At 37.9% G+C, this 122300-nt stretch overlaps 1 protein-coding gene and 1 non-coding gene across 8 annotated transcripts; one reads left to right on the forward strand and one right to left on the reverse strand.

Moving 5' to 3' along the window:
* Positions 1-20272: 20272 nt before the first annotated feature.
* Positions 20273-117413, forward strand: ARHGAP29 (Rho GTPase activating protein 29). 7 transcript variants are annotated; one of them, XM_054668034.2, is made up of 24 exons: positions 20273-20462; positions 36763-36999; positions 48009-48143; positions 59073-59169; positions 59519-59591; positions 62738-62786; positions 63223-63360; positions 64424-64488; positions 65208-65318; positions 65420-65500; positions 65686-65874; positions 66562-66699; positions 78025-78182; positions 78755-78891; positions 79166-79270; positions 81511-81609; positions 82627-82766; positions 83048-83236; positions 83819-83956; positions 88132-88364; positions 89914-90229; positions 90361-90469; positions 93334-93479; positions 117246-117413. In XM_054668034.2, exons 2-24 carry the CDS (start codon positions 36795-36797, stop codon positions 117303-117305), a joined length of 3111 nt encoding a protein of 1036 aa, XP_054524009.1. In that variant the 5' UTR covers positions 20273-20462; positions 36763-36794; the 3' UTR covers positions 117306-117413. The 7 variants fall into 7 exon arrangements, with proteins under 7 accessions (XP_054524009.1, XP_009423965.2, XP_063655547.1 ...); XM_063799477.1 differs by lacking the exon at positions 117246-117413 and adding an exon at positions 49001-49108 and having other exon boundaries at positions 20275-20462; positions 93334-95481; XM_054668031.2 differs by lacking the exon at positions 20273-20462 and adding an exon at positions 30757-30990.
* On the reverse strand, positions 116542-116645 carry LOC112207435 (small nucleolar RNA U13). Its single transcript, XR_002941877.1, has one exon. It is a non-coding gene; the product is annotated as a small nucleolar RNA U13 (small nucleolar RNA).
* Positions 117414-122300: the final 4887 nt, after the last annotated feature.

The raw sequence follows: 122300 nt of genomic DNA on the forward strand, positions 1-122300 counted from the left end.
ATGTTTGCCATGTGAAAATAATGAAGAGAGCTACAGAAAGGGGAAAAAAGTAACAGAACAAATATTAGCACCACCAATATGCCAAAAAAATGTAGTTATTTCATCTAGCAGCTTGAGCATCCAAGGTCTCTTATTATATAGTGAAGACTGGGATAGTTCAAAGGAATGCAATAATACAACTATTATTTGGGAGGCACTGGCTATTAGATATGCTCAGTGTTAAGCCTTTTTCCTGGATTATTTCATATAGTGATCTCAAGTAATGCTCATTTGATGAATGAGAAAACTGAGTGTTGGAAAATTTATGTAATTTACCCATGATCACACAGTTAGCAAGTGGCCAGGTCAGGATATGATTCCAGATTTGTTTGGCACTGGAGCCCACTATTTCATTATTTATGTTATGCTACCTTTCCACAATGTTTTATTATATTCGTGTATAAAATGGAAGATTAAACATAGGTGAATTAAATTTTCACTCACAACTATTATTTGGGAGGCACTGACTATTAGATATGCTCAGTGTTAAGCCTTTTTCCTGGATTATTTCATACAGTGACCTCAAAGAATACTCATTTTATGAATGAGAAAACTGAGTGAGAGAAAGAAAAATGAAAATAGGATTTGACAGTCACATTACACTTTTACCTGATCCCAGTACTTAACATAGGTCACTCAAGGATATTCATGGCCACAATCCATATGCAAGACTTGTGACACTGTAGCCTTTGGAAACCAAAACTATAGACCACATCCTAATTGAGAACACACCAGCAATGACTTTCCAGAATTTGGGGTTACTAACACACCTGTTGAGGAGCTAAGATGGCCCCATAAAGTCCCAGTTTTCTACTTTAACAGCCCATAGTATTTTGAGACTCCTTTGTAGAAAGGCAGAAAGAAAATGCTAATGAGGCAACTGTCCTATTTCTAAGCTATGGGAGTAATTTCAACTTGAGATACAGTGTTGCATAAGCCAAAGATGAGCAAAATCCTGAGGAAGGCATGATAGCATAATAGAAAGATCCCTGGATTGAGAGCAGATCTGACTTCTTGTCCTGGCTCTACCATTAACTCATGTGACCTTGGGCAAGTAAGTCACTTCACCTCATTGAGCCTTGGTTTCCTCACATGTAAGATGTCCAAAGTTGTAAAGCTTTAAGAATGTCAATAGGTGTGCCTCCTTTAGGAGATAATGATTGGTTTTCGCAAATAGTTGATTTGTGTATGTGTCTCTGGAATGTGAAGGCAATCAGAAAGTTTGATTCAAGTCACTTAGGATGGAAAACTTCAGTGCTAGAGAGGCTATGAATACTAAGAGATAAGTTACCATGAATTTAATAAGGATGGATTAACAGGTACTCCACCTGAATGGTTTTCTTTAGAACCAGAGTTATGGGAATGAGTTGGTTCTCCCAGCCTCTCCCTGTGTTCTACACCCTGAGCCCCACCATAATGCAGGTGAAAAGAAGCAAAGGCCATAGTATGAAGGGGCTCAGTTCATGAAGGGGGAAGGAAAGAAGAGATGAAAGAGGTAAGGAGTTAGCTCTTCAGTTAGCACAGTGAGCACACTATTCAGAAAAAATTAGTCCCTATCAGGAAGAGAGACTCAGAACTCCATTCAAAGCTCCGATAACTCCCCAACATAATTTGGAGGTGAGAGAATATTGATTTGTTGAGAGGAGTTTCTGGACTAGCACGGGCCCCAGGAGTTTCTAGTCTTTTTGTAATCAGGAGGAAACCAAGGAATAAGCATGCCATAGAAGGAGCAGAATGACAGTGACCAGTGTTCATTCAATGCCTGGCTTTTGAGCCTGGCTGACTCACTGCTCTGGACATGCCAGTCCATTTGCCTGTCATTTTCTATTTCCCTGCTAGCATTGCTGTAGAAAGGCCAGCTCTTCCTCTTATTCTAATCGCCTGAACCCTAAGTAGATTTCGGTTTCCTTTAATCAAATGCAGCTTGACCAGAAAGAACACCACCATGTGCCTTGCCCTGCTGGCTCATAAAATAGCCCAGAAACAAAAGCAATGTTTCTTCCCAGTCTCCCTGCATCACATGCTTGTTCTATGCCAAGTCTATAGCAGCTGCTAGAGTGGAGGGGCACCAGACGCTCATGGATTTTTGGACTTTGGCTCCCATGAACCAAGAAACATATCCTCACTCTTTTGATTTTGGTGCTCCCCCATTCCCTCTGGTGAAATAGCCCCCACAGCCTCTCACCTTGTAGAACCTACTAAGGTGACCAGTCACCCCCACCCTTGAAGCAGGGTGATTCAGACATTCAGCAATAGGTCTAAGGAAAAAGTCACTGGAGTCTGGGGAGCAGAAGCAGTAGCAAGGTGGGAGACCCCCGCAACTGTTAGATAAAAGCACCTTGGTAGCTTTTCAAAATTGGTAACATAGAACTGGGTAAGAACACGCTATAGAGGGATGATCAGGGCATTCCAGGCAATAATTGCTGGTTTATTTCTTAGAGTTTCTTCAGTTCTGAGTGGCTGCCCCTATTATCCACTTTCCTTCCCAAGGTATGTCCCTGGAAAGGATTTGCTGGAAAAAGGATGGTCTGAGACTGGACTGCCCATACTCACATATTAGGCCCCACATTCTCAGTAGAAAACTGAAATTGGAGGGGTTAAAATATCCTATCCACATAGCTTCTGGAGCAGGGCCAGAGCCAAGGAGGAAGCAGGCCCATCAGGAATGCGAGGTCATGCCTGCCAGGGCAGCTTATAGATTCAGCTCACAGGGAAGCCAGATCCGGTCAGCAATGCCAAGGCAGAAGGGGAGCCAAACTGGGCACTGAGATATCATATGGTGGGCCAGAGGTCAGAAGCAAGTCAGGATGCTGAAGCCAGAGATGGAGCTTCAACAAAATGAGTCAGGAAGGACCTAACAGAAGTAGGGAAGGGCTGGGATGTCTGGGGAGTGGAATAGAGTTCGTTAAGATGCAGCTGGCAAACTGCCATGGCCCTTCTATGCATAATTAATACACTCCTTTCATATTCTGAAGCAAAGTCTTGAAGTATCAGTTTCTCACTGGGCTTGTAACATACGGGCCAGGGCATGCTGGGAATAGTAAAGCCTTGAGCCAAAGTGAAAGGGAGTCACCAGAGTCAGGGGCAAAGCTAGGGCAGAAGTGGCAACCCAAAGGAGGAGGTGGCAATAAGAGACCAAGATTAAACAAATGCATAGAAAATATAGCCCCATTTCACAAGTGTCAAAGTCAAAGCAACAACTAATACAGGAGATCAGCATAAGGGATCAGTGGCCTTGGCAAAGACCGGGGATAGGGTGAGATGGAGGATTGTGACATGCAAAGCTAAATCATCTGGGGAAGTCTATCTAGTAGAAGGTGAAGAAGAGCAAGAGATGACCAGGTGACTGAGCCCCAGGTAATAAGGCAGGCCGAGATGATGCAGAGAAAGCAAATATCAGCTTGATGGCAGAACATAGGATAGGACTCCCCTGAGTGAACTCAAGAGCCCAAAAGAAGCAAGTGGAAGGCAGCCACAGATGGGCATCCAGGGGCATTAGGGGGAACCACTGCCCAAACACACCAAAGCATCTGTGTCTTAGGTTTCAGCCTGTGAGCCAAAGACCATTTCCAGACCCCTACTGATTAGTAGGGGAGGGCTGTTGATGTTCTTCCCAAATGGAGTCTTCTCAGTCTTGGGACAGAAGGTGCAGGATTTCGATGGTTGAGCACCAACCATGAACAATGGAGATGAGATGAGAATTAACACAGAATCTAATGCAGAAAGACTCAGAGAGGAACCAAAGAACTCCTGAGGCTCAGTGAGAATTGTGCTAAATCATGGAAGAAAGAAATCAAGGGTTGCCATAGTCAGATGGCCATTCTACCGCCATCTCACTACAGCTACTGCCAATATGCTACTGCCAAGATTGTGAATAAGTTTGTTCTTTCTGGAGATCAATTTGGCATTAGGTACGAAGAGTTATAAAAATATACCCAGCCTTTGACCCAAAATTTACACTTCTAGGGATCTCAACTAGGGAAATAGGATTGATGCAAGCTCGGTTTTAACAAGGATGCTCACCACTGTGTTACTTATACCCAAAGAACATTGGGAACAATACAAGCACTCAATAGCAGAGAACTTTTAACTGGCTAAAGTAAGGAACTTCTAGAAAATGAACTATTATGTGGCCCCGTTAAATCATGCTCTTGAATGGCATGGGAAAATGTTTATATTATAAAAAGCTAAGTGAAAAATGACAGAACAAACCAAAGTACATAGTGGTATACATGGAATAATTTCAATTTTGTGAAAAATTTACATATATCCACACAGGAGAAAACATTGACTGAAAGGAAAAATGCTGAGGTATTAATAGTCACTATCACGGATAGTGATATTATATATTATTTTAGAATTCTAACCAATTTTCTAAAATGAATCTTGTATTATTATAAGCAGAAAACATAAACATATTATGTAAAACCCAAGGGGAAATAGGGGAGGGAATGGAATTCATTACACTGAAGGGCTCTGCCTCCTCATGTGATATTTCATAATTATGCATGAGTACATGGTCTGCATGATGTCTAACATTGTTAGAGCACTGCATTTTCTGATTGCAGATGAAAACCAGATGCACAAGACCCCAAACCCTTTTTTTTTTAACTTTTAAGTTCAGGAGTACATGTGCAGGTTTGTTATATAGGTAAATTTGTGTCACAGGGGTTTGTTTTACAGATTATTTCGTCACCCAGGTATTACGTCTACTACCTATTTATTTTTCCTGATCTTCTCCCTCCTCTCAACCTCCACCCTCCAATAGGCTCCTGTGTCTGTTGTTTTCCTCTATGTGTCCATGTGTTCTCATCATTTAGCTCCCACTTATAAGTGAGAACATGCAGGATTTGATTTTCTGTTCCTATGTTACTTTGCTAAGGATAATGGCCTTCAGCTCCATCCATGTTCCTGCAAAGGACATGATCTTGTTCTTTTTTATGGCTGCATAGTATTCTTGGTATATATGTACCACATTTTCTTTATCCAGATTACCGTTGATGGGCATTTAGGTTGATTCCATGTCTTTGCTATTGTGACTAGTGCTGCACATGAACATATGTGTGCATGTGTCTTTATGGTAGAATGATTTATATTCCTTTGGGTGTATACCCAGTAATGGAATTGCTGGGTTGAATGGTAGTTCTGTTTTTAGATCTTACAGAAATTGTCTTCCACAATGGCTGAACTAATTTACACTCCCACCAACAATGTACAAGTGTTTCTTTTTCTCCGCAACCTTGCCAGCATCTGTCATTTTTTTGACTTTTTAGTAATAGCCATTCTGACTGGTGTGAGATGGTATCTCATTGTGGTTTTGATTTGCATTTCTCTAGTGATCAGTGATGTTAAGCTTTTTTTCATATACTTATCGGCTGCATGTATATCTTTTTCTGAAATGTCTGCTCATGTTCTTTGCCCACTTTTTAAGTGGGTTGTTGGTTTTTTTGCTGTAAATTTTCTTAAGTTCCTTATAGATGCTGGATATCAGACCTTTGTCAGATGCATAGTTTGCAAACATTTTCTTCCATTCTGTAGGTTCTGTTTACTCTATTGATAGTTTATTTTGCTGTATAGAAGCTCTTTAGTTTAATTTCCATTTGTCAAGTTTTGCTTTTGTTGCAATAGCTTTTGTCATCTTCGTCATGAAATCTTTTCCCTCTCCTATATCTAGAATGGTATTGCCTACGTTGTCTTCCAGGGTTTTCATAGTTTTGAGTTTTACATTTAAGTCTTTAATCCATCCTTAGTTGATTTTTGTATATGGTATAAGGAAGGGGTCCAGTTTCAATCTTCTGCATATGGCTAGCCAGTTATCCCAGAACCATTTATTTACTAGGGAGTCCTTTCCTCATTGCTTGTTTTTGTCAGCTTGCTTTGTCAAAGATCAGATGGTTGTAGGTGTGTGGCCTTTTTTCTCAGCAATCTGTTTGTTCCATTGGTCTATGTGTCTGTTTTTCCATGCTGTTTTGGTTTCTGCAGCCCTGTAGTATAGTTTGAAGTTGGCTAGTGTGATGCCTCCAGCATTCTTCTTTTTGCTTAGGATTGCCTTGCTTATTCAGGCTCTTTTTATGGTTCCATACGAAGTTTAAAATAGTTTTTTCTAGTTGTGAAGAACATTATCAGTAGTTTGATAAGAATAGCATTGAATCTATAAATCACTTTAGGCAATATGGCCTTTTTAATGATTTTGATTCTTCTTATCCATGAGCATGAGATGTTTTTCCATTTGTCTGTGTCATCTCTGATTTCTTTGAGCAGTGTTTTGTAGTTCTCCTTGTAGAGACCTTTCACCTCCCTTGTTAGCTGTATTCTTAGGTATTTTATTATTTTTGTGGCAATTGTGAATGGAATTGCGTTCCTGATTTGGTTCTCAGCTTGACTGTTGTTGGCGAATAGAAATGCTAGTAATTTTTGTATGTTGATTTTGTATCCTGAGACTGCTGAAATTATTTATCAGCTTAAGGAGCGTTCAGGTCAAGACTATGGAGTTTTCTAGGCATAGGATCATTTCAAGACTCCAAATCTTAACCTTACTTCTAAACTACAAAATCGTCTTAATTTTGTTGAGACGTAGCTACACTTGACCTGCACGCATAACACACTAAAGCCAAATGAGACCCAAACTTGTGATAGTAAACACAAATAAGTGTTTATTACTTCATTATGTTCAATTATGGAGATGAAATTACATTAAATGAGATCAGTGTTATAATAACCTATGTGCCTTGATTTATAAAGCATGTCTGAGCTTCTGCAGCAGGTGAACTGGAAAAGGGGAAGCTACAGAGCTGAGGTAAGAAGGTCTGGCCAAGCAATAGTAAGGGACTTTCCAAGTGTTGATGTCTAAGAGGAGAGTGTACATTCAGAATCTCTGGATAGTTTCCAAGAAGTCCAATCTGATGGAATTCGGTAGTGGAGATGGTGGTTTCATGGCCTGGTTTTTTAATGTTTCAAGAACAGAGACACATTTACCTTAGTTAATGGGGGTGCAGAATTAGGAAGGTGGCATTGCAGGGATACACAGGAGGTTGTAAGGAAGTCAGGAAACACTCAACAGCTGCACGGCTATGCCTCACAGAGACCAGAATATAATTTATAAGATAGAAGCTGCTTTAGAACACAATGCAGTTTGAGTTATCCTGTGGGCCCTCAGACACCAGCATCAGCTGCCTTAATGCTCTGCCACTTTTATGATGATGCAGCTGTTCTTGTCTCTGTTTGACTATTCCTGCCACTACCAGCCAACTTCCTTCATTTTTCTTTGTCTCATGGCCTCAGCTCACTAATGGCGCCTGCTATCACATGGTTTCTTTTTCTGTGTGTCTTTCCAATCTCTCTACCTACTACCAACAGCAAGTCCCCCATACCCCTACAAAACATTCTATTTAAACTCTCCAAGACAGAAGGTCCTATTAGTGCTATTGATTATTCTTTCCTTCATTAAGTAAAGCTTCCTTGCCAGATTACTCCATAGAACACTGACAGGCCTACAGACGAGCTGCTCTTGGACCAGATACCCAAATTTGATTGAATCAGCTGAGGATGAGATATAGGAGCTTGTGACCAGCTTTCTTCAGAGTTGCTATAGGCATTCCAAAATTGAAAGTGTAAGAAATCCCTCTGCAATGCAGAGAGTCCATCAGATTTGAGGCAGGGCCCCTCCGGGGGTAAGAGAAAGGAAGGGATCTGTCTTTAGAGAAACGAAAGCTGGTTTGGTTGTCAGAATCATAGTCTCAAAAGGGAAACTGAGCCAGAAGCCCCTCAGATAGACAGGGCAAACATGGCAGAAAATGGGAAAAGGCTACCATATAATGCACACTCGAATGTCCATGGCTCATCCCAGGCATAACAGATTTTAGGCTTGTGATGACGTGGCAAATGGTGGTAGACATTGGTAGATGGACTTCCTAAACACAAGCAAGTCTTGCTCAAGATTAGATCAGAACTAAGCCATTTTGAATCAACACATGGAATGCCTCTGGTCCTCTACAGAAACTCCGTAGAGACTTTTGCATTATGCAGGGAGGACACTTTTCCTCTCTGAAAAGTTCATTCTTCGGCCAACAGTGAGTCGGAAAATGCTTTCTGAACTTTTGACTTGGGAGCTTTGAAATTTAAACTTCCAACACAGATTCCTGTTCCATCTTGAAAGGGCATTTTAGTATTTAAATTTTTTTCTTTATCATGTGTATTAGTTTCCTGTGGCTGCTTTAACAAACTACCACAAACTTGCATCACTTAAAACAACAGAAATGGATTCTCTCACAGTTCTGGAGGCAAGGCAGGCCCATGCTGCCTCTGTAGTCCCTAGAGACGAATCCCTCGTTGCTTCTCCCTAGCTTCTGATGGTTGCCGGCAATCCTTGGTGTTTCTCGGCTTACAGGTACATTGCTCCAATTTCTACCTCTTCCTTTATACAGCTATCTTCCCCTTGTGTCTCTGTTTTCTCTTCTTGTACGGACAACAGTCACTGGATTAAGTCCCACCCTAATCCACTATGACCTCATTAGAACTAATTATATCTGCAAAGACCTATTTCCAAACAAGCTCACATCCTAAAGTTCTGGGAAGACATGCATTTTATGGGGACATTATTTGATCCACTACAACATGTCCAATCTTTGGTCAAATTAATACTAGAACAAAAATTCTATGCTTTTCCTAGTCTCTGTTGGATGAGGTATATTCATTACTTGTATTTCTAAAATGGATACAGGTCACAGAGATGACTGGAATTGTGAAATCTCAAATCTTTGACCAGCTGCCCATCACTGGCAGAGTTCCAAGGAATCTAGGCAAAAGGGACAGACACCTAGTAAAAGAACACTGCTTATGATTACTTGGGAATTTGGCCCTAAACCCCACTGCCTGTCCCCACCCACCCTTGTTCTAGAGATTTGGGCTGAACCACTTGGCCTGTGTTCTACATACCTGAATGAAAGCAAGAAAATATCTTCTTGCAGACTCAGAGTCAAGACTTTATGATTTTCCATGGTGACAAGAGCTCAAAAATGACTCACCCAAATGAAAAACACCACAAGGGAAAGAAAAACTTGATCTCTCTACAGTGGGAAGCAGCAGACACAGAGGATAAAGATGTGGGTTTTTTGAGTCAAGTCTGACATGAGTTCAGATCCCTGGTTTTGCCACTTACTAGCTGGGTGAACTTGTTCAAACTAATTAGTCTCTTTAAGTCTCAATTTCCTCATTAGAGCAATGGAGATCATAATATCTTCCTTATAGGTGATTGTGAAGAGTAAATAAGATAATCTATGTAAGACCTTACTACATAGGAAGCGCTAGTTACAATCATTACTAAGGCCTTGAACAACTGGCCTAAACTGCCCCTATCAGGCCTGTTGTCTCCTGGACCCTTCCCTGATTACCACTGGAACTGCCTAAAGCAGAAGGCTTTCCCCTGTGGGAGCCCCCTAAGACCCTCTCTCAACAGCCCATGAGAGCTAAGGTCTCCAAAGAGGGAAGGCAAAGAACACTGTGGTATCAGCTAGAGTTTCTAACTTACAGATGACAGACTGGCAGCTCTCAGGCCAGATTCCACCTCTCATGATTTTTATTTGGCCTGGACAATTTTAAAAATTTGGAATTTATTGTCCACATTAAAAAATTCAGAAATGTTCTATAAAAATCCAAATTTCTGGCTTAAAAAATTGAGAGACCAGGTAATACTGATTATAAGTTCTCCTATGACTAGAGGGCACATTTACTGTAATGTACAAATTGGCACACTTCTGAGAGTGAGAGAAGGGTCTATCAATAATTTTACCTGAACAATTAGTGTTAACTGAAACTGTCCAGGGCAAATTAGGAATGGTCATGTTACCCATGACTCCAGTGGTCTGGAGGTAAGTAGGAATGGATACTTCCTGCAGGAGGTCTTGTCTCTCTGTTTGTCTAGGGTTTTGAATTTTGAGCTTCTATTTTAATACTTTGTCATATCATACCTAATACTTGGTCCTCCAACACCAGAATCCAACATCCCTGATCGGGGCTTCTATCATCATCTTCCTTCTCTAAGAAGGAAAAGGTATGGAGTGAGTTATCAAATCAGTAGTGCATATGCTGGACTTCATTCAGGTGCTCTCAGGGGTTCTGATAAGATTTCCAATAGGGCACAGACTACCTATACAATGTTGGCAACACTCTGTCATCATCCAGTGCCTATTAACTAGTCCTTGCTGCTCTTATAGAGCATATATCATTAGGATAATGTCACATGTGTCATAGATACATTGCAAGCTTTTCTTCTCCTTCTCCTTCTTCTTCTTGAGACAGGATCTCCCTCTGTCACCCAGGTTAGAGTGCAGTGGAACAATCACAGCTCACTGCAAGCTTGACCTCCCAAGCCAAACAATCCTCCTACTTCAGCTTCCCAAGTAGCTGGGACCACAGGCATGTGCCACTATGCTCAGCTAATTTTTTTTTTACTTTTGTAGAGACAGGGTCTCCCTATGTTGCCCAGGCTGGTCTCAAAATCCTGGGTTCAAGCAGTCCTCCCATTTTAGCCTCCCAAAGTACTGAGATTACAGGCATGAGCTACTGTGCCCAGCCAAGATTCTTTTTTTTTTGTTTTTTGAGACAAAGTCTCACCCTGTTGCCAGGCTGGAGTGTAGTGGCCTGATCTCGGCTCACTGCAACCTCTGCCTCCAGGGTTCAAGTGATTCTCCTGCCTCAGCCTCCCGGGTAGCTGAGACTACAGGCATGCACCACCACACCCAGCTAATTTTTGCATTTTTAGTAGAGACAGGGTTTCACAATGTTGGCCAGGATAATCTCCATCTCCTGACCTCGTGATTTGCCTGCCTCAGCCTCCCAAAGTGCTGGGATTACAGGTGTGAGCCACCATGCCCGGCCCAGCCAAGATTCTTGAAGTGTCTTCTGAATCATAAAAGGATTGGTTTGAGAGGATCATAAATCAATTCTTTGAAAATTCTTAATTTTCAAACAGCCTCCATCCAATGAATGAATTATGTTTTAAAAAGTTTGCTTCTAAGTCTAGCATAAAAAACCTGAAAAGCATATTCCTATAGGAGCAATGTTACTTCCCTATCCCACACACAAACATACACGAAGTAAAATAAAAAGTAAACCATAGAATATATAAAGATTAGTACTGTTGGGCAGGCGCGGTGGCTCACGCCTGTAATCCCAGCACTTTGAGAGGCCGAGGCGGGCGGATCACGAGGTCAGGAGATCGAGACCATCCTGGCTAACACGGTGAAACCCCGTCGCTACTAAAAATACAATAAATTAGCCGGGCGTGGTAGTGGGCGCCGTAGTCCCAGCTACTCGGGAGGCTGAGGCAGGAGAATGGTGTGAACCTGGGAGGCGGAGCTTGCAGTGAGCCGAGAATCGCGCCACTGCACTCCAGCCTGGGAGACAGAGCGAGACTCTGTCTCAAAAAAAAAAAAAAAAAGATTAGTATTGTTAAATCTATTTCTGGTTTTGGTTAAATTGGAACTCTGTATTTATGTAAGAGAAAGTATCTTCTAAACAATTATTCTTAAGAAATTCTGACCCAAGTTCAGTAGAAGGGAGGTAACTTATGAAGGGGTTCTGGGGGCATTTTCTTTCTCTGCCCATTTGTATGTGCGAAGTGTTTATTCATGTAATATTTGTAGGGTAGATACAATCTGTGTAATAAATATCAAAGCTCTTCATTATCAAGAATATTTGATGAATACAGAAAATGTCATTCCTTGATTAAAATGGATTATTTAAAACATACAGAGAGGAATAGAACTAACTACCTAGAGCTGGTGGGTATGTCGGAGAGAGTCCTGCTTGAGGAGACAGGTGACCTTGCTTTGAGTTCAATCTCTTCTATTAACTTGTAGTGTAATTTTGAGTAAATAGTTCACCTTCCTTGAGATACAGGTTTCTTAGTAGCTGAATAAGGATGATAACAATAATTCATATTTCACAGACTTGTTTTGAAGACTGAGTTAATGTGTGTAGCAGAGCTTTGTGTACTGTGAAATGTTATAGAACCAAAAAAGAATAGAAAAGTAAGCTAATGCTTATTGAGCTCATATTATAAACCAAGCACAGTGATGGAATTAGTATTATTAACTAACCACCAATACCAATTGCAATGGCAGCAACAGTATCCCTAAAACTGCCACACTAACTCTTCCTCTCTTAGATACAAATGAAGAGACCAGGGCATCCCTTCAACTCTGAGCAGAAACGAATCAATCTCCTCCCACTGAAAATTCTTTACTTACAGAACACCAGGCTTGTAAACATCCTGCCTTCTCATTTTAATGACAGTATTACAATGGATGTGATGCCTTATCCTGGGCCACACCCCAGAGTAGGAGTGATATTGACTCATTGTGTGACTTGTGAATATTAGGAAGAAATGCCGCACTTAACAAGTTGGATAATGGCAATTTGCAGCCACAGGTGGACTAACATTTCTACAGGGAAGGGAAGAGGATGGTCTTGGATCCAACTAGAACCCATCAGTGCTGTTATTATTTAAGTCCTGTCATTTAAATAGTGTTGCCTTATGTGTTACTCTGCTAGGACTGCCATAACACAGTACTGCAGACTGGGAGGCTTAAACAACAGAAATTCATTTTCTTACAGTTCCGGAGGCTAGAAGTTTGACATCAAGGTGTCAGCATGGTTGGTTTCTTTTGAGGACTCTCTCAACTTGTAGATAGATGGCCATCTCTTCCTGTCTTCACATGGTCTTCCCTCTGTGTGTGTTGGCGTCCTAATCACCTCTTCTTGTAAAGACACTTGTCATTGGCTAGGGGCTGCATACACTAATGACCTAATTTTAATTGAAGTACCCCATTTGAAGCCCCTATGTCCAATATAGTCACATTCTGAGGTACTGGGTGTTAGGACTTTAACATATGAATTTGGTGGCGTGGGGGTGGCAAACACAGTTCAACCTATAACACATTGTTAGATAAATCAGTAGTCTACTTTGTTCTCAAGAAATTTTCCCTAAGCTGTGATCTTTATGTCCTTTGTCTTTTCCTCTTCCCCAAAGTCCTGTCCCCACTACCAAAAACCACCTTCAGTTTTTATAGCACTTCAAATACTGATTCATGAATACAACATTGTTATTGGCATCTGGCAGCTCCATTTCACTGACTTGGTGTTCAAGAAAAGCTGTGTAAATTAAAATGCCAGCTCTCTGTGAAACATCTTCACAGGGTCCTTCTGGAATCCACTGTCCCTTGACCCACATCCTATGCTTCTATTTTCTGACTCACAAAGCAACTCCAAGGTCTGGATAAGACCACTTGCCTACCGGTCTACTCATTTCCTTAGATTCTGGTTTTTTAGTAGGCTTGTTTTACCTTTTAGTCATTTTTCCCGAATGGAGCTCTTTTTCACCTCCTCTTGGTTCTTAGTCATTACCCAGAAGGAAGTTACTAGAAGTCAGATTGCCAAGCAGTATTGCCTTCATGGACTCATAGAAGAGATCTAAAGCATTTCTCACCTTGCAGCCAATTCAGGCTAACTCCTAAGCAAGGCAACTTACTGTCTTCAAGCCTTGTTTGCCATTCCATCTATTCTCCACCCTGAATCTACTAAGCTGATGGTTTCAGTGATGTTATGTAACAGGTATTTCATCAGTTTTTTGGCTAGTAGGATAGATGGTTATGTCTGTGACCTCATATATTCTAGTACCATGTAGCTCCCAGACAAAATTTAATTGCATTCATGAGTATCTTAACTAAATATGTCATCAAGAAGAATAAGGTAAAGGGTGTCAATCCATCAGTGACAATCAATATTTTTGAAGGTCTTTGAAGTGAAAGCATCTATAGACATTTCTAGATACCAATATTATAGAATTATTAACTCATAATACTACTTTAACTTGTATTTGCCTTCTTCTAATTTAAGCCACACATTGTCAGCTATTGAGATAATTTCAGAATAAAATCATTTACATCCGGGTATCTAAATGGTTGGATGATAATAGTTCTTCTAATACTATAAAATGTAATCTTATCTTGAGTGAATTTAAAAACAGGTTTCTAAACCAAATATTTTCCAACTTTTACAAGCAGTCACTTCTCAATTCTCTGGCAAGCATGGCACAGGCAGCCACCCCTATATAAATATGTAGTTAGAAAGATAAACACTCACTGAAGTCACTAAGTCACTAGTGGTAGCATTGTTTCTCAGAGAGTTCAGCAGTACTTGCTCAGTGGGTAGATAAAGAAATATTAGTAATGTTTCCACTGGGCTCTACTCCTTCCTAAAGCCAGCCAGCCTTCTCCCTTAGAGAAAAGCCTTAATGTGTGCATGTGCGTGCGTGTGTGTGTGTGTGTGTGTGTGTGTGTGTTCCAGATGCCTGCGGACAACTTCCTACTTCAAGAGCAACCCAAGCTCCTCACTGGTTGTATGTTAAGCCATCCATTGTTTAGGGCCATAATTTTTAGTACAAAAAGTCAGACCTCCAAAATAATAAGAGTAAATTTGTAGAACAAATTTCATATTTAAACATGTTAGTATAGCTCAAATATTTACTCATTAAACTAAGAATGATCAAGGCAAGTGCTTTCATTTAATTTCATAGATTTACAGAGATTTTAAAACATTAGTGTAGAAAGGGCCCTGGTCTTGGTTCCAGTCTAGTCAGGCCAATGACTAACTGTAAGCCCTGGGAAAGCTGGGCTGGGATTTCCTTACAAAATAAAAGAGAATGGATCGGGCGCAGTGGCTCACACCTGTAATTCCAGCACTTAGGGGGACCGAGATGGGCGGATCACAAGCTCAGGAGATCAAGACCATCCTGGCTAACACAGTGAAACCTGTCTCTACTAAACATACAAAAAATTAGCCGGCTGTGGTGGCATGCACCTGTAGTCCCAGCTACTCAGGAGGCTGAGGCAGGAGAATTGTTTGAACCCAGGAGGCAGAGATTGCAGTGAGCCGAGATCACGCCACTGCACTCCAGCCTGGGCAACAGACTGAGACTCTGTCTCAAAAAAAAAAATAAAGGAGAATGAAGTGAATAAGCTCTAAGATCCCTTTGATTCTGAAACTTATGAAATTTTATCAGAAAAACAGATCTCATTTTGTTATCTAACAGGTATTTTGTGAGGATCATAGAATACACAGGTTAAGGGGAGCAGTATTTGCTTTCTTATCTAGTCACCATTTGGTGAATCGATGAAAGAAAAAAACAATCGTGGAAAATGTTTACCCCTCTACTTTAAAGAAGGAAGGAAATAATTTAAGATTCTTTTTTTTTTTTTTTCATTAGAGAACTTCTATTAGAATACTTACGAGGCCATGGGGATTTGTTCCCTTTCCCTTACTCTAAAACTTTGGCTGATTGGGTTGTTTAGGTTGTTTGGCATGATCCGAACTTTTATTACTGATGTAAGTATACCCTTGGTAGCATGGGCAGGGTCAGGCTGCTGTTATCTACTAACCTGCCCCTGAATGTCAGCAGGTTTGCCTGAGGACTCCCTGGACTGCTTCTCCTGCCTCTACGGCACAGGGTGATCTTGGACAAACACCCCAGCCAACACTGTAACTATCCTTTATTTGCCTGTTGAAAGCAGCAGAGGCAAATGACCAGAGGCTTCACTTTTACTTCTATGAAAAAATTGTGTTCCTTGGAAGAAGCGTTCTTCCTTAAGTTACTAAGGCCTCTAAACTAGCAGAGCCCAGAAACCCAAGAAAGGGAACCAAGCTATAAGTAGAACTTTATAATGTAAGATTCTTGAGTTACTCATGGCTCTTTCAGATAAAGATTTGGTGAAGTCATGAAACTTGTCATATGTTAGTATATTGGTTACAAGCAGCTAAAGTAAAATCTTTCTCAAACAATGTAATATAGTTCTCTTATCTGATTAAAACTCTCAAAATGTTAACAAATTAATCTTTTCAAAAGATAACTCTAATGTTTGGATATATTGTATTGTTATTTTCTTTAAATCTTTCATTTGTTGATGAATTCCAAGTACTTTTCCAGGGGCTGGAAACACAGTGGTGAACAAAGCAGGCAGAGTCCCTTCTTTCATAGAACTTAACATACCCATACTAGTAAGGGGACATTTAAAAAAATCTGTAAATAAACCAATAAATCTATATCAAATCAGTAGAGGGATAAGTGCAAAAATTAAAGCAGAGTAAGGAAGAAAGGGAGTATCAAAAAGGGGGATGCTGTTTTTATGGAGGAGTCAAGGAACATGTCAATAATCTGGACCATTTGAGGAGAGACCAGAAGGCAGCAAGGAAAAGGGAGCAAGGAACAAGTCACGTAGATGTATGGGAAAAGCCAATTCCAGGCAGAGGAAACAGCAAAGGCAAAAGTCCTGAGGCAAAAGGGACTTTGGGGTACCTGGGGAAGAGCAAGAAGGACAGAGACGCAGAGGTAGAATAAGAGGATACATTTCCTAATATCTTTTTCTAAGAGAAGTATGGTCAAACTTAACTTCATGTTAATGTCAATTTCCATGAAGTCCAGCAGAAATTCTTCATTGAACTTCTTCTGTGTCTCAGCTTTTCATTTATAAAATGGGTATGATAGGCCAGGCACGGTGGCTCACGCCTGTAGTCCCAGCACTTTGGGGGGCCGAGACCATCCTAGCTAACACGGTGAAACCCCGCCTCTATTAAAAATACAATAAATTAGCCGGGCGTGGTGGTGGGCACCTATAGTCCCAGCTACTGGGAGGCTGAGGCAGGAGAATGGCGTGAACCCGGGAGGCGGAGCTTGCAGTAAGCCAAGATTGCGCCACTGCACTCCAGCCTGGGTGACAGAGCAAGACTCCCTCTCAAAAAAAAAAAAAAAAATGGGTATGATAATAGCACTTCATAGGTTATTGTGAGGACTGAATAATTTATGAAATGTAAAGTATAATTAAAAGTGTATCACTAGCACAATAACTAGACATTTATAGTTTACTAGCACGGAGTAAAGTATAAATGGCTAGTTATTATTACTACCACCATAATCTTTTTATTCACAGTAGTATCAATAATTGCATTTTTAAGGCTAATATTATTTTTGGCACTGACCATTAATTATTAGGGGAGTTACCTTATACATATTACTAAGACATCAGGTAGGGTTATGGTATGTGATGGCTCAAGCACAGAGGTTTATATCATCAAAATCTTATAAGAAAGTTTAAAACACATTAAAAATTGGAGTTCGAAATGTAGTAACTTAATTTGGACGTAACATGAGTATGATATCTTCATCTATATACTCAAATATTTCTTTATTTTTGTCAATCTTAGTTTCCTGTCCTTATGACAGCACAGAATTCTTGGATGTTGGTAATGTCTTTCACATTCATTTCCAGCATGAGGTCTGAATTGATTCCTTGTTTCTCAATTACACCCATCATGGAATCAAGATTAATAACCTGCTTGGTGAGTTTTGTCCACCTTGGAATCTGGAGGCTTTGTACTCACTGTGGCCTGTTAGACTCTGAGTCGTTCCTTTTACATGCCCCAGCAGTGAGGTCAAGGACAGCCGCAGTCCAGGGAGTCCAAGGACTGCCTGCCTTGGGGCCACCCGTGCAGGCTTCCATTACTTCTTCCCCTCTCCCAGGCATTATTCATCATGGTTGAGGAGAATCTAAGGGTGGATTTAAAATTCCCTGATATATCCCCTGTGCTCAGAACAATGCCTGGCACATTAGAGGTATTCAGTGAATATTTGTGGAATCAATAAAAATACAACAGACATGATGGACAATGTGGGTCCCTCCTAAACAGACTGCTGTTGAAGTGTGGCAGAGGGGAAGAGCACCTGTCCACTCTGCTCCCCTGTGGGGCTGGGCTCCCACCTCCACCACCCACATGGAACATGCACACTTGTGATCAGTCCCTTCACCTCAGGGAACAGGATATCTGGGATAGGCTTTGCTTTAGACATGAGGTTTTTGTGACCATCATATTTGGTTCTACTAGATACAACCAAGTTGAGTGCAGTTTGTGATTTAAAAAAAAAATCACACTGGAAGAATTTTTACTTCTGGGCCTACCATTCATGCCCTCAACATCCCTCCAGAAAATTCTTAGTGGGGGCCCATTCTGTATTAGATACAGACCTAACTAATGTAGTACTGTGGAACTTTCAATCTAATTAGCATAAACACTGCCAAAAACCATGGCACCAAAACCATAAGTGCCACAAGAATAGTATCCTATGTACAATATGATGTCAAATAGGATGACTAATTTTCTTTCTTTTTTTTTTTTTTGAGATGGAGTTTCACTCTTGTTGCCCAGGCTAGAGTGCAATGGCACAATCTCAGCTCGCCACAACCTCTGCCTCCTGGGTTCAAGCGATTCTCTTGCCTCCGCCTCCCAAGAGCTGGGACTACAGGCATGCGCCACCACACCTGGCTAATTTTTTGTATTTTTACTAGAGATGGGGTTTCTCCATGCTGGTTAGGCTGGTCTTGAACTCCCGACCTCAAGTGATCCACCCACCTCGGCCTCCCAAAGTGCTGGGATTGCAGGCGTGAGCCACCGCGCCCGGTGGATGACTAATTTTCACTGGAGCGAACAGAAAGGCTTCAGAGCAGAGGCAGGATTCTCTATCATGGAAGGAATGAAAAATATTTCAATAAGCAGAGTGGATATGTGTTAATATATACTGTAATTATAAAATAACAATACCACATCATCTGTCATACATGCTTCATTATTAATGCACTATCCAGTTATGCCTTTGATTTCTTGTTTGTGTGTCTGTTAGTCCTCGTCCTCCAAAACCATGATCATGAGCCACTTTAGTGAAGAAATATTTATAGGTAAAAAACCTAGTTGGCTTATAAGATGATTCAGGGCACATGCTGAGTCAGTGTCAGAGGATTTGGTGGAGATATTGCCCCTTATTTTTTAGTTTCTTTGCCAAACACAGCCATTTATCCCACTTAGCAGATGTTTGACATTCACCCTTTCTCAGTTAATAATCATATTTACTTATAAAAATGACCCAGGTGTGGTAGCTCATGCCTCTAATCCCAGCACTTTGGGAGGATGAGGCAGGAGGATCCCTTGAGGCCAGGAGTTTGAGACCAGCCTGGGCAACATGGCGAAGACTCCATCTCTACAAAACATAAAAATAAACAACAGAGCTGGATGTGGTGACACGAGCCTGTAGTCCCAGCTACTCAGGAGGCTGAGATGAGAGTATTCCTTCAGTCCAGGAGTTCAAGGCTTCAGTGAGCTATGACTGTGCCACTGCACTCCAGCCTGAGCACAGAGCAAGGCCCTCTCTCTAAAACAAAACAAAACAAAACAAAAACATCTTCCTTTGACAATGTTTTCAAATATATTTCTCCTAACGAAGAAGGGTGAAGAATATGACAGATATTTAATCTTTTTGAAAAATATTTAAAGGGAAGATGCCATTAAGTGATTTTTCCAAATTCCCTTTCCATAATTTTACCCATTAATCAGCTAATATTCATGGAGTGCTTATGTGTCAGCACAGGTGACAGGAAAGGTATTCTTAGTAGAGTTGGTAAGTGTTACTAATATATATTATATATAAATGCAGTGTTTTGTTTTCCTCCAAACATGATATGATGTGTGATCCAACATCTAGATAAATGTTTTATTTTGGTTGCGGCTTCCTCCACCGTGTTGATCAGTCCCATGACTCAAGGAGCACTTAATGGTAAGAAGCAGGTAGCGTGGTTAGGGGACATGCAATCAACTAGCATCTACTGAGCACCTGCCATGTGTCGGGGACTGTATAATAGCTGATGTTTTGAGTAATTTATTTGGTTTGCTGAAAGTGACAATCAGTTGAAGACAGAAAAGAGTGGGGGGAGTTTTAAAGTTAAGCACAAAACGTACTTTTGTTTTGAATGGAAGAAGAAGGGTGGAGGAAGACGGCCGACAAAACAAGTTGAACACCTGAGTCTTGACTGGAAGGAATTCAAAGTGCCCACCTGAGAAATGTCTAATTAAACAAGGACAGAGAACCTGCTCCCTGCAGGAGGGTACAAAAAGTCACTTTTCCTCTAAGTCGCTCTGCCCGCCCTGCTGCAAGTCAAAAGGGCGACCGACGCGGCCGCGGTTGGGACAACTTCAGGCCGGGCGCAGCTGACCGCCGCGTTCTGCGCGCGAGCGAGCAGCCGCCCCAACCTGCCGCGGTCGCCGGCCCCAACCTGCCGCGGTCGCCGACCCCGCCCCCCGGGAGCGCGGGCCAGGCCAATGGGCTGGGCTCCAAGGGGCGGGGCAGGCGGCCGGCGCAGCCGTGGCGGTAGCTGCAAAGGCGGCGGCCGCTGTGGTGGTGGTGGTGTCTGTGGCTGCGGCTGCCACTTGGCCGGGCGTCTGCGGGCCGTGGGGGATGGGGGCGGCGAGCTCCAGCCCTCGGCGGTGGCGGCGGCCGTAGGTGTGGGGCGGCCGTCCGCGTCCGGGACGCGGGATGGAGCGCCGTGGTGAGTGTGAGGAGGTGGCGCTCGCTTCGGCCGCGGCGGTGGTGGCTCCGGGCTGGGGTCGCCCGCGCGGGCGCCGGCTAGTTGCCGTCCAGGGTCCGGCAGGGGCTAGGGGCGCGCCCGGCGAGGCAGGCGCGGACGAGCGAGAGGACGCGGGCGGGCGCTGCGGGTACGCCGCGGACCCCGGGTGCGCGCTCTGAGTTGTGTGACGCAGGCGGGCAGCAGGGGAGAAGCTGGCCGGGTGGACTTTCCTCCCCTTACAGGACTCCCCGAGCGTGTCTCAGCCCCGCTCCCTTTGCTAGCCACCAGCACTCATCGCCTCACTGCGGAATTCAGGGGCTCCTTTACCCTTACCCCCTTGGTTTTCTTCACCGGGTCTCAAGTCCGTCTTTCTTACTGGGGATGCTTTTTGGAAGTTTGGTGACGTTTTCTGAAATTTCAGTCTGACACATGCAAAGGCTGAGTAAAACAGACATCTCATGTTCCATATTTACTTTTTCTTATTGCACTTCACCTCACCTAGACCCTGGCTATTTATTACTTTGGGGGAGGGAGATCTAAGGTTGTAAAACACCGTCTTGCGCATTCTCACCGTGTGCCCCTTCTGGAGCGTCTCTGTCGTTCCCTCCCACCCTACTCCTCCCCTTCTCTCTCCCCACTCATTACTGCCTGGTCTCGCCCTTCCACCTTTTCCCAGCCATGGCTCTAGGGCAAGTCGTGTGCTCTGCAAAATAGGAAGGGACAAGCTGGGAGATTGCACCTACCACCTGGAGAGCGGACCCCTGTGCGTTTGTTTCACTAGGTGTCCCAGGACCCGGTCTGTGATAGAAACCTGGTGTTCCCAGGGAGGATCTTGCCTTGGTTTAAACAGAGCAGCCAAGGACGTTCCTCCCTTGTCTTTCAGCCCCTCTGATTTGTCCGAGTTTATCTCACCTTTTCACCACCACCACCCCTCTTTAAAAACCAAGGGTGGCGTTCCACATTGTTTTTTTTGGATCTTTGACATCCTCTGTTTTCTAAAGATGGATCTTTTTTGGGCGGGGGATGGAGGGGTTGGCGGGGGGAAGGGGAATGTTAGGAGATGTTTTATGAAAGTTCTAAGTACCTTTTTGCTCTACATTTACCTTTTTCTTTATTAATCTTTGGGAATTAGCTTCGCTTCCTCCTCATTCAGTTTGGGAGAGGAGATTCCCCTTTCAAGAAAAATACTTCAAAATTAGATATGAAAGTGAATATTCAGAATGAGTGAATCACAACAAAACTATGGGAGTCTTGGAGATTAGGTCCCTTTCTGTAGTGATTTCTTTACGCAGTTTGCCAGAAATGCTTATTTCAAAATGCCTCCTTGTTACAGGAACTGTGTAAGTAAGCAACCCTGATGCTTAAGCTTCATGAGCTTTACAGTATGTATACAGTTCTTGTCTGATGATTCTGAGAAGAGTTTAAGAGTGAACTTGAAGAAAATAGAATAGGCCTGAGTAGAAAATGTTTTAGTCCCCAATTTGGCAGGAAATAGAACTTTGGCTGAGATGTAGAAAAGCGCTGCCCAAGAATGTATAGTGGTTGGTCATTACTGCTCCCCTTACCTCCTTAAAATAGAATATCTACCTCAGTTGTAAGCACCTTCACTTCCTCACATGTAAAGGCTCTTGACCTAGGAACATGGGCTTTTATAGCCACTGCTCTTGGTCCCGGGGGTTAGTATAACCACATTGAACAAAGTTCATGCCCAGAAGTCACCCTAAAGAATTTTCATTCTCGTATCACTTATTCATTCAGCATTCACTAAGAAAATTTAGTCTGATCCCATTTTGTGGTAGACAGTCCTGTAGAACCTTTGCATCTTCGGTAGCAATAGACAATATTGATGGGGCCCAAGGTATAATATCGTGAGTTTCCCAAGTATGTTGAATATCCTATGGGAAAGTAAAGGGATGCTTTATTTTTAGTGGAGGAAATGAAAGGCTTCTCGCAATTTCCCCCACACCTACACCGCCACTGCATTCCTAGGCAACGAAATTCTTTTGTCATTTAAGATTAGGTTCATATTCTCTAGAATTTTATGTAAATGGAATCATACCAAAGATATACAGTGTGTATGTGCCTGGCTTCTTTCATTTAGCTTAATGCTTTTGAGATTCATCTATGATTTTTTCCGATGTCATGGATATGTAATGTTAAATAGTATTCCATCGTAAGGCTGTACCACAGTTTGTTTATCTGTTGATGGAGTTTGGGTTGTTTTGTTTTTGACTATCATGAAAAAAATTGCTATGCATTTGTATACAAGTTTAGGGGTGAATATATGTTTTCATTTCTTTTGGATGCATACAAAAGGAGAATTACTGGGTTGTATGTTAAATGTACATTTCCTGTGTAAGAAACTGCCAGGCTGTTTCACAAAGTGATTGTATACCTTGTATATAGAAGCATGTATTACAGTTACAGTTGCCCTACATCCTCACCAACACTTAGTAGTTCAGTCTAGCTGAAATTAAAATTTCTTCTGACTATTCAGTGGTATCTCATAGAAGTTGAAATTTGCATTTCCCTGATACTAATGGTATTGAGCAATATTTCATGTGCTTATTGCCCAGTTGTGTATCTTCTTTTGTGCAGCATATGTTCACTTCATTACTCATTATTTTATTGGATTGTTGTTTTATTTTTATTGAATTGTAAGAGTTCCTGATATATTTGGTTACAAATCCTTTGTCAGATATTTTCTCCCAATTTGTGGCTTGCATTTTATTTCAACACTGTCTCTCAAAGAGCAGAAGTTTTAAATTTTTTTGTTCAATTGTTTGTTGTTAGTGTATAGAAAGAAAATTGATTATAGTGTATTAACTTTGTATTCTGTGACCTTGCTATATTCATTTATTAGATGTAGTAGCTTATAGGCTTCTTAAGATTTTTTTTTTAAGTCCCCAACCCACCATCTCTGAGTATTTTACTTCTTTCTTTTTAAATGTGAATGCATTTTATTTCTTTCTCTTGTCTTACTGTACTGGCTAAGACCCTCAGTAACAATATTAATCCTGATCTTAAGGAGAAAACCTGTCGGTTTTTTTGTAGATGCCTTTTATCAGATAGAAGAAATTATCTTCTATTCCTACGTTGTTGACTGTTTTAATCATGAATGGCCATGGAATTTAGTCAGATGCTTTTTCTGCATCTTTTGAGATGATCACATGGTTTTTCTCTAGTGAATGTTAAACTAAGCTTGCATTCCTTGGACAGACCCTTCTTGGGCATTATGTATTATCCTTTTTATATATTGTTGGATTTGACTTGCTAATACTGTGTTAAGAAATTTGTTTTTTGTGTGTGTTTTTGGGTTTTTTTTTTTTTTTTTTTTTTTTTTTTTTTTTTGGTAATGTCTTTGTCTGGTTTTGGTATCAGGGTAATGCTGGCCTCATAGAATGAGTTGGGAAGTGTTCTTGTCTCCTGTATTTTCCAAGAGTTTGTATAGGATTATTTTATCTGGTTCAGTGAATTTTATCAGTGAAGCTCATGTAGATGTAGTTTTCTTTGTGGGAAATTTTAAATAATGAATTCAGTTATTTAATACATGTAGTGCTATTAACATTTTCTGTTTCTTGTGTCAGGGTTAGTAATCTGTGTCTTTCAAAGAATTTTTCCATTTCATCTGAGTTGTTAAGTTTATTGGCAAAGTTTTTTGTAACATTCCCTTGTATCCTTTTATCCTTGTGTCTGTAAGGTCTGTACTGATGTCGTTTCTTCCATTCATATTAGTGATTTGTGTTTTCTCTATTTCTTGATCAGCCTAGCTAGATATTTATCAATTTAATCTTTTCAAAGAACCAGCTTTTGGTTATATTGATTTTTTTCTGTTTTCTGTTTTCTAAATCATTGATTTCTGTTCTTATCATTATTTACTTCCTTTTGCTTACTTTGGGTATAATTTGCTCTTTGTTTTCTAGCTTCTTAAAGTGGAAGCTTAGATATTGACTTTAGACCCTTCTCTTTTACAATAAAGCATCTAAAACTGTGTATTTTATCTAACCATGACTTTACTTTGTAATCTCCACATTTTGAAATGGGTTTTCATTTTCATTCAGTTCAAAATATATTAAAATTTCCCTTGTGGAAATTTGACCCATTGGTTATTTTAAAGTTTTATATATATATATATATATATATATTTTTTTTTTTTTTTTTTTTTTTTTTGAGACGGAGTCTCGCTCTGTCGCCCAGGCTGGAGTGCAGTGGCGCGATCTCGGCTCACTGCAAGCTCCGCCTCCCGGGTTCACGCCATTCTCCTGCCTCAGCCTCCCGAGTAGCTGGGACTACAGGCGCCTGCTACCACGCCCGGCTAATTTTTTGTATTTTTAGTAGAGACGGGGTTTCACCGTGTTAGCCAGGATGGTCTCGATCTCCTGACCTCGTGATCCGCCCGCCTCGGCCTCCCAAAGTGCTGGGATTACAGGCGTGAGCCACCGCGCCCGGCTAAAGTTATATTTTATAATTTACAAATATTTGGGGATTTCCTGGCTATCTTTCTGTTACTAGTTTCAAATTTAATTTTGTTTTGATCAGAGGACATACACTGTGTGATTTCAGTCCTCTTAAGTTCATTGGGACTTCTTTTTATCCCATATATGGCCTATCTTATGAATATTCCATATACATTTGAAATGAATGCATATTCTGCTGTTTTTTGGTGGAATTTTCTGTAAATGTCTATCAGGTCAAGTTGATTGATAGTGCTATTCAAGTATTCTATGTCCTTAATGATCCTTAATGATTTTCTGTTATTCTATCAATTACTGAGAGAAGAGTGCTGAAATCTTAACTGTCATTGGGGATTTGTCTATTTTTTCCATACATTTCTCTCAGTTTTTTTCTCATACTCTGGACCTCTATTTTTGGTACAGATACCTTCAGGATTGTTGTCATTATGATCAAATGACTCTCTTATCATTATGAAATGTTGCTTTTTATCCTTGGTAAAATTCTTTGATACCTATATTATAGAGCTACTTTGGCTTTCTTATGATTAATATTTGCATGGTGTGTCTTTTTCTGTTGTTTTACTTTCCATATATCTGTGTCATTATATTTCAAGTCTGTGTTTTAATAGGAAAAATATAGTTGGGTCTTACTTTTTTACTCACTCTGAGAATCTCTGCCTTTTTATTGGGCTGTTTAGATTATTTATATTTAATGTAATTATTGGTATGATTGGGTTTAAGTCTGTTACTTTGCTGTTTGTTTTTCTATTTGTTCCATTTGTTGTTTCCTTTTTCTTCTTGTCCTGCCTTTTTTTTTTTCTTTTTTTTGATTTTTTGAAATTCTATTTATGCCCACTATTGGCTTAATTAACTTTATCTCTGGAGATTTTAGTATATATTTTTAACTTACAGTATACCTTCAAATAGTATTACACTACTTTACCTATAATGTAAGAACCTTACTGTATACTTTCATTTCCTCCTCCTTTACGCTATTGTCACAGATTTTGCTTCTGTATATGTTATAAATGCCACAACATATTGTTACTACTTTGTTTTAAACATCAGCTTTTAAAAAATTATAAAATGTGCCTGTTTTGAAGCTTTGTTGGGGTGTGGCTAGAGTATAGTTTTCACTAAAGCTAGGTTAGATGTACTATGAGGCATGCCCTGGGGTCTCCCTGGGGTGTTCAGTAGGTCTCTCTACTCTGGCTGATGAAAATGTGGAGTTCTTCCAGCCCTGTGGGAAACCTGGGAATTGTCCATCTATAGCTTTCTGGAAATTATTTGCCAATCCTTGTTGTGTTTTGCTGTATACATGTGCATCTTGGTGTTCAGCAAGATAATTAAGAAATTCCCTATGCAAATTTCTGGAGCTCTTTCTTTTTCTACATCCTTAGTCTCTGGTACTCTGTCCTACAGATTCTGGCAACTCCAATCTCCTGGAACCATGATCTCTGTCTCTTCAAGTTGTCAAGGGTGCTATGGTCAAGAATGTGACTTTAGGCAGAAAGTTGGGGTAATTGTGGGGCTTACCTTATTTGTTTATGATCCCATCTCTCAGAGATGACAGCCCTGAGCCCAGTGCTGTGTGTAGTTCAGTGTCTGAAAACAATATATATTTTGTCCATTTTTCTAGTTGTTTACTACAGTGGAAGAGTATGTCTGTTTTTATTTATTCCTCCATTTGATTTTTTATATATATAAATATATAATATATATAAATTATATATATCATATATAATTACATATATAATTATATATCATATATAATTATATATATAACATATATATATATAATATTATATATATAACATATATATATATAATTATATATAAAATTACTATTTTTTGAGACGGAGTTTTGCTCTTGTTGCCCAAGCTGGAGTGCAGTGGTGTGATCTTGGCTCACTGCAACCTCTACCTCCCAGGTTCAAGCGATTCTACTGCCTTAGCCTCCCGAGTAGCTGGGATTACATGTGCACGCCACCACGCCCGGCTAATTTTTTGTATTTTTAGTAGAAATGGGGTTTCACCATATTAGCCAAGCTGGTCTCAAACTCCTGACCTCAGGTGATCCGCCCGCCTCGGCCTCCCAAAGTGCTGGGATTACAGGCGTGAGCCACCGCGCCTGGCTGCATTTGATATATCTTTTAAGGATAATCTAGAGAATTTTCTTTCCATCTTTTTTCCTGCAGTTTATTTGTTGAAGAAATCATGTTTATGCTATAAAATGGCCCACAGTCCAGATTTTTCTGGGTAGATACTGTGGCATAATTTAACAAGTTCTTAGGTCTTATAGTTTTTTATAAAGTGGTAATTGGATATAGAACAGGGTGTTTCACCTCGGCACTATTGACCTTTTGGGCAGGATAATTCTTTCTTGGGGATGAGGGTAGTCCTATGCATGTAGGAAGTTTAGCAGTATCCCTGTCCTCTGCCCACTAGATGTCAGTAGAATCCCCCTCCCCAGTTATGACAACAAAAAATGTCTCCAGATATTGTCAAATGTTTTTAGACCCATGTTCTGCTATGAAAAGTAGGCTACCTAAACTACAGAATTGTCTTCAGGAAGATGAAGTAAAATTAACAGTACTGGTAATGTCACCACTGCAGATAGAAAGAATACTAATCTGTGCAGTCTGGTACCACAAACATTTTGAAGAGAACACATGAGGAAGATTTGGGGAATATAAAAGTTAAGGCTGCACCGAATGGCTGACTTGAACAGTGTCATAGAGGATGTGAATTTCTGTTTGAGAAGGAAAAAATACTAGAGGCAATAGTAATATAAATGGTAAAAACACAAGTATTTAAAAAAAATTATATGTTGCTTCCAGAAATGTTTTTCTGCAACTTGTTGAAAAACTTAAGCTATTGGACTGCTATGGTAGATATACTGATGGTTTTACTCTTTTTTTCTGAACACTACAATTTTATTATAGACCAAGAATTTCGGACTTGCAGAAAGGTATTATTGCATCTATTAATGTGCTTTTCATATTTAAAGTGTATTTGTGTGATAAATTACTTCAAACAAAATCAAGTCAGGGGAGATTAATAAAATAACCCTTTTAAATTAAAAGTAAACTACCATTTTTGCAAATATTTCCAAATGTCATCATCCTCTGGATGAAGGATGGCAGATAATGTATTTTTTTAAAGGTTTAAGAGGAGGATTGAGATTGAGAGACTTCTCAAAATTTCCCTTAGACAACCTTACTTATAGTTTATTTAACCTTCTAAGTAACATTCCTCGATTCCCAAATAGCCAACTATTGTGACTCTGTGTCAGATCCTATGCACAGTAGTTGGCTGTTTTGGGATGGCTTAGGGGTAGTTCTGGTTTAGGGGGTGTTGAGAATAACCCAGAGCAGCTATGAGGGACAGACTTTGCTTCCTTGAGCTCCCTGAGAGTTGTCCAACCCCACTCTCCTTGGCCTTCAGAATTCTTTCTTCATCCCCCACTGATGTCCTTCAGTTTTGAGTCATCACTGGGTGAGTGTCCATGGTGCATCATTCTCCAGTGGGGTTTGAAGGAGTCTTTGTTTTTTAGATGTCTTCAGTACTGCTTGTCATATTAGTACTGTTAGGTTTGAGGTGTAATGGAAAAAATTTTAAAAATGAAGTCTGAAAAATAATTGTGGAAGCAGGTAATCAAGGAGCCTTGGATTCTTATGTTTATATTTTTAAGGTAACAACCTCAGAGCCTAATTGGCTTCATTTCCCCCAGAACTGTTTGCATGTGAGAAATGACCCTCTTTCCTTTCTCTATCGGTGGGTAGTCTCTATCACCTCTGTTTGTCTCTTTTATCTTCCTTATCTCTCTCCATCTCATTTTCTTTCTCTGCTTCCCCTTATCTCTGCATATTTCTTTCTTCTTTCCCTCTTGTCTTTCTTTCTCCTTTATTGTTGTCTCTCTTTCCTTCTCACATATTTGTCTCTCCCTTTGTCTCTCTTTCCCTGCTTTTCTCTCCTCCTTGTGAGCTCCTTTCTCTTTGTCATACCCCCACCTCCATCCATACACCCTCTCTCTCCATCAGGAACTTGTTCATGATTTTGTCAGTGATGCTTCCAGTTCCATTTTAGTCAGCAACACAGTCCTCTTTATTAAGGGAAATGGTGTATAAGTGCAAAATAATATATTTTAAAATAGACTTAAGAGGGTGTTTGAGGTTGAGGGACTTCCTCAAAAATTTCCTTCCAAAAACCTTACTTATGATTGAATCGTAGTTGCACTGTTCAGCCTCCCCTTGGCCTGGGGACTCCTTTGTCTCCTCTTATTAGTTTGCTTCAGTTCAGGCATCATTGGCTTCCATGGTGAGAGTCCTTGGCGCATTTTTCTTTTTCAGCACGATTAGAAGGAATTTTGGTTTTTGAGGTTTCCTATTTGTGGCAGGACCTTGTTACTATTATTTTGGGGGTTTGAGGGGAAAATCTGTGTAAGTTGAGTCCAAAAAATCCAGTATGGTGCCAAAGTAACCAAGGAGCTGAGTTTTCTTATTTATCTTTTCTAAGTAGCACCTGAGGAGCCAAATTTGTTGTATTTTCTTAGCATTGTTTTTCCTGTAAGGGTTCAAATATATGTCTATGTAAGATGTCCCTCTTCTTTCTTTGTCAATGAGTTTTTCTCTTGCCCCGCTACCCTACTTTTGGTTCTGTCATGCTCACTTACTTTTCTGTTTGTTAAGTGGGTAGTCTCTCCTTTTATTTTTCTTCCTTATTTTCTCTTTTTGCCTTCACTTATTTCTGCCTTCCTTGGTTTTCCTCCCTTTTCTTGTGTCTGCACCTCATTTTCTTTCCAGTTTTCCTCAGCACATTCTCCTGTGTCTTTTTCTGTTTCTCCCGTGTGTGGTCATTTTTCTCGCAGACCCCAGCACTACCCACAGTCTCCCTCCCTGTGTTTTTTCCTCTGTTTCTCTATGAGTTCTTTCTGAATGTTCCAGCACTGAGGTAAGTGCCATCGCTTGTTCCAGCGAGTGGTGTGATATAGGGACTATGTGCTTTCTAGCCCTGCTTGCTATAATTATTCCATCTTTCTCAGACTTTTTTTTTCTTCTCATTATGAAGTGAGTTTGAAAGTGTAGCTAAGAAAGAAAGGACCGGGCACAGTGGCTCATGCTTGTAATCCCAGTACTTTGGGAGGCTGAGGCGGGTGGATCACCTGAGGTTGGGAGGTCGGGAATTCGAGACCAGCTTGGCCAACATAGCGAAACCCTGCCTCTACTAAAAATACTAAAATTAGCTGGGCGTGGTAGTGGGTGCCTATAATCGCAGCTACTCAGGTGGCTGAGGTGGGAGAATCAATTGAGCCCGGGAGGCGGAGGTTGCAGTGAGCCGAGATCACGCCATTAGACTCGTCTGGGCGACAGAGCGAGACTCCGTCTCCAAAAAAAAAAAAAAAAAAAAAATACAGATAGGCCTAAGTGGAAACTATTACCCTCCATAGAGGGCAGAGGGGCAGAGTAGATGGCTGGTTTTGAGGTAGTTCATTCTTCATTCAGACGTGTGGCGCCCTTCCCCAGGCCCTAACCCCTGGAAGAGGGAGGAAAACGGCGATCCACCGAAGTGTCTCATAAGAAATGTAGCTGCTCATCTGGCCATTAGCCGCATCTAGTCCTCAGGTGACTTTTCTCTGAGTCGCTCTGCCTGTCCCCTGCAAGCCAAAAGGGCAGCCGACGCAGCCTGTGATGCTGGGACAGCGTCCGGCCGCGCGCAACTGACGGTCGCGTTCTGCGCGCGAGCTAGTTGCCTCCCGGACCTGCCGCGGTCGCCGGCCCCGCCCCCGGGAGCGCGGGCCAATGGGCTGGGCTCCAGGGGGCGGGGCTGGCGGGCGGGCGGTGCGGCCGTGGCGGTAGCTGCAGGGGCGGTGGCGGCTGCAGTGGTGGTGGTGTCTGTGGCTGTGGCTGTGGCTGCGGCTGCGGCTGCGGCTGAGATTTGGCCGGGCGTCCGCAGGCCGTGGGGGATGGGGGCAGCGAGCTCCAGCCCTCGGCGGTGGCGGCGGCCGTAGGTGTGGGGCGGGCGTCCGCGTCCGGGACGCGAGATGGAGCGCCGTGGTGAGTGTGAGGAGGTGGCGCTTGCTCCGGCCGCGGCGGTCGTGGCTCCGGGCTGGGGTTGCCCGCGCGAGCGCCCGCGAATTGCCGTCCAGGGTCCGGGAGGCCCGCGGGGCGGCCCCGAGTGGAAGCGGTGGCAGGCTGCGCTAGGGACGGGTGTCCTCGAGCCAGGACTGGAGTCCTCGGGAAGGGTCCGGCCGGGGCTAGGGGCGCGCCCGGCGAGGGAGGCGCGGACGAGCTGGGGAGGACGCCAGCGGTGGCCGGGAGGAGACGGTGACGATCGTAATTAAAGTTAGCACACAGCGCGTACAACGGGTCCGCCTGCCGTTCTGAAGGTTTTGCACATTTTAACTCTTTTAATGTTCAGAACACTCCATGATTGTTCGACTCGGTTCACACGGGGAAACCGAGGTTAAAAACCTGCCCAAGCACACAGACTAGTGGTTGGCAGCGTCAGGACCTAAACCCAGGCGCTTTTGCTCCGGAATCCATGCTCCTGATCACTATGGGTCTGTGTTCTTGCCTGGATTCTATTCCCGCTCCCACCTGCCCTGACTGCAGCCCTCACTCCAGTTGGGCTCTCATTCCTGAGATATTTTAGGATTTCCGTGGTGCATTTTCTCCTGGTCTGTGTTTTTTGGGTTTCGTTGAGAGTTTTCCTCAGTCTCAGAGGTTTGTCCCAGTTCAATTGTGGACGTGTTTTGGGGTTTGACAGTTTTAATTTAAAAAAAATTTTTTTTTGGGCGGGTGAGCTGGAGTTGGACGTTTCAAGGTGGAACCCTCGTGACTGACGAGCCTCTTGTCTCTATGTTTATCTTTTTAAAACTTTCTCAGAGGGTATTGGCCCCAAATGTTTTCGGAGGGCAGGATATTACCTGCTAATGGCAGGAGCTGAGCTCTCCTTCCCTTCTCTCCATCTGTCTCTGTGACTGTATCTCTTGTCTATAGTTTATCTTTTGTCCGTCGTTACCACCGTCGGCTGTCCATTTTGGTTGCTCCATTCTTCCCTCTTTATTTAAATTCTTGGATGAGGAACTTACTCTTTGGCAAAGAGTAGTTTTGGCTGGTCAAAGGAGAGTACTGCCTGCCAGGAATGCTAGACATTCTGGAGGCGTGGGATGCTGGGCAGCTTCCTCTTTTTAAAGCGTGCTAGGTTCAAACTGTACAGAAATGAAGTGCATGTGTATTGCATGCCTTCCTTTAAAAATTGTTTGCATAGTATTGATAAAACTCTTTCTCACATGTCCCTATTCTGTTTTTGTGGAGAGTGCTTTTTAAAACCATAAAGATTTAATCATCGTTTTAGGATGAGCTCATCTAATCTTTTTAGCATCTCAAAGTAGATTCTTGCCAAATCTGAAATTGTGCTGAAATAGCAGATTTCTGAAATATCTGGCAATTTTTCCTCAAGAAGAAATGGTAAAATGGGAAATAGTAAGTATAGATGTTTGGGGGCCGTTTTACACTTCAATTAGAGAGCCTAAAATGAAACTACTGCCGTAATGTGCATTTGGCAGGGGGCATGCGTGGGGCAGCGGACATTTGATTGACACAGGCTCCTGCAGTCGTGGGGGATAGGAAGTTTGTGTCTACATTTCTAATGCACACAACACTTAGATTTACAACATACAATGGAAGTGGTTTTGCACGGTAATTTTCCACTTGCTAGAGAATTCTTTGAGAAGTGGATAATACATGTTTTTAATATTGTTGGTTTGAAGTTGAAAGAGATGCACCAGAATTAGTGTGTCAAAAATATTTTGCACAAGTCTATTTGCACAGTTCAAATTTCACTTGGAAGCTTTTTAGTAGGTTTCCACAGAGTCAGTTAAGTTTCTACAATTGTTTCCAGTCCTGTATTTCTTGCTCACCATCCACTTATGTATTGTAGTGAAGCCACATCTTGTTCAAAAACAATTTCCCACAATAAAGCACTGCTAGTAATAATGACTTTTCTTTATGGTTCATCTTTATGATGAACCAGGCACTCTGCTAAGTACTTTGCATGCGTCATTACCTAATTAAGTTGCCAGTTGCAGTCTGTTAGTAACTACGTTTTATGTTACTTCCAACAAGAGAATATTCATTTTCGCACATGAGAAAGTAGTGTATATGATCTTGGAAAGTGTGTGTTGTTCCAGCTTCTCATTATCATAGTCCATTTATGAAAGCTTGGGTTAAGTTTGTTATTTTAAACGTTTTTTCAATTGTAATGTTTCCTTTTTTTACTCTGGAATATGAAAAGTAGTAATATATAACAAAATCAGCACATTAATCATTATAATGCTGGCTAGAGGTAGGGTATAATCCTTTTTTATAAGAGGAGAAGAGTTCCTCTTCTCCTTGCCATGTGTTTGATGTTGTTGTTGCTGTGTTTGTTTTTTGCAGATTTTTAAAGTCTTGTCTAAAAATGTTCCAGCAGTTTTGAAACACTTTGAAAGTTTGGGTTACTATTTTACATGTAGTTACTTAAAGTAAATTATTTCTGCTAAAATAGGTAAATTGTTTTAATGTCTTTAATTTTTGTAACCATCTTTACCAGTGACAGTGACCAATTCTCTAATTTACCAAGTTTAAAAGCTGTCATAACTAAACAGAATGACGTTATTAAGTAAACTGCAAGAGTGATGTTTTGTTAGGCTAATAGGCATTTTGGTTAGTAATTTGTAAAAGAGCTGCCCAAAAAAGACACTTTGAATTTTTGTTTTGTTTTTGTTGATGGGAAGGAAGACTTAGATATAATAATAATGCTCAAAAATTGCCCTAGATTCATTTTAGAAATGATGTACGCATATAAGGATTAATGTTAGATAGGTTTGAAACTAGTTTAAATGTAGAAGTTAGATTCTCAGAAATAATTTGAGATTGACAAAAGGACAGTGAATAAACAAACTTTAAAAATTATAAAGTGTGGTCCCCAGTTTAATAATCAGGAGGAGCAATAATAGAAATCCAACTTTGATTTCAGTTTTATGTAATCTTCCCTCAGCTTCATATACTTTTCTTTTTGAAACATACCATTTTAGAGAGTTTTTTAAAAATTTATATTTTCACTTCAAAACATTGCAACAACCCAGAGTTATTTTTGTTTCTGTAAAAATTAATTGAAACTTTATAAGTTTATAAGCCTATCTGCAGATAGTTCTAAGTAGTTCATTCCTCATACGCCAAGCATTGTGCTATGATCAGAGAACACATGGTTAGCAAATAGACATACATGGTCTTGATTTCCATGAGATTATACTCTAGCTAGGAAGACATGATCTATTTGAACTGTGGTATGAGCAACGATGAAAAGTAGAGGATACTATAGAACATCTCACAGGAGATTCTACTCTGGTTTGATGGTAGTGGTTTTGCTGGGGGATGGGGATGGTCCAGGAACGTTTCTTTGAGGAGGTAAGCTTTGAGCTGAGATCAGAGTGAGTAAACAAAGGAGAAGGAATATTCCAGGCAAATAGAATTACATATAGACAGGACCCTGAGCTGAACAGTTGGTGTTTTTCAAACTGTAGGGTCATGACCTATTATGTGTAGGAAACCAAGTTGGTGAGTTGCACCCAGCATTTTAAAAAATGAAATGGGATGGAATTTTTAAAAACTCACATACATCCCATGGAGCCTTACCCAGAAGCATGCCACACACAAACATAATACACTTAACATGTATTATTATGTAAAATTATTTCCTGGTGAGAGTCATCGTAAACAAATACTGTTGGAAGAATGAGAAGGAGGTGTGTGTGGCAGGAGTGTTGAGAGCCAGCAGGTGTGTCTCCATATGACATTGCACAGGTAGGTAGGAGCCAGATCTCATGTTGAGCCTTGTAGAGCATGATAGCTTCTCACTTATCCTTTGGAAGGGTTTTCAGTAGAGAAATGACATTATGAGATTTATGTTTGAAATGTTCACTCACTACATTTGTGATGAGACAAGAATGGATGCAGATAGATCATTAGGAAAGTAGTATAGTAGCTCAGAAAAGAAATGATGGTAATTCACTAGTGTGGTAGCAGTAGAGAGAAGTGGGTTGATTAGAGAACCCTGTAGATCAGAAAGAAAAATGAACTATGGAGTTGGGTGAGATATAGGAAGGAGTAAATGATACAATAATATATCTTACATATGACTAGAAACGGATATTACATAAAACTTTCTAGTGGGCCAGGCATGGTGGCTCATGCTTGTAATCCCAGCATTTAGCTAGGCTGAGGTAGGAGGATCACTTGAGCCCAGGAGTTTGAGACCAACCTGGGCAACATAGTGAAACTGTATCTCTACAAAAAAAAAATTCTTTTTTTTAGCTAGCTAGGTGTGGTGTTGTGCCCCTGGAGTCCCAGCTACATGGGTGGCTTCGGCGGGCAGATGGCCCGAGCCCAGGAGTTTGAGGCTGCAGTGAGCTATAATCACACCACTGCACTCCAACCTGGGTGACAGAGTGAGACCCAGACTCAACCCCTCCCCCCTCCAAAAAAAAAAAAACCAAAAAACTTTCTACTGTAAATTTTATAGAAGTCCTTAGTCATCTACCATTTTTAAAGTAGCCAAATATTCAAGACAAAATACTTGAAAAAACGTGTTAATAATAAAGTGTGAGTTAATTTAATTCCTCCAGTTATTTCCTTTTTGATTTCCAGAGATACAAACAAGATTAGAACTTTTAACTCTGGAAAGGTAAAATGAGGGTGAAGAAGAAAATAACTATGATTTTCTTGAGTTCCAGCTATGTGCCAGTATTAGGTGTTTTAACATATGAAGTCTTCTAATTTTGTGATCCCTTTTCATCCTCACACAAGCCTGTAAATAAATTGTACTGGTCACATATCTAGAAAATACTAGAGCCAGGATTCAAATCTAAATTCTTCTCATACCAAAAGATTACCTTTTTACTACCATCCTGAGATTATCAAAAATATTGCTCTGATGATCACACGTGTTTATTTAACCAGTCAGAGTATGTCAGATTAGTGGGCACCCTTGTAACTTATTTTCAACAAAGAAATATCCTTGATGAGACTTGGTAATCCAGGATGTGTTGTGTGTGTATGTCTGTGTATATGTATGTATATGCATTATTAGGAAAAACTAACTGTAATTGAACTTTTATGTTCTCGACACTTCTGTATCATCGCGTCATGTAATCCCTACAATAATCTCATGAGATAGGTGTTGTCAGGATGTTACTCCCATTTTATAAATGAGCATACTGAAGTAAAGAGATGAATAGATCATACAATAAGTGACAGAGGAGGATTTTAAGAACAGGTATTTCTTTTTTCAAAGCCCATATCTCATCTTTATTTTTGAAGGTGATGTCATGGAAGGAGAATATGACCTTCTACTAAGTGATGTTTCAGAACAACTTTTACAATTAAATAAAATTCTATACCCTAGGAATCAAGAGGAAGTTATTAAGAGCATGGATTTTGGCATCAAGGCAGATACAGGTTTAAGTCCTAGTTCATTATCAGTTGAGAGCTTAAGACAAATTTTTAACCTCTAAACCTCAGGTTCCTCATTTGTGAAATGTAAAGAACAATAGTTTGCATGTCAGACTTGTCAGAATTACTGGTATTTAATAAATGGAAACTGCTATTATCAATAATACAGTGATTGATTATTGATTTTTGATTTTTAAAAATTTAAAAATAGGATACCAAGGTGGGCTGTGGGCTGTTTGTGAAAATCTAGTGTAATATTTCCCTGGCTGATTTAGTTTTTGTGTTTCTTTCTCTCTCCTCGCTTGTTTTTGTTTTGTTTCTTGCCCCCTTAAGGGTTTCAGTTTTTCTGACTGTTACATGAAAGGATGATTGCTCACAAACAGAAAAAGACAAAGAAAAAACGTGCTTGGGCATCAGGTCAACTCTCTACTGATGTTACAACTTCTGAAATGGGGCTCAAGTCCTTAAGTTCCAACTCTATTTTTGATCCGGATTACATCAAGGAGTTGGTGAATGATATCAGGAAGTTCTCCCACATGTTACTATATTTGAAAGAAGCCATATTTTCAGGTTTGTCACTTTTCTATTAGCATTCTTGCTGGATAGTTTGTAAAATTTTAAATGCTGGCCTAGCAGATAAGTTTGTACACAGTGGTAGGAACAGGGTATTCTGCTTTAGTTATTTTAGTGCTTTTTTCGCCAAATCTTTGATGGTTACAGTGTAAACTATTTTATAATCAGATAATAGTGTAATACCTAATAGAAACTTCAGTGTGAGGGAATAAGAATACAAAAAAGAAAAATATCTTTGATTCCTGTGGTTGGGTCCATTTGACGTAGGAAAATTTGACATCATTGGAATTTTAACCTTTTTGTTAATGGTAACACAGTGCATTGATTGGTCTTAAATAAGCTGACTAATGTTTATAATTTACATTGTTGACACTGTTACCTAAATTCACCTTTCCACATTTTAGATGAAGTTTTGGTATCTAAAATGACTGCATTTTTTTTTTTTTTAACAAAAATCAGACTTAATTCTGTTTTGCCGATCTGTAACATCTTGAATTAAGGGCTAATCACAGAATTCTGTCTAGTTAGAAATGAATAATGGAGCATGAGACTCTGTTCCTCTAAAGTAAAAGATTGTATATCTCTGACTTGTTCTTAGTACCTGTCTTTCAATGTTTAGTGCCTCTTAGGTCTAAATTTGATGGCAAGGATAATAAATAGTTACAAAAACAGCTCCTATTCTTCTATGATAAATGGCAGTTTCATTTCCATATTCATAATGGTATGTCTAGATATAAAAATGAAGATTCTCAGTGTTATTTATATGAGACCTCTTGGGGCTTTATAGAAATTTGTAAGATTTCAATAAATATTTCTATGTATATATATAAGTTAAATAGTTATTTTCTGATGGACATTTTGAAAAACTAAAATTGTATCTTGTGCTTGTACTAAATTTAAGAGTTTATTTCTAATCTGTTATTTTCAGGTTGAAATGCCCAAAATGACTGGAATTGAAGCCTCAAAGTTTTAGTATTTGAGTTTTCCTTAAAACAACAATCACATAAGTGATTCTTTTGAGAACGTATACATATTAGAAAAGTTGTTCATATTCCCATTCATTTTAATAGCTTGATTTTGAAGTCTGATTGTGGATGATTAAATGGCAGTAAAGTTACCTAAAGTTATTGTGGAAAGATATCCTAACTACATTAAGTATTATAATGGTAGTAAATTTACCAAAATGATAAATTTGCCATTTATTTAAAGAAACATAGCTTTGTAATAACAATTTGTTCTTAACTAGGTTAATTTTTTAAATTTATAAACAATAAAATGTATACTTCTTGATATGCAGTTCATTAACTGGATTGATTTTTAAGGTGAAATTTAAAGTGATGTATTAGTTGACAAGTCATTTACCTTGATTTAAGGTGTAAAACCTGATTTTATTTAATGCCTCAATTTAAAAGCATTTTTATTAGTATAGATAAGATTTCTAGTTAAGATTTCTATTTGTTTTTAGTTATTTTCCTTAAAAGATTTATATCTCTTAAAAATCTTCATTTTACATAATTATCCTTGTGTCACAGATTTAAAATGATAGTAATTTAAAACAAGCTGGACTACTTATCTCCAAAAAAAATTTTTATAAGAGTTTTAAATTGTGAGCAGACACTTCAGAGAATACTGAAGGTCAACTGAAAGTTGACCCTAAGTGAGAAAAGAAAAAAATAAGATACAGAAAGAGACTCCCTCCTGAGGTAAAGGGATATGTATGGAAATACATACGCTGAAATTTAATTTTAAAAATTCATAAGGACATTATCAAAAAGTTTGCAATTTATGGCCAGCAAATTAATTACAAAATAGATAAACTGTTTTTTTGATAACCAACTCAGTACTATGCAGTGGCCAGAGGATGTTCATTATTTACCTTTGGGTTGATTTTTTGTCTTTGAAATATCGTTATCAAAATCTAGAAATAAACTAGTTAATTTGAGTTGATGGAACCTTTTTGTTTTATAAACATAAATGGACCTCATTATAAAAGATAAGGAAAATGCTACATAATATTGTGCTTGTTTTTAATTTTGATGATTTTCAGCTTAGAGTATCAGACTATTCCTTATTTACTTAATAAAAGTATTACAAAGATCTCATGAGATGTAATCTTTAGGAAAGGTAAAATGTTTAAAATGCTCTAACTATTTAAGATGGTATTATTACATGTATCCCTATAGTCATGAGCCCTGCTTTTTGTCTCTGGGTATTGAGAAATATCCCTGGACTTCTTTTCTGAGTTATCACCACAACGTTAAAGTGTGGCCAGACAGCAAAGAGCCATTTCATTCACTGTTTTTCTTTTAGAGTGGAAGAGCCTTGTCAGTAATTTCTCAGTAGCCCTCCCAATATTTTGTGTATTGTCTCCTTAAGAGGAAGATGCCATATTTTTGGCATTGTTTATTACCTTTTAATTCACGTTTGTTAAGCTAAAAAGGCAGCTCTTAAGAATAAAGAATGTAGATATACAATTAAATCATCTTTTGGTTTAGTCAGAATACATTTTTTCTGTAATAACTTTTATCTGTTAATACCTTTATTACTAACTGAAGCACTAATGTGAAGTCACTTGACTTTTGCCGCAGTTGTTTAATCATAGGTTGAGGCTAGTCTTAGATAAACAGCTTTGTGATTGGTTTATGGCCACATTTTACTTTCCCCAAGTAGTTAGAAATGATGTATAATTGTATATGGCGCTTTTCATTTTACAGAGTACTTTGTCATACAAACAAGTTTAATCACCCAGGCCCCTCAAAGGCAGGTACCTTTAGCTCCGTTTCACAGATGAGATGTATGTATAACTTGTGATTTCATCAACATCTTATTGCTGATAAATAATGGCCAGGTTATACGGTTTGGTTAAATTGGTAGTAAAGGATGGCAGCAAAAGCTCTGAAAAGAGAATCAGAATCTAGGTTCTAGGCCTAGTTCTACTGACTAGCTTTGGAATATGGCTTAATTCATTTAATTTTTTGTTAAGAATGAGGCACTTGTGCCAGATGCTATCAGTTTTACGAATCTGCGATTCAAAATTTGATTAGAGTTGGAGATTATACATTGTTCTGAATGTTGGTGGTTTATTCCTAAGAAGACAGCTAAGTATTTGTTTTCAAATTATATGAAAACAAATTAATGAAAATTTCCCAAGTGAGAATATGAAGCTCATATTGTAATCGTCATTGAGGAACTGATTAGAAAAAATATAAATGTCTGCCAAAGAGCTCTGTACTCCCAACAGGTTTAAGATACATATACGGTTTATCTCCAATTTTCAGATTTACAAATTAAAATAGAGAGCTTAATGTGGAAGATTAGAGGGCTGAAAATATTCTATTCTTGCTGGGGTAAGTTAAGTGACAGAGTTTGGTAATTCTCTTTCCACTACTTAACCTCCAGGAGGAGGTTACCTTGTAGTCTTATACAAGTAGCAGACGTGGAATTTGAAGTTTTAGTTTTTTTATCCAGTGTCATTAAGGTACATTAGGAGTAATTACAAGGTAAATGTTCTATCTTATATGAAAATGCTGAAGGCACTCAGTTATGCATATGCATGTTGTGTTTAATTATAACACTGTAGATTAATATATGTGCAGTGTAAGTACCAATTCAGGTATATGGTTTCCTCCCCGTGGAATAATGTGTTCTAAGTTCTAAATAACAGATTCATAAGTGCTTTTCAAGTTTATATAATAATTTTTAAAGTCTGCCATTGTGACATACCTCCCCATTTTCATGTGGAATATCACTCAAGGAAGCTAAAATCTGGGAATGTGGAAAATGTAAAGGCCTTTTAATTGGGCTAGAAAGAATAGTATAAAATATCTAATTGTTCTGCTACTCAGTGCTTGGAAATATTAACTGCCATTTTAAAATATATTTGAGGGAAAATCAATAGTCTAATAATTTCTTATAGCTTTTTTATTATATAGTACTACTTTAAATGGATTTTTTGGTTTGTGACTATGGTGCCTTCTTTTTCTTTTTCTTTTCTTTTTTTGGTTGGGTTTTTAAATAGGCTGGAAAGGAAGATAAAAATGTATGGCCAATTTCAGATGAACTAGTCAAGTTCTCTTATTTTTAAAAGATGCTTTCTAATTTAAGAGTGTATCACTTTTATACTATTTATAAAGAAAATAATGCTGACCTCATAAGTGATAGCTTCTGATGAATTGTTTTTACAGGACTATAGTTGGAAGTAGTATGTTAACTTTCTAAAACAAATTTTATTGAACACTTAGGTTGAATAAAAAGTTTTTATTGAACTTTTCATTAAATGAAAAGTTTAATACCATTAAATAATATATTCTGTTATGAGAGGTTCTGCATAAATTTGCAAAGTCTTCATTGAAATCCTGTCTTGTGGATTAACTCAGTTCTTTTCCCAGGGAGAATGTACAGGAGGATGTGTAAATTCCTTTTTCAGACAAATTGCATTGTTACTTTTACCATTGATGCCTCCTACTTAACTTTACAGTGTGCCAGAAATTTTGTGAAATATTAGAAACATTAAGCTGCTAGCCTCAGATGTGTACTGCTCTGTCTTATCCTAGAAATAAATCTTTTTAGAAGTTATTCCTAATGAATATCACTTAGAAGTTAATGTGAATGTTAATAGATTATTGTTTAGTGACTAGAAGGTATGAAATGAATCTTTGAGAAACGAAGTATGAAATACAAGTAGCTCATTTATTACACCTGTACCAGTTCTCGGTGTATTAGATTCCTCTTCTGCGTTTGCCTAGAATGGTTTATATCATTTAACAATGTTTATAGTAGTAACTAGCATATTCATTGGAAGTTAAAGCCTGTTAAATTGCAGATCGCAGAGTACTTGTCATTAGGCTTAATTTCTTCAACCATGTGGCAATATATCATAGTGATTAGGAGCACAAATTCTAGACCCAGGATACCTGAGGTGGAATCCTCATTCTGCCACTTGCTAGTTGTTTGTAGCCCTGGGCAAGTTATTTATCTTCTTCCTTTATACTTGTTTCTGTGTCTATTAAAAGGAGATAATGGGGTTTTTGTGATGATTAAATGAGTTTATATATGTAAAGCTCTTAGAATAAGCATTTTCAAATGTCAGTTGTTATTATTTTCATAATCCCTGGTAGCTGAATAAAGTAAGTTGCTGTTTCTCAGGCTTCACTTTTATCCTGTAACTTCAAAAGCCATTACAACAAAAATTGGGAGTTTCCTAGTGATAAGTTCTGAAACATTTTTTCTCCTTATTTTCATTGCTTTCCCTAAAGAGGTTAAGCTGAGTTAACAAGATTGATTTTCAAATTATTGTCAGTTTTTTTTTTAATGAAAGAAAACATCATGGTTTTTTCATTTATTTACTTAGACATTTCCATGAAGTGTTGGCAATATAAACACTGTGGTATTTTGTTAATGCATGAGAACAAAAAGTGGAGCTGGCTAATCTGTCTTCACTTGATAAGTGGAATGAAGCAGAAAATAAATGGCTCAGATGGGTGAAACAATAAATTAAAATTCAGATTACTGTATTACAGAGTGAGTAGAGAAACAAGCAAACATTGGGATACAGGAGTTTTACTATTCTAGGTGACTAGTATTAAGACTTTGGTTGAATTTTATTATATTCACATCTGTAATAACTTTGTAGTATAAATTAAATTTCATTACATTTACGATATGGCCACTATGGTATTTAAAAATTATCTTGTATTTAGTTATATGACTAAATTAAGTACTATAACTTGAGAGATATAGAAATTTTTAATAAAACATATCCTGAATGACTGCTTCATTTTCAGATAATTCACCAATTTAGATTCTACACAGCAAATGAAATTGAAACTTAAATGTAATGTCTTTTCTTCCTTAGTCAAAATATTGTGGGATCTAGCTATAAATGTATTTGTTATTGAACATGATTGTGAGGCAAATCTGTTTTCAAAGGTAGTTTGAATGGCTTACAGAATTACTAGTAATAATTGCCATTTATGTATATTAAGACTATAAAGTAGCTTTATTTCTACTTATTTGATATTCACAACAACCTTAAAAGGTAGGTAAAACAGGTATTATCAATTGTGTTTTTACTGAGGATGAATCTGAGATCAGAGAAACTAAGAGTTTTGTATGTGTTCATTTCAAGGAAGTAGTTGATCAAGGGTTGGAACCCAGGTTTCTCTATCTAAATCTATTGTTTTTTACTGCATCAAGCAGCCACTTAACTTTCTTCAGTTTTGGTAAAAATGGAATTTTCTTTAAACCATTTATGACGCAGCTAGTTGAGGGCTTGCTAATTTATGAAGTTCCAACTGAAATATTATTAGGACATGCTCATGACCTAGTAGTTTACCCTTCTGCCCAAATATATAGGAAAGTTTATGAACCTTTGTGATTACCTTTTTCTTTATTTAGTCATCATGTTCATTTCTATTGATTTGTGGGCTTCAGCAGTGTATTTAATTTCAGGAATTGGAATTCTTCATAGTGTAACTTAAGGAGCTTCTGAAACTTCTTACGAAAATAATTCTGATGCTATTTTTTCAGTATGTTAGTTGGGGACAACTTCAAGATCTGTTTATTAGGGCTACCTTGTAGGAAAAAAAGGAATTGCAAGTTCGTAGACCGTTTGTGCTGCCACCAGTTATTGGAGTGTTTTGCAGTTGCAGTGATTTTTTTTTCTTTTATTTTTCTTGAAATCCAGGGACAGATTGGATATAGTGATTCTTAAGAAAAACTATAGCAGGGACTCCCAGGACCTTTTTACACTGTTAAAAAAATTACTGAGGACCCCAAAGAGTTTTTTATGTGAGTTCTATCTATTAGAAATTAAAACTGAGAAAATTGAAAAGCATTTAATAATTTTAGAAATATATGGATTTCTGCATGTTTAATTTCCTTGACTCTGAGAAGACCACAGTATTACTTTGGTTTGTGTAGGCATTTAGGCCATTAGTATTTTGTAGTTTTTGCCCAACACTAATTTTGAATATTGATGGTTGTCGTTGGCATTCTGAAAATCAAGCTCTTTTGGCCTGAGATTTAATGTTTCCTAAGTATATTAATACCTGAAGATTTTATTGTAAAACATTAGAATAGGGAATAGAAATAACTTTCTTTTCTAAGACTAACATTTATTAGGTTTCAAAAAGAGGGCAGTGTAACTCTCTGTGATGATAATCACTCCACCTTGGTTTTGGTTAAGTCAGCAGAAGTACTAGCATATACCAACTTTATTTAGTTATGTATGTGCCAAATAAGAGATCTGGCTGTACAAAACTGGGGAAAAAATAGCACGTCAGGAAGGTTTTATAAGCCAGGCATGGTGGCTCACACCTGTAATCCCAGCACTTTGGGAGGCCAAGGCCGGTGGATCACCTGAGGTCAGGAGTTTGAGACCAGCCTGACCAACATAGTGAAACCTCGTCTCTACTAAATACAAAAAAAATCAGCCGGGTGTGGTGGCGAGCACCTGTAATCCTAGCTACTTGGGAGGCTGAGGCAGAAGAATTGCTTGAACCCGGGAGGCAGAGGTTGCACTGAGCTGAGATTGCACCGTGGCATTCTAGCCCAGGCGACAGAGCAAGACTCCAACTCAAAAAGAAAAAAAAAAAGGAAGGTTTTATAATTTTTTTACACCTATTCAAATTATATTATTTTCCCAGAAGTTTCCTTTATTTCATATCTACTAGATTTAATTTCAGAGCTAACCTATATCATTAACCTATTCTACTAGTGCATAAAGTATTATGTTGGTGCAAAAGTAATTGAGGTTTTGGCTATATACATACATATATATGTAAATATGTGTATGTGTATATATATAGTTTTTTTTAGTGGCCAAATCCGCAATTAATTACTTTTGCACCAACTAAAAATAGCTGCAAACATTTATGAAGTCCTACTGTGTTCCAGCCACTGTTCTAAGTGCGTTATGTGTTTTAATTCATTTAACCGAACAACCCTGTGAACTAGCTACCTTATCTTTTTTTTTTATAGGTGAGGAAACTGAGGCACAGAGGGGCTAAGTAACTCACCCAAGGTTTCTCAGCCATGGAGTTAGAATTCAAAGTCAGGTAGTCTGGTTTCAGAGACTATGCTTTTCAACACTATACTGTATTGCCTCAACTAAGTAAACCTACCAAACTAACATTACCAGTTATAAAAAAGATAAAATAGGCCAGGGGCAGTGGCTCACGCCTGTAATCCCAGCACTTTGGGAGGCCGAGGCGGATGGATCACGAGGTCAGGAGATCAAGACCATCCTGGCTAACACAGTGAAACCCCGTCTCTACTAAAAATACAAAAAAATTAGCTGGGTGTGGTGGCGGGCGCCTGTAGTCCCAGCTACTCGGGAGGCTGAGGCAGGAGAATGGCATGAACCCAGGAGGCGGAGCTTGCAGTGAGGGGAGATCGCGCCACTGCACTCCAGCCTGGGCGACAGAGCAAGACTGTGTCTCAAAAAAAAAAAAAAAAAAATATGTTTATGGGGAAAATTTCAACAGCACATAAAATTCCTAAAATCTTTTACCTACTTGTATTTCATTTTAAAAATAGACTTTTATTTTTTAGAACAGTTTTAGATTTACAGAAAAATTGAGATAATAATACAAAGTTCCCATATAGTCCTATACACTGTATTAACATCTTATATCTCTTAGAGTTAGTGAGCCAGTGTTTGATAACCAGTAATAAAATGATGCATTATTATTAACTAGTGTCTATATTCAGATTTCCATAGATTTCCTCTAATATTCTTTATTATTTTCCAGGATCCTATCGTATTACATTTAGTTTTTTCTCCTTAGGTCTTCCTTGGCTGTAAGCTTCTCAAACTTTCCTCATTTTTATTTTAAGGAATACTGATTAGGTATTCTGCAGGATGGCGCTTGATTAGAATTTGCCTGATGTTTTTCTCCTCATTAGACCGGGGTTATGGGATATTGGGAGGAAGATTACAGATGTAAAGTGTTGTTTTCATCACTTTATAGCAAGGATATTTACCTTGAATGTGATTTGTCAATGTTGATGTTGACCTTGGTCACCTGTCTTCAGTAGTGTTTGTCAAGTTTCTCCACTGTCAAGTTATTCTTTTTGTCCTCCTTTCCATACTACACTCTTTGGAAGAAGTTAGCCTGCATAGGTCATATGTAAGAGAGTTATGTTTCACCTTCTTGAGAGCAAAGTATTTGCACACATTTTTTACAGTTCTTTTATACAAGAGATTTGTTTCTTTTCCCCTGTTTACTAATGTATTCAATCATTTATGTCAGTATGGACTCATGGACATTTGTTATATACTTTAGGTTATAATCCAATACTACTTTATTTTTTGCTCACATCGTTCCAGCTTTGGCCATTGGAAACTTTCAGTTGGTTCCTGTGCACCTTTGACATGCCCTCCTCACTGTGGGGTGTTTTTTGTTGTTTGTTTTAGTTTTTTTTTTTTTTAAAGTTCTTCCTTCCTTTCTGGCATTACAAGATGCTTGTTACTTATCTTGAAGATTTCTGCCCCAGTCCTAGAGTCAACTATTTCTCTAAGGAGACCTGATTACTTTCATTGGAGAATAGTATTAGAAACCAAGATCTAGATACTAGGTGTGCTTGTTGCTGCTGAGTGTCATTTCTTTTAGGCCCTCTCAGCTAACAAAGCAAAGAAATATATATATATGTATGTATATTTTTACATATGGATATTTATATAGACATGCATATGTGTACATTTTCATGAATATATATACATATATACATATGTGCACATACATTTTTATGTATATATGTACATATGTATGTATATATATTTAAGTATATACACAAATATTTCTATATGTAGTCATACAGAAATGTGTATAAAATATATACATATGTATAAAAATATATACTTATATAAATAATATAGATGACTGCATACAGAAATATGTGTATATACATACATGGGTCATACTAAATGAGTATGACCCATCACAGTATTCAGTATCACATTGAATGAAATAATATCCTTTTGTTTTTAATAGTGCCTAGCACATAGTAAGTGCTTAATAGATATTAACTCTTATTAAACACCAATGCTGTGTAAGTTTACAGAAAGGAAGATTATATAAGAGTACTGTACTTAAAATGGTTGTCTTGTCAGACTTTTGAGGATTACTTCAGGGGTTTTAAAGGTAGGGTGATTATACTTTCTGATTTACTTGGGATGAAGATCCTAGAATGTGATTGTTGTGCTAGCATGACTGTGAGTAGCATCCCGCTTTCCACTAGCAAAAGTATTTTGGTTTGAATGATAAATTGTATAGTCATCTTATTTAAGGTGTAATAAAACTGCATCGCTCTGACCTAGGATGATGTAAATGAGTGGAGTAGGCTGGGAGAAAATGAATGAGCACTGAGAAGAAACTCATCTATCTAAGAGAGCAGCACTGCTCTGTTCTAGCTACTGTGGCCAAGGAGGAATGTGGCCCTGAGTGTAAAAGATTTTGATTTTTCAGGAGTAGGCAAAATCTAGAATATGTGTAATGATCCTTCAATTTTTCATCATTGACAACTAATTCAGTTTTTCTAAAAAGCACAAAAACTCATTAAAGGTCTGTACATTTTATCATAGGTAAATTATATCATAATTTTAAAAATGTATAGGTTAAATGATGATCTTTATATGCCTAAGAGTTACTGGATATGTTAAAAAATATATGATAGTAAAACTATAAGGCAAGAAAAACTTACCTTGTAAAGTTGGCTCAAGGGAAGTCTGGAGCACATATTAAGACTGAGAAAACTGAAAAATGAAGTACTTAAATTGACCATAACTGTGAGAGCCTTTGAAATCCTTAATGAATTAAAATGACTAAGGATTTTCTGAAGGCTTTTTAAATTGTATATAATTGCAGCAGTGAAGATAGAAATGAATGTATAGTAGGCAAAAATTGTGTAACCAATGCTTCTACTTGAAATGTGCTTCAGATGACGTTTTGTAGTTTAGATTTGTGGAACTTTGCTCTGGAAATAATTTTTTTTTCTTTTTAAAGACTGTTTTAAAGAAGTTATTCATATACGTCTAGAGGAACTGCTCCGTGTTTTAAAGTCTATAATGAATAAACATCAGAACCTCAATTCTGTTGATCTTCAAAATGCTGCAGAAATGCTCACTGCAAAAGTGAAAGGTAAGGAAGATATAGTAAAAGTGGGTTGCTGTGGGCAAAAGGGAGCCAAGTGATATATTTTGGTCTATAGTGAATATATAGCCAATTCCTCTCATTGCATTTGTGTGATATATGTTAATAAGGAGTTATATATACTTTGATATTGAAATATTCCAAGTCACACCTAAAGCTTTCTTCCTTTTAAAAACTAACTTTATTTGGCAGTGAATACTTCAAAAAGACTTAACTTTAACCAAACAACCGATGTTTAAAATTTGAGTTTTTTATGAATGAGTGCATGCTCTTTCGAGGTGATTGGTGTACAAGAAGTCTTTGTTAGGTGAGGACAAATTGATGTTGGAGAGTGGTAATATGCAGTGACTACTTAAAAGAGGGAATCAAATGGAGAAAAAGAAGGCTTAATTGGGACCTTATCTAAAATGTGAAAATGAAATTAAAATTGTAAAATAAGTTTATCATATATGTATGGGTGTGTGTGTATCTATAGCATATATGTGCTAAAACTTAGCATGAAGAATTGGACCATTATCCTCTGATGAAATGACTTGCCACTCAAAGTTGTGAATTATTCTGGGTTGCAGTATATAAAAGAAGGATTGAGAGCGAAGTGAGTATTTGAGAAGAAATGAGACAGGAGGCAGGGAAATTAATTAGGAGATTGTTAGGAATAATGGGCTAGATGAGGGTTGAAGCTGAGGGCTTAAATGAGCAGAAGCTGGGGTGTGGTAGTGGTAGAATGCGATTTGTTATATAAGAAGGAATGGATGTCAGTTTGACAGAACGACACAGGTTGAATGTTAGTGGTTATGGAGAAGTTCGGTGTTGAAGATGTGGACTTGGGAATTGTTGATGTATAGGTAATGGAAAAGGATGACATCAGCTGAGTCTGCAGAGTAAGTAGAGGACTGATGTGAGAACCATGGGACAGAGAGAAGATACAGAGGAATTGGAGAAACACCTAACAGGTAGGGAGATGGACCTGCAAGGAGGTGACATGGAATTTTAAAAGTGCAGGGTTTTAAGAAGTGATAATCAGTGTTAAATGCTACCGATAAGGTAAATGGATTCAAAGTAATAAAACTACAGAAAGTGACCTTTAGGGAGCAGTGATGTAGCAATCAGAGACAGACAAGGTAACAGCAATCCTGTGATCAATTCTGTGATAGAAGTACGCCTAGGCACCATGGGAGCACAGAGTGAGGAACTCACTCTAGGCTGAATGAGGAAAGGAAACTCTTCTTTGGGGAAAGGGATTGCCGGTCCTGAGTCGCAAAGGTCAAGTAGGCATTAACTGGGCTCGGCTTGGTGGGGATGGGGCTGTGATACAAGAACTCTGGGTGAGAAGAACATGATGAGATTGGTGAACAGGATCATACTTGGAGAGGCTAAAGGGCATGTGTTAAGGGATGAAGCAGGAAAAGAAAATAAAAACCTTGTCTACAAAATATAGTTCATATACTTAAGGAAACCACCCCTACCAGCACTTTTTGACATAGATTTATCATGTTTGTGTGGTTTCCTTTTTTCTGTATTTCAAACACTGAAAAAAATGTAGATGATTTTTAAATGGGAAACATGGATAGCTTCTTCTGTCCTGACTTTTAAAAATGTGCTTAGTAACCAAATTTGTTTCTAAATAGATTGTTTACAAGTACCATTTAACTTTACTTAGATAGGGAAATTTGTGTCTATAGATAGTAAAATTTCCATGCTTGGAAATAGCGACCTAGTTCAATTGTTGTCAGTAGCTATTGTGTGCAGTCAGGATGTCCTGGGGAAGGAGTGCGCCTGTGTATAGTTGGTGTCCACATTCCAGAAACAAACTTGAAGAGAGTGCTCTCTCAGATACCTTGAAGATCTTTTTGTCTTTGAGGAAAAGCAATCTTCTGAATATTATTTTCCACTATTACTATCTTTATACTTGGGATTATTGTTACCGTTTTACTTTTGTGCTGGATGACATTTAAAAGGGGAAGATTATTTTGTTGTTGGGAAACTTCCTCTGTTTCGGTAGAACTCTATGAGACTAGAACACTTTAAATATTGTGTTTTCTTTGTGTTAAGTTTATATGGTTTATAATAAAACCTCTTTCCCTGCCCCAACTCTCACTTCTGAGGCCATTTAAAAATATAATTGATACCCCAATTGAAAAATATTCAGCAACTTGAAAAATTGAGGTCAAATCAACTTAATTAATGGTTTCATTTAATGGTAATTTAGTTTTCAAAACCTGGAAAGGCAGAGGGTAAGTAGAAACCATTTTGAGTATCTGTTCAGTGCCAGCCAGTCTAAGTGCTTTAAAACCTATAAATGTACAGTAGTAGCTATTTCAGAAAGGAAAAGTTTCTGGGACAGAAAGCTGTCTGGAGTATGGAGATCCTTTATATTATTTGAGGTTTCAGTTTTTTTGTTTTTTGTTTTTTTTTTAAGAGATAGGGTCTCACTCTGTTGCCCAGGCTGCAGTGCAGTAGCATGTTCATAGCTCACTGTAATCTTAAACTCCTGAACGCAAGCAATCCTCCCACCTCAGTGTCTCAAGTAGCTGGGGCTACAGATGTGAGCTGTCACTCTCCCAGCTGATTTTTAAATTTCTAAAATTTTTCATAGGGACAGGGTCTTGCTTTGTTGCCTAGGCTGATCCTGAACTCCTGGCCTCAAGCAATCCTCCCACCTTGGCCTCTAAAATGCTGGGATTACAGGCATGAGCCACCACACCTAGTCCATCATCGAGTGTTTTTTTTTTTTTTTTGAGACGGTGTCTCTGTCACACAGGCTGGAGTGCAGTGGCATGATCTCGGCTCACTGCAGCCTCAGCCTCCTGGGTTCAAGCAATTCTCCTGCCTCTGCCTCCCAAGTAGCTAGGATTACAGGTATGTGCCACCACACCCACCTAATTTTTGTATTTTTAGTAGAGATGAGATTTTACCATTTTGGCCAGACAAGTCTCAAACTCATGACCTCAAGTGATCTGCCTGCCTCAGCCTTCCAAAGTGCTGGGATTACAGGCATGAGCCACCGCTCCCGGCCCCATCATTTAATTTTAACTCTGACTATGTTTAAAATACAGCAGTGACCTAGGTATATGACTTACTTTGGAGACCTTAAGTATGAAATGCATTTTGTCAAATCTACCAAACAATAGAAAAAAAATACAGAATAACTTTAGAATCAGGGATGTGTAATCTTACTTGTATTACCACAGGTTTGAATGCATGAAGGGTGCCTGCTTCCTCTGTATAAGAAGTGAGAAATTGGAATCTTTACCCATATTTTTTATTTTAAATGTGGAGTTTACCTTTTAATAACTTTAAAAGGAAAATCTTTAGTTTTTTTCCCATTCATTCTAATAGTGATTTGTATTTCCTGTGTGTTCTCATGTTTCCAAGCAGGAAATTCAGTCTGACAAAATATTTGCAATATGGTAAGAGAGATATAGCCTATTTTTAAAGGAGATAAAGGTATCTTCAGAACTCAGTAATTTATTATGTACTATTTGTTTTCATTATTTTCAGTTATTTTGGTCAATCTTATTTCTAATATAAATGAAAATAACCCTTAATTTAGGTTTTTTATGTTCTGCATTTTACCCTATATTTAAAAATTGGTAAACAAAAAAGAAAAATAAGTCTTAATTATGCCTCCAAGATTGTAGAAGCCTTGTATTTGTTTTGAAAACTTAATTTTATTAATAGGCAGTTCACACAGAATCCAAATGGTATAAAAGGGTATTGAACGATGATGAAGTTTCTTTGTTGCTTTTGACTATTAGTCACTCATTCCTTTACCTAGATAAGTAACAACCTTTATTGGTCTCTTGTGTGTTTTTTCAGAGATACACATATACAAGCAAATACACGGATGTGTTCTCTTTTTTAACCTCCTTTTTGCACAGATGGTAGCGTTCTGCTCCTTGCTCATTGTCGTGAGTTACCTGCACATAAAGGGTTTCCTCATTCTTTTGTTATTGTTTCTTCAAAGCTGTATGGTAATCCCTTATATTGATGTACTATAATTTATTTAATCAGTTAACTACTAATAGATGTTTGGATCATTTCCAGTTTTTTTCCTATTACAAACAGTGCTTCAATAAATAGTCATGCAAATTCCTAGATGAATAATTGCTGAATCAGCAAGCATGTGTGTTTATATTTTTTGGTATTACCAGATGCCTTCAGTATAGGTTCTGCCCTTCTGATAGCAGTGCTGAAGAGGCTGATTTCCTGCACCTTTGCCAACAGAACTGGTTACAAAGCTCTGTTATCCAGTATGATAGTGAAAAGTGGTATCAGTCTAGGTTTGATTTGCATTTCCCTCATTTTGAGTACAGTTGAATATCTTTTCATTTGTTTCAATACCGTTTTTACATCCTTTTATGTTAATTGACCTTTTATCTGCTTTTCTTTTGCTGGTAGGTCTCCTTTTAGTATTGATTTGCAGAAACTCTGTATAAGTAAAATTAGCCTTTAGTCTTTGATTAATGTTGAAAAAATTTTTTTACTTGATTTTTTGTCGTTTATTTTTGCATTAACATTTTTCAGTCTTTTTTATGGTTTCTGGGTTTTGAGTATTAGGAAAGGCTTCTCTGCTCTGAGATTATAATAGAATTCTTGAATGTTTTTTCTTCTGATGTTTCATGGTTTCATTTGTTGAATTTAAGTCTTCAGAAACATTGTAAAGTATCTAAGTGTCTAGTAAATTTATCAGGTAATTTATCTTTTCGCCACTAATTTGAGATGTCACCTTTATCATAAATACACTACATTCTCACATATATCTATTTATGGACCTTAATTCTGTTCCACTGATTTGTTTAGTTGTATGCCCAGGCCACACTGTTTTTATTATAGTTTTTATGGCATTTTAGTATCTGGTAGGGATAGCTTGTTCAGAATTTTATTTTTTCCATGAAGATTTTTGAATTGGCTGTTTGGTTCTAAAAAATATCTACTGGTTTTTTGTGTGTTTTTTTTTTTTGGTTTTTTTTTTTTTTTGATGATTTGAGTTAAATTTATAGATTAAATTAAGGAAAATATACATATTTAGTATTTCTATCCAAGAATATAATATGTACTTTGTTTCTTGAAGTTGTCTTTTACGTTCCTCAGAAGCAACTGAAAGTTTTCATTAGGTAGGTCTTGTAGCTTTTTTGGTTTTTTTCCCTATGTATTTTATTATTTTCTTTTTTCTTTTTTTTTCCTTTTCATGCTTTTCTTCCATTGCATCTTTTAATTGAATGGTTTTTGAACTATGGGCTCTGACTCATGACATCAAGTTAGTGGATTGTGACCAGCATTTTTAAAAAATGAAAGAGAATAGAAAAGAAAAATCAGAAGCAACACTCATTATATAAAACCTAAGAATGTGTCAGAAATTTTATAGGTGTTATATAGCTGATTATGTGTGTATAGAATACTCAGTCATGATGCAATATGTATTTTTTCCCAAGGTTGTGGTCAAAAACATTTGAAAGTTGCTGCTCTAATAGGTTGTATGAATGAAAGCTATTCAGGTGATTTCTTGAAGGGATACTAAACGTGTCTTAGGACTTGGTATTGGGATTTAATAGGGAACCCAAGGGAGGCAATTATTTAAACCTTAAGCAACATTTTAATGAGCTTTTGAAGGACTATTAATAGAGGGGATGGAGTGGAGACAGAGACACCAGTTAGGTTGTTAAATAGTTCAGACTAGAGGTAAAACGTGGGCTTTTGAATTAAATCAATGGCAATGGGGATGGAAAGGAAGAAAAAATATTTTAGAGGCATTTTTGAAAGTGAAGCTAATGAGCTAAGGATTGTATGGAAAATAGCAGGTGGAAAGTAGAAGAAATATATCAGCCTATTAGAAATGCGAATCTGGAGCTCGGAGGTTAAAACTAGACAGGTAGTTTAGGAATTTGTTCCCTCAAAGGTATGGAAGTGGATGAGATTCTGTAGGGATAGTGTATATAAAGAAAGCCAAGATGAGAGCTATAGAGGCTAAGTGGAGAAAGCTCTATGAACTACAGATTGTGTACAGATAGATATTGAACAGAGGAACAGAGCTTGTGTTTACTGAATTCAAGCACTGTACTCTGGGTGCTTCACATTTGTTTTCTCAGTCATTCCTCTCAATAATATGCTGTTTTGCTTATGAGGAAATTGAAGTTAGGTAATGTGTCCAGACTAACACACCAAGTAGTAGAGACCAGATTTGAACTCAGGGCTGAAACTCCAAAGCCTTTTATCAGTATATATTACTGTTATATCACCTCTCATTTTGCAGATATGGAAACTGAGGCATAGAGAGAAGCTTGTCCAACATACATATTAAGTGGTAGTGTTGTTGAAACTTGCAAAAAGGTTTAGTAGCTTGAAGACTTAGAAGAAAAAAGACATCTAATTTTGACTGATAGGTTATTGTTGACAGTGTTTTGTGTTATATGATAATAATAGCTAACATTTTTGAACATCTTCTATGTAACAGGCTCTGTTCTAAGTTCATTTAATCTTCACAACAGTTCTCGAAGTACGTAATTATCCCCAGTTTATAAATGAGGAAACTGAGTTACAGAGGGGTGAAGTTATGTAACATTGTAAGAGAGACAGTTAGGATTTAACTTAGGCAGACTGACTTCGGAACCCATCCACTTTACCAGGCGTTGGCACACAGGCTGGTGGGCCAAATCTGGCCAGCTGCCTGTTTTTGTAAATAAAGGTTTATTGGAACACAGTCTTATTCATTTATGTATCATCTATGGCCCCTTTCAACAGAATTGACTGGCCTGAAAAGTGTAAAATATTTACTACCTGGTCCTTTATAGAAAAAGTTTTCCAGGCCGGGCGCGGTGGCTCACGCCTGTAATCCCAGCACTTTGGCAGGCCGAGGCGGGCAGATCACGAGGTCAGGAGATCAAGACCATCCTTGCTAACACGGTGAAACCCCGTCTCTACTAAAAAATGCAAAAAAAATTGGCCGGGCCTGGTGGCGGGCGCCAGTAGTCCCAGCTACTCGGGTGGCTGAGGCAGTAGAATGGCGGGAACCCGGGAGGCGGAGCTTGCAGTGAGCCGAGATCGCGCCACTGTACTCCAGCCTGGGCGACAGAGCGAGACTCTGTCTCAGAAAACAAGAAAAGAAAAAGTTTTCCAGCCTCTGATAACCGTTAAAGTGGGTGAAAAGCCAAATCTTGAATTTAAGGTTAACTTGGGAAGGAAGGCAATATAGGCCATGGCATGACCTATTTGTAGAATTCTGTTCAGTATGTAAATGGTTTGAATGGTAGCTTTAAGGAGAAATATGGCAAAATGAACATTTTTTTCACATAGGAAAGATTTGAGTGTGTTAGTAACATAAGAAAAATGTCAATTGAATAGGAGATAATGAAGCTGTGAAGGAGGAGTAAAGTTGGTATAAGGTTTTGGAGAATGTAGGAAAGAGTAGGTATATTTATTAGTGGAAAGGAGCCAAAGACTTTTCTTTGAAACACTGAGCAGGAGCAAAAAAGAGAATTATATTAGATATTAGAAATATAGGGCTGTTTTGAAGTCAGGCCAAGGCATTAGGAATAGGAATTTTCATTAGATGGCTATAACTTCGCTCAGGTAGGGATGAAGATAAGATGGTTCAAATGTTGAATTGATTCAATAATTGTTCTTTTCACTACTCAACAGTTGTTACAATTATTATTTTTTAATCTCCCAGTCATGTTTAGTTTGATTAAAAAAATACAAGAAAGTAAGAATAATTATACAATTTTGGATAGGGTTATAAACTTTTTTAACAGCTTAAAGTTAGGAAATACAAATAGGATTTACATTTTTGATGGTATTATATTATAAATTACTATTTAAAGTCTACAATGTATTTTTATAAACAGCTTTATTGAGGTACGATTGTATAATAAACAATGGTGCAATTTGAAAATTCTGACATGCATCATACTCCTGTGAAATTGTCATCATTCTACCTGTATCTCTTGGTCCCCCCTTTCACAAATCTTGATATGTTGTTTTTTCATTTTTATTCTGCAAAATCCCTTTTTTAAATTTTTTGAGATGGAGTCTCGCTCTGTCACCCAGGCTAGTGTGCAGTGGTGAGATCTCAGCCCACTGCAGTCTCCTGCCTCAGCCTCCTGAGTAGGTGGGATTGATTACAGGAGTGCGTCACTAAACCCCAGCTAATTTTTGTACTTTTAGTAGAGACGGGGTTTTGCCATGTTGACCAGGCTGGTCTCAAACTCCTGACCTCAGGTGATCCTCCCGCCTCGGTCTCCCAAAGTGCTGGGTCAGAATACTTTTTAGATTCCTTTTTTCTTCTTTGACACCTGGGTTATTTAAAAGTGTGTTATTCACATGGACACAGGAAGGGGAACATCACACACTGGGGACTGTTGTGGGGTGGGGGGAGGAGGGAGGGATAGCATTAGGAGATATACCTAATGCTAAATGACAGTTAATGGGTGCAGCACACCAACTTGTCACATGTATATGTATGTGACAAACATGCACGTTGTGCATATGCACCCTAAAACTTAAAGTATAATAATAATAAAATTTAAAAATAAAAAAATAAAAGTGTGTTATTTAGTTTCTAAATATTTGGAGATTTTCCAGAGCTCCTTCTGTTGTTTCTGATTTAATTTCATGTTGTCACAAAAATATTTTGCCTCATTTGAATCCTTTTAAACTCATCAAGACTTGTTTTATGGCCCATAATATAGTCTATCTTGGTAACGATATTCAGTGTGCATTTGAAAAGAACATGTGTTTTGCTTTGTCAGGTAGGGTGTCATATAAATGTCTTGTCAAGGTGGTAGATAGTGTTGTTCTCATCTTCCCTATGCTTACTTATTTTCCATCTACACGTTCTGTCAGTTATTGCGAAGGGTTATTGAAATCACCAGTTACAACTGTGAATTTATGTGTTTTTGTTGCAGTTTTTCAGTATTTTAAAGCTCTGTTTATTACGTACATAAATATATGGAATTGTTATGTCCTTTTTTTTTTTTTTTGGAGCCAGAGCCTTGCTCTGTCGCCCAGGCTGGAGTGCAGTGGTATGATTTCAGCTTACTGCAACCTCTGCCTCCTGGGTTCAAGTGATTCTCATGCCTCAACCTTCCCAGTAGCTGGGATTACAGGCACGCGTCACCATTGCCTGGCTAATTTTTTGTATTTTTAGTAGAGATGGGGTTTCGCCATGTTGCCCAGGCTGCTCTTGAACTTCTGAGCTCAGACAATCTGCCCACCTCGGCCTCCCAAAGTGCTGGGATTACAGGCATGAGCCACTGCACCTGGCTGTTATGTCCTTTTGATGAATCGACTCTTTCATAATTATAAATGACTCTTTTTATCCCTGGTAATGTCCTTTGTATAGAAATCTTTTTTTTTTTTTTTAAATAAGAAACAGAGTTTTGCTCTGTCAGGCTGGAGTGCAGTGGTGCAGTTATAACTAACTGCAGTCTTGAACTGTTGGCCACAAGTGATCCTCCTGCCTTGGCCTCCCAAAGCCCCGGGATTACAGGCATGAGCCACCACACCCAGCCTATTTCTTATATTTTATTTGAGTGTCTTTTAGTTGTTTCAGGTAGAAGTATAATCTGTTTCTCCGTCTTGGTCAGAGCAGAAGTCTGAGAATATTTTTTAAATGCCCATTATTTAAGAACCATATTCGCAATGGTAACTTTTTCTTTTTGTTTGTATCAGTGATATTTAGAAGAATCTGATGAAGGTTATGGATCTTAGCCTCCCACCTGCCAATCTACAGAGGCTTATGCATATAAAATTTTGGTTGCAATTTCATGGGATTTATAGGCTTGAAGTTTAATTCACTCCTGCCTAGGAATTCTTGCTTTCCAACTCTCATTGTGTATTAGAATCACATGAGAGAGCTTGCAACAAAAGATATTCTTCACCACATACCTATGAAATCTGAATCTTTGATTAGTGGGACCCAGACTTTGTTTTTATTAATAAAACTCCCCAGGTAATTCTAATGTGCAGCCAAGATTAAAGACAACTCTGTTTTAAAATAGAGTGACTTCTTCAAAAGATTTCTCTTCCTTCCCTTTATTGGTGAGAATATTAGGGAGGGGTCATATAGGGAACCAGTTACTCTTTATACCCAGCCCAAGTAGCAACAGTTACTTTAAAAAAATTACCAATTCCACTTTCAGACTTTGTCTTGGTAAACCGTGTTTGGGCTTTTAACAAGAGTGTATACAGAAGTTAAAATAAGAAATCTTTTTCAGTTTGTTTCATAATTTGCTTTAACAAAATGCAAAATATTAGAATATCTCTATTGTAAACAAAATGCAGCTAGCTGTATGTCAATTAACATGGACCTGAGAGCCCAAGAGCCTGTTATAAGAAATAAGGCTATAAGTAAATAGGAATTTTAATTTTCCAAATCACTGGGTGTTTTTTTTTAATGTGATGTGCTTTGTTACAGGTTTTATGCTGTGTCAAATATATGTATATGTATATGTATATATATATGACTTTAGTTATTGGTAATTCATACTAAAAAATGTACCTCATATTGCCTTCAGTGAGCTACAGTGTGTTTAGCTGTTTTTTAAAATGCCAGAAAGCAGTAAGGAAGAGAAAATAGCACAGAACAGTGTTAATAATTGAGAGGTGTGGTGTAACATGGACTCTGTGACTCCAGCACTGATGGATTTCACATTGAGTCAGTTTTTAGATGTGTCAAATTATGTAATCCATGGAGTAGTCAGTTTGGAATGCTAACTGCTTTTATGCAAGCTGATTCTTTTATATGAATTTCATAATGAAGAATTTGAACATCATGTCAATTTTGTATGTTAGGCTTTTCAATTTCTGAATCTTCTAATGCTTCTTGAACTAATGATGAAGTTTTAAAGGATTAAATGATTCTGTATAAATCTAGTTTAAAGTATGTTTTTCCTTATTGTAACCAACTTTTCCTTACAGCTGTGAACTTCACAGAAGTTAATGAAGAAAACAAAAACGATCTCTTCCAGGAAGTGTTTTCTTCTATTGAAACTTTGGCATTTACCTTTGGAAATATGTAAGTAGAGAACTGTCATTTAAAGCAACTAGTCCTAGGTGTCTTAGTGAGAGTATGTTGCATTATCCAGTAACATACATGGGAAATGAAGTATTAAATGGTATTAAATATCACAACTTTGGAAAAACTACCTTCTGTATGGCCTTATTACTATATTCGAAGATATTTTTATAGCTATTTAGAAGCAGCATCCATTTGCAAGTGACTGTGGTTTATGTGAACAGATTCCTAGGGGTTTATTTCTAAGGTTCTTATTTTTAAAAAATTATTTTAGATAACATGTTGAATGTAAACCCTGTCACAAAGAAGTATAATGACTTGTCTTTCTTTTTTTAACCTCCCTGGATAGCCTTACAAACTTCCTTATGGGAGATGTAGGCAATGATTCATTATTGCGACTTCCTGTTTCTCGAGAAACTAAGGTAAGCTAAGTTTGTGTGAAAGCAAAGTCTTTAATGTTTTTAACTTCATGTTTCAACTATTGCCTAATCTTAGGCCGGGGGTGGTGGCTCATACCTGTAATCCCAGCACTTTGGGAGGCCGAGGTGGGCGGATTGTCTGAAGTCAGGAGTTTGAGACCAGCCTGGCCAACATGGTGAAACCCCGTCTCTACTAATAATACAAAAATTAGCTGGGCATGGTGGTGGGCACCTGTAATCCCAGCTACTCAGGAGGCTGAGGCAGGAGAATTGCTTGAACCTGGGAGGCGGAGGTTGCAGTGAGCCGAGATCACACCACTGCACTCCAGCCTAGGTGACAGAGTGAGACTCTGTCTCCAAAAAAAAAAAAAGAAAAATTGCTATGAAATAACAGAATATAAGGAATGTATGGATAATATTTCTTTAAAGTTTATGGTAGTAATGTTTTTAATTGACTAAACTTTTTTGCTGAATGCAAACAAAATACATTAAAAAACTGCATCAGGGACCTATGTTGATCATTTTCTGTTAAGGATGATCAAATCCAAAAAGGATTTCAACAGATATTTGGGACCAGGTATAGTGACTCATGCCTATAGTCCCAGCACATTAAGAGGCCAAGATGGGAGGATCACTTGAAGCTAGGAGTTCAAGACCATCCTGGTTAACATGATTGAGACCCTGTTCCTACAAAAAATTAGCCAGGTGTGGTGGCACACACCTATAGTCCCAGCACTTTAAGAGGTCATGGTGGGAGGATCACTTGAGGACAGGAGTTCAGGACCAGCCTGGTTAACATGATTGAGGCCCTGTCCCTACAAAAAATTAGCCAGATGTGGTGGCACAAGTCTGTGTAGTCCCAGCTACTTGAAAGGGAAGCTGAGAGGGGGGATTCACTTGAGCCCAGGAGTTCAAGGCTGCAGTGAGCTGTGATTGTGTCATTCCTCTCTAGCCAGTGCGACTCTGTCTCTAAAAAAACACAAAGAAACAAAAACAAAAACAAAAATCAAATATTTGGAAACGTGCCAGGGACTTATATTATTATAAAAACTTCAGGTCCTTCTTAAAATTATATAAAATAAAAATGACTATTTAAGGCATTTGTTATATGTATTACAATATTACCAAAAATTATGACTGTTACTGAAGCCATCTATTGACAAATGGAGGAGAATGATGAAAAGTTGTAAGATGTTTAAATATTTTGCTATTATTCATGATTATTCCTAAATTTTATCTTTTCAAACTGTTGCTACTACTTCAGAAGATTACACATTTTATCTGTGTGGCAAGACACTGAACAATTTAAATTTTAGGTGTGAATCATATTTCCTGTTTCTGTACCTCTATTGTGCATACATATTATACTAATTCTTAACAGGAAAAAATACTTTTTTCTTTTTTTTCTTTTGTACTTTTTTTTGAAGGTTTTAATTTGTTTTAGAGATTGGAATAAAAAAGCTGTGATGATATATAATCCTAATAATAAAATTACTTTGATCAACGGTTTTGAAAAATACCCTTTAAAAATAATAGGGCATAGTGGCTCATACCTGTAATCTCGTACTTTGGGAGGGCGAAGTGGGCGGATCACCTGAGGCCAGGAGTTCGAGACCAGCCTGGCCAACGTGGCGAAACCCAGTCTCTACTAAAAATACAAATATTAGCCAGGAAGGGTGATGTGCATCTGTAGTCCCAGCTATTTGGGAGGCTGAGGCACGAGAATCACTTGAACCCAGAAGGCGGAGGTTGCAGTGAGCCAAGATCGTGGCGCTGCACTCCAGCCTGGGTGACAGAGTGAGACTCTGTCTCAAAAATAAATAAATAAATAAATAAAAGTTGCTCCTTCTCTCTATATATATATATATTTGCCTCATTTGAATATATATATTGCAACTATATATTATACATATATAATATTAAATATATATATATTTTTTGAGACAGAGTGAGAACTCCTTCACCTGGGCTGGAGTGCAGTGGTGTGATCTCGGCTCACTGCAACCTCCATCTTCTAATTTCAAACACTTCTTATGCCGCAGCCTCCCAAGTAGCTGGGACCACAGACATGTGCTACCACACCTGGCTAATTTTTGTATTTTAGTAGAGATGGGGTTTCTCCATGTTGGCCAGGCTGGCCTCAAGCTCCTGACCTCAGGTGATCCGTCCGCCTCAGCCTCCCAAAGTTCTGGGATTACAGGTATGAGCCACCACACCTGGCCTGTTGCAATATGTTTAATAGTGGTTACTGTGTACCATGCCTTGCGCTAGGCCTACATCATCTTAATTCTTAAAACAGTCTTTTGAAAGTAGTGTTCTTATCCCTCTTTTACAGAAGGACTTACAAAGTTAGTGAACTTAAAATATGTAGCCCAGTGTCATACAGGTAATAATGGAGCTGGACTTCAGACCCAGGTCTCCTCGATCAGTTTTGCATTGAATCCCTGTATACCCTGTATTGCCCAATTTAAATCGATTAAATTTAAGATCTCAAAATTTTGGTAAATGATGTTTTCCAGCACAATGCAATAAAGTAGCACGAGTCACATGTAGTTCTTTAAATTTAATTATAATAGTTAAATAAAATTAAAAATTCACTTCCACCTCCTAGTCACACTAGCCACTTATTAAATGTTCAAATAGCTACATGGAGCTATTAGCTACTTTATTGGACAGTACAGATATAAAACACTTCCATCATCATAGAAAGTTTTGTGCTAAGCTATGTAATAGGCTTTCAGAGACATGCTTATCATATAGTAAAATGATAAAAGATGACTGGAAGAGGCAGATCTGTGTCTTTTGTTTAGATAGCAATATGTTTGCATTGCTTCTCTAACTTCTTGACTAATATTTTTGTTATCTGCAAAATTTAAAGTTTTGAATGGATTCATTAATGTTAACTAATGCTGTTAGTAACAACAGTGAGGTTGTTCATTCTTGGATCTTGGGAACTCCTGTTGTAAAAAGCTATGAAATTCTTATGAAGTGTTCTGGCACTTAAACAGACTTCTAAGGCCTTTAAGTTTTAAATACTTGAAATTCTTTAGCAGGAATTATGTCAGAGTAACAAATTGGGGCAAAAAAATTCTGAAGCAAAAATTTGTGTTCTTCTCTAATTTTAAATTTATCTTTTTCCATGTTGTAAGTCGTTTGAAAATGTTTCTGTGGAATCAGTGGACTCATCCAGTGAAAAAGGTAATGCTCAAGGTGTTTATAACTTTTCACAAACTTCTTGTAGTTACTTTCTATGAATGTCCTGGATTAATCTCTTCTTGCTTAGTAACCTAGTGTATTCATTTTTAATGCAAAATGATATACAAAGTTTTACATATAAAGCTTAAGGGAAATAACCTGCTAGAGTAGATAGATAATATGAGATATAGACTGATCAAGAATTGTGTAAAGCTTTTAACTTGATGAATAATAGAAATATATTTTAAGATAAAAATACATTATAGTTTGAAACCATTTTAAGTTTAAACTCTGGCCTTTTAATTGTAAATTTGTCACTTGTATTTTTTTTAAAAACCACTTTTTATTGACTAGTATCTTAGGATCTCAGTGCTTCTTTGTTTGGAGTTATGATGTGATCACATTTAACATATACTTACCTTGATATTTTTGTTTTCAGGAAATTTTTCCCCTTTAGAACTAGACAACGTGCTGTTAAAGAACACTGACTCTATCGAGCTGGCGTTGTCATATGCTAAAACTTGGTCAAAATATACTAAGAATATAGTTTCATGGGTTGAAAAAAAGCTTAACTTGGGTGAGTTGCCTTTTAAAGCATCTGATTTAGAGTATAATAATTAAGTTGTTTCTAACTCATTTTTTACAGATTATGAGTAATAGAATTCCAAATTAGTACCTGTTTCATTATAATGAATAAAACCATTATCCAGAAAAAACTCTTCTTACACTAGATGGAATTATTGAGTATTTACTGTGGACCAACTACTAGACCTAGGGACACAAAGACAAATAGAATACTGTCTCTGCCTTCAAAGAAGTCATACTCTAGTGGGTAAAAAGAAATGCAGTCAGATAATATGGTCAGGAGATAATAGCAACAATAGATGTATGAGTAGAAGGCAATGGAAACAGAGAAGAAACATTTTAATAGCTAATATTTCCCCAGTGTTTTACAGTTATCAAAATGTTTTCATAGTCATTATCTTATTTACTTCTTACAAAAACTCTGAGAAGTAGGCAAGACAAGAATTGTTTTTCCTATATTACAGCTGAGAGAGACAAGACAGGAGATTTCCTAAGGTCATATAGCAGATTTGCTTAAAGTCATATAGCATAACTGGAAGAATATAGAATCTACCCAAAGCGTATGCTCTTTCTACTGTATTATTTGCTTATAATAGAGAATGCTAATCAGAATCACCTGAATAGTCTTGTAGAGGGTCAGTACACAAGCCTAGGTCCTATCCTTCAGAGAGGTGAAATGGAGGCAAATATATTCTGAAAGAGTTTCCCAGTTGATTCTGATGAGCACTCACAATTAGGAAGTGCTGCATTAAGAGATGTACATGGTGGCTTATGCCTGTAATCCCAGCTATTCCTGAGGCTGAGGCTGGAAGATCACTTGAGCCTGGAAGATCACTTGAGCCTGGGAGTTCGAGACCAGCCTAGGCAACGTAGTGAGACCATGTCTCTTTTTTAAAAAAAAAAAAGGAAGAAAGAAGTATTGCTGTATTATATCTTGATACACACTAGTATTTGTGATCACTTCTTAATTGTGGAATTACTAAAAGTAATTTTAGAGTATACAGGGGGAAAAATAAATTGATTTTACCTTCTGATACCCTCTTTGAACTTTTCAGAATTGGAGTCCACTAGAAATATGGTCAAATTGGCAGAGGCAACTAGAACTAACATTGGAATTCAGGTAAGTGTTCTGTGAACTTCGGGGGTTCTATAATAAGAAACTACTCATGAACTCCCAATAATTTGCAAAATCAGAATATTTCAGTTAATATAGGAAAGCACTTAAATGCTGATCTTTTTATTGACAAAATTATTTTAAGTTTAGATGGATGTCCATTATGAAAAAATCTAGGAAATATGCTTTTTTTTTCGTCTTAAGACAGGGTCTCACTCTGTAACCCAGGCTGGAGTGCAGTGGCGTGATCTTGGCTTACTGCAGCCTCTGTCCCCTGAGGCTCAAGCGATCCTCCCACCGCAGCCTCCTGATGACCTGGGTCTATAGGTGCCCACCATGCCCTGGCTAATTTTTGCATGTTTTTGTAGAGATGGGGTTTCACCATGTTGCCTAGGCTGGTCTCAAACTCCTGAGCTCAAGTAATCCACCCACCTTGGCCTCCCAGAGTATTGGGATTATAGGCATGAGTCACTATTCCCAGCCAGAAATTTACAATTTTATACAAATACTGATTGTCTTGATAGCTACTACTTTTGCTAACCAGTTTTATGATTAATTATAATTAATTTTCTTCTATATTTTTCTCATAGTCATGTTTTTGACTAGTTATTTTTCTGGGGGCAAAGGTCTAAACTTAGTTTCCCTTTTTGAAGAAGGGTAGTGATGTGTTTGGAATTGTAGTGCCATTTCTATTGTAAAATTTACTTTTCAATTTTAAATTTTAGGAGTTCATGCCACTGCAGTCTCTGTTTACTAATGCTCTTCTTAATGATATAGAAAGCAGTCACCTTTTACAACAAACAATTGCAGCTCTCCAGGCTAACAAATTTGTGCAGGTAAAGATTAATTTATATGTATAATGCACTTTTATTTTTAAGCAATGGCATGCCATTAGAAAATTGCTTTTCTCTTTTTCCATTTTAAATACCTTTCACAGCCTCTACTTGGGAGGAAAAATGAAATGGAAAAACAAAGGAAAGAAATAAAAGAGCTTTGGAAACAGGAGCAAAATAAAATGGTTAGTATTAAAATGGAGTTTCATGTACCTGTTTGTGAACATTTAAAATAATCTGCAGTATATACTGACCTTCCTTGCTCTCATTTTTCTAAAATATTGTCTTAACTATCTTGCTGAATATGCCAAAGACGCTTGTTCAGTAGGATTTCTTTCATATTCTGTGTTTAATACTCTTTTCGGTGTAGCTTGAAGCAGAGAATGCTCTCAAAAAGGCAAAATTATTATGCATGCAACGTCAAGATGAATATGAGAAAGCGAAGTCTTCCATGTTTCGTGCAGAAGAGGAGCATCTGTCTTCAAGTGGCGGATTAGCAAAAAATCTCAACAAGCAACTAGAGAAAAAGCGAAGGTTGGAAGAGGAGGCTCTCCAAAAAGTAACAATCTTTTTCTTTTTTATTTGCAAGTTGAATTAGCGGTAATCTGCCAGGAGTTTGGTGTCAAAGTTCTGCGTCTGCCAAGACTGCCTGGAAAGGCGTGTTAAAACATGGCTAAGCCCATCCCCCAGAGTTTCTCATTCAGTAGGTCAACATTTTTTAACAGGCTCTCAGGTCGTGCTGATGCTGTTGGTGAGGATCCACATTTTGAGAACCACTATGCTGAGACCTGAATTTTGGAGTTTGTGAAAGAATGTCTTAGAGAAGGCAGTAGTTTATTTTACTTGACAAGAAAGTTCACCTTTTAGGCAAGTGTGTGTGTGTATGTGTACTAATTCAGGCACCTGATAGCAAGGATAGGCAAAAGCTTTGTATTATTGATGAAATGTAATTTTACGAACAAATTCTGTAAGATTATATGGAATATAGTAAATATAAATATAAAATGCTATTTCAAATAGAAGCAAATATTTTATAGACAGTGTACTAATTATAAATTGTACATGGCTGTCCATTAAAATCAAGTGCCTTTGAATCACTGACCAGAACAGATTAACTTTAGAAGTATTATTTTGAAAACAGAAGATTTCAGAATTTTCAGTTATTTCAACTTACCTTTACTATAGTAAATATTTGTTTAAAATATAAATTCTAGTGTTATTTTTTTTTTCTGTGATATTTGTGAAGGTAGAAGAAGCAAATGAACTTTACAAAGTTTGTGTGACAAATGTTGAAGAAAGAAGAAATGATCTAGAAAATACCAAAAGAGAAATTTTAGCACAACTCCGGACACTTGTTTTCCAGTGTGATCTTACCCTTAAAGCTGTAAGTAATTTCAATATTTTGAAGGCAAGAAGAAAAGACCATCAGGCAAGGCATGGTGGCTCACACCTGTAATCCCAGCACTTAGGGAGGCTGAGGTGGGAGGATCACTTGAGCCCAAAAGTTTGAGGTTATAGTGAGCTTCGATTATGATTACCCACTCTAGAGTGGGTGATCAAGAAAGAGAGAGAGAGAGAGAGAGAGAGAGAGAGAAGGAAGGAAAGAAGGGAGGGAGGAAAGAAGGGAGGGAGGAAGGAAGGGAGGGAGGGAAAAGAAAGAAAGAGAAGTCTCTATCTGCAGAAGGGGAAGGTATGCCTGATAAGTTACAATTCTTACGGGATTTAGATTCTGAGATTAATGAAATGTGTTGAGTTTGCAGATTGATTTTCAGTTTTTCATAGTGATATACAGTTTGAATTTCTTTTGATCTGCCTTTCCCCATGTTCTCTGGATTGATTATTTGTTTGGTTAAAATTGAAGTCTGAGACTTTAAAATTGCCTCTAAGCCACCAGTTTTCTTGGCTTTGCTGACATCATTGATTTGACCCTTGAAACTTCTGCCAGTGCTCTGAGATACATTCTTCAGAATTGGAGTAAATTAAATATTAAAATTGAACCAAATTATTTGGAGACAAAGCATTCTGTCCTGAAGTATTTTTATTTACTCTTTAAAATGTTTTTCGTAAAATTAATTACATGGAAAACCTTTTTCTCACGTATAGTCCACAAGTTTTAACAGTTACAAATTTGTGTAAGTACTGCCACAATCAGGATTCAGAACAATACTATCACTTAAAAATGATTCCTTCATGCTACTTATTTTGTAGTCCAACTCTGCCCACTCCTAACCCCTGGCAAGTACTGATCTGTTCTCTGCCTTATGAGTTTGGTCTTTTCCAGATTGTCATATAAGTGAAATCATATAGTATATAACCTTTTGACTGGTTTATTTTACTCAACATAATGCCTTTGAGATTCATCAGTGTTATGTATATATCAATAGTTTGTTTCTTTTTATTGCAGAATTCCATTGTATGACTGTACTACAGTGTTTATCCATTCACTAGTTGGACATTTGTGGTGTTTCCAGTTTGGGGTGATTATGAGTAGAGCCGCAGAATATTTTCTTATACATTCTTGTTGAACATAAGTTTTCTTGTTTCTCAAGTCAATACCAGGAGTGGGATTACTGGCTGGTGTGCTAAATGTGTAGTTACCTTTATAAGTAACTGCCAAACTGTTTTCCAGAGTGGCTATAATATTTTTCATTCTAACCAGCAGTGTATGAGAGTTTTGGTTGTTCTGTGTCCTTGACATGTATCAGTCATTGTTTTTAAATGTTAGCTGTTCCAACAGGTGTGTTATCTAATTGTGGTTTTAATTTGTGTTTCTAAAAATGATTAACAATATTGAGCATCTTTTCAAAGGCTTATTGACAATCTGTGTTTTAGCTATCTTAAAAATTGAGTTGTTTATTTTCTTATTGTTGAGCTTGCATATATTTTCTCTCATTCTGGAGCTTCTCTTTTTATTCTTTTAGCAGTGTCTTTTGGGGAGAAAGAGGTTTTAATTTTGTTGGAATCCAACTTATCAGTTTTTTCTTTTATGAGTCATGCTTTTGGTTATACCTAAGAGTGCTTTACCTAACCCAAGATCATAAAGATTCATCCTGTGATTTCTACTAAAATTTCAATAGTTTTACATATAGATATATGATCCGTTTGGGCTTAATTTTTGTGTAAGGTTTAAGGTCCAGGTTGAGGTTCATTTTTAGCATATGGATGTTATAATAAAATTATACCCACAGGATTTTACTTTATCGGAGTGACACAGAAAGGTCAGTGCCATTGAAAGAAAAACTTAGGATTTAAATTTCCCAAGAGAAGGGGACATGTCAATCCACACAGGGCCACAAGGGAATTACCAGGTTTGGCAAGCATAAGTAGGGATGAAAGAAAGCTAAGTAGAGTTTTTATTGGGGTTTCCTCAGGAAAGGCAAGGTAAACTGTTTAGGATTGGCTAGTATGAATTTCCATGGACTTTGGAGCATAGGGATGGTCTCCAGTTGTTTGGTACCTGGCCCTGGGGTGATTTAGGACAGAGAAAATAATTGGCTTTGTGTGTAAGAGTTAGAGAAGGAGGTGGCTGGATCTATAGACTTGAGACTTGTTGCTTTGCACATGAAAGCTGTGATCCTAGCTGTGCCCTTGGCTATCTCTAGGAATTAGCTAGCCCAGGGAGAGTCAGCCTCTCACTGGCCAGCATGCTTTTTAAGATGTCAAAACTGCATAAAATAGAGAAAATAAAAAACATGGTAAATGCAGATATCCACTTGTTTTGATACCATTTGTTGAAAACACTATGCCATTTTCGTTAAATTGCCTCTGCATCTTGGTAAAAATCAGTTGACCATATTTGTAGGTGTCTACTTGTTTTCTATTTTGTTGCACTGAAGTACTTGCTGTCTTTTTTTTTAATACTTTAAGTTCTAGGATACATGTGCACAACGTGCAGGTTTGTTACATAGGTATACATGTGCCATGTTGGTTTGCTGCAGCCATCAACTCATCATTTACATTAGGTGTTTCTCCTAATGCTATCCCTCCCCCAGTGCCCAGCCCCCCGACAGGCCCCGGTGTGTGATGTTCCCCACCCTGTGTCCAAGTGATTTCATTGTTCAGTTCCCACATATGATTGAGAACATGTGGTGTTTGGTTCTCGCTGTCCTTTTTATAAAGCCCCAGTGTCTTGATTATTTTTGCTTTGCAGCAAGTCTTAAAATCAGGTACACAGTGTGGGTCTTCCAGCTTTATTCTTTTATAGAATTGTTTGAGTATTTAAGGGTTCTTTGACCTTCCATAAAAATGTTAGAATCAGCTTGTCCATATCTCCAAAAAACTCTTGCCAACATTTTGGTTGGAATTGATATTAAATTTTAGATCAGACTGGGGAGCATTGACTGTATATGTAGCATCTTAGCAATATAAAGTTGCCAACACATGAACATATTATGTCTCTCCAACTACTTAGGTCTTTGATTAAGAAAAAAAAATCAGCATTTTGTAGTTTTCAACATACCTTTAATAAGTTGTGTTAGATTTAATCCTATATATGTATGTGTTTATTTGGGGGGGCTATTGTGAATGGTCTATATGTACACATAAGTGCATATGTATAGATTTCCTTTATTTAAAATTCCTATTGTTAATTGGTTTGGGGGGTTTTTTGTTTGTTTTTGTTTTTTGAGACAGGGTTTTACTCTGTCACTCAGGCTGGAGTGCAGTGGCGTGATCATAGCTCACTGCAGCCTCACCCTCCTGGGCTCAAGCAATCCTCAGCCTCCCAGGTAGCTAAGACTACACGTGCATGCCACCATGCCCAGCTAATTTTTGTATTTTTTTGTGGAGACTGGGTTTTGCCATGTTTGCCCAACCTGGTGTTGAATTCCTGGGCTCAAGGAATCCACCCACCTTGGCCCCCCAGAGTGCCAGGATTACAGGCGTGAGCCACCGTGGCTGGCTGTTTTAATTGTTAATATTTAGAAATATACTTGATATTTTGTGTGTTGGTTTTATATTTGGCAGCCTTGCTAAACTCACTCTTGTTTTGGGAGCTTTTTGTAGATCCTTTGGGATTCTCTACATAGAAAACTATGTTACCTGCAAATAGGGACAGTTTTATATCTTCCTTTCCAATCTGTATTCCTTTTATTTCTTTTTCTTATTGTCCTAACTAAGGCTTCTAGTACACTGTTAAACAGATGTGGTGAGAGAAGACATCCTGGCCTAATTGTCCATCTTAGGGGAAAAGCACTCAGTCTTTCATCATAAAATATGGTGATAGCTGTAGGTTCTTTGAAGGTGCCTTTTATCTGGTTAAGAAATTTCTTTTTTCTAGTTTGCTGAGAGTTTTAGCATAAATAAAGGTTAGATTTTATCAAATATTTTTCTGCATTATTTGATACATGTGGTTTTGTCTTTAGCCTGTAAATATGGTGGATTACGTTAATATATGAGTGTGGACCTAGCTTTGCATCCCTGGAATAAGCCCCTCTTGGTCATGAGGAATTGTTTTCTTTTATATATTGCTGGATTCAATTTGCTACTTTGTTGAGTATTTTTTCTTTTTCTCTCAGTGAAAGATTGATATGTCTAAAAAAATGTTTTTGTCTAGTTTTGAAAGTGTCAGGGTGATTCTGGCTGCATAAAATGAATTGGGAAGTGCTTCCTCCTATTTTGTTTTCTGGAAAAGATTGTTTCAAATTTGTGTTATTTCTTCTTTAAAAGTTTGATAACATTCCTCCAGTGAAAGTGTCTAGGCTTGGGATTTTCTCTTTTGGAAGATTTTTTTTACACTACATATTCAGTGTATTTTGATATAGGCCTATTCAAGTTAATTATTTCTTCTTAGGTGATTTTTGGTAGCTTGTGGCTTTCATGGAATTGGTCCTTTTTATCTAGGTTGTTGAATTATGTGCACAGTGTGTCTTGTAGCATTCTCTTACCTTTTAATGTCTCCGTGGGCTGTAGTAATAACCTCTCTTTCATTCCCGATACTGGTAATTTGCATCTTTTTTCTCTTTCTCTCTCATTGGTCAATCTGGCAAGAGGTTTATAAGTCTTATTATCTTTTTAAAAAAGAAATAGCATTTAGTTTCATCAGTTTTTCTTTTTCTTAATTTTACTGATTTCTGCATTTTATTCTTTATTTCTACTTTCTTTGGGTTTATTTTGCCTTTTTAAAAAAGTTTCTTAAAGCACAAGCTTATGTTGTTTATTGAGACCTTCCTGTGCTTTTCTGATACATTTAATTCTTTAAATTTTCCGCTCTAAGCATTGCTTATGTATATCCCACAAATTTTAAAATTTGTATTTTCATTTATATTCAGTTCAAAATATTTTCTAATTTCCCTTGAGACTTCATCTTTGATCTGTGGATAATGTAGAAGTCTGTTGTTTAATTTCCAAGTATTTGAGGATTTTCTGGATATCTTCCTGATACTGATTTTTAGTTTAATTCTATTATGGTGGGAGAAATACTGGTTATGATTACATTTCTCTTAAATTTGTTATGTAGTTTATTTTATGACCCGGGATGTGAGTCATAAACAAGCAGAAATCAGTAAAAAGAAATCAATAAAATTTAAAAAGAAAAACAGGGAAAAATCGAAACTAAAAGCTGTTTCTTTGAAAAGATCAGTGATGAATTTTCCACATGTACACTTGAAAAGCATGTGTGTTCTGTTGTTGACTGGAGTGTTTTATAAATATCAATTGGTTCCTGTTGTTTTAAGATGTAATTTATTTCTTCTGTATTCTTGATGATTTACCTTTGCTACTTTTATCGATTACTGAGAAAGGAGTTTTGAAGTCTCCAACATATTGTGTGTTTTTAGTTCTATCAGTTTTTGTTTTATGTATTTTGAAGCTCCGTTGCTTACACAGTAACAATTATTAATGATCTTGGTATATTGATCCTTTTATCCCTAGAAATGTGTCTCTTCTTATACTGATAAATTCCCTTGCTTTTTATTCTACTTTATTTAATACTGATATGTTATTCCAGTTTTCTTTTGATTATTTTGAGTGTAGCATATCTTTTATCATTCTTTTATTTTATCATATTTAAAGTGAGTTTCTTATATAGCATTATAGAGAGCATATACTTCTATTGTGATTTTTTTTTAAATCTATTTTGGCACTATCTTATAAGTGGAGTGTTTAGACCATTTATATTTAAGGTAAATATATGTTCAGATTTAGTTTTATCATTTTATTTCTTTTTTGTTTATGCCTTATGATATTTTCCTTAATCTATTTCCCTTTTGCTGCCTTCTTTTGGATGAATTGATAATTTTCTAGACATATATTTTAATTTGTCTACTGGGTTTTTTATTATGTATCTTCATATACCTTTTTTAAAAAATTGGTTGCACACATCTGTGTTATTAAGAAGCTATAGTAGCTCAGGTTATATTCCTAACTTTTAAATGTTTTCTGAAGAAAACATTGTGAAGGAAAAAATAGTGTGGATGCTCATAACACCTCCCCTGGCACCACTGTCATAAACTGAATATTGCTTGCAATGTCTTGGATTCACTGTCAATTGAATATTGGGTTGCCTGGCCCATGGGTCCAATCACCAGAATGGTTTTTTTCCCCTTTGTTCTTATAAAATGAGAGAAAAGTTTAATAAATGAACCAAAACTGAGATTTTGTTTGGTAGAACTCTTTCCCTTCCCTTCTCTTGTTCTAATGACTACAGTGTCTTTTTCAAGAGAATATAGCAGTTACAAAACCACTCCTGGCCAGCTTCCAGTTAGGAAATTCAATTTTTATCTTTTTATATAACCCGAGAAAATCTCCCTCTAATTATCATTTAGAAACTTGCATTTCCTTGATAACCACAATGGTTGCATGTAGACTTCTATTATTACTTTTTACTTTTGTCTACATTTACTCTCAGTGAAGCTAAATGTAAAACTACATCGCTTGACCAATGAAAAAATGTGTTTGATTGTTTATGTCATATAGAGTCAACCAGTTAAGCAGCATATATCAAAACATAATGGTTTTTGAGATCATTTAACATTGTAAATTCTCATTAGAACCTCACAATCTTGGTTGAATCTTTGGTTTTTATCTGTTTAAGACTTGGTTGAACTGAGTTGCTATGGACTGCTTATGACCCCCTGCAAAATTAGCATGTTGAGTTCCTAATCCCCAGTGTGATGATGTGATGATATTTGGAGGGTGGGGCTTTTGGGAGGTGACTAGGTGGAGCCCTCATGACCCTTCCCCTTCTATCATGTGAGGACACAGAGAGAAAAGAACAGTCTACGCATCAGGAATTGAGGCCCACACCAGACCCTGAATCTGATAGTGCCTTGGTCTTGATCTCTCAATCTCTACAACTGTGAGAAATAAATCTTTGTTAAGTCACTCTGTAGTATTTTTGTTGTAGCAGCCTGATGTGACTAAGAACATACAGATGTAGTAGTACATATATGGATTCTGTCATATATGAAAATGGATATTGTGTCATTAAGATACAAAATAAGCATTCTGGTAAAAAAAAAAATTATCTCTTTCATGGAACAGAAATAGAAGTTCTGAGATTACTAGTTACCTGAAAGTGTAGTAATGAACTGTGAAAAACTGTTGAAGAAGCCGAGCATTTAATGTGGCTACCAGAGTTATATGAAAATGCTAGATGCATTAAAACATGTACTAGGACAATTCAGCCTAAAATAGATTATTCTATAAATAGCCAAGTTTAAAAAAAATGGTTGCACATTTATCTATATTTATACATACACTTAATTTTTTTACAGTCTACTTAGAACTAGTTTTTTACCACTTCAAGTGGAACACAGAAGCATCACCACCGTAGAAGTTCCTTTACCTAATCTGGGTTGTATTTGATATATGTAAATTACATCCATATACGTTGAAAACCTCACCAGACTCTCATAATTTTTGCTTTTAAAAGTCATACATATTATAAAGAGGTTAAGAGGAAAAAAGTAGTCTATTATTTACTATTTCTATTCATTCTTCTTGCATTCTAGTGGTTCCATCTTTCCTCTGGTAACACTTTGTCTACAGAACTTCCTTTACCACTATTTTATAGCAGGTCTGCTGGTAATGGATTCACGTGGTTGTGTTTCATATGAGAATGTCTTTATTTCGTCTTCATTTCTGAAGGACACCTTCACTGGATATAGAATTCTAAATACAGAAATCAGTTCTTTCACTGCTTTAAAAATATTGTTCCACTGCCTTATGGCATCCGTAGTTTCTCATGAGATACCAGTAATCATATGAATTATCATTCCCCAGTTGTGGCATGTGTTTTTCTTTGGCTGTTTTTGTGGGATTTTTTTTGTCTTTGGATTTTATCTGTTTAAGACGTATCTAGACCTGGTTTTTGCTGTTTTTCCTGTTTTGGATTGGTTGAACTTCTTGAATCTACAAGTTTGACTCTTGAAAAATTTGAGAAGTTTTCAACTATTGTTTCTTCAATTTTTTTTTTTTTTTTTGGTAGTATTCTTTTTCCTCTTTCTCTGACAGGCAGTGACTCAAACACTAGAGCTTTTGTTAATCTTCCGCAGTTCTGGAGGTCCTCTGTTTTTTCCCCAAAGCTTTTTCCTCTTGGTTGTTTATAGTGTTCTGTTGATCTGTCTTCAAGTTCACAGTCTCTTTTCCTTTGGTTATCCCCATTCTCCCATACAGTTCATCCAGTAAATTTTTTGTTCTGGATATTTTATTTTTCAGCAATAAATTTTCCTTTTGTTTCTTTATATCTTACATTTCTTTGCTGAGACTTCTTCTGTTTTTCCATGTTTCAAGATTGTTTGCTCTACTTTTTTGAAACCTTTGTAATAGTTGTTGTAGAGTTTTCATCTAATCGTCCCAAATCTGAACTGTATCAGGGTTGGTGTCTTTTTATTGTCTTTTGTCTTGCGAGTTGTTGAGATTTTCCTGGTTCTTTGTATGACAAGTAATTTTGAATGATATCCTAGATATTTTCATCATTACTTTATTGACTCTGGGTCCTGTTTATAACCTATATTGAGCATTAATTTTTTTTTTCAATTTTAGCAGCCATTTGATACGGTTAGGTTCATTTTCCAGCTTCTGCGTGACTCCCTTCCTAATCGTCTGGCTGGGGGCTTAGGTCTGCCTATTCTGCTCTTCTCCAGGGCCAAGTGTGGGGAGGATAAAGAGAAAAAAGTAACAGAAATTTCAGACCCCTCTCACTCTAGACTACAGTTCATCTGGTCATAAACAAGGATTTCCATCAGAGTTTTGGCATCTCTTCAGCTGCTACTGCCATCATTGCTGCTCCCATAGGATTGTGTCTTAGGGATTTGGACTTGCTTGGGGTCTGGGGCAGGAGAGAAAATAAATATACAAAAGAAACCAGGGAGTTTTCTTCTACTGTTTTAGTTTCATCTCCCATCACCCCTCCCCGCTTTTGTTCCTTGGGCCAGAAAGGACCTCTCTTGGAGCTCCTTCTGTCTGCACTCAGTTTGTACTTTGGGAATTGGAGAATTGGGTAGGAGCTGAGCATGGGCTGGAAAAGAGGGCAAGAGTAGACCTATCACTGGATTGGTCATACCTTGAATTGTAGTTTATTTCTATTTACTTTTCAGAGTCTTGATTTGTGCATTCTGTTCAGATTTTTAGGTGAATTCAGTGGGAGACGGGGGAAGTTAGCTTACTGCATCTGAACCAGAAAACTTCCTTAAAATGTTTTTGAGTGTTTAATATTGTATCTCATTTATTTTCCAAATTTTGATTAATTAATATATTATTTACTTAAAGAATCATGAAAGGATTTAAAAGAATTATAAAATCCAGGATTTGAAATTACCTTAGAAGTCATTTAGGCCATTTACTTTTGACAAATTCTCTTCACCTCAAACAATAGCTAATAATAGCTGAGATTGACTACGTACCTGCCAGTGTATTAAGCTCATGGTCTACATTAATTCATTTAATTCTCACAAAAATCCTATCAAGTTTTTAGCTCCATTTTACTGATGAGAAAACTAAAGTTTAGAAAGCCTTCTCAAGATGCGGTCCTTGGACCAGTCATATTGCCATTACTTTGAGAGCCTATGAGGAATGCAGAATCTTGGGTTTCAACACAGATCCTTAGAACCATAATCTACATTTGGACAAGATCCCCAAGGTGATTCATTTGCACATTAACTTTTTCAGTGCACTGGTTTAAATAAATTATAAATAACTTGATGAAGGTCACCTAGCGTGCAAGTTACCTTTAGGATCAAGAGAGTAAGCAGTTTACCTTTAGCTGGAGAATGCTCTAACATAGCCAGTTGCTAGAATTAAACTGTACCTTATGCGGTTTGAATTTTCTTTGTTTCTTGAAGAAGTTAGGGCACAAATAAGCTATTTATTCTGTTATCTGTACTTTTCAAATACTATTTATGCAGAGTCAAGTATCCTTAGGGAATGCCTGTCTACATTGAAAAGGACTTAGAGGCTAATTATCCTATCATCTGGTATATCAAGAGAGATGAAGAGGAAACATGGCAGTCTTTGAAATAACATTAAGCTAATCGAAATTTAGCATTTATTCAGATTGCTACCCTTAAATACCTTCCCCACAAAGAAGCCAGAGTGTCATTTTAAAGAATAAATCAGATCATGTTACAGCTTTGTGTAAAATGCTCCACCAGCTTCCTGTTGCACTTAAATTCAGACACCTTGCCATAGTTTAGATGACTACTTCTTTTTTTAGCTTTATCTTAAACCAGAGCTCCAGCTCTTTCCATATACTTCAACCATATTGACCTTTCATCTCTTTCTTGAGCATGACAAGCTCTTTCGCATTCACATTTGCACTACCTCCTCCTTTCATTTGGATTGATCTCCATGAAGCTTTTCTTACATCGGCTCGCAGTTCAAATGTTACCTCCTCAGAGAAGCCTTCCCTAATTTACCATGTTGGAAATACCCTTTCACAAACACGTACCTGGTCATACTGCATAATTTGACATTCTTATATAGTATTTATAACATTTTTCAGTACCAGAAAGTATTTTATTTACGTAATTTGTTACTTCTCTCGCGTACCACCCTCAGGAGAACGTAAAGGTCCATGAGGGTCAGTATCTCATCGGTTTGCTGTAATACACCCAAAGCCTAGGTTTTTGTGAACATCAAATTAGTGTATTCATGTAAGACTCTGAGAATGGGTCTGGCATATTGTACACACTTGTCAGCTGCTGCTATTGTTGTTAGTACAAGTGATGATAGTGATAATATATTTAGGCATTTGTGAAACTCAATGGAATAATTTATTTTGAATAAATTCAAGGTAATATCTAATTATTAGAACTGAGTACTGTAGTTAAGCATTTCTATTTTTATAGGATTGAAAAAGTGAAAATAGTCTAAATAATAGTTCTTTGATTGGAAGTGTTTTCCCCATGTTTTTCTCTTAGGCAGTTGTGATCAGACCATCAGGATATAGAGATGAGGATCCTCAGAAACACATCCATCTCCTAAAATTATGAACCACTTGGGGCATGGAGTTTTTGCAGTCACTTTTGAATTTTTCAGCTAAAAGCCAGTTTTGCTGGAAATGATTGCTCCTAGATATTAGATTCAAACTGCTTTTCTCCCTAATCTAGACTTATGCAAAATCAGGCATCATAGTATGTTCAGAGTGATATTCAGTGTTGTGTGCTTCACTGTATGGCATTTTTATTGGTGCAGTCATTGAAATAAATGTATGTTTATATAGCATTCTGTATATCATGAGTTACTCTGCCTTTTGTCTCTGGGTCCATAGGTAACAGTTAACCTCTTCCACATGCAGCATCTGCAGGCTGCTTCCCTTGCAGACAGTTTACAGTCTCTCTGTGATAGTGCCAAACTCTATGACCCAGGCCAAGAGTACAGTGAATTTGTCAAGGCCACAAATTCAACTGAAGAAGAAAAAGTTGATGGGTGAGAATTAATGTACAGACAAAATTATTTCAAAATATAAAACACTTAGTTGTTAAGTTTCTATCTAGTACAAGGAGGAGACTTTTCTAACTGACAAAATTAAAAATTTTCTGAGTTCTTTAAATATTATTTTATGGTATCAAAGTAGATATATTTAAAGAATAGATGTAATTCACTAACAGTAAGACTTTCCATTTTGACACAGACTTCTTTTATTTAAGAATTAAAAATCCTTTGGGAATGGCATATGATGGCCATACATGTTTTGAAGGTCGACAAAATTTAACCTATGTTTTTCACAGAGGTCATGTTAGAAAAGTTTAACCATGACATGAATTAACTATACTTTTGCTATTCACTTCCCATGTTTTCACTGTGATAAGGACAAATAATTAAAAAGTATTTACATCTCCTATAAGAAGCTGAACCATGAGTGTGGTTTGTTTTTAATATTTAGTTTAATTCTTCTATGATTGTTAAATTAATAGATTTTTCTAAACATAGAATGAAATAGACTGATTATTATTCTTTGGAGTGTTGAGTTTTGTTTTTTGTCATTTTTGTTGTTTCAGAAATGTAAATAAACATTTAAATAGTTCCCAACCTTCAGGATTTGGACCTGCCAACTCTTTAGAGGATGTTGTACGCCTTCCTGACAGTTCTAATAAAATTGAAGAGGACAGATGCTCTAACAGTGCAGATATAACAGGTAGTTTTCCACCCTAAAGAGAGTGCTAATTTATAAAAGGTCAGATTGTTCGAATGTGATTGTTAAATTAATTGGTGCTCTGGAATTTAAAAATCAGGCCTTAGTTTGTAAGTTTATGAGATCTTATTCACAGTTGTTACCATGGTGCCTGTCTTAACGTTGATAACTGGTTATTGTTAAAGAAATTTGAATTGTCTCACTTGATAGAATGTCAGTATTTTACCTTATGAAATCCATCTGTAGCCAAGTTTTGACTTTATTCTTTTTATTAAAGGTCCTTCCTTTATAAGATCATGGACATTTGGGATGTTTAGTGATTCTGAGAGCACTGGAGGGAGCAGCGAATCTAGATCTCTGGATTCAGAATCTATAAGTCCAGGTACATCTATATTTAAGTCTGGCAATGAAAACTCATTGAAAGATCAGTCCTTTTTTAGGTATTTTTTAACTACCTTGTTTTTATAGTGAACTTTCACACATAATAGAGAGTAAAGTGTACAATTTAAAAAATAGTTTTTAAAAACCCCTCATATATTCGCCACCCAGCCTAAGAAATAGATGATTATCAGTATATTAGAAGCGCCCTGTGTACACCTCCTTGGTAACATTGCCCTGTCTCCCACCAGAATAAACCATTATCCTGAAATGTTTTAAAAACATTCTCTAGCTATTTTAAATGTTTCTAGTACCTATACCTGGTGAAGTTTTGCTCTCTTCTGAATGTTATACAAATTGAATTACGCTATTGTGATTTCATTTATGTGTTTTTTTTTTAAGATCTATGTGAATGTAGGTAGCCACCTTTATTTTCACTGCTGTATATTCTGTGAATATAATTATCATATTTTGGATTGTTTGGTACTTAATTGCTATAGTAAACAATGTTATTTTGGTATTTCTGTGCCTGCAATTACTTATTCTTGTTAATTTTTTACAAATGTGCTTTAAAATACTTTAATATAGATTATCTCATGATCCCCAGAGAGAAATAGAGTAAGCGATTTGAATTCTCCCTTAGTGGCTTCTAAGAGAGTAACTTGCCTAGGTTATACAGCTAGCGGGAGACGAAGGTAGCAGTTGAACCCATGAGATTCTTACATCCAACATTCTTTCTTTACACCTCTACCAAAGACTGCTTCAGGCCCATTCTTTCTGGCAACGTTTCTTTCTTCTAGAATCTTAATAGATTACAGGATTTAAGCCATCTCAGATTCCAAGGCCTTTTTCTTCTTTTACATATTGCAGAAGTTGTACTCATTTAGATAAATCTCTTATATTTAAATTTAGGAAACTATTTTCACACAGCACTGGGTTCTTAGGCTGATTATCACCTGCCACTTTGCTGCCTTCTTTAGAACTAGCACAGTTCAAGGAACATTCTGGAAATGTGAGCCTAATATTGAGCTCAATATTTGTAATTAGCTTTGTAACAACAAACTGGTTCTAGGTAGCTCCAGAAATTATGACCCAATCTAGAGCAAGCCCCAAATTATTTAGGATCCCATAAGACTTCATGTGGTAAAGGCAAAATTTTAGAAACCACATCACCTGATAAATGGGTGAAAACCTGGGAATGCCTTGCCTGGGAAAAAGGAAAATTGGAGACCTGTCAGCTGTCTTCAAATACTGGAAGTGACAAGGGATTAAAGTTAGAGTGCTTGTTTCCTCCATTTGGGAAAAATATGACCAAGGCTGGGATTTATAGGGAGGCAGATTTCTGTTCAGTAATATAAGAAATGCATTTTACAATTAGAATAGTTATAAAATGGAGCAATACAACCTTGTGATTTATCAGTCATTGGGGGCACATTCAAAGTGAAAACTAGATAGCTACCTTTAAGCATATTGTGAAGAAAAATCCTTTGGTGAAGAGGATGTTCTTTAAAATCATTTGTAAAGGCGTTTCTAACTCTGAATTTGAAACGTTTAAGGCCTTACGTTAAGGTGAATTCTTCCACTTAGATATAGGCCTGTGCAGAGGGAGTAAATAAACCTCATTCCCAGTTGAGCTGCTTCCAAACATGCTTTGATACATATGGCAGTGTCCTTTGCTGACATAGCTTGTATCCTGTGGTCTCAGCTCCCTGCCAGTATCACTGGGCTGTTGTTCCTGGTTCCCAGTCGGCAGTCTTGTCAGTAACATAAATGTGATGTTACTGTTGGGTTGTTATATTCAAAGATTTTTGTATGTAGTAGAAAGCTTTTGGTTTAATTGTATACATTTATAACTTAATTCAGCAAACATTTAATGACAACTTTACTGTTGTGCCAGCTACTCTGTCACATATTAGGTATTAGATATGAATGGAAAATATCAGCTATACTTGTGGAGTTTACAATCTCTAATACTTACCATCAGAAGTTGGCAGTAAAGTGTTATTGGACTACATGAGCCTCAGTTTTAAATTTGTTTGGGAAAGTCAGATTTGGTTAAATTTCTTTTTGTTCCCAGGAATGAGTATCAAAATTCCCTGTTACCCAGAGTATGAGAATAGAAGCAAATTTTTACATTGAAGCTAATAAAATAGTATGACGTGTTATTTCAAAAGTGGCGTCATTTCCTATTTCAAAGATTCTACAATGAATGGTCAGGTAATTGTATCCACAATTTTCTTCTAGGAGACTTTCATCGAAAACTTCCACGAACACCATCCAGTGGAACTATGTCCTCTGCAGATGATCTAGATGAAAGAGAGCCACCTTCCCCTTCAGAAACTGGTATTGTATTTACCTGAATTAAGTCCCACTAAACCAGCTCAATCAGTAGCACTGCATGATATTAGATAAATAGTACAATTTTAAAGAATCAATACTTTTTTGTGTATTAAACAAAAAAAATTCACCATGACTTAAATATATCCCAACAATTATATATAAGTATGGGTTGATAATGTATTAATCAAATGTTACAAATACAAATATAAGAATAGGCAGCAAAACTACTGGATGTAAAATGTATTGGCATGGTGCTAAAATAACAGGCTAGATATTGTGCATTTTCATAAACCTAATACTGTGACTTAGTGTTAAAAGGGTTGTGGTGCATAAGAAATTCTAAAAAGCTCCTTCAAAAGAAACAATGCAAGAAAACTAAGTAAGTGTACTTCTTGAGGACAAGGAAGTTGTGGATGTTGAAGGATAAAGTTAAATCAGTTACCTTAACGACTTGAATTAGATTCATATAAATTCATTTTGTGTTTAATGCCTACAGATACCTGGTTTGGCATCATTTCCTAAATTAATGGAATATGTGACCTCCAGTATAATATTAATATGTAATTAGCTAATATTAACTATAATTTTATAGTGAATTAAGGATAGCTTTATCTGTAATGCAGATAATGCTCACACTCTAACCTCATACAGCTATTTTTCTTTGTTTAGAGGGGCTTTTTCTAATGCCACCTATGAACACACTTCCCAGCTCTATGAAAGAGCATATTAATAACAGTGTAAATATGCTGATTCTGAAAACGTTATGTCATGTTATTATTCATAGCAGTGACTTGGTGACGATTTTTACTCATAGCTAAAATGTTTGATAAATGTGCCTTTTAAGAGATCTATAAATTAGACCTATAAATTGGATGCTAAGCAGCTATTTTGATATTAGAGATTCAAAGCTTTTTATAATATATGAATGATTATAGGGTTTAAAGATTATTCAAAATATGATATCACATGGTATAATTTTTCTATCATTTTACAATTTTTGTAAACTATTTCTCTTGCAAGGACCCAATTCCCTTGGAACATTTAAGAAAACATTGATGTCAAAGGCAGCTCTCACACACAAGTTTCGCAAATTGAGATCCCCCACGAAATGTAGGGATTGTGAAGGCATTGTAGTGTTCCAAGGTGTTGAATGTGAAGAGGTAAGATCTTTGTGGAATTGTGTTGACCCTTCTATGCTTTTTGTTTTATACTTTTTTGTTTTTAATTTTACTTTTTAGGATCTTTTGCAAATATATGTTTAATAAATTGTACTACAGTACACCTTCTATAATTTTATATTTTATTTTGTTGTTAAATCTGTTTCAAATAGCGCAAGTAATACCTCTTAAACTCATTTTTGTTGTGTTACCTTCCACCTGCAGTTTGCCCAGTTGTGAATAGTTTTAAGGTTAACCAGTTTCAAACTATCATTTTCTTGTAGTGTCTCCTTGTTTGTCATCGAAAGTGTTTGGAAAATTTAGTCATTATTTGTGGTCATCAGAAACTTCCAGGAAAAATACACTTATTTGGAGCAGAATTCACACAAGTTGCAAAAAAGGAACCAGATGGTATCCCTTTTATACTCAAAATATGTGCCTCAGAGATTGAAAATAGAGCTTTGTGTCTACAGGTACATTATAACTCTTAAAATTTTAAAAAGCATAAATGCCTGTGTAACCTATTCTAATGAAAAGGAGACTTTAAAGGAAAATAATGCTCAGGGTTTTTTTTTGTTTTGTTCTGTTTCTGAGACACGGTCTCACTCTGTTGCCCAGGCTGGAGTACAGTGGCATGATCACTGCTCACTGCAGCCTTGACCTCCCAGGCTCAAGCAACCCTCCCACTTCAGCCTCCTGAGTAGCTGGGACCACAGGCACGCGCTACCACGCCTGGCTAATTAAAAAAAAAATTTTTTTTTTCTGTAGAGATGTGGTCTCCTTATGTTGCCCAGGCTGGTCTTGAACTCTAGGCTCAGGTGATCTTCCCGCCTCCACCTCCCAGGCACCTGGCCAATGAACAGTCTTTAATAACTAAATTTTTTCAGATTTCTATAGGAAATGTTACTTCATTTGGCCTTGAATAGTTTTTTCTAAAATAATAATAAAATTTGAAATAGAGTGAAAAGATTGAAAATCAAATATATGTAGATATCTGCATTTAGCCATTTGTACTAAAGAAGAATTTTGCAAAATTTTTTTCTTTTCTGTTGAAGGGAATTTATCGTGTGTGTGGAAACAAAATAAAAACTGAAAAACTGTGTCAAGCTTTGGAAAATGGAATGCACTTGGTAGATATTTCAGAATTTAGTTCACATGATATCTGTGACGTCTTGAAATTATACCTTCGGCAGGTAAAAATTTTTACCCTTGAAACCCACCATTAAATTAAAAACAGCAAAAATATGATTTGTATTTTGCTGATAACATTTGCTACACATGTTTTTTCATTGGCATAGACGGTATGGGTATCTTGCTAATTATTAGTGCATAGGTCAGAGTATATGAAATACATGTACAATTTAAAGAAAAATAAAAACAAACTCATCTCCCATCACCCACCTTAAGAAAATAGAATATTACCGTACCTTATAAAAAACCCCCATGTTCCTCTTCCAAGTTACATCCCCCTAACTCCACCAAGGAGGTCTTTAATAATCATAACTCTCTCTCTTCTCTTAATAGTTTTAATACTTGCTATTTATTCCTAAACAATGTATTGTTAAGCTTTGGAAAATTGACTTGAAAGCATAAATCTAGCTGTGTAAGGAAATCCCAGTATCCACACAGTTATATGAAGTAAGTAAAACAGTGTCTGGATCGTAGGCTGGCTTTGCCTTCGTTGATATTTTAAAATAGCCACTGTGATAGGTTAGTGGCCAAGATGATGAATGAGTCCTGGGAACATGTAATGTACTACATTTGGAACACCTGGAAGGACTGTCCTATAAGCTGGGTACTGCACATTCTAGCAGGAATATGGTCAGGGAGTAGACTGCTCTTTTTTTTTTCTCACTGTTAAACCTGTAGTTTGCAGGAGTAGGTCCAAAGACCTACTCAGTGGGATGAAATAAATGGCTCTAGTAGCATCAAGCAGCAGCTTATGGAGGGATTGCAAGAACTTAATCAGCACATTGTCATGAGACACGTACAAAAAAAGACCTGAGCCAAGCTTAGCTGCTATTCTGTCCTCGGGTGAAAATGAAGAGATAATGTCAGAGAGAATAGTGATGATAGTCCTCAACATATCAATCTCTGCAGTTCTGTTGCTTCCAGCAGGATCCTTTTTAAAAAAAAAAAATTTTTTTTAATTGACATATAACTGTACATATTTATAGAGTACACAGTGATGTTTTGATACATATAATGCGTAATGATCAGATCAGGGTAATTAGCCCATTCATCATCTCAAGCATCATTTCTTTGTGTTGGGAACATTCATTACCCTCCTTTTAGTTATTTGAAAGTATGTAATATATTATTGTTAACTACAGTCATCTTACAGTGGTATAAAACACCAGAACTTACTCCTCCTTATCTAGCTATAATTTTGTACTGGATTTTTAAAAATATGGTAACTAGCTGCCATCCTGGGGTATCTCTTTTCCACCTTCTCCTCTTTTATGAAGAAATGCCTGTCATGTCTTCCCTGTTTTGTTTTGTTTTGTTTTGTTTTATTCTCCTGTTTTGGTCATGCCCATACTTGAGCAAGGTAGAATAGGAGTGAATATTTAAAACCTTATTTATCCACGAATGTCTTTATATTCTACTCTCTTGAATGGAAATGTCATAAGTGTTGATAGTGTGGATGGTTCTAATATTTTGGACTGAAAATTATTTTTCTTCAGAAATTCAAAGGTGTTTTTTTGTTCTCTTTGAAGCCTGAAATCCTTCTCATTTCTAACTCCTTGTATGTGGCCTATGATTTTGTCTCTGAAAGCTTGTGGAATCTTCTTTTTTTCCCATTATCCTAAAATTTTATAAGTATGTGTTTCGATGTGGGTGTATTTTATCCACTATTCAGGGCACTCCATAAGCGCTGCCAATCCTGGTTAGTCCTTTAGTTTTTGGAACTTCCCATTTTGCTGCTCATTTCCTCCCCTTTATTTTCTCTGTGCTTTCCATCTGGAACTCTTATTTGGATACTTGACAACCTGGACAGGTTCTCTAGTTCCCTTATCTTTTCTCTATCATTCATTTCTTTTTTTTTGTTTTGTTTTCTTACAACACTTTCTAAGAGATTTCCTCAGCTTTATCTTTCTTCCTTGCTATTAACTATTTCATTCCTGGTATCATGTTTCAATTCCCCAGAATTGTAGTTTTTGTTCTTTTTGCAGCTTTCTTCCTTTTTTAATGACTGCCATATCTGAGGATATTTATAATTTTTTTTTAAGGATTCTTGGCTTATTCTCTAGCCTTGTCCAATAGAAATATAATGTGAGCCACATATACAGTATTAAATTTTCTAGTAGCCACATAAATATAAACAGGTGAAATTAGTTTAATATTTTACTTAAACTGAAAATATCATTTGAACATTTAATCAGTATTTTTAAATTATTAATGAAATAATTTTACCTTTTTTTGTTACTGAGTCTTTGAAATCTGCTATGTTTTGTTCATTTAAAGTACATCTGAGTTTAGACCAGCCACATTTCCAGTGCTCAGTAGCCACATGTGGCTTGTGGCCACCATATTAATAGCACAGTCCTAGACCTTTATGTTGTTGTTGTTGTTGTTGTTTTCTACTCATTTTGATTTCCGTCTCCATGACTGTCTGCTTAAAATGAAAGAGTTGAAAACTGAATCTCTTTTGAAGCTCTTGAACACAAGAAGTCTTCGAAGACCTTGAGCTTTATAGTAGGGTGATCTAGGTGGGCTGTTTGGGAAACACTTGATGCCTCTATCTCTATAGGTTTCTGTTCTTGGGGTAGTCTGATACTCCAGAGAAGGGTCTTTCCTTGCCTAGAGTGTGGTACCAGTCCTGTAAGAGCCAAGTAGGCTAAGAAGGCCTCAGGATCTCTACATTTAGAATGGCATGTGCAGTCCACTAAATCCCCATTTTCAGATAGTTGCCCGTCTGTCCTTTGTGTTTGACATTGCCCATCCAGAGACTCTCTGTTTTATACTGCCCGGAGAAGAAACCTTGAGACTTCTCGGGAAGAGGCTGCTCAGAAGCGTAAAGTGGCAACAGGGATCTACAGATCTAAGCCTTCTCAGATAGCTCCAGCAGAATCAGAAGACCTAGTGCTGACAGTCCCTGAGTCTCCTTAGGATTCTGTCAGTCATGTTGGTTCACAGTTTGAGATTTCAGCTTTATCAGAGCTGCTAAGTCAGTACTTGTTCATTTGCTCTTCAACTCTTCAGCTTATGAAGTAATGCTTTTGTCTCCTCTCCTATTCTCTCAGTCCTGTGGGCTTACTGTATTTTAGTGGGATTGCAGGAAAAGAAATTGGGTATAATTGTTGGATTTACCATGTTAGCCCAGGAAACTACTGGTATATCTTTAATCACATTTTACAGGATTCTCAGCTGAAAAATGGAGGCCAAATACCTTTGAATGACTATAAATCTCATAATGAATCATCCTTTATCTCTTCTAGCCAGGCAAGGAGAGGAAATGAATAGGGTCCAATACTATCAGCTCTCATTCTGTCTCAGGAATATTATGTGACCGAGACTTTCATGTGGGAAACCATGTTCCATTCTTAAAACAATGTTAGAGAGTAGACTTCATGCTACTCATTTATTCTGCAGGAAATCTGCAGCTCCAAGAGGTTAAGTGACTTCCTTCAGATCCCAGAGTGGTGTAGGTAGAAATTGATCTCAAGGCTACCCCTCTCTAGGACCAGCAGAGGAAACCAGAGAAAGGGGCACCTACCTTCTGACTCACCACAGATAAAATAGGACATCAGGTAGTAGTCAGAGGTACCCTGTGTTTCATCACAGAGCAAGCGGAAACATTGAAATTCATTATGACACTGGGCAGATCAAAATGGCATGCCCTTTGTTAGTTTGAGAAGGTACTTTTTCTTTTGACCTATTTATGGCAATTCAAGGTGTATTAAAAAATTAGATAAATAAAATGTTAACAGTGTCTTCTTGCTGTTTCTCTCATATCAAGAAAATTCAGTTTATTCACCTTTTTAACTAATTTGACTTATTTTGTGCATTATCCTGGGTTTTATTTCAATAAAAGAGTTGAAGATCATACTAACTTTGGGGGAGTCGTGAATGTGATTGCTATAGGATATATATCAGACTTGTAAAATTCCATCATGCAGCTTTAGGTTTAGTTTTACTGATTATCAGTTAAGTTGTTTTTAATACAGATACAATTTATGATGATGATTCTAGGTTTACTTTATAGACCACATCTGTAGCAAACATTTACATTACTAAATGTGGATTGACTTTAAATATTCTTAATGTATAGGGACATGCTAAATCACTCTGTAACTGTTAGTAATAGTTGATTATTAACAGAAAAAAATAGAATGCTTACCCCAATGTAATTTTATTTCTTTAGCTCCCAGAACCATTTATTTTATTTCGATTGTACAAGGAATTTATAGACCTTGCAAAAGAGATCCAACATGTAAATGAAGAACAAGAGACAAAAAAGGATAGTCTTGAAGACAAAAAATGGCCAAATATGTGTATAGAAATAAACCGAATTCTTCTAAAAAGCAAAGACCTTCTAAGACAATTGCCAGCATCAAATTTTAACAGTCTTCATTTCCTTATAGTACATCTAAAGCGGTAAGAATTTTATATAACTAGAACGTTTATTAATGGGCAATTGATTTGTTTTTTGTTTTTAATTGTGGTAAAATCCACATAACAAAATTTACTTTCTTAGCCATTCTTTTTTTTTTTTTTTTTTTGAGACAGAGTCTCACTCTGTCACCCAGGCTGGGGTGCAGCAGCACAATCTCGGCTCTCTGCAACCTCGCCTCCTGGGTTCAAGCAATTCTTCTGCCTCAGCCTCCCAAGTAGCTGGGAGTACAGGTGCATGCCACCATGCCCAGCTAATTTTTGTATTTTTAGTAGAGATGGGGTTTCAACATATTGGCCAGACTGGTCTCGAACTCCTGACCTCATGATCCGCCCGCCTCAGCCTCCCAAAGTGCTGGGATTACAGGCGTGAGCCACTGCGCCTGGCACTTCTTAGCCATTCTTAAGTGTTAAGTGTGTTCATATTGTTGCAGTGTTACTTTTAAAATGAACATTTCATTTCCAATCTGTGTAAGGGAAAGGGAGACATTGAAGATACATGTACATGCAGCCAACATAGTTCCCTCAGATGCCTCCTGTGTGCCAGGCTCTGGCTGGCTAAACAAGGATGAAAACATAGGGTTTCAGCCATCTGTTGGTCTCATCAGCTGTGGGGACAGATCTGCAGACAAATAGAGTACAGCATCATTGTTCTAACAGCTATGCACAGCATGCAGAGGAAGATTGTGTGGTGCAGGCATAAATCAGAGGAGATAGCCCTTGAATCGGACTTACAGAACCAAGTTGTATCTTGGTGGGCAAAATTACACAGAAGAGCATTCCAGGCACAAAGTCACAGATATGGAGACACGAGCTCATTGTGCATCTGAGAAATATAAGTGAATTGGTTAGGCTGCAATACAGCAAGCAGTAGCAGAAACTGAGCCAGGTAGAGGCCTGATAAAGTCTTGCATGCCTGGCAGTCTTGCATGCGCTGACCATCTTCCTTCAGTACCCACTAAAGAATTTTGAGCTAGGAATTTGACAGGCTCAGATTTGCCTTTTAGATACTTCTGGCAGCAATATGGAAACTAGGTTGGAGAGGAGGCCTTTATTACAATTCAGATCTCCTTGAATAATCATAGAAATAAAAGGTGGTAAGAGCTTGAAGTGAGGCCAGAGGAGTGGGGATGGTGTTGGAACTGAGATCTTCAGAAGGGAGAATCATCTAGACTTGGAGATGGGTAGTGAGACACCTGACAATGATGTTTAAGTTCCCAGTATAAGGACTTGGGAGGATATACCATATACTGAGATGGGAGCAGTTTTTAGGGGTATTTTTTCTTTCTGCTGGTAAAACTATAGTAGTTCCTTCTACTTAACTTGAAATTTATTCCAATACTGTGAAACTGTGAAACTCTATTTGGCATGTGGTCAATATTTTAATCAAATAAATATAACCTTTTCCTAGACTTTTTCCCCCTAGTATTTTTGTACAGCTCATTTTCCCTCCACCCCTCTATTCCATAGTAAACTACAGTCAAGGAACTCTAATAGGAAAATCTCATACAACTTTATGTGTTCTACTTTGCAGGGTAGTAGATCATGCAGAAGAAAACAAGATGAACTCCAAAAACTTGGGGGTGATATTTGGACCAAGTCTCATTAGGCCAAGGCCCACAACTGCTCCTATCACCATCTCCTCCCTTGCAGAGTATTCAAATCAAGCACGCTTGGTAGAGTTTCTCATTACTTACTCACAGAAGATCTTCGATGGGTCCCTACAACCACAAGATGTTATGTGTAGCATAGGTGTTGTTGATCAAGGCTGTTTTCCAAAGCCTCTGTTATCACCAGAAGAAAGAGACATTGAACGTTCCATGAAGTCACTATTTTTTTCTTCAAAGGAAGTGAGTTTGACCTTTATGGAATTATATTAGAACTTTGTAATATTTATATTAATAAGTTAAAGATCTTTGAAATGTTTATTTTGAGGTTATGTTTTACTTCTTCCATTTTAAAAATTATCTTGCATCAATAGGATATCCATACTTCAGAGAGTGAAAGCAAAATTTTTGAACGAGCTACATCATTTGAGGAATCAGAACGCAAGCAAAATGCGTTAGGAAAATGTGATGCATGTCTCAGTGGTGAGTAGCCATGTAAAAAAAAATATGTTTGCTGACTTAAAATTTTACCAGTAGAACCGTGATTAAAACCAAGGTGAGGGGCAATGAGGGAAGCCAGAGAATGAAGCTTTATTAGTTAACAAATCTTGGCTAGCCATTGAGAAAGTTGCCTTTTAGTGTATCTTGCATTTAAATGAATGTCATTCTTCATAAAAGTCTTTCTTATAATAAGACATCTTGGAGTTTATAATGTTTTTTGTGTTCCTTCTGAATTTTGTTTTTGTTTTTGCATTTTGCCATCAGCTAAAATCAAAGTAGAAATGTGTTGAGCAATGCGATATTCGTTAGTATCTTCCAGTTCCATAGTTCAGTGCATTGAGCTAACTGCTCATACAGAGTCAAACTAGACTCCTGAAATTCAAAAACTTTAGAGTCCTACTTTTTTTTTGACATGCTTTTTACCTGTGGCCTACATTTAACCTATTAAACACAGAGATGTGTATGTCTTTTTTATTTCCTTGACTACGATCATTTTATTCACTTATTTTCTCTTTATAATATTAGTTGCTGTCATTGCTAGTTGTTAAGCTGGTGGAAAAGCTTCCATTTGTATTGTCATTTCTACATTGTTATAGCTAAATTCCAGTTTTTTACATTGCAGCCATATATGTTAAATTTAATGTGTAATCAAGTATCAGTGATCATAGGGTCTAAAAAGGAAAGGAGGGCCGGGCATGGTGGCTCACGCCTGTAATCCCAGCACTTTGAGAGGCCGAGGCGGGCAGATCACCTGAGGTCAGGAGTTTGAGACCAGCTTGGCCAACATGGTGAAACCCCGCCTACTAAAAGTACAAAAAATTAGCCAGGTGTGGTGGTGGGCGCCTGTAATCCCAGCTACTCGGGAGGCTAAGGCAGGAGAATCACTTGAACCCGAGAAGCAGAGGTTGCAGTGAGGCGAGAACGTGCCATTGCACTCCAGCCAGGGTGACAAGAGAAACTCCATCTCAAAGGAAAAAAAAAGGAATGGAACTAACATTCACCAGGTACCTGCCTGTTCTGTGCTAAGCACTGTGCTTATTTGTTTGATTCTGTTTGATCTTCATCATAGTTCTGTGCTATAAAGTAAATAGCATTATCCTCATTCAACCCATAACTAACTGTCTGAAAGAGACTAAGTAATGCCAAAGGTTGTTCTCTTAATACATTTGAACCCAGTTCTGATTACTAAACCTAACCTTTGTGGCTATCCCATGAAGCTCTTAGGAACAGTAATAATAATAAATGTCACTTTCCAGTGTTTATTACATACAAGATAATTTTAAGCACTTTTCCTAGTAGATCATTTAGATCACACAGCAACATAGATACACATAGGAGTCTTATTTCGCAGATGAAGACACATAGGACAGTGATATTGCCTAGCCCGGTGCAGAAGTGGCAGGCAGGGCTGAGCCAGGACCCAGGCAACTGTGCTTCAGAGTCTGTGCTCTTCTCCATTATGCTCTAAGTTTTTCCCTCAGAAATTTAAGAATATATGTTGGTGCCTAGAGTCCAATTGCAAGGAACCAGGTCCCTTAGAATGCTCTATAAATGTGTGGAGGACCTGGGAAAGCAAATCAAAAGAGCCTTGGGCCAGGTGTGGTGGCTCACACCTGTAATCCTGGCACTTTGGGAGTCTGAGGTGTGCGGATCTTGAAGCCAGGAGTTCAGGACCAGCCTGGCCAACATGGTGAAACCCTGTCTCTATTAAAAATACAAAAATTATCTGGGCATGGTGGCAGGCACCTGTAATCTCAGCTACTCAGGAGGGTGAGGCAAGAGAATCACCTGAACCCAGGAGGCAGAGGTTGCAGTGAGCCAAGATAATGCCACTGCACTCCCGCCTGGGTGACAGAGTGAGACTCTGTCTCAAAAAACAAAAACAAAACAAAACAATAAAAGAGCCTTGGAACCCAGGGAAGAGAGGCCAGCAGTCCCAGGTGTGGAAGAAGGTCAGATGAGACGACGACCAAAAAGTGACTCTGGTGGGCACCTGTCTGCAAACCACTGCCTAAGAGATGTGGGTGAAGGACTGGGTGGCAGAGAAAGGATTGCATGCAGTGCTTGGGGCTGGCTGTAGCTCAAAGTCAGGATGGCGTCAAGGCACGGAGTTGGTGGATTTGTTTCAGCAGTGAACAGAAAAGCAGGAGAATGGAGGGCTGGAACATTCCTGGAATTGGAATTTTTTAGGATAGATGCAGGAACTGAGGCTTCTAAGTGAGAAAACATGGACTGTGGGTTCGGACTATAGAAAGAAAATCCGGGAGCAGGTGGGGAAAATGGCACTTTTTAACTTAAAAGCATTCAGCCTTCATTTGACAGAATGGATGTTATGCTTTATTAGTTGATCAGATATGGAGAGCATCTAAGGCATCTAATATGATATGCTCTCACTGGGTTGAGTGTAACTGAAAAGCAGATTGAATGAGTTGGCAAAATCCTTGGGATTCAGGGCACACTTACATCTGGTTGGTGTGTAAATTAGTGTCACTTTTCTGAGGTTAATTTTCCAATGTCTGCCTATTGAAATTGTGATAGTCTTTTGACCCAGAAAGTACTTGTTCATGCACAGCCCTTAAAAGGAAGTTACTCAGCAAGTGTTTTTTTTTGTGTTTTGTAGCTGTTCATGTTGATTTAAATGAGTAAAAAATTTGAACTTTTAAATTCAATATACACCTTTAATACTGTGCAAATGTTTAACTCCTCCACATAGGTAACTGAGAATATTATTTTGGAAAAAATATGTAAGACTCATATTGTCTTGATAAGAGTGTTCATCTCTAACTCATTCAGACTCTCTTATTAACCATGTGCCACAAACTTAAATAGATTTCTTTCATTTTCAGACAAAGCACAGTTGCTTCTAGACCAAGAGGCTGAATCAGCATCCCAAAAGATAGAAGATGGTAAAACCCCTAAGCCACTTTCTCTGAAATCTGATAGGTCAACCAACAATGTGGAGAGACATACTCCAAGGACCAAGATTAGACCTGTAAGTTTGCCTGTAGATAGACTACTTCTTGCAAGTCCTCCTAATGAGAGAAATGGCAGAAATATGGGAAATGTAAATTTAGACAAGTTTTGCAAGAATCCTGCCTTTGAAGGAGTTAATAGAAAAGACGCTGCTACTACTGTTTGTTCCAAATTTAATGGCTTTGACCAGCAAACTCTACAGAAAATTCAGGACAAACAGTATGAACAAAACAGCCTAACTGCCAAGACTGCAATGATCATGCCCAGTGCACTCCAGGAAAAAGGAGTGACAACAAGCCTCCAGATTAGTGGGGACCATTCTATCAATGCCACTCAACCCAGTAAGCCATATGCAGAGCCAGTCAGGTCAGTGAGAGAGGCATCTGAGAGACGGTCTTCAGATTCCTACCCTCTCGCTCCTGTCAGAGCACCCAGAACACTGCAGCCTCAACATTGGACAACATTTTATAAACCACATGCTCCCATCATCAGTATCAGGGGGAATGAGGAGAAGCCAGCTTCACCCTCAGCAGCAGTGCCTCCTGGCACAGCTCACGATCCCCACGGTCTCATGGTGAAGTCAATACCAGACCCAGACAAAGCATCAGCTTGTCCTGGGCAAGCAACTGGTCAACCTAAAGAAGACTCTCAGGAGCTTGGCTTGCCTGATGTGAATCCAATGTGTCAGAGACCAAGGCTAAAACGAATGCAACAGTTTGAAGACCTCGAAGATGAAATTCCACAATTTGTGTAGGGTTGTCAAATTTCAGGGTTTTTTTGTTGTTGTTGTGTTATTTTGTGGTATTGTGCTTGTTTCGTGAAAGAATGTTTTGACAGGGCCCCTTTTGTATAGGACTGCCAAATCATGGGTTTTGCCTTTTGTTGTTGTATTTATCCTCTGTTGGTAATACTGAATGGTAGAATGTTTTGATAGGGTCACATTTGTGCCTCACTGGAATTATCTTTAAATTCTGTATTTTTGAAGTTGTGAATAAGATAGGTGGATTCGTATTTTTTAAAGTTCAGTTGACTTTCCCCACCAAATGGTCCATTTGAATGCATCCCTAATATATGATATAGTCTCAACTAATAGGTGCAATTTGGGAAAATCAGGTTTATTTTTTGGAGTGGAACTGTTATAAGTGCTTATTTATAAAAGGAATGTTTCTGAATGCAAGTGCCTAAAAAGATCTTTGTTGGTATGCATATGTTTTTTCACACAATTTTATAGTGCATCTTTTACCATTTGTGCTTTTTTAAGATACGTATGTAAGCTCTTATTTTTCAATTGGCAATTCAGTTAATTTTTAAATGTTTACATAATGGCCAGAAGGCTTGCAAATCTGTATTTAATTGCATTTTAATTAATTGCCAGTTTTTACATGTAATAGTCAATTGTACAAAGAAAATGCACTTAAACCTGTTTCTAAATTATATATTCAGTTATATTATATTTGGCTTTAGATGGTTTTAATACATTTGATAGTTTTTCACCCCTTGGCTTTATTTTATATAAACTTTTGTTTTTCAGCAGTTCTGAACTTTTTAGTATTTTATAAATGGTCCAAAAAATGCCTGTTTCAGAAGTTTTTGAATTCAGTGCATTTCCTCTTGATTTGTCTGGGTTAAAACCATTCCTTTTGTATGAAATGTTTTGACTTAGGAATCATTTTATGTACTTGTTCTACCTGGATTGTCAACAACTGAAAGTACATATTTCATCCAAATCAAGCTAAAATTTATTTAAGTTGATTCTGAGAGTACAGGTCAGTAAGCCTCATTATTTGGAATTTGAGAGAAGGTATAGGTGATCGGATCTGTTTCATTTATAAAAGGTCCAGTTTTTAGGACTAGTACATTCCTGTTATTTTCTGGGTTTTATCATTTTGCCTAAAATAGGATATAAAAGGGACAAAAAATAAGTAGACTGTTTTTATGTGTGAATTATATTTCTACTAAATGTTTTTGTATGACTGTGTTATACTTGATAATATATATATATATATCAACTTGTTAAATTATTTCATGTTCCCGTGGCTTCTTTTCAGTTGTTGCCTATTACAGTATGAGAGTTTAAGGTTATTAACCATTGGCTTAGAAGTCAACACCTAGGATCATACATCCGTTGACTACAATGTGGAATGAATTTTATGGAAACCTGTTTTATAGTTCTGTGTGATGTAAAGGTCTAGGGAGCAATAACCAGCCCTTTTTTTTCTGAAGACTTGTTTTTAGTCGTCATTGTACAAAATATAAAATAATCATATTGCTATGAATACCTAAAAAGAAAATTAGAGCCCATGTGTATTGAGCCTTCTCTGTGTGCCAGGAACTTTGCCAAGGTGCTACATAGATTATTTTATTTCAAGTTCACAGCAACCTATAATGGGTGGGTAAGCATGTTATTATTTCTGTGTTACAGATAAGGAAACTAAGGCTTAGTTAAATGACTTGCTTCAGTGTTCCACAGGTGTAACAGGTGGAGTCAAATCTCAAACATAGGGCTGTCAGATTTTGATGGTTAGTGCTCTTAATGACTGTGATTACTAAATAATATCTGGTAGTTTTTAACAATAGAAAATGCAACTTTAAAAATTTTTTATTGTGGTAAAATACACATAACATTTACCATTTTTAAGTATATTGTTTGAACCATTTTTAAGCATATAGTTCAGTGGCATTAAGTATATTCACATTGTTTTGCAACCATGAGCACCTTTCATCTCCAGAACATTATCATCATCCTATACTAAAACTTAGAAAATGTACTTTTAAACTTCTTCAGTTTTCTTTTAATATATGGAGCCCACCCAAAGGTTATATCATGTAATAAACTCATTTCTCTGTTTTCCCTCACAGCTTAAAAATGAGAATTTCACTTTTGGGTCTTTTCTGCCTTTAGGGCTCCCTGGCACTTTGTCCAGCTTAGAGCCTTAAGCCTCTAGATGCTTTCTAGTTTCCTGGGGCCCTGAGCAAGTATCTCTTGAGAAGAGGTTGCTATTTCTAGAGTATCCACAGTGTGCACTGTGTTGTGCTATCTAATAATGTGGTGGAAATCATTTATCCAGAAGTTGTTTCTTGCGACATGGAAAGATACGTGACCAAAAGGAAAGGGCAACAGCGGGAGCCCTGTTAGTGCTGCCAGAACACCAGGAAGCCTTGTGGGAGGCGTATTGTCCAAGATGATGCGTATTGTCCAAACGACTCAGAAGAAGTCGTTTCTGAAGGGTTGATCATAACTTCCCTAGCCATGTTTTACCTACAGAGAACTTAGTTAGAATTTATGAGTACAGCATGTTAAATTACTTTCAGTGTACCTTAGGCAGTGTATTTGTTTTGATACAGAGACAAAGACTATATGATCCCTGAGACTTGTTGCCTAGTGAACTCACAAGCAGATAGAATTGTACCTCAGTTATTTGGGTGATTTAAAGATGGTACTATGGCTACACTATTCCCAGCTATCGTTGTGTTACAGTATTTATACAACTGGAAACATCTCTCTAAATGACAACCATTGTATATTGTTAAATAACTTACAGTCAGTGGAATTTTATGGGTTTTTCTTTCCTACAGGCAGGAGATTATGGTGATGTGTTGATATGATTATATATGTAGACTATTCAGTTAACATCTGGGAGTTAGCAAATTTGCTACATTCACAATCAGTATGTAAGTCAGTTGTATTCCTGGATATCAGCAACTAACAGAAATGGAAGTTTTTAGAAAGATCTCTTCAATATCATTAAAAAAATACAAAATACTCTACCTAAGAATAAGTCTAACAAAAGATGTACAAGATCTTGATGGAGAAAATGTTAGACCATGTCAGGAAGCATTTAAGGAGATCTTAAATGTAGCACTCCATAATGTACACGAATTAGAAGACTCAGTCGTGTAAAGATGTTCATTTACATTTGTAGATTCAATGTAATCCCAGCCAAAATATTTTTTGCATTATTACCTCTATCTACTGTGTATTTCCTTAAGACAAGGGCATTCCAACGTAACCATAGTACAACCATCAAACTTAGGAGATTGACATTGACATCATGATATCTAATCCATAGACCACATTCAATCTGCTGATTCTGATTGCCTCAGTAATGTTCCTGTGTTTCAGCATCCCAATCCAGGACCACATAGTGCATTTAGTTGTCCTATCTCTTGTTTCATTCAGTCCAGAACATCTTTTCAGACTTGTCTTTGACCTTGACACTTGAGGAGGATTGGCCAGTTTGTAGAAAGTTCCTCAGTTTTGGTTTATCATTAGATAAGACTCATAAGGTTTAGGATAGATATTTTTGTCCAGTACTACAGAAATGATGCTCTATACTCAAATGTGTCATGCCAGGATGCACACAATGTCAATTTGTCTTATACCTGATAGTATTAATTTTGGTCACTTGGTTCAGATAGTATATACCAGGTTTCTCCAGTGTAAAATTAGAATTAGGAAGTAATTTGTGAGGAGATTCTTAAAGATTGTAAATGTACTGTTTCTCATCGAATTGTCACGGGCTGGTCTATTGACAATTCTTGACTGAACCAATTACTATTTTGGTTGTCAAATGGTGAGTCCGTGGCTTCTGCCTTGGTTGGCATCCTACTACTGTAAGGAAGAGCTCTTCCTTCTCTATTCCTTCATTCACTTAAATCAGTATAGACTCGTGAATGCCTACTTTATTCAGTGACAGTGTATTATTGTCACTTATTTTCATGCTGAAATTTTCCCCAATTTGGTTTTTGGGAGTCTCTTCAAGCTGGCTTCTGTGTTCCTTAGAGATGCCTCGTTGCTTTTTCCCCTCTTATTTTTTTTACGAGCGCATCTTACACTTTTTCCTACTCCCTACCCCAAGTCTAGAATTAGCCATTTTTTCCAAGGAGCCCTGGTTTCTTTAAATGGGGAATGGTATATGGAAATGAAGACCTGAGAAAGGCTCACTGTCCTATTGGTGAAAAGCTCAAAGGAAAACGTATGTCTACACACATTCAAGAATAGTCACCTACTTCTATATGTATTTCTATACATACGTATTGAAAACTTTGAGTTCACATTGACACCTTCAATTCAATCCTTTGGGGTTAATCTAGTCTTCCTTTCCATCTTTGTAACTTCCTTCTCTCATAGAAACCTGACTCCCATAATCCTAAATAATTTGTTCATTCTTCCTCCCTCCCTCAACCTCTTGACATGCCAGCTGCTGTCTCATCACACCTAGTCCCAAATATGCCAAATAAATCCACAGTCATAGCAGCACTGGTCCTGACCACACCAATCCCTAACATCCTCCCCAGCCTGGAGCCTGGACCATGCAGCTGAATCTTTGACCCCAGTGATGTCAGTCCTGAGCACACCATTGGAATCCTAGGCTCCTGTCATCTGGCTGGAAGAGAGACAAATTCACAACCTTTTGATAATGAGCAATTATTGAATACTTACTGAATTTATCAGAGAAAGTTTAAAAATGTACGATTATACATATTTACCAGGAATGTTTAAACATAGACATTTATGAAATGTATAGAAAATATTGAATTGTGGTTCTCACTTTTTGGTCTTGGCTGTAACAATTTTTAAAAATACTTCCTACAATAACTGTATCATGCTATTTTTAAGTGTCCTCACACTCAACCAATCTACTCTGCATACATAAAATAAGCATGCAGTTCAGAAAATAGATTAAACGACTAATTGGCTATGCTTCTGAGTTACAAGTTTTATTTGAGTTCATCTTCAGCTTTAAACAATTAACAAAAAGCTGTACATGACATGAAAACCTGTCTCAGATTTCTGGATGCGGTCATGCCCATTCGTTACAGGATATTGTAAGTCTTCCTTTTATAGTGTTGACAGTATTGGAAATGAGATGAATAGTGACCGTTACCAATGAGGCATTGCTCATTGATAAGTGAATATAGCACTGAAATTTAAAAATCAGGCCGGGCGTAGTGGTTCATGCCTGTAATCCCAGCACTTTGGGAGGCCAAGGCGGGTGGATCACGAGGTCAGGAGTTCAAGACCAGCCTGACCAACATGGTGAAACCCCGTCTCTACTAAAAATACAAAAAATAGCCAGGCGTAGTAGTGCGTGCCTGTAATCCCAGCTACTCAGGAGGCTGAGGCAGGAGAATTGCTTGAACTTGGGAGGCGGAGGTTGCAGTGAGCCGAGATCACACCACTGCACTCCAGCCTGGGTGACAGAGTGAGACTCTGTCTCAAAAAAAAAAAAAAAAGATCGAGATGACTATAACACAGCCTGACTATAAGAATGGCAAGATCTTATTTACAGTTGTAGACACAGACCTGACACACAATAGTTGCCATCTGCCAAATTCTCTGTAGATCATTTTATACCAGAAATTTGCTTTTTGAGATCTACTGCCAGCAAAATAAATTTTCTGTATCAATTATTTTAATCAAAGTTGTAATAGTTCATCTAGTAGTTGCCAAAAAATGAGTAGAATGTGTTGTAATTCAACACAGGAGACTAGGACGGTGAACCAAGGTCTACATATTCTCCATCTCCAAGTATAGATACGTAAGTCTAATGATTAAGATTCAGTGAGAGTTTTAAATGATTTTTTTGTTTTAAAACTGAGTCATAAATGCAGCAGTGTGTACATATACATGTATCATTTAAAGAATGATTATAAAATGAATTCCCATTTGCCCCAACACCCTCATCAGGATGTTAAGGAACCACCAGGATGCCCCTTCCTGATCACATGCCTGTCGCTTCTCACAGCAGGTGTAACCACTATCTTGAATTTTATGTTAATCCTTCCTTGGCTTTAAAACAAAAAAAGCTACCTATACAATTGTAACTATAGTTTATTTTCATTTTTTAAAAAACTAAAGTATTTTACTGGGTTTATACTACAATGTATTAATCCCACTGTTGATGGGCATTTAGGTTGCTTTCAGGTTTTCTTCCTACTATGAACAATGTTACATTGAAAACTTAATCTATTTTTCCCTTCATTCACTTTTTTTATTTGTTTTTTGTTTTTTGTTCTTGACACGAAGTCTTGCTGTGTCACCCAGGCTGGAGTGCAGTTGCGCTGTCTCGGCTCACTGCAACCTCTGCCTTCCTGGTTCAAGCGATTCTCTTGCCTCAGCCTCCCGAGTACCTGGGATTACAGGTGCACACAACCACACCCACTAATTTTTGTATTTTTAGTAGAGACAAGGTTTCACCATGTTGGCCAGGTTGGTCTCGAACTACTCACTTTGAGTGGGCTGCCTGCCTCGGCCTCCCAAAGTGCTGGGATTACAGGTGTGAGTCACGACACCTGGCCCTCCATTCACTTTTTTAAACAACAACAACAGCAAATATGCGTTGTGATGATCATCTCATTTAATCTTTACTTAGGCAGGTGTGATGGTTAATACTGTCAACTTTATTAGATTGAAGGTTACAAAGTATTGATCCTGGGTGTGTCTGTGAGGGTGTTGCCAAAGGAGGTTAACATTGGACTCAGTGGGCTGGGGAAAGGCAGACCCACCCTTAATCTGAGTGGACACCATCTAATCAGCTGCCAGCGAAAATAAAGCAGGCAGAAAAATGAAAAAGATAGACTGGCCTAGCCTCCCAGCCTACATCTTTGTCCCATGCTGGATGCTTCCTGCCCTTGAAAATTGGACTCCAGGTTCTTCAGTTTGGGGACTTGGACTGGCTCTCCTTCCTCCTCAGCCTGCAGACATCCTATTGTGGGACCTTGTGTTTGTGTAAGTTAATACTTAAACTCTCCATATATTTGTGTGTGTGTGTGTGTGTGTGTGTGTGTGTGTGTGTGCGCTATTCTGTCCCTCTAGAGAACCCTGACTAATACAGATTTTGGTATTGGGAGTGGTTCTAGAGGAACAGAATATTAAGGATGGAGTTCTTTCATTGGTTTGGGGTTTCTGGAGTTGGCTGCTTAATATGATTAGAACCCAAAATGCTAAGGACTCTACTTCTAATAGTATGGAGAACACTGATAGTCCTTGGTGTGAACTGTTTAGAGAGTTATGCAAAATAAATGCATTTGACCCTCCTGTTTCATTACTCGTGAGAGTCAAGTTTAGTGACCCTATGCATAATACTTTTCACCATATGTGGAGAACCAAGGAACATAATGAAGCTGGTTGGTTGTTCCTATGTTCAGTGGACAAAGTGATGAAAGAAAATTATGAACTCAGGGATTCTGTCTCCCAGCTTCAGAAACAGATAGCCTCAAATCTGCTAAGACTGCCCTGAGTGAGAATCTTATCTCCTGAACAGAAAGAGCTGAAATTGTGGAAAAACAAACACAAGCTCTTATCATGTGAGTGGCTGACTTGTAACAAAAGATGCATGCACCAGGTGTTTACTGTTAAAGTGAGGGCATTTACTGGAAAAGAATGGGACCCTGAAACTTGGAATGGGGACCTGTGGGACTGCCAGATCCCCCTGATGAAACTAGGGACACTGAGTTGTGGAATAGATTTGTAAGGGCAGCACCTGCATCTTTGAAGAGCCCTGTAATTGCTGTAATTGCTCTTCTCTGTGTGTCAGATCTAATGATGGGAACTGCAGTCACTCAACTACAAAATTTAAATACAATGGGAATAATTGGATCCCGAGGTAGCGGGGGCCAAGTGGTGACACTCAACCATCAAAGGCAAGGTGGGCATAGTTACCATAACGGATAGCAGAGGCAAAGCGACAATCAGAATAGTCTGATGTGTCTAGAGCTCTGGCCTTGGCTAATTAATCATGGTGTTCCTAGAAATGAAATGGATAGGAAGCCTACTGCATTCCTACTTAATTTATACAAGCAGGAAATTTCTAGGTTGAATGGACAAAAGACTAATTTGAATTATAAAAACAGAGAATCATGGCCACTCAATCAATTTCCAGACTTGAGCCAGCTCACAGACCCAGAACCCCTTGAATGAAGGGGAGGCCAGAACCCCTTGAGGAAGGACACCACATTACTGACAATTTATGCAGTGAATCTTTCTCCCATCCTTCCCCAAAGAGATCTCTGGCCTTTTACCAGGGTAACAGTGCATTGGGGAAAAGGAAATGATCAGACATTTTGGGGACTACTGGACACTGGCTCTGAGCTGACATTGATTCCAGGGGACCCAAAACGTCATGTGGTCCTCCAGTTAAAGTAGGGGCTTATGGAGATCAGGTGGAATTTTAGCTCAGGTCCGACTTACAGTGGGTCCAGTGGGTCCCCAGACTCATCCTGTGGTCATTTCCCCAGTGCCAGAATGCACGATTGGCATAGACATTCTTAGCAGCTGGCAGAACCCCCACGTTGGCTCCCTGACTGGTAGGATGAGGGATATTATGGTGGGAAAGGCCAAATGTAAGCCATTACAGCTGCCTCTACCTAGAAAAGTAGTAAATCAAAAACAATATTGCATCCCTGGAAGGATTGCAGAGATTAGTCCTGCCATCAAGAACTTGAAAGATGTAGGGGTGGTGATTCCCACCAAATCCCTGTTCAACTTTCTCATTTGGCCTGTGCAGAAGAAAGATGGATCTTGGAGAATGACAGTGGATTATTGTAAGCTTAACCAAGTGGGGACTTCAGTTGCACTTGCTATAGCAGATGTGGTTTGATTGCTTGAGGAAATTAACACATCTCCTGGTACCTGATATGCAGCCATTGACTTGGCAAATGCCTTTTTCTCCATTCCTGTCCATAAGGCCCACCAGAAGCAATTTGCCTTCAGCTGGCAAGGCTGGCAATATACCTTTACTGTCTTTCCTCAGAGGTATATCAACTCTCCGGCTATGTGTCATAATCTTATTCACAGAGACCTAGATTGCTTTTCACTTCCTCAAGATATCACACTGGCCCATTACATTGATGACATTATGCTGATTGGATCCAGTGAGCAAGAAGTAGCAAACACACTGGATTTATTGGTAGGACATTTGTGTGCCAGAGAATGGGAAATAAATCTGACTAAAATTCGGGGAACTTCTACCTCAGTAAAATTTCTAGGGGTCCAGTGCTGTGGGGCCTGTTGAGATATTCCTTCTAAGGTGAAGGATAAGTTGCTGCATTTGGCCCCTCCTACAACCAAGAAAAAGGCACAATGCCTAGTGGGCCTATTTGGATTTTAGAGGCAACACATTCCTCATTTGGGTGTATTACTCTGGCCTATTTATCGAGTGACCTGAAAGGCTGCCAGTTTTTAGTGGGTTCCAGAACAGAAGAAGGATCGCAACAGGTCCAGGCTGCTGTGGAAGCTGCTCTCCCACTTGGGCCATATGATCCAGCAGATCCAGTGGTACTTGGGGTGTCAGTGGCAGATAGGGATGCTTCTTGGAGCCTTTGGCAGGCTGCCATAGGTGAATCACAGCAGAGGCCTCTAGGATTTTGGAGCAAGGCCCTGCCATCTTCTGAAGATAACTGCTTTCCATTTGAGAGACAACTCTTGGCCTGTTACTGGGCTTTGGTGGAAACTGAATATTTGACTATGGGTCATCAAGTCACTAGATTAACATTTGAATCAGTGGAAGAAGCATGATTGGAAAGAAGTGGAAGAAGCATGATTGGAAAATTGGTGACATATTTGAGGAAGAGGAATGTGGATGGACCTCTCTGAGTGGCCAAAAACCGTGAAGATATTTGTATCCCATGTGAGTGCTCACCAACGGGTGACCTCAGCAAAGGCAGATTTTAATAATCAAGTGGATAGAATGACCTGTTCTGTGGATACCACTCAGTCTCTTTCCCCAGCCACCCCTCTCATCGCCCAACAGACCCATGAACAAAGTGGCCATGGTGGCAGGGATGGAGGTTACGCATGGGCTCAGCAACATGGACTTCCACTCACCAAGGCTGACCTGTCTACGCCACTACTGAGTGCCCAATTTGCCAGCAGCAGAGACCAACACTGAGCCCTCGATGATCAGCCCCATTCCTTGGGGTGATCAGCAAGCTACCTGGTGGCAGGTTGATTATATTGGACCTCTTCCATCATGGAAAGGGAAGAGGTTTGTCCTCACTGGAATAGACATCTACTCCAGATATGGGTTTGCCTATCCTGCATGCAGTACTCTGCCAAGACAACTATCTGTGAACTCGTGGAATGCCTTACCCACCATCATGGTATTCCACACAGCATTGCCTCTGACCAAGGCACTCACTTTACAGCTAAAGAAGAGTGGCAGTGGGCTCATGCTCCTGGAATTCACTGGTCTTATCATGTTCCCCATCATCCTGAAGTAGCTGGATTGATAGAATGATGGAATGGCCTTTTGAAGTCACAATTAAAATGCCAACTAGGTGACAATACTTTGCAGGGCTGGGGCAAAGTTCTCCAGAAGGCCGTGTGTGCTCTGAATCAGCATCCAATATATGGTACTGTTTCTCCCATAGCCAGGATTCATGGGTCCAGGGATCAAGGGTTGGAAGTGCAAGTGGCACCACTCACCATCACCCCTAGTGACCCACTAGCAAAATTCTTGCTTCCTCTTCCCACGACATTACGTTCTGCTGGCCTAGAGGTCTTAGTTCCAGAGGGAGGAATGCTGCCACCAGGAGACACAACAACAATTCCATTAAACTGGAAGTTAAGATTGCCACCTGGACACTTTGGGCTCCTCCTACCTTTAAGTCAACAGGCTAAGAAAGGAGTTGCAGTGTTGGCTGGGGTGATTGACCTGGACTATCAAGATGAAATCAGTCTACTACTCCACAACAGAAGTAAGAAAGAGTATGCATGGAACACAGGAGATCCATTAGGGCGTCCATTAGTATTACCATGCTCTGTGATTAAGGTCAATAGGAAACTACAGCAGCCCAATCCAGGCAGGACTACAGATGGCTCAGACCCCTCAGGAATGACGGTTTGGGTCACTCCACCAGGAAAAAAACACAACCTGCTGAGGTGCTTGCTGAAAGCAAAGAGAATACAGAATGGGTAGTAGAAAAAGAGTCATCAGCTATGACCATGTGACCAGTTGTAGAAGGGTGTAATTGTCATGAGTATTTCCTCCTTCTTTTGCTAAAAACATGTTTGTGAATGTATGCACTTGTACTAAGAAAATATCTTTATTTTGGCTGGGTGCGGTGGCTCCCACCTATAATCCCAGCACTTTGGGAGGCTGAGGCGGGCGGATCACCAGGTCAGGAGATCAAGACCATCCTGGCTAACACAACGAAACCCCATCTCTACTGAAAATACCAAAAAATTAGCCAGGCATGGTGGCGGGCTGCTGTAGTCCCAGCTACTCAGGATTCTGAGGCAGGAGAATGGCATGAACCCGGGAGGCGGAGCTTGCAGTGAGCCGAGATCACGCCACTGCACTCCAGCCTGGGCGACAGAGCGAGACTCCGCCTCAAAAACAAACAAACAAACAAAAACCTTTTCCTTTATCATGTGACAGAAGATTTATTGACTTCATATCAGCATTTAAGCAGTGTTAACTTTATGTAATAGTGTTTGGGTTGGGGATTGGTGCATTTCTGGTTGTACGAAGGATAGTTGTATTATGTGAAATGTAATTATGACCTTGTTATTGTCTTTATTTGAAGATTATGTATGATCTCAGGAGATGTGTATGGGTTCAAGTTGACAAGCAGTAGACTTGTGATGGTTGATACTGAGTGTCAACTTGATTGGATTGAAGGATACAAAGTATTGATCCTGGCTGTGTCTGTGAGGGTGTTGCCAAAGGAGATTAATATTTGAGTCAGTGGGCTGGGAAAGGCAGACCCACCCTTAATCTGAGTGGACACCATCTAATCAGCTGCCAGCAAATAAAAGCAGGCAGAAAAATGTGAAAAGGAGAGATTGGCCTAGCCTCCCAGCCTACATCTTTGTCCCGTGCTGGATGCTTCCTGCTCTCGAACATCAGACTCCAAGTTCTTCAGTTTTGAGACTCAGATTGGCTCTCCTTGCTCCTCAGCTTGCAGACGTCCTATTGTGCGATGCTGTGATTGTGTAAGTTAATACTTAATGAACTCCCTAATATCCTATTAGTTCTGTCCCTCTAGAGAACCCCGATTAATGCAGCAGGTATTCTTAACTGCCTTTTTCAGACAAGCAAATAGACTTCAAAGAAGTTAAATAACTTACTATAGGTCATATACCTAATAAGAAAGGGTGATAAGACTTCAACTCAGGTGTCTTTATTATAAATTCTGTATCACTTTTAAATTCCTTCATCTTCATTTTTAGGCCAGAGCTGCTATAAATCGTATGCTTTCAGATTGTATTTTTTCATTCTAGTTGCAAGGAAATTGAAGTTAAGGGTTATCACATCCCAACTCCAATGTCATTTTTAGTGTGTATGTATAAAAGTTTATTCATTTAATTAAAACCTTTGTGTCTAAAATTGCTGAAGTTCTGGGTTGCAGTGAGTTTTGTAGGTTAAATTTTGTTAATGAGAGAACAACACAGCAGATGACAGAATTAACAAGTCCACCCCTCCACCGTCTGTCCCAGAAGAACAGTTTAGAAAACAGTGCTGTGATGGAGAGCTGTTGAAGACATAATCATATGGAATAGAGCTTGAAGGAGATCACTTAGCTTCTGCTCATAATCAGGAAAAGGGTCAGCAATCCACGTGAGAAATAGGTCCTTCATTAAGCCACCCTCTGTGGGGATGATGACCTAAATTCCAGTTTATTTTTAGAAACGCAATTGACAGGGATTAGTGACTCACTGTGAATGTGGAGTTGGGAAGCGTAGAGAAAGGGATGCTTACCATGGAAACCTGAGGACAAATAGTGTAAGTGAACACAAGGATTCCCGGCTTCCTTGCTCCTTTGGACAGAAGGAGGTAAAGGTTGGCAGGTTTCACCTTAGTATTCTAGAAGGAAGCCATTTATGATTAGGACTGTTTTTAGATATATTATCTTCTGATTTGGTGAATTCCCTCAAAACTGGGAAGCGTTAAGTCAAAAACTAAGTAACCGTCTACCAGGATTATTATTAGGTAGGAAATTGAGATAGATGGTCTGTACAATCTTTCAAGTTCTGAGCCTGAGTCTATGCCTTTGAATTTAAAATGAAAGAGATGTTTCTAGGTGCTGAAAATCTAAAATCACTGCATTAAGCAATTGCAGTATTTTTATTATGTCACTGTTATGAATGTCAGCAAGGAGGCATTTAAACCCCATTACCTAGGAGACCTCTCTAGAGTGCTGGGGGGAAAAAGAATTATATCTAGAGTAAAAATATCCTTCAGAAATTAAGGTGAAATACAGATGTTTTCAGACAGAAAGGAGAATTAGTTACCAACAGCCTTACATTAATCGAAATTCTGATGGGAGGTCATTAGATAGAAGGAAAATAATCCCAGATGGAAATACAGAAATGAAGAAAAGGATGAATGCAAAATTAGCTGGGCGTGATGGTGCATGCCTGTAATCCCAGCTACTTGGGAGGCTGAGGCAGGAGAATCGCTTGAACCCAGGAGGTGGAAGTTGCAGTGAGCCAAGATCATGCCATTGCATTTCAGCCTGGGCAACAAGAGCAAAACTCAAAAAAAAAAAAAAAAAAAAAAAAACAGAAAGAAAGAAAAGGATGACGACCTCTAGAAAAGGTAAATATAATGAACATCAACTGTTACAAACCAATACTAATATTGAGAAGTATAAAATTTATGCAGAATTAAAATGCATGACAGCCATAATGGAAAAGGCAAAAAGCTGGAGTTAAAATATTATAAAATTCTAGCACTATCAAGAAAGTGGTAAAAGCAATAATTTGTATTAAATTTATCAAGATGTGTTTTGTAACATCAAAAAGAAGTTAAAAGACGGGAAAATAGAATACTGGGGTAATTCAAAGAAAGGCAAGATTGAAGAAAAAAGGGTAAATGAAACAGTGGGTTAAATAGAAAGTAAATAGTAGGATGGTAGATATAAACCTGCTTAAATTAGTAATCACATTAAATGAAAATTGACCAAACATTCTGAGTATTAACCTACTGTTGTTGGACTAGGAAAAAACCAAAATCTGCCTACATCCTGTCTAGAAGAGACACGCCTTAAATAAAGGTGCACAGGAAGTGCAAGGATTGAAAAGGATACACCTTGGAACCAATGAAAAAACTGGTATAGCCATACTAATGTCAGATAACACAGATTTTAAGTCAAGGAGGATTACTGGAGATAAAGAGAGATATTCCATAATGATAAAGAGGTCAATCCACGAAGAAGATTTCAAAATTCAAAATAAGATCATTTCAAAATATATAAGGCAAAAATAGACAGCTAAAAGGAAAAATGGACAAATCCACAATCATAAGGGTTGCTTTAACACACCTGTGAACAGACAAAAATAAAATCAAGACCGCAGTTAACAAACTTAACCTAATTGACATACAGAGAACACTGTCAACCATGACAAAACTCATATCTCATTTAAGCTCATATTTAAATTTTACCAAAATTGACAATAAGCAGGCCATACAGAAAGCCTCAAAACATTTCAGAGGGTTGAAATTATTCAAAATATGCTCTCTGACCTTAGGGAAATTATGCTGGAAATCAGTAACAAAAGATAACTAGAAAAATCCTCAACTGCCTGGAGATTAAACAGAACACACTTCTAAATGATCTGTGGATCAAAGAAGAAATAACAGACACTAGAAAATATTTCAAACTGAACAGTAGTGAAGACATGCCATATCAAAAATTGGCTGCAGCTAAAGCAATGCCTGGAGAGAGATTCTTAGCCTTCACTACATGTCTTGGAAGGTTGAAAGGTTAAAATCAATTAAACTTTATCTTAAGAAGCAAGAAGAGGCTGGGCGTGGTGGCTCACACCTGTAATACCAGCTCTTTGGGAGGCCGAGGTGGGTGGATCACCTGAGGTCAGGAGTTCGAGACCAACCTGGCCAACATGGTGAAACCCGGAAACCAGTAAAACAAAACAAAATTAAAGAAAAATAATAAAGCTAAGGACTGACTCTTTGAAAAGGTTAAGAAAATTGATAAACCCCCAGTAAAACTAATCAATCAAAGAAGAGGAAAAATAACATCAGGAATGAAAAAAATATTACTAGAGACTCTACAAACATTGAAAGATATGATGATATAATGAACAACTTAACACCAATTTGAAAATTTGAATAAGAACAAAATTAAGGACAAAATAAACTGACAAAAAATCTGGAGAGTCCCCATCTACTAGTGGAAATTGAATCAGTTATTTAAGACATTTCCACAAGGAAAATGTAAAGCCTCACCAGTGAATCCTTTCAAACATTTAAGGAACACATTACCCCAATCTTAAGCAAATTCTTCCAGTAAATAAAAAAAGAGAATACTTCCAGACTCTATAAGTTCATCCTCACCTTGATGCCAAAACCTGACAAAGACATCACAATATACAGAAAAGCAACTCTCAGTATATTAAAAGAACTGTATATTACTACCAAGTGGGTGACTTTTTTGTGTGTGCAAAAGTGGTTTAACATTTGAAAAATCAGTCAACATAATTTACCACATTAATTTTCTTAAAAGGAGAAAACTATAGCTATCTCAATAAATAAATGCAAATTTAAAAAAAGATTTTATAAAATTCAACAGCTATGTATGATTTTCAAAAATACTCTCAGCAAACTGTAGATATGACTTCCCTAAACTGATAGAGAAACACTCTTCAGGAGACTATTTAGTGGTAAAATATTTAAAGGTTTGGCCCTGAGATTGGGAATCACACAAGAATACCTACAATTACAACTTCTATTCAACATTGTACTAGAGATTCTAGCCATAAAATAAGGCAAGAAAAAGAAATGAAAGGCATAAAGATTGGAAAAGAAGAAGTGAAATAGTCATTGTTTGCAAATAATATAATTATTACATGGAAAATTTAAAAGCATTTATAACCTATTAGAATTTGAATTGGAGGTGAATTTAGAAAAAAAACTGCTTAAAATTCAGTATTCACAAGTCACTTATATATTAGCACCAAACAGGAAATGGAATTTATGAAATGATATTATTTAAAATAACATCAAAACATAAAATACTTAGGAAATCTAAGGAGAGATACGTAGAGATGTACATCTGAAATACACAAAATATTTTTGGCAAAAATTAAATAACCAAATAGAATAATATATCATTTGTGTAGATTGAAAGGTTCAGTATTATAAAGATGGCAGTTCTCTCCCAAGTTGATGTATACATTTAACCCAGTCTTATTTATTCTTGTTAAGTATTTTACAAATGTGCTTTGAGGCACTTTGATATAGTCTGTCTCATGATCCTCAGAAAGGCAGGGTAGGTGTTTTGAACTCTCTTTTAATGGCTTCAAAGACTTGCCATATATCTAGTAGGAGAAGGTAGCACCTGAACTATATCTCTTTGTTGTAAGTTACTTTTTACTTTGACATTCTTTCTTCTTCACTTATTATTATTATTATTATTTTGAGACAAAGCCTCACTCTGTCACCCAGGCTGGAGTACAGTGGTGTGATCTCAGCTCACTGCAACCTCCGCCTCCAGGTTCAAGCGATTCTCATGCCTCAGCCTCCCGAGTAGGGTTACAGGCATGCGCCACCATGTTCAGCTAATTTTTGTATTTTTAGTAGAGACAGGGTTTCACCATGTTGGCCAGGCTGGTCTGAAACTCCTGACCTCAGGTGATCCATCCGCCTCGGCCTCCCAAAGTGCTGGGATTACAGGCGTGAGCCACTGCGCCCAGCCTCTTTTTCACTTTATACCACAGACTATTCCAGTCCTATTCTACCTGGCTACATCCCTTCCTCATAGGATCCTTCCTCAAAGGGTCCCAAAGATCTCTTGGGGAATACACTGTCAGATTTAACTCACCTCAAAATTCAAGTCTTTAAAAAAAAATACTATGCATGCTACATATTATGGAAATTTATTCACTTAAAGAAATGCCTTGAATTTAAAGTTAGAAAAATTTTCCACCCAGCACTGTGATTGTCAGACTTTGTTGCCTCCTTCAAAATTAGCACCATTCAAGGGACACCCTGGAGATGTGAGACTAAATATTTAACTGAATATTTGTAATTAGCTTTGTAACAACAAAATTGTTCTAGCTAGCTCCAGAAATTAATGCCTAATCTAGAGAAAGCCCTACATTATTTTGGGATCCTGTAAGACTTCATGTGATAAAGACAAAAATTTTCTAGCATGACGGAGTTGAGTGGGTTGTGTAAGTTACACATTCTTTTGGTTATCCTTTGAATAGGGCTTTTCTTTCCTCACCACTTGCCTCTCTTTTAAGTTACGTTTGATGCTGAAGAGGGATTTTTTTTTTTTAAAGCTCATAAACTTATTTGGGCTAAGCTTTTATCAGATAAGGCTCCTCATAAAATAATGTGTCCAGCACAGTTCAGAGCTTCCCCAATGTTACCAGGCTCCCTTGGAATTACATTGAAGTTGTCATTGGTCAGATTACATTTGAAGTATAACGTGTAATAATTAAATGTGTAATTTAAGAAGAATGTAGACATATACCAGTTGGCAGTGATGATGGAGCACTGAGAACTTGTTCAAGAAATGTTGAGGAACTATAATTAACAAAATTTTAGTGACTTATTGTGAATATAGAATTGGGAAAGGTGAGGCTGGAGTTGGACAAGGTAGGGAAGGGCCAGAATCTGTAAACCAAATCACATGATGAATAGGTGAACACTGGAGGTGCCTCTCCTGGAAAAGAGGAAAACTGGGGACATGACAGCTGTCCTCAAATACTGCAAGCAAATAGGGATTAAAATTAGACTATTTATTTGCTCCTTTGGGAAAAAATACGATCAAAAGCTAAGATTAATAGAGATGCACATTTCTGCTTTATAAAAAGAACTCATTTTACAATTAGAACAGTTCAAAATGGAACACATGTCCTTGTGATCTATCAGTCATTAGGGACACACTCAAAGCAAAAACTACGTGACCACTGTCTTAGTCTGCTCTTGCTGCTATAACAAAATACCACAGCCTGGATAACTTACAGACAACAGAAATTTGTGTATCACAGTTCTGGAGGCTGAGAAGTCCAAGATCAAGGCACCAGCAGATTGGGTGTTTGGCAAGGGCTTGTTGTCTGCTTCCAAGACGGCACCTTGCTGTTGTGTCCTCACATGGCAGAAGGGTGAATGCTATGTCCTCACATGGTCAAAGGCAGAAGGACAAAAGGGGCTGATTGCTGTGTGAAGCCTCTTCTATAAGGGCATTAATCTCATTGGTGGGGATGATGATGCCCTCATGGCCTAATCAACTTCTAAAGGCCCCACCTCTTAATACTATCACATTGGGGATTAACTTTCAATGTATGCATTTTGGAGAGACACATTCAGACCACAGAAACCACCTTTAAGCATATTGTGAAGAAAAATCTTTTTGGGGAAAGGAAGTAAATAAACCTAATTCCCAGCTGGGCTGCATTCAAACATGCTTTGACACACAAGTGTCCTTTGCTGAAATAGCTTACATCCTGTGACCTCAACTCCCTGCCAGGATCATTGGGCTGTTGTTCTTGGCTTCCAGTCTCCTGTCTTACTAGAAACATAAATGTGATATTACTATTGGGTTGTTATATTCAAAGATTTTTGTGTCTTACATAAAGTTAGGGGTTGCACTGTATACATTTATTTATAACTTAATTCAACAAACATTTAACGACAACTATGTGCCATCACTATACCAGATAATAGACACAAAATAGCAATTAAAAAACACTCCCTGTCCTTGTAGATCATAGAACATAATACTATCAGAAGCTGGCAGTTAGTGAGTGAGTCCTCTCAGAGAGTTCATTATCAGATTTATTTGGAAAAGTCAGATTTGGTTACATACCATTTTTTTCCGAGAAAGAATAGCAGAATTTCCCTGTATAAAAAGTCCAAGAATAGAAGCCAATTTTAAATTAAAGCTAAAATAGTATGACTTTTATTATTCTGAAAATTTGTCATTCCCCATTTCCAAAATAATACAATGAATAATCAGAAGAGCTGTATCCATGATTTTCTTTTAGGAGACTTTAATACAAAATTACTGTGTACTTCATCTAAAATATGTCTTCTGCTGCTGATCTAGATCTGAGCTGTCCAATACAGCTGCCAGAAGCCACAGGTGACTATTTATGTTAAATGAGTTAACATTATATACAATTTAAAGTTTAGTTCCTCAGTTGCACTAGTGATATTCCAAGTGCTCCATAGCCACATGTGGCTGGTGGCTTCCATATTTGACAGTGCAGCCATAGAACATTTCCATCATGGCAGGAAGTTCTGTTGGGCAGCGCTGATTGAAAGAAGGGCCATCACATCCAGAAGCTGGTCCTATAGCTGGGAAGCAACAACAAAAAGTATTTGATAAAGTTTAATGCCCATTCGTCATTTAAAAAGAAAAAAATCTTAGCAGTTTGTGAACAGAAGGGGATGTCCTTAAACCAGAAGATGACTTTCTCACTGAACCACTTGAGTCAGAGCATCTCATGATATCTTAGGAAGATAGTGTAATTTAGAAAATGGCCACTTTGCTGTGTATATACCAAAGGCACCATAATGACTTAAAAATATCCCAACAGTTGTGTACAAATATGGGTTGACAATGTATGAATCAAATGTTACAAATATAAGTAAAAGAATAAGCAGCCAGGCACGGTGGCTCACACCTGTAATCCCAGTACTTTGGGAGGCCGAGGCGGGTGGATCACGTGAGGTCAGGAGTTCGAGACCAGCCTGACCAACATGGTGAAACCCCATTTCTACTAAAACACAAAAAAGTAGCTGGGCATGGTGATGCATGCCTATTGTCCCAGCTACTCGGGAGACTGAGGCAGGAGAATCGCTTGAACCTGGGAGGCAGAGGTTGCAGTGAGCTGACATCACGCCACTGCACTCCAGCCTGGCGACAGAGCAAGACTCTGTCTCAAAAAAAAAAAAAAAAGAAGAACCAGCAAAACTAATTTATCTGATGTATATTAGCATAGTCCTAAAAGAAGAGACTATAAATTCTGCCATGAAGCAAAGCCAAGCAAAGGATGTGTTGTATAAAGTTAAAATTCTTTTGAACTTCTGGCTCAACAGTTAAGTATATTGGTCTAAGTGCTCAAAAGGGGCTGAACTAGACTTCTGAAATTCGGGAGCCTTGACAGTGGCCTGCCTTCAGCTCATGATGTGCACATATGTGTATGTGTGTTTTTTACTTTATTAACTGTAGCCATTTTATTCACTGTTTTTTTCTGTATGGTAATTTTTCTAGTTGTAGGAATTCTTAGGTGCTGGTGAAAACGGCTGCACTGCCACTGCAGTTCTACATACCAGTAGAGCTAAATTCCAATGTACATTTCAAAACAGAGCCCTGTATGTTATCTTTGATCTACAATCTAGTACCAATAATCACAAGGTCTAAAAATAATGGCAACTAAAAATCAGTTACTTCCTACTTGCTCTATGCTGGACATTGTGCAAGCTGCTTCATTCTGTTTTTCTTATTTACTTTGTATAATAACTCTGGTATCTAAAATAGTATTAGCCCCATTCAACACATAGTCCAACAAGCTGAGCTTAGTTGCCCAAATAATATGCCCAAATCATGCCCAATTGTTCAATCAGGATTGAACCCAGTCTGATTTCTGTATCTGTACTTATTTCGCTGTCCCATGATCTAGGGCTCCTGATTAGGAATCATAATAATAAATGCCATTTTCTAGTGTTTATTATCTAAGCATTTTTCTCAGTAGGTCATTTAGATCACACAGATACACATAGGAGTCTCTTTTCACAGATGAAGACACATGGGGCAGTGGGATTGCCTAGCCCAGTGCAGAAGTGGCAGGCAGGGCTGAGCCAGGACCTGGGCAACTAGGCTTCAGAGTCTGTGCTCTTCTCCATTATGCTCTAAGTTTTTCCCTCAGAAATTTAAGAATATACGTTGGTGTTTAGAGTCCAACTGCAAGGAACTGGGTCACTTAGAATGGTCTACAAATGTATGGAGGACCTGGGAAAGCAAATCAAAATAGCCTTGGAACCCAGGGAAGAGAGGCCAGCAGTCCCGGGTGTGGAAGAAGGTTAGGCAAGACAACGACCGAAAAGTGACTCTGGTGGGCCCTGGTGCTCAGAGCCGGCTGCAGCTCAAAGTCAGGACAGTGGCAAGGCACGGAATTGTTGGATGTTTTTCAGCAGTGAACAGGAAGGCAGGAGAGTGGAGGACTGGAACATTCCTGGAATGGAATTTTTTAGGATAGACACAGCAAAAAATCATAGAGTTTGAGGAACCAAGGGTTCTGAGTGAGAAAACATGGACCATGGGTTCAGACTAGAGAAGAAAGAAAATCTGGGAGCAGGCCCAGTGCGGTTGGCTCACACCTGTAATCCCAACACTTTCGGAGGCCGAGGTGGGAGGATCATCTGAGGTCGGAAGTTCGAGACCAGCCTGACCAACATGGAGAAACCCTGTCTCTACTAAAAATACAAAATTAGCCAGGCGTGGTGGCGCACGCCTGTAATCCCAACTACTCGGGAGGCTGAGGCAGGAGAATCGCTTGAATCCGAGCGGCGGAGTTTGTGGTGAGCTGAGATCGCACCATTGCACTTCAGCCTAGGCAACAAGAGTAAAACTCTGTCTCTAAAAAAAAGAAAATCTGGGAGCAGATGGGGAAAAAATGGCATTTTAAAACTTAAAAGCATTCAGCCTTCGTTTGACAGAATGGACGTTATGCTTTATTAGTTGATCAGATACGGAGAGCATCTAAGGCATCTAATATGATATGCTCTCACTGGGTTGAGTGTAACTCAAAAGCATATTGAGTTGGCAAATTCCTTGGGATTCAGGGCACACTTACATTTGGTTGGTGTGTAAATTAGTGTCACTTTTCTCAGGTTAATTTTCCAGTGTCTGCCTACTGAAATCTTGACAGTCCTTTGACTCAGCTACTTCACTTCTTTGAATTTCTCTTATGGAAATGCTAAAGTTTTCATAAACAGATTTTGCAAGTTTTAAAACACTAACTGTGTTTGAAGTTATTATGCTAATTTAAATACACACAACCATATATATATATATATATACATGCAAAGTGTACTCTTTTATATACACACACACACACATATATATGTATATACACAAAGTGTACTCTTTTTTCCTCATGTCACATGGGCAATGTGCTGATGTTGTAACAAGGTTTGAGGGAGGCACATTTTACACATGAGCGTGAAACCCCAATCATCACACTTATGAACTACAAAAGGTCCTCAAAGTGTAGTTTTAATGTAACTTCAGAGATCTGTACCTCTGTCAAAAAGTCAACAGGTTTTTTCTGCTAAGCAGAAAGAAGTGTTCACTAATGCCCATGTATCTTTTAGACTGAGAATAATTTTTTTAAAAAATTATATAACCTGGCCAGGCGTGGTGGCTCACACCTGTAATCCCAGCACTTTGGGGCGCCAAGGCAGGCAGATCATGAGGTCAGGAGATCGAGACCATCCTGGCTAACACAGTGAAACCCCGTCTTTACTAAAAATACAAAAAAAAAAAAAAAATTAGCAGGGCGTGATGGTGGGTGCCTGTAGTCCCAACTACTCAGGAGGCTGAGGCAGGAGAATGGTGTGAACCTGGGAGGCGGAGCTTGCAGTGAGCCAAGATCACGACACTGCACTCCAGCCTGGGCGACAGAGTGAGACTCCATCTCAAAAAAAAAAGAAAAAAAATTATATAACCTATCATTTGAAAGTGATTTCATCTGTCCAATCAGTCAGGCTTTCTTTTTAAGTGTCACACAAATTTGGTTTTGGTACATAAAGTGACAACCCTTTCTTTATTTCTTTTGTTTTTTTGGTTTTTTTTTTTTCAGATGACGTTATATTCCTATTCGAAGACCAAGAGCTCAAAACATCATTCGTCCCCCAAATGAAAAAATGTCTGGGAAAAATTCCTAATCTACTTCTCTGAAACCCAATTGGGAAGCTGGCCCAATTCGAGTTCTATACTCGAAAGGCAAACATAAAGACTGAACCTGTAAGTGTGCCTGTATGTAGATGACTTCTTACAAGACCTCCTAATGAGAGTAATGGCAGAAATAGGGGAAATGAAAATTAAGACAAGTTTTGCAAGTGTTATTCCAAAGAATCCAGAATATTTCCATTTTGCCTATGGTGAAACTATCCAAGGAAGGTTAAGTAATTTGGATTGGTCAGGATGTGAACCTAGGCCAGTCTGACTTTTAAGCCTGTGATTTTTCTGTTATCCCATGACATGGTGTACACTACAAGAAATGCTAATCTTAATAACATAGCTACCTGTATTGAGAGCTCATTAGGTCAGGAACTGTTCTAAGCACTTTGCTTCTATCTCTCACTCAGCAAATTTTAGTGAGCTCTTTATTGATTTACAAGATTATGCATCTATGAACTCAGTCACACTGGCTATTAATTAAATTCCCTTCAAGTTTGGTTTGTAAAAAATTAATCGACATTTCATTCTTTTTTCAGAAGACACCAGGTTTTTAGCTTGGATCAAGATGTCTCAAAAAAAATTCAGTAAAAATCTAGATCTTGCTCAGCTCCAAATTCTTGTACTGCTTTCAGAGTACTGAGATCATTGTAGCCCAAACATGCAATGGCATTTTATAAGCCTCTTGAACTCTGAGGACTAAGCTCTGATTTTTTTTTTAATCTTGTCCAAATTCCTATCTAAGGGGTCTGGGGAGTCATGCACTACAAACCATAAATTCTCATCAGATGGGTTTTATTTAACCCTATATATCATGACTTACTTGCCAACATGACTCGGCATAACGTTATGAGATAAGGAAGAAAATCAAAATATTTTACCCCAAAACATGTTTCTTTGCCATATCTTGAAATGGCCCTGCAAAGCTGTCTTTTGTGGGGGAAAATTTGCCTCTGTAAAGAATCTCTATTAACATAACTAGATCTTTTTCTTCCAGGCCCTCCCAAACCTAAGGAGATTAACTAAAAGTCTAGCACTTCTGAAAGATCTGAATAGGAAACATTTCATCTATTATCTCTAAGGGCAGCCACTGTAAGACTTCAAAAGAAGCTTGGTCTCCAAAATCTTTTATCTTAACCTGAACCTTTCCCTTCTATCAATCCCAGGTCTTTAGACAAACTCAACCAATTGTCAATCAGAAAATATTTAAATTCACCTGTAGCCTGGAAGCCCCTGCTTTGAGTTGTCCTACCTTTCTAGACCAAACGAATGTATTTCTTAAATGTATTTGATTGATGTCTCATACCTCCCTAAAATGTATAAAACCAAGCTGCGTCCCCAACTACCTTGGGCACATGTTCTAAGGACCTCCTGAGGGCTGTGTCATGGGCCATGGTCACTCATATTTGGCTCAAAATAAATCTCTTTGAATATTTTGCAGAGTTTGACTCCTTTTGTCGACAGCTCCTTCTGAGCCATATGCACATCATTGCATTTTGTGTTTTGGCATTTATAAATACTAAACGCTAATTAAAAATTTTTTAAGTTCTATTGATTTTCTGCTCCCATAAAATGATCTATTTGAATCTATCTTCAGTAAAGTACAGTTGTCAAGCTGCTTGATGGAATCAGCAAGAAACAGCTTCACTTCCTATAGTGGAACCAAGTGCTTAAGTAGAAAAACAGTGTTTCTGACTATCATGGTTAAAAAAAAAAATCTCTCCAATATAAATTATAGAGTGGTAAAAGAGCTGACAGGTTTTGTGTGTTTTTTTTTTTAACAGTTGTCTTCTGTTAAACATAAGCTTTTATTTTCCAAATGACAATTAACAGCTTCATTTTCCAATATTTTCTGTAGTACCCAAAACCTACCATCTATATTTATATATTTTTATACCAGAATTTTCATTTTTACCAGTTTTTACTAGTGATCATCAACTGGATTGCACAAAGAAGATGTATTTAAGGCTCTTTCTGAATCGTGTGGTTTAGTTAAAATCTCAGAATATGTTGGTAGTTTGTCTTTCAGGACTTGGGCTTTGACATATGTAAATTATAAATTTCCAGTCAAATTCAGTGCTAACAACTTGAGTATTTTATGTAACAGTGAAAGAAATTCAGAACTGAATTGAAGATTAAAAAATTATAGTGTACATTCAACAAAACAGAAACATTGGAAGAGAGATGAACTATTGTTGTTTTAAAACTATTAAACCATATTCCAAATAGTATGACTTCCTAGGACCTCACAATGTAAAGACCAGCTTAACTGTATTTATTTTTTTATAAAAAGAACACCATATAAAACTGTCAACAACTGAAAATATGGACATAAAAATAAATACAATAGTTTTAAGCTTTTTCACAGTTATATAAAACATTTACAAATTATCAAATATTTATAACATATCAATTACATATAACACACATAAGTATATAAATATATAACTAAGTATCTTCATTTGTGGATAGTGCACAAATTGTTAACTAGTACAGAAACCAGATTTACTTTAGCTTGTTTCTGAATAATTCAGTAAGTCATGTTATTTGGAGTATGATATATGCAGGGGTCAGCAAACTATGGCCCATGGGCCAAATCAGGCCTGCCACCTGTTTTTGTAAAGTTGTAAATAAAACTAAAAACTTGAAAAGAATCACTGATAGGATGATTTTTACCTAGGATGATTTTTGACTAAGAACACAACCATGCTCATTCATCTACACATTGTCTATGATTGATTGCTTTCCTGCTACAACATTAGAGTTGAGGAGTTGGGACATCTTTACCCTCTGTCTCTTTAAAGAAAAAGTTTGCTGATCCTTGGATTTGATGAATGAGTCATACTGTGAGATAAATATTTCACTTGCTATTTTATGTACAGGAATTCCCACTTCTGGGTTTTCACTAATACGTCTAAAACATAATGTAAGATGGACCAAAATAGCCTAACTGTCCACATTAGTACATGCATATGCATTTTATATTCATTTGTACTAAATGTTGCTTTGTATGACCATGTCATAGCTATTATTCTATTCATATATATAAGGTTTGCAACCTACTTCAGGGACTCATGGCTCCTATGAAATCGTGGCCTCTTAGACTTTATTCAAGTCTGTGAGCCATATGCTTGGTTCTCAACATTCTGAGCCATATTTCCCTTGGCTGTGAGATGAAATACATGTTATGGGAAGTTGTATTAGAGTTCTAAATGGCATTAAGAACTAGAAGGATATGAATAGCTGCCCTCTTTGCCCTGAGGTCTTGTTTTTAGTCCTCACAATGTGAAATATAAAAAGAATCCTATTAGCTTGTAGAACCCTAAAGAGAAAATCATGGTGACTAACATTTACTAAGCTTCTGTGGTGCTGTGCATTCTACCTACATTCTCTCATTTTGTCTGCACAACAAGCTTAAGAAACAGGTTGGTGTATTATCCCTGCTTTACAAAAGAGAAAACTAAGGCTTAATTAAGACCCTTGTCCAAGATCACACAGCTGGTAATTGACAGAGCCAGAACTCACACACAGAATTGTCCAATTACAAAGTCAGGGCTCTTAATCACTATCTTACTATTAAATAATAGGTGCTAGTATTTATGTACTTTAAAATACCTTCACATGAGGTGATAGATATGTTAATTAGTTTTCTTTAATTATTCCACATGGTATTCATAAATTATAGCATCACGTTGCACTCATAAACATATTCAATTATACATTATAATTTATAGATATTGTTGATTTACAATTTAAAAAAAAAAAACCTTCACATGTCTTTTAACATAAGACCATCGAGCCAGAGAATGTTATGGAATTACCTGGTAAACTGATGTCTCTGCCTCCCCTTACTGGCAGAGCTCAGTGGGAGCCTCACTCCTTGCTGCCATTCCTTCCTTCTTGCCGAGTCGCCCTTTCCTATTCCCCAATACCCCCAACCTGCATACCCAGGTGAGTCACAAATCCTGCCTTTGAGGTTTCTCTGGCATCTTGTCCTCTGTATAAACCTCAGCCTGTAGACACTTCTCAGTGTCTGAAGCCCAATAAACAAGAATAGATGCTGCTGTCCTACTGTGGAAATCACTAATTGGGAAGGTGATTTACTGCAAACGGGCAGAGAGAGATGGAGCTGATGGAAAAGGGCAATCGCATAGAGCTCTAGGGGCCCGCCAACTGCCAGAAGTCTTCCTGATGGGGGTGCTTAGGGCGTCTGTGAGAGACAGTGTCTGAGGGCTTGCAGATCTCTTCCAGGTAATCCGGCTTTATGACTTGAAGACCCAATTAAAAAGACCTAAGGGCATTGGAAAATATTTCAAACGGGGCACATTTGGGCAATGAATATTTATGGATACAGGGATGCATACGGAATGTTTGCTGTGGTGAATTTTCAGTCGAGAAATCCCAAAAGCAAATGAAATAAGATCCTCCGTTTTTTAGTTTATTTACTTGAGAAATTGGTACTTCGGCTTTCTTAGGCCCAGTTGGTCTCATGCCACTTACATTTGTAAACTCTGCAATTTTTTTCAGGAATGCATGGATGGTCCCAAAACATAAAATCTATAAATGTAATTTTATCTGAGGATGGAATGCATCACAGCCTAAAAAGTTTGCAGCATCCTTAATGGGCAAACAACACTGGCAGCATCCTGATAGAGAGAAACGTAACAAGAATGCCCGCCGCTCCTGCAATTTACTATTTAACACTGTATTCGAAATATCAGCCAATACCATTAAACAAGTGAAAGAATGTAGAGGCAAAAAACTTGGAAATGAATAAACATAAAAACCCAAAGAGAATCACTGACAAACTACAAACAATTAGAGAACTCAGGAAAATGCCGGTGTACACGTAGGGTCCCAAGTTGACGAGTAGCACCCAGCAGCCATCTTGAAACAGTCTCCCCGGCCCTCCTCTTGATAATTGTCTCTGGTGAGGACTAACCACACAATTAACTGG

Source organism: Pan troglodytes, chromosome 1, assembly GCF_028858775.2.
Source record: "Pan troglodytes isolate AG18354 chromosome 1, NHGRI_mPanTro3-v2.0_pri, whole genome shotgun sequence".
Taxonomy (NCBI): domain Eukaryota; kingdom Metazoa; phylum Chordata; class Mammalia; order Primates; family Hominidae; genus Pan; species Pan troglodytes.

What these genes read in the sequence shown, in the direction of transcription:
- ARHGAP29 (XM_009425690.5), top strand. Translation starts at nt 36,795, where the DNA reads ATGATTGCTCACAAACAGAAAAAGACAAAGAAAAAACGTGCTTGGGCA. An exon ending in GTGATCTTACCCTTAAAGCT is followed by an intron (nt 66,700 to 78,024) that starts GTAAGTAATTTC and finishes CTGGGTCCATAG; the next exon opens with GTAACAGTTAACCTCTTCCA. An exon ending in TTCAGAATCTATAAGTCCAG is followed by an intron (nt 79,271 to 81,510) that starts GTACATCTATAT and finishes ATTTTCTTCTAG; the next exon opens with GAGACTTTCATCGAAAACTT.